Source organism: Cyrtonyx montezumae, unplaced genomic scaffold (genome assembly GCF_038088225.1).
Source record: "Cyrtonyx montezumae isolate F1298 unplaced genomic scaffold, pur_monq_1.0 scaffold_11, whole genome shotgun sequence".
Classification (NCBI taxonomy): Eukaryota; Metazoa; Chordata; class Aves; order Galliformes; family Odontophoridae; genus Cyrtonyx; species Cyrtonyx montezumae.
In genome coordinates, this window is record NW_027071837.1 from 3,665,647 (window position 1) to 3,801,374 (window position 135,728).

The 135,728-nt window shown below is 47.3% G+C and overlaps 1 protein-coding gene across 1 annotated transcript; it reads right to left on the reverse strand.

The window, feature by feature from the left end:
• Positions 1-1,191: 1,191 nt before the first annotated feature.
• Positions 1,192-113,571, reverse strand: GPC3 (glypican 3). The gene is made up of 8 exons (XM_065729810.1): positions 113,397-113,571; positions 106,990-107,151; positions 66,796-67,490; positions 49,716-49,849; positions 47,990-48,115; positions 40,852-40,972; positions 23,612-23,768; positions 1,192-1,390 (listed from the first exon to the last, which is right to left on the reverse strand). Exons 1-8 carry the CDS (start codon positions 113,569-113,571, stop codon positions 1,224-1,226), a joined length of 1,737 nt encoding a protein of 578 aa, XP_065585882.1. The 3' UTR covers positions 1,192-1,223.
• Between the last annotated feature and the right edge of the window lie 22,157 nt (positions 113,572-135,728).

Consider the following 135,728-nt stretch of genomic DNA (forward strand, 5'->3'; position numbering starts at 1 on the left):
CTTCTTAATCTGAAATATGTAACCATTCTGGCTGGGAACCAAAACCAAACATTCCCCAGCCCCTGCCCATTTAATCAGCCCAACCCCAGCCCTTCTGTGGTGCCCCAGGTCCTGAGCTGGGCATTCCAGGCTGCCCATCCAGGACCAGTGCTGAGCATCACAATGCCGAGCATCGGGAGCTGACTTGCTGTGCACCACGTCTAGAGCAAACGACCTTTATTTTAGAGACAGCTTAAGCAAAGTAACATGCAAAGAAACACTTGAGCAAGAGTCTCATCTGCCTCTGGGATCCTGCAAATCCTTTTCTTCTCCTCCTTTGTAGCACAGTGCATTGGACGTGTTACTCATCCCCATAAAGCACGGCGGTGCACACATCCACGCTGTCTGTCCTCTGTCTGGAGCTGTGTTTGCAGATTTCCCATGGGAAAGGTGGTGCTTTGCTCCAAACAACTCCACCAGGGCATTGCACACATGAGGCCGTGCGTCCTTGCTGGGGACCCGCGGTTGGAGACCAGAGAAAGGCAGTGCTCCCATTCTCCATCCTCACTCCCGGCTGTTGTGCAGTTCCCTCACTGCTGCCTGCCTGGTAGCACTGGGGCTGGTGGCAGCAGGGCCATGCCAAGGCAAGCAAATGCCTGGTGCTCCCAGTGCACGGACCCACAGCACCTTTCCTCCTTGACCTTACAACCCATCTCCTCAGTCCTGCTGGGTTCTGCTCCTGGCCAGGTGCCTCGGGGTGACGCCCCGATTTGGACAGAGTACAAAAATTGCATCAACCACAGAAAAAGTCTGTATTAAGTCAACTGGGAACAGAGGGCTGATATTTGCTGAGAGTATTTCATAAATCGTAGGTGTTCTTTACCCCATGCACATTCAAACAACTCAAGATGAAACGCTCTCTTCCATTTAAAGGCAAGGCAGAGCTCAGTCTTAAAAAACTGCTAGGGATAATTTAATATCAACCTTCTTATATTAAACAGGATTATCCTTAAAAACCACTGTGACGTATTTACTAGTTTACCATGAACAAACGCTTTCCTTTTTTTTTCTTCTTTTTTCTTTTCTTGGTGAAGATACCGTATGATTTTATAAAATCGCCTCAAGTCCTTTGCCCTGTCTTTGGCAATGTGCATATATTCCAGGGGAGGTTCTGAACATTTTCCTCATTGAAAAAAAAAAAAAAAAAAAAAGGGATGGGAAGGCACCGAGCGCCGTGGCACCGCTCAGGGCCAGCAGCCCAGCAGCAGCACTAGGGCGATGGCAGCAGTAGGGCTGGGGTGTGGGGCAGCGCTGCTGGGGTCAGTGCTGGGCACGGCGGCCCCGTCCTTGCTGTGCTGGTTCAGCAGTTTGTTGGCCGAGGTGTCATCCATGTCCAGGTCGTACGCCAGCTCTGAAAGCAGAAGGAGGGAGTTGGTTAGCAGCATGTGTGGTGTGGGGAGCACCCAGCCCCATCTGCACTGGAGCAGCATGGCATGGGTGAACACAGGGCAGAAGAGCTCTGTAACATCCCCTGAGCCCCTCAAGCCAGCTCCTGGTATCCCACAACTAACTTCTGGTTTGAAGGATCAAAAATTCAAAACTCCAAGGTGCCCTAAAAAGAAGAGATCGTGGAATACATAGAATGGTTGGGTAGGGAAGGACCTCAAAGCCCATCCTGTTCCAATCCCCTCCTGTGGGCTGAGTGGCCCCAACCTGATCAGGTTGCCCAGGGCCCCATCGAGCCTGACCTTGGGCACCTCCAGGGTATCCACAGCTTCCTGGGCAGCCTGTGCCAGGGCCTTACCTCCTTCTGAATAAAGAATTTTTACCTAATGTGTAATGTGAATCTCCCCTCTTTCAGTTTAAAACCATTTGCCCTTCTCCTGTCACAATCAGACCATGTAAAAAGTTGGTATCCCTCCTGCTTATAAGCTCCCCTTAATTACTGGAAGGTGTCCCCAGAGCCTTTCAGGCTGGACTCCCACAGTTCCCTCAAACTGTCCTCACAGGAGAGGTGCTCAGCCCTTTGAGCATCTTTATGGCCTCCTCTGGACCCACTCCAGTAGCTCCAGATAAGAGGATCTGGCTTGCTGAAATGATACAACCAAAAATCAGCCAAGCTTCAGAGTGGGTATTCAGTAAAGCAAAGAGTGTCTGCTCCCCTCGCACTGCAAGGATGGGTGCAGGAGTGAAGAAATCCTGGCCAGCACAAATATCCCCCCAAACCATGAACCTCCTGCTGTGAGGACCTCTGAACTTTGGAGTCTTTCATAAGCATGCATAAAATATGCTGCTTACAGCACTTTCAGCACACCCATTCCATGCACTGTCCACCTCATCAAAGCACCAGGGAGTGAGGAATGTGAAAGGATGTCACGCCACCGGCCTGCTGCTGTTGCAACATGGGGACTTTGAGAAGAAGCACATGGAAGCTCCCACCCAAGAAAACATCCCTTGTAAAAGCTCTGATAATCCTGGCAGAGCTCACAGAAGCGATTGGAAAGGGTTGGAGAGGACCTCTGGAGATCATCTAGTTTAACCCCTGCTAAATCCAGTATCACCAATACCTGTTTATCACCTGGATGCTCTCAGTTAAGCCTGCTGACCTTATCCCCTGAGCTCAGCCCTTGGAAGCAGAGGTTTCCTTGGAAGCTGGTGGTTTCCATCAGAAGACACCCTGGCTCAAGCCATTCACAAGCCCTCGTGGATCACCAGCATACTCGTGGGCTTGGGTCACCCCACCCCACCCCTGAGAAAGGATCCAAGAGGCAAAACAAACACTGCAGCTGAAAAACACCGCATCAGCCCAATGAGGACCACTGCCAAGGCAAACACTGCAGCAGTATTTCTTAATCAAAATCCCCAAACAAACACTGCAAAACAAAAGCATAACAACATCAGTATGACAAGTGGGGTGGCTCAGGCCATCGAGAAGGGTCAGAAATGTCTGGGAGGGAGCACAGAGGGCCGTGGGGCAGGGCAGGCACAGGATCCAGTAGTTGAATCCTCTGGGAAAAGGTCCAACCCAGGAGTATCAAAATGATGATTTCAAACTTTCATTATTAGGGTTTTTTACTATTATTATTTTACAGGGGAAATTATCAAATCCTGAGATTCCATCTGAATGTGAGCAAAGACCACTTTTCAAATCACGAGATTTCACCCCAGTGAGGATGCTGATTTTCTCACTCATTCTTTGACCAAACGAAAAAAAGGGAACAGAAGCCCTCTTGTCATTAGAGATTTGAGAGAGACTTTCCTAGCTTTGTTAAACCACTTCAAAGCTCTGTGCTGGGGCGTGGCACTGGTTTCAAATGTTGCTTGCATTGCTTCCTTCTCTTATGTTCAGTTGTATCTTTAAGCTAATGGATTTAGCCATATGTCTTTTATTTTGCATTAATAGTGGGTCCGTAACTGGTGGAAATACATTCCATTTAACTTCTAATGACCTTTGGTATCACAGAATCATTAAGGTTAGAAAAGACCTCTAAGATCACCCAGTCCAACCCCAACCCTCCCCACCATGGCCATAACCACGTCCCTCAGTGCCACATCCCCATGGCTCTGGAGCACCTCCAGGGATGGTGAGCCCACCTCTCCCTGTGCAGCTGTGCCACTGCAGCACCACTCTTACAGTGAAGTTCTTCCCAGTATCCAACCTGAACCTCTCCTGGCAAAACATAAGGCCATTCCCTCTGGTCTTTGGTACACAGAAGGAAAAAATAAATATCTTTAGAAAGGTTTTCTCCTCTGACTGATCAGAGGCAAGTCCAAGCCCAGTGATACTCTTTCTAATTTGCAGCAGTTTCTGCTACAGAGTGGCCCTCTGGCTACAAAGGCTGTTTTTAGGGGGAGAGGAGTAGAGGAAGGGGGAGAACTCAAAAAATCTGTTTCTGTTTATAATCAGTTGGAGCCCAGAGGGTATTACCAACAGTCTGCACTAATTGTGCATTCAATCTTCACTCATTCTGGCCCCTCTTGTCCTCTGGGCTGCAGATTAGATAATCCCCTTAAAATAATAGTCAATCATTAGCCCGCCGATATTTTTGCCTGCAAACAGAGAGGGCTGTGCTGATTCCTGGCATCCTTCTGCAGCCCATACAAGACCCCCAGCACAACATAGAGCACTCCCCCCAGGAGCACCTTTATAACCACAGCCCCTCCAGCATGTTGCTGCTTCCCGGACAGCAAAAGCTGCAGTGCTGCTCCCTGCCCCAGCAGCTGCCAACGCTCACGTGCACAGTGTGCACATCCCCAAAATGCAGCTGAGACGTTCTTCCATGGATTGTGACTAGGTGTACTGCTTCTGCACAAGCTTATTGAGTGCAATTCACTAAGAAGCCCCTTTTCCTGAACTGTGTAGTTACAAAAGGCAGCTGAAAGAGGCAGGGATTGTTTTGCAGTTGGCATAAGAAATTCCACCGGAGCTGGCACAGAAAGAAGCCAGGAGGATAAGCACCAGCATGCCAGGAGCGTTACAGCAAGCAGGCACATTCCTGAACAAAACACACCAATGCCTCCTGAAACAGCCCCTTCTGCCCCTAAAAGGGCAAGACAGCCTCAAGCAAATAACTGATAGCAAGCCCTGCTCCGGCAAATGACATCAAAGCGGGCAGTGCCTGGCTCCAGCGGGCAGCTCCGTGGCCAAGCCAGGAAAGGAGAGCCCAGTGCCTGCAGCCAGGGAATGTCATCTCGCCTGCCAAGGCAGATGGCTCAGCCATGGACCTAATATAGTAACAGATTCATCATGGATGGCCGTGCACGGGGACCACTTTGCACAGCCACTTGATAGCCCTGCTGCTGCCGGGGTAGTAAGGGGGATGTGGAAGCATCATGCATAATGCAGTGTGATCATGAAATGGGGCTGCTGAGCAGGCCAAGGGACCTGGGGGGACGTGGTGACGGCCCTTGTTTGCAGATGATGGAAACCATGGTCGGATCCCTGCAAGGAATGGATCGTGAGTGCATACTTTCAATCAGCACACAACACATCCAGTAGGAATGTGTGACAGCAGGGCAGTGCGTCAGGCTCCTGCTGCTCTCGTTGTCAGTTGTGAACATCTGCATGTTTGTGTCCTTCAGGACTGGGCTAGGAAAGCATGTGCTACCATCAGGGGCATGGTAGGGATGGGCTGATGGTTGGACTGGATGATCTCAGTGGTCTTTTCCAACCCCAATGTTTCTACGATTCTATGGCTATTGCAATCTCTTGAATCACTGCTGCTTTATTCATTTTTGAAGCAGAAAGCCTCACCAGTCTGGAAAACAAACTGTCCATGAATGCAGGAGACTGGCTGTTTCCACAGCAAGAATGGATTTCAAAAAGAGAGAGATTTCTGGGATCTCTAAGCCCAAATTGGTGAGCTCACAACAAGGCAAAGTGTAAAAGCCTGCCATACCACAGCTAAGACTGCCTAGCCTTGGTCCCAGCTCTCCCTCTCTATAGCACCCACCAATCCAACATCACAGTGTCTGCACCTGAAATCCAGAACAACAGTCCAATTCCATCATATCCTGGTCCTGCTGGAACACAAAATCTCTGCTCACACCAGCCTGCAGCTACCTGGCTTCTTGGTGCAACCGCCTCATACTACAAGCACACCTCTGCCTCCACAACATCCAAACACATCCACAGAGCTACAAAGCACACACGGCCGTGACTACGCAGAGAACCGGGATCTCCAACCCTCCGCTGCTCCAAAACTCCTCCAATTCCTCGGAAGGCCCAGCCAAGCATGGCTTCATCTCCCCAGGGAGGTTTTCCTCCCCGGTTTATTACCAAAAATCCTGGAGTGTCAACAGGTTTCCTCTTCACCACTGTGCAAGGAGCAGCCCGGCTGTAGGTGCGGCCGCGCGGTGCGTAATCACGGCGCTGAGTGGAGCCATGATGCTTGTGTTAGCATGGCAGCCAGATCACCGAGATGGATGCACAGCATGTGCATGGTCTTGTGCCTGTTTTGCTGCCTCCTCCACAGCAATTTAGGAGGTGCGGCTCTTGGCAATGTGGATCCAGCTCAGCATCATCCTTCTGCCACCGGCAATGTGGCTGAGGGAGCTGGTGCAGCTCAGTAGTGAGTGGTAAAACCAACTTCCCAGGCAGAAACCCAAGGGAATGGGGTTTGGGACTGCTCACCTGCTCAGCACCCCATGGCTGCAGCACATGCCTTCATGGTGGACCCCGAGAGCAATGCAGGACCAGTGGGTGAAACAGCCATGGAGAGAGGAATCAGAGACTATGGGGACACCAGCACGTACAAGTGGCAGGCTTTGGAGATGGATTAGGAAAGGTGCAGGGTCCAGCATGGAGGGGTGAGGAGCTCCAGGTCAAGGTGCAACAAAGGGTACGTGGATAACCAGTCATGAGGACACCCAGTATGCACACCCCAGCCCTCCAGCTCCCAGTACTGCTGCAGAAGTCTCATCCAAGGATGCCCTCAGGCTCTCAGGGGGATAAAAATCTCAACATGCTGCACAGCATGGGGCAGGGGGCTGCTTCGTGACCCCAGTTCTGCCCTTCCACCTCACTTTGGTCAAAAGCTGGAGGGGAGGAAGAACTATCATTTCTAATGTCGGACTGTGTTCACCTCAAAAATATACTCATTGCTCCTTGGTACACTCTAGATTTACCCTGAAGAGAATCTGGCATCAGCAATTGCATTAATCATTTTTCCTTTGGCAGCAAGTGAAAGGGTTTCTGAACTGTATTCACAGAGCTGAGCCACAAAAACGTGCTTGGCAAAACACATTCATGTAATCTATTAAAAATTAACAAATCTCATTAGCATTATTAATTGAAAGCTTCAGAGTTTTTGGGTCCCATTCTCCTGTCTGATATCTAGCTGTACTGCCCGGGAAATGAGCTGCTACCTAAAGGAGCTAGGAGAGAAGAATTAAAGAACAGGGAGCTAACCAGGAACAACCCAAAGCATCCACAAAGGGAAGAGTCAAGGAGAAAGAAAGGAAAAGCTGGAAACAATCGATTATGAACAGATGCAAAGTGAGGCAGGAGTACATAACTGGGTCAGTGTCCCTCCAGATCCCTCAGTCTGCTCCCAGAACTGATCTCTGCAGACCCTCAAGGGCTAAACCTACAAAGAGATCCCTTCTGATCACTCTGCTGCCATCTGAGACATCTAGGACAGTTTCAGTTTTGGAAGGTAACATTCTTGGGGACAGGAGAGCAAATTGAAATGCTCCAAATTTCTTCAAATGACCAAAAAAACCAATTAACCACACCACAGTTTTCTTCCTCATCTTCACTCCTTCAGACTCCGCTGGCATTGAAATGAATGGTGTAGCCAGGACCTCTTCTACAACGGGACTGACTTGGTCTTGAGGCTGGCACGCTGCATCTTTTCCATATGCATTACAGAGAAGTGAAAAGCACAACACATTGAACTACAAACTGCTGTTGGCATACATAGCCAAAACTCTGCTACAACACGAGCAGGACAGGCAGCTCCTGCTGACTTTCGATTCTCCAAGCTGGGGACATTTGGTGACCCCTATGCACTACAAAGACCTGCCAAGATGCAGACCTAAGGCAAATGCCAATGGTCATGGCTCCTGCTAAAAGCAGCCCTCGGGGAAGGAGGATGTTTCTCAATGCTTGATCAGAAGTCTCATAGAGGTATTAGGACATCTGCAGACATCTCACATGTTCCTTTGTGACTCACTGCATGTGGGAACCAGCCTTGAACCATGCCCAGGCCATAGAGACTGGGGTTCTTGGCACCAAGGAGAGGAGTTGTCATCCCTGGAGATGTGGCACTGATGGACATGGTTTAGTGGGCACAGTGGGGATGGGTTGGTGATTTGACGTGGTGATCTTAGTGGTCTTTTCCAACCTTACTGATGAAGGCGGCAACCAGAGAAGTTCTTCTTCCATCAGAAGGGAATGGAGCCTTGCACCATGCGCTCACTCACTCAAAAACCAGACTCCTCCAGGCCACCACTCACGATGCCAAGACATCACTTAGAGTGAGGCTCCAGGTGACAACCTGAAAATCTGGGCTTGGTACTGCCCTATGGGCTCAGTCCAGCAGAAGCAGGCAGGTACCATCGCACACAGTGCTTGGCACGCCTCTCTCCTACTCTCGAAGCTGCAGCTCAAGGTTTTGTGCTCCTCATCCTCCTGGAACAGCCCACGTGGAGTGAAAGGAAAGGGAGCTGAGAGGCTCCAGCACTGCCCACTGTTTTTAATAGCGTTAAGCTGCTAAAATAAATAAATAAATGCATACAAACCTGGCTTGGCTTTAAAACTGCACTAAAGTAACTCCAACCCATAAAAATGGAGTAATGCAGGAGGCCCTGGGAAACATCACCATGAGCAGCTTTCCCACTTTATATAGAAAAAGAAGGGTTGGGTTCACAGACTGGAACGTTTTAATGACTCCAGGTCATGTTTGCTGCTCTGTGTGCTGGAAGGAGCCCCGGGAACAGCTGCTGAAGTCTGAAACCAGGATCTGGCTTTGCACTTCTGCAGCGAGAGAGACCCAAATTAAACCCATCTGCTTACTGGGGTGCACGTAATGTCTGACGCAAACCCAGGGCTCGTTCCAGCTCCCTGCCCTCCTCCTGGGCTGAGCACAGCTCTGGTCACAGAGGTGGTGCCCATGGGCAACTCTGTCACCCAACTGAACACCAGGACACCACAGCTGCAGTGCAGAGCTGGACCCATCCCACTTGCTCTTTCCTAGAAGCCAAGGAGCTCCCCAGCCCTGGTCACACAGGAGCACCCAAATTGCTCAGGAACGCTGCAGCTATCAGTGAGATAAGGAGGGGACAACACAACAGACTCCGAGCTCCAGGTCCAGGACTGCCTCCTCCCCCTCTGCCCTATCTTCAGCACTGGCAGCTCAGACTCAGGAATGTCACAATCGCAGTGGAAAATCAAAATAAAAAGGCTACGTAATCCAGTTTGTAAATCCCTTGAAAAACACAAAATCCTCTATAAAACGGATTACAGAGATTAAAGATAGAAGTTTCCTGGAAATCAAGATGCACGTTTCAGCCTCCCTCCTGTCCCACCCTCCCAAGAAAGGGAACAGAGGCTCATGGTGCTCCTCCCGCACACGATGCACAGCCACACTCTCTCCCAGCAGCAACGTGCCCCTTCCATGCAGATGGCCAGCAGGCATTTCCTCCCGATTTTGCCCTTGATGCTGCTTTGGGGCACTATCTGCTGCATTCACCCAACGTGGAAATGGGTGGAAATGGAAACGCAGGCAAAAATCTCCTTGCATCAGGCACAGGGGGAGATGCCTGCCAGCCTCCTGCATGCTTTTTGCTTTGTGTCTTTCCAGGCAGATCCCAGCAGGCTTTGGGGAACGGTGCAATCATAGGTTGGAGGGGACCTCAACACCCACCCTGCTGCAACCCCTGCCACGGGCTGGTTGCCCCCCACCAGGTCAGGCTGCCTATGGTCCCATCCAGCCCAGCCTTGGGCAGCTCCAGGGGTGGGGCACAGCTCTCTGGGCTCTGAGAGCTGCAGCAGCACAACAGCCACAAAGGGACTTCCACCTCTGTGGGCATGCAGCTAGAAAGCATCCCTTGAATCAAGGCAGACTTCTAACAACCCAGATGTTCCCCTTGGCCGTGCCTGAGTGGCAGCGTTATCAGCTGGAGAAAGCTCAGACACATATGTTCCGATTATTTCTCAGATTAAAATCAACTTCCTTTTTTTTTTTACATCTCAACGCACAGACAGTGGTAACACATCAATTTTCTGTTGGGAATTCCCATTTTGTGAGAGCTTTTGTACTGCCATTCTCATCTGGAACAACCAGAACGATGGCAATATTAGCATTCTTGGCAGAGCACGCACCCGAGTTCCCGACCTGGTATTGCCCAAGGACTCATGCAGCTGCAGACATCCGTTGGGAGCTGCAGCCCGGTCACTCTGAATGGTGCTCACAGAGTAAGGATCAAAACACTTACAGCTTGATCAAAAGGACATTTTATGAACACTGCAGCCAGAGTTAAGCGCTGATGTGAATGCTTCCATTCGCCTTTATATTAGCTCTGCTCAGTGCTAATAAAATTAACACCCTTTTAAATAATACTCTCAGTTTTTATTTGTTTCATGTTTATGTGGCTTATGGCTTTGGAAACAGAGCCTCCAAACCTTTCCATCACTCTGAGAACGGCGAGCTGCGTTAGGATCAGAAAATCACTTTCTGCAGAGGAATAAGTGGGGTTGGTGCTTGCATTGCTGCTTCACCTGCTTCCACTTGGATTTTTCCACCAAAGGTCTTTCTTTTTTCTTGCTGTTCTGTGGTTTGTTTTGTTCCCTGCAAAAGAGACTAAAGCATCCGGACCTTTTCTTTCCCCAGCAGAAATTACTGTCTGTAAATAAACAATTAAGAGCCGAGCAGCAAGCACCAGCGGTGTCACTGCTCCTTTGAATGCAGACAACAGAAAAAACAAAGCAGTGAAAAATGCAGCCTCCTTTCTGCTCTCTCACTCACACATTAGAGGGAAAATGAACTTTCCAGCCCGGGACAGGGAATGTCTTATTGGCGCAATACGGCCATTTAACTCTTCTTTAGAGATATCCATCTCAAAAGCCAGAACAGAAAAAGCGTTCTACCCCCTTTTATTTATTTATCTTTTTGGTGCCAACTCACCTTAGCTGAAAAGCACATTGAGATTGTAATTATGGGAAGGCCTCATGGAGTAGATTTGTAAACTCGGCTATCGGTCTGAATTACTGGAATTAGCAAGGCTAATTTAATGTCGCTGTTCAAAATAGCTCAGATTTGGAATTTCTTAATGGCCTTAGGAGAAGGAGCCTTTATGCATACTGCAATCTAGGCTTCATTCTTAGACCAAATTCCTTCTCATAGATTTTGTGAATGCCCTGTTTTGTAGCCAACACAAACTCTGTCCAGTAAAATAATGTAAGGACTCAGAATGAAAGGAGATTAGCTGTTCCCTGCTCCTGTTATTTTAAAGCAGAAATAACTTTGGCTTCTACCGATTCATAGACAAAGCTTGAAATGCAAAGCATGCTCAACTCTAGATTCAGCATGAAAAGGGCCTTAAAATATTCCCGAGTGCAAGTAATGGACTTATTAGAGGGATGAAAAGAGGCACTTTTCACAGAACCCCAAGCCCTTTAGTCCTGCCATATCAATAATCTTGCTTAAGAATTTCATTCTATTTACATTTTGTTGCCTCCAAAGTATCCTGCCCGACTGATATGAAACGAAACATTTTCAGGTTTGAAGAGCTGGCTGATTCCTGTTAGTGCTCAGCAGCAGCGTGCAGAACGGCTGCGGCTCAACCACCGTGTGCGTGCCGGCGTGTGACACAGCGGTGCTACCCAGCACACACCTCCATCTGACAACTCACAGCCCAGGAGGTGATTCTCAAAGCTTGCTTAAAAGCATCATCTTTAAATAATGACAGTCGGCGGTGCTGGAACACGCTGTACCTGCAAGCTGTCCTCCTCTCCTTTATGTTTCACACCCACAAAAAACAAAGCTGACAATGAAGGGGGGGAAGAAAGCTTTACGGTTATCAGGAAGGAGATCTGCCTGGCTGTCTTTCAGCTATCAAAATACACTCCTATTTTTCTGTTTTGCTTCTTTTTTTTCGCAGGATGGTTTAACATAAAATCAGCACTTAACTACACGACATAGATTTGTCTGAAGACCCCAAAGCTGTGACAAGTGGCCCTTCCAGGACATCTCTGTATGGTGCATGGCACTGAGCAACGTGAGCTCCCACAGACCTGACCACACGGGTTTGCTTTGCAAAGTGCAGGGACTGCATGTTGTCTCCCACCCGAAGGCCTCACAGCACACTGCAGGTGCTAATTACGCTCTCTGCTTTGCAGAGATTAATTAAGCTACGCAGCCCCACAGTCCCTGAGAGCTGAGCAAACCTCCGTTTGCTGATGACTAAAGCTGAGTGGAGGTTGCAATGTGGGTCCATGAGCACCAATGGGCGAGCTGGGAAGAGTACCTGAGTGCCCCAATTGCTTCACAGCAGCATCCCCCTCACTCTGGGATGCTTTCAATTCCTCTGGACCGGTCCCAACACGTCCCCCTGCATAGGGACTGTCTGAGGCTGTGCTCTGCAATGCTCCTTCTGGCAAGCCATGGGAAACCAACGCTCTAGGAGCAATGTCCTGCAGCCACCTCTCAGTCCCCTGGCACCAAGATGAGCAGCCTGCAGGCCCACAGACACAGTCTTCTTCTCAGCTCCTCCAGGAAATCACTGTTTCTTTAGTAACAAATGCCCAGATGAAGTAGGTGACAAGTGCATAAAAAAATATGATATCTGTGCAACAGGGAGCCGGATGGCAAAAGGGGATTGGCAGCCCCTGCAGCTCACAAAAAGTGCTAGCTGTGCTGCAGCTGTAGCCTGGGAAACCCATTAAGACCACATGGGGTGTCAGATTGTATGTAACATGAGTGCTGGGCTCGCAGGCACCGCGTGACGGCAGCCCCACAATGGAGCCAGGCGGAAAGTGGGACCAAAGGGACCGGAGGTGACCGAGTTTCTCAGCACATGCCTGAGGAGGCAGAGCCTTCGCCTCCTGAAACACAGAGCAGCAGGTGAAGAGGCACAGCCCCCTACACCACGGGTTTGCCCCCAAAAGAGCTGAGCTGCAGGGGAAGGCAGCAGGATGCAGGGGATGCTCTGAACAAAGCCATGGGGTGGTGGCTCAATATGAGAATGCCCCTCAGCCCTGTATCACCCTCTGCAAGGTGCTGCAGAGCAAGCACTGGGTCGCACAGAGAGAGCAACCCACCAGCAGAGCTGTGCTCCCACCCTGCACCCAAAGCACTGAGCTTCCAAAGACAAACAGGAGGGAAGCAGCGTTAGGTGCTAAAGTGCCACCTAGCACAACCACAGTCATCACTGTGCCCGGGCTCACCCTCCTCTGCTCCAGGAGCCCCAGCAATAGCAACGCTGGAGAGCATACAGTCCCACATCAGCCCCCCGTCCACAACGCAGAGATGAACAGCAGTGGGGATGGCCAGAGAGGTTCCAGTGGGTGGAAATGATTTAGGAACCCTCAGGCAATCCCACACCACAACCCCAAGTACCCCATATCCTACACCACGGGACATAGATAAGTGTTTTTACAGATAAGTTTTTGCTCATTAATGTACACCAGGGTTAATCTTACTGCCACTGACAACTGAAACCACCCTCCCGCCTCCTGCTTCCCACCCCAAGCACAGCAGTTTTCATTCTGCATGGAGAAATACCTCCTCACTATCTCCTTCTTTCTGGATTTTATCTGTTTGTCAGTACACAGAACCATTTTTCTTCTTTCCACATTTTCTAATGAATCCTGGCAGGGATGGAGCTGTTTGTAAATCACACAAGTATTTGTTTTACTGGAAACATCTGCTTTAACACATTTGTCTTGAAAAAACATTTTTTTTTTTAAACAAAGGTATTAAGCTGCAATGTAAATTGGGCACATCTGTTTATGAGTCACTGCAATAGCACTGCCTCCAATGCACCAGATCACACGGATCTCCAGGGGCCTGATCCAGCAGAAATTGGAAACTTACAGCTCGCTCCGCTCCCTTTTCCGGCACTACTTCCCATAGAGCGCTGCTGGCTGATACAATAAATTAAGGCTGCTAAATAAGAGAGGCCTATTTAGCATCTGCTAATAGTGTGAAGCCCATGCAGCAACACACTCTAGCTCTACACGCACCCAAACTGCATTGGTGAGAGCACCCATAAGCACAGCACTCCGAGCTGTGGGGAGGGCAGAGCCCCGCACGCAGCCCTGTGTTGGTTTGCTGCGTGGCACCGGTGCACCTCGAGCATCTCTACACCTTCACAACAGCAGAAATAAAGCTACAAGTTCCAGGAGTGGCAAGTGAATGCGACATCAGCTGCCCACCGACAATAGACACTGAACCACGAGGGAAAGATCTGCCCTGGGAGAGGAGGGGAAGGGAGAACGCATCTGCCATAAATGCATTCTTTCACATTCTCTGTGTTTGCTTTAGCGGATGATTTATGTGGACGTGGGAAGAGGAAGAAACACTGCAGGCTGTGTTCTGCTCTGACTTCGAGGAGCACACAACAAAACTTTTTTCTTTACTTTTTACCAGAGCTATCTAGGCAGAAACCAGGAGAGGACAAGCAAACGTATTGAAGCTTCAGAGCATTCAGAGGAGAGTTATTGGGAAGGCAGAGGATGTTACTCAGCCTCTGATGATAACCACCAGCTCCCACCTGCCAGCTGCAATCTGTGTCACACGAGAGTCCAACAGCATGCTGCAGCAGATGTCTGACTCCCTGTGCAGGAAGTGTCCTCATCATCCATGGGACACAAGAACTCCAAAGGAGCTCCAAGTCCAGTGATTTTACAGAGACTCAAGATACTGAGCACATTTGAAATAAAACAAGAAGGGAGGGACAAACAAAAAAAAAAATCACGTGAAAAGGGATGAGCATCACATTGCTACAGTGATTTGCATTTTAGGAATCTGCTGGGACTCCTGTGCTGGACCTGAGATACGTGCTGGCAGTCTGTCTGTCTGCCAAAGCAGCTGGAGCTCAGAGCAAGTGATGTCCCACAGCAGCCAGCAGTACCTGCCACCACCATGCATCCATCCCAGCACATCTGGCCAGCAGCAAACAATGGCACATCATCGTGCAAGGGAGCAGCTGGCCAAGGGGAGTAGCAACGCTCTGGGCATGCAGAGGCTTTCAGCAGCCAGGGAAAGACAACCAGACAGAGCTCTTGGACAAAGGGAAAATAAAGGCACTGCTGGCAAGCGATGTCCTCAGCTGGGCTTGCATGCATGACGTATTGTTGGGCTCAGACCCAGGCTCCTGCTGCAGCTGCCCCACATTGGGGACCCATGCAGGGAGCATCCAGGACAGTAAGATATTGTCAAGAGGCCTAAATACCACTGAAGTCATTTTCTGAAACAACAGAAGCTGGTCAAAATGCCAGATTTCCACTCCCGCAGAAAACGTGGAATGTGCTACTGTTCCAAAGCAGAACAAAGGCAAAATATGTCCAAAAATGAAAAAAAAGAAGAAAAGGCAAGCTCACACGGGGAGGCCAAAACACACAACTCCAGCAAGAGTTCCATCAACTCATTCGGATTTCATCTTTCCTGTGGTATAATTAAATACGTAATTTGAAGCACACTTTTAGACAAAAAGCCTCTGGAGTACAAGCTGAGAATGTGACGTTGTGATATGGGCAGACAGGCTGTTTCTGCATTTCCCTGCTGCAGGAGTAGAGAGAGATGCTTTAATTTATTTCCAAAACAAAAAAAAAACCCTGTCCAAAACCCCAGCATACTTCACTGCAGCTCCGTTCCAGCACAGAGACATTTTCAAATCACAGCTTCCCCATCCGAAAGCTTACAACCTGCTCTAGGAGCATCCTGGAGGCAGGTTAAATGTTGGGGACTACTCCATTTAGCCCCAAGTAAGATATGCCATACGCCTCCAAGGCTGATGAATGCAGTTTTTGCAAATTCAAAAGTGCTTGGCTGCATGAAATCTTTTGTTATAGAATAAACCCATCTGCACTCTGCTTCAAACCACAATAGCCCTGAAGACCACAAGAGCTGGGGCTGGATGGTGACTGCAGAGTGCAGGCCACCAGCATCCCACACGTGGGAAAGAGGGCATCTCCCCTCCAACTCACAGCTCATTTATCTCCTGCATGAGGGGTTGGGGAGCTGGCAGGGGTCTGTGGGGGAATGTATGGAGCCAGTGCTCAGACACACCTGGCTCAGTTCGTGTTACTACTGGTGCTGGCCCCAGCAAGGCCGGCAGATGTGCACACACAGGTTGTAGCTAATGCAGAGCAGTTGAAGAGAGCTTCTTCCTGACAAATGATGAATTCCCCTGTTTCTGACGTGCACTGAAAGCGAACAGAGCGGTGTTGACTCAGTAACCGATTGTGTCCTGGTAATACACGAGCTGACGAGTGATTTGCAGGCCAGGCCCCAGTGCAAGCTGTTTTTACTTGCAATTACAGCAAAGTAAGGGATGGGGAGAAGAGAGAAAGAAGCATGAATTACAAGAATTAAAAACAGTGTCCCGGGAGGTTTCCCTGGATGAACATCTCTGTGTCTCTTTTCATTATATTTTCAACAAGGGATAAAAAAAAACAACACACAGTTCGGAGAGTATCAACCACCAGCACCAGGCTGCAGGATCAGGCCCATGTCTGTAAGCACATGTTTACAGAAAAACCTGAAAAACAATTTTTAAGAGCGCGATGCTCCATTTGCAGCAAGTAAGGACCTGTTGGATCTCAGGTAAGATCACATCTAAGTAAACACCAGAGCCTTCAGATGCTGCCATAATGCAAAGCTGCAGCTTGGGCTGTTATGTCATTGCCAAGATATCCTGTGTAAAACAAACATGTTTGTTCAATGATTGGAACCAAGACATCAGGGCTGTTAAGACAGTCCAGAGAACTTCAGCATTTCTCACCTTTTTCCCTTCTGGGCTCAAGAGTGCTCTGAAGGTTGTAACCAGAGGTTTTCCAAGGAGAGGTGACTTCTCTGGTTCTCCTGGAACAGCATCTGTCCTCTCAGACACCTCTCTTAAGGCCAAGATGATCGACAGCAAGGTGACAACCACAGCTGAGATGACAGGACTCCCTGCAAATCCCTTGTGATGAGGCAGGGCCACTGACCCAACACTAGTTTTTCACACAACTGCTCCAGTATGCTTTCTGAGCAGATGTGCGTCGAGGTTAACCTGAGTGAAGCTGTGATGTCCTTGATGGATCTTAGTGCCATAAGTTTCTCTTATGTTCTTGACTCCATACAAGCTCCAGGTATCACTGCTGCACGATGTCATAGAATCATTCAGGTTGGGAAAGACCTCTAAGATCATCTAGTCCAATCCCTAGCCCATCCCCACTATATCATTAAACCATGTCCCTCAGTGCCACATCCACTCTTTTCTTGAAAACCTCAGGGATGGTGATTCCACCACCTTCCTGTTCCATGAGGAAAAAAAATGTCTGAAAATACATTTTTCCTAATATCCAACCTGAACCTCCCCTGGTGCAACTTGAGGCCACCACCTCTCATCCTATTACTGTTACCTGGGAGAAGAGCCAACCCCCCACCTCACCACAACCTCTTTTCAGGCAAATTGTGCAGGGTGATGAGGTCTCTTCTGAACTTCCTCTTCTCCATATTAAACAAGTTTCCAGTTCCCAGTTCCCACAGTCACACCTCAAAAGACTGAAAGCCCAAAACAGAACACAGTACTCAAGGTGTGGCTCCCATTCAAACCTTGCTTTTGCCTGCATCCCTGTCCCCAGCACCACAGTGGTGTGCTCCACAAGATCCCAGTTTGGGATCTCACGTCATGCCAAGAAGGGCCGTGCACCACGGCCTCATTTATTACATTCCCATAATCGCTCTTATCAGCTTACCTGCAGTAAGGCATTAGTAAAAGCTAAGCCACTCATGAAAGGGGCACTCTCTCCTATGTGAAAAGTCAATCAACATGTTGTATTGTTATCGAGCTCGCAGACAAACCTCTCTTTGTACAGCAACCAGCATAGATACGATGCCCTGGCTATCGGTGTAAGGTTATCTTGTCAGTCCATTAGCAAAAAACACCTGCTCTGCTTCTGTCTGAACTATCCCCTTACTGACATCCCTTAAAAAGAAATCCATTTAAACTATTTCATCTCTCCTGGAAGAAAAATGGCACAAAAAAGAAGTTTATATTGAGTCACAAAGTGTGTTTCCCAGCTTCAGAAGAATTCATGCATCTTCAAGCCACAGAAAAAACAGATTCATCATTCCTTACTGATAAATATGACTATTGCTATTGCAACTGGGCAGATCTTTGCATACTTGGAATTTTTCAGATGCGTTCAGTCATGTAAAATGCTGAACTCAGTAACACTTTAAGAGATACTTCAGCTCCTAAATTACACTGTTGAAAAGTGTCTCCTTAGACATTCAGGCATAACACAAACTGTTAGTCAAAACTGCAGCTGCGTTCAAGTCCAAATAGGAGGAAAACCTCTTGTCAGAAGTGTGGCATCATGAGGAAAGCCATCCCAGACTTACAGAGATGTGTATTTGTACAGTGCGAGAGCAGCAAATCATTTCATCCGACCTTCAGTACACCTCACAGAGCTCCATTTCCCCCAGTCACTGTATACTGAGGCCAAGAAGCAGCCTTGCCTTCCCTGATTTGAGATTCCTGTAGTATTTAGAACAACTTCTGCCCACACTGTGATTGTGACACGTGATTTACGGTCATGCAACTAGCAGGGATTTAAATGGCCTCCACTGATCCTGCTTTAAAAAACCTGCTATGCTATTCTTTGCTTTAGGTCAAAGTGGAAACTGGCTGCTACGAATGCAAGACACAAACTGTTCGGCCTGATTCACCCCTGCAATAACAACACTGGAAACGTCTGGGAGAATAGATCAAATAAAACACAATTCAAAACCAGAAAAAAAGAACATAGGGTGAATATACCCAGTGGATTTTCTAGCTGATTTCACAAATGCTCTTTGCACACATGTAGTTTACCTCGAAGTGCATTCTTAATTTAAGAGATGAACCTTCTGCAGCCCTCCCATTCCTTTGGAGGAACTCTCAGCACCAAAGCTGCAAGAAACTATTAAAACGTACACATTATTCGTGCTGAGTCCCAGCAGAGTCACATCACCTCCAACAGCCAACTGAGGGGTGCTAGGAACAAACTTGCCTTGAAAGCCACCAATAACCTTCCCAGCCCACCAATAAAAAATCATTGTTGCTGATTTCCACAGTGAGTTAATTAACGTGACGCTCAATTGCAGTATCAGCTAACTGCTACTCCCTCTCTCCTTGCTCACATTTGGACGACAGATCCTTGACTCCCAACCAAATTTTCGCTAAAAGGAAAAATTTCAACAAACACTTGAAAAAGCAAAGAAATATTCAAACTATTGCACTGCTTTAGTTGGTACCAATCCAGCTTCTACATAGGGATAATCCAGTTGACATTTGGCCTTGCTGTTTCACCCTGGGACCGGATGGATGCTTTGTAACACAGCATCTCTGCTGGAGGGATGTTCTGAAGTAAATCTGCTATTCGAAAATGTCTTTTTCAGCAGACTGATAAACATCCAAAGGAACTGGCTGCCGAGGCATCATGAGGCAGAGCAGCATCAGCAGATACCTGCAGCTCAGATACGAGCACCCTGAAGGCATTTACAGAGAAACAAGCACTGCAATAAAGTATCTGAAGAGGTGATCTTGTAAATATTTTATATTTTGCTGGTCTGCCTCCAAGCAGTGACTGAGCACCAGCAGACACAGAACGGGAGAAAGCAGAGTAATGAGAGAAGAACGCGACCAAAGAAATTGGACAAGGTTTTCTGAAGTGAGTCTGCAAAGCAGATGCACCAGTGGTCAAGTCAGAAGCCATTAAAAAGTTATGGATCTCAGAAAAGAGCTCTATGCCCAGGCTTCAGTGTGGGCTGCTGGACAACCCCACAGAGGAGATCGAGCAGGAAACAGGTGCAGGGCAAAAAAGATGCACTCCAAGCACTGAGTCAGCAAATGGGGCTCAAGCTGCAAACTCCCTCTGCTCTTATAAGCAACAAATGGAAATGAGAAAGGCAACACCCAGTGCTGTGCAGGCAGAGCAGTCAGGCAGGAGAGCTGTTTTACACACACAAACCACTGAGCCATCCTTATATATCTTTATTGCACACATCCATCCTTATACCTCTCATGGGATGAGGCCAACTTCCCTTCTCAGGATAAACTATTTCTACACAACACTGCCAAATCCATCTGTTCCCAAGACAACTTTTTTTTACTGCCTAACACAGATATTTTGGAAGGGTAAATCTTCCCCCATCCCCTGACCCTGCTTGCTGGATCACTTAGGATATTCCCAGCTGTTCCTCCAGCCACTAAAAGGCACATTTCCAACCCAAAAACTCCATGGTATCCTACAGGCAGCACATGGCAACACCACTCCCTACTACAGCTGCTCGATCCAGGAGCATCTCCAGCACCCATGTTTCATTTTCAGGCTTACTGGCAGCTGGCTGAGTAGTTATAAGTGGCATTGTGAGTGAGAGTGCCGGAGGTGAGCTAATTAGTGGGTGGCTGTCTGGAGCAGCAGCTTCCCCAGGCTTTGCTTTGGGTACACAGTATAGGATGACTGATCTCAGCAGTGTGAGGATGTTTGTAAGTGTAGATTTCTGGAATACATTCACAGCAGCTGACGATTCGGGGGAGAATACCATGATTTATTCACTGGCACAATTTGCCATTGGTGTGGAATAAATACATGCACACGTCTGGACACATTGCTATTTTTGGAGCTCCAAGCACAGGGTGCTGGGTCCAGGGTTACGCCATTGACAAACAGGAAGCACTCTTCACTGAGCTGGAAGACTTTCAATCCTCCTCTTATTGTAAACATTATCTGCCTTCAAAATCCTTAATGTGTTGCAGATGTGACAAACAATAAAAGACCTATCATAAAAAAAAAAAAAAGCTTGCCATCTCCATGTTTCCACTGGGGCACCATAATAATGAATTTATTAGCATATAGCACTCACCAACATATGTTTATAGTCACTCACAAACTTTTGACTTGACAGTTTACAAGGATGTTTAAATCATTAGCGTAAGTTGAGTGTCCAGTTATTACAGGGTCATTATAAATAGGAAACAAAGGTTGCATTTTACACAACAGGCGATAAATCAAAACTAGGCAGTACTCAAAAGTGACTTTGTTTGGGGATTTTTTGCTTTCTTTTTTTTTTTCTTAGGTCTTCACATTTCCCAAACCTTCAGAGACCCACACTGCAGAACAGGAGAACTACAGAATGACAGACCCATAAAGGATGGAAAAGATTGTGAGATCATCAAGTACAACCCCAACCCACACCCATCATGGCCCTCAGTGCCACACCTCCACAGTTCTGAAGCACTTCCAGGAACAGTGACCCCACCACCTCCATGGGTCACCCCAACCACCTGCACAGGTGCAGCATCCCAAGGACTTGCTTTTTGGGTGGTGCACCTTCTCATACAAAGATGCTGGGCACAGCCAACTCTGCCAGTGTTTTCAACCAACCTCCAGCCAAACCCAGCACCCACTTGCACACAGCAAATACTCTGCAAATACTCAGCAGCAGCACAACGTTAATGTGTCTCGTTAAAGCCTTTATCTTACACAGTGATCCCACTGCAAATGAGATCTTAAGGCAGGGTCAAGAAGCTGTGGCATGTGATCCACACACGGCCCACAGTCTCACTGTGCAGGACCACGTGCCTTTTGCCGAGTTGTCCTTGGATAACAGGAAGACATGTGCTGCAGAGCTGCCTGCCAAGTCCATGTGTAAGGCAGAGCCAGCACTCACCAAGGGAGGAGTTCTCCACTGCTACCACAGGGCTGGAGATATGTCCTCTTGAGCTGAACCAGACCGCTAAGCAAACCAAGCACTCAAATGTATTCCCTGACTGCAAACCTGAGGGTGAGCAGGGAAACACATTTAAAGAGCATGCTGGATCACCCTGTTTGAACACACACACTGCTGGCCATCCAGCCCCACTACCTTCACACTGCAGCAGGGAACCTCAGGAACTCAACCTCAGCCACTCTCAGTCTCTGTGTCTCCATTACAGTGCAACCACCTTGGGAAGGAGGGAGATAAAGCCATGCCAAATCCAGAAGTTTGCTGCAGAAAGTATTTCCAGATTTCAAAGCCTGGCATCATTTCAAATCAGCACGCTAACCTAAAATTTAGAGTCTGTGGAACTGGGGGGAGATGGGGAATGATTTCTGGTCCCTTTTATTTTGTGTTATATACATATGATATGATGGGAAAAAAAAATGGAAAAATATCCCTTTCAAAGTAAAAGGAATATTCTCAAAACGTTGAAAGTGAGTATTTCCACACCACCAGCAGCTTTTCCCAGGCTTGTTTCCAACATAAAACTTGAACAGTGTCTCTGCTTCTATCCAATACCAACCAAACACGATTCTGTCACCATCAGATTAACTTTACCTTTCTGCTCTAAGGAAAAACACACACAAAAATGAGTATCATAGCACACACAGCTGAGGAAGAACCAGAAAGTCTCTGCGACCAGCACGATGACACTGTGTTGTCCTCCAGACCAGACAGTGCCCAGAAGCTGTGCTGCTCAAACCCAGCTCTCCCAGCAGCCTGATAGGCTTAACCTGCCAGGACACAGTGCCCCAAGCCATGGCTGCTTTTCCACTGTGTTAATATTTACCCATTCTTAGCAAAGTCAGCAGCAAACACTCTCCAGCAGAGTAGCACAGGGAGGATAAACCCTCTTTTCATGTAACATGTTCACATACCGCAGTGACAAGAGAGGTCTAAATTGCCAGACAGGCAGGTTATCTGGGGATCAATACAGTGATTAAACCAGCCTACAGAGATAGAAAAAGGCAGAGAGGATTATACACACAGCTGATGATATTATGGGGAAGGCTGCAAGAGGAAATTAGAAACACGTTAAGATAGCATGGAAGTGTGATGCAAAGATCGTGGAAAATGAAACACATATCTCTGCTCCCAGCTCAGGACAATGTGCATCCCCTGCATTTCCTTAGCATACACTTCAATACTGAGCTCTTGGATGAAAGAAAGGGCATTTTAACTTTCTCCAAATTATGCATTTCTCTTTCAGACCTGGGTTGGAGAAGTTAAAAAGCCTTTTCCTTCTCCTAAGCAATATTTGAATATATGTATTTTATATGTTTTACATAACGCGTCAATAATCTTTGATATGAAACGGGCATTTGATATTTCAGCTCTCACTTCATTAAGGATATTTTAATTATCCCAGACCAATGGAAGGAAGTTTATAAACATCTGTGCTTCGTTTAAGAGCCCAAATTTCCCTCTTAAACTTCAAAGCTGTAAAGCTGATTTTATCCAGGTTCAGTTGTCTGGTCTCTTCAAGAGTGCAGCGTTGGGACCGGCATTAATTGGGGCAAGCCTCCAGCCACAGCCCCCATCCAGCAGGCACCACACACCCACCATGGGCACGGTGGTCTCACTGGTGTGAGCAGGAAGATGGATGGCAGTGGTCAGTGAGTCAGGGGAGGACACCCTCCCACCTATCTATCTGTCATTGCCCAAGTCACAGCTAGACCTTCACTTCCCCCTCTAATGGGTGACCAGAAAGAAGTTACCTTACTAATAACGTAGCCTTGAAGCATCCAGGATGCCTCACTGACATCTTGAGGAGAACCAATGACATAAATCATGCTGATGGTCAGCGTTGTTAACCTAAGAGTCTTGAGTGCCCCACTCACTTCTCAGAAATGAAACTGAAGTGTTTTTTTCCTGAGTTGTGTTTGTTCTTAAATTAATCCTGTGTCTCTAAACTCCACATCTGAAACAACTAAGATGTTTTGCTGCACTCAAACCACATTTACTGACTTTCTGAATTCCTTCAGAAAGTAGAAAAGCTCACCTTCAAATTCCTGAGCACGGGCAGCAGAGGTTGAGCTGTATCTACACCTCAGCTATGCTCAACATGCCCCTGCAAATCTACCTGGAGCAGGAAGCTGAGCAGACCCAAGAGATGTCACCCAGACCTACTAATCCCAGAGGAACCGTCATCCCAGGACCAGCGTCCCCATTACCTGCTAAGAACCGGAGCTGGTTCCTCACTCGCAACTCTCCATCCCCGGAGCCTCTGCCACAGTCATCTTCATCATCGCAGTCTCCACTCTCCTCTTCCACCTCCTCTGGGGTTTTGTCTGTAGCTTTTCGGCGGGGTAAAGCCATCCCTTTGAGCAGCTGGAAGACAGGATGTATCACGGTCATTGAACAGCTCCCACTACCCTCCCCATCTCTTCATCCCCTGCTTGCAGGAGTGAGTGACAGGGCTCCATGGAACCACAGTAGTGGGCTAGATTGGATAGCTGGAATATTTCTTCTCAAAAGAGTGATGAGGCACCGGCACAGGCTGCCCAGGGAGGTGGTGGAGTCACTGAAGGTGCTTAAGAAATGTGAAGATGTGGCACTGAGAGACATAGTTAGCAGGCATGGTAGTGGTTGGGTGGGTTGGACTTGGTGATATTAGAAGTCTTCTCCAACCTTAATCATTCTATATGACCCTGGTGCACACCTCATGCTAAAGCACTGAAGAGCTCTGGTTCACTCCGTGGGCAAACATGCACTCAAAACTTCAATGGAACAAACACAGGAGGAGGAAATAAAACCACACTGAGAAACCCCACTTCTTGGCTTCTCCCAGCCACCAAAGACCACAGGTCAGTAGCAGAACGCATTTCCAGAGATGAGCCAGATGAGTCCTGTTTGGGGCAAACCCCCTGGAAAGTCAGACGCAGAAGCAGAGGCACAGCTGAGCCCTGGTGGTCAAGGGCAAGCAGAGCTCAGCCCCAGGCTCTGTTACTGCTGTGCCACTGCAAGTCTTCCTGCTGTCAGTTCAACACGAGGTGATCTGCTGGGAAGCAGCACAGAGCTGCTCTCAGGGATTACTGTCCATCTGAGGAGTAACACATGGGACAAGAAATGACAGAACCCTCTGGCACCGCTTTGGGAAACCAGGACAGCTCCTTACACTGCAAATCCCACAGCAGAGATCCCTCATCCTGGCATCGCCCCACCTGGGGCAGGCAGCTCAGTAATGGGAGCACCCAGAAGATGCTCACAGAGATGAGCTTCTAACAGCGCTGGATTAAGGCAGGATTTGACTTCAGGTAAAGCAATGCAATGAAACAACCTGTAATCCACACCAAGCAGCTCCAACATTCCCAAGCAAAAAAATAAAAATAAAAATATAAAAATTAAAAAATCGACAAAAAACAGCTCCAGGGCTTTAAAGTCCTAACTATCCTGACAGGTTGCACATCACCAAGCAGGGGTTGGATACCTCCACCGAAGGTCAGCTCTGCTCTCAGCCACGGGTGGGAGCTCTCAGCACCCCGCACACTGTGTGCAGGATTAGACATCTCTAAGATATTGCCTTCCTCTTCCCGCTGACTTTTCTGATTTTGCTCTTGCTGAAAGAACCCAGTTATTTCATCACCAGCCCAGCTTCCCTTTGAAAAAGCGTGAGTCAGCCCATTAATATACGCTGAAAATTTCTATCGCTACCACTACGCTGTTAAAAGCCTCTTGAATTTAATCTCTGTATTAAAAAAAATAATGAAAAAGGATAAGTAACAGAGAAGATATTGCAAAATGGGAGCCTTCTGCTTACTTCAGGGCTTTAGTTGGTTCCAGCTCTTGCAGCAATATGCGTGCCTTTCAAGGCATTTTTTAATATCTGGAATCTAGGTTATATTTTTAAACTATTAAGCAAGTCTTAGAAAACAGTTCCTAAAATATTTAGCTGCTGAAGTTTATACAGCCTTGGAGGAATGCTTTCAGCATCTGGCTCTCTGTCCACAGCAGTGTCCACATACCTTACTGTTTATATTAGAGCAGCAGAGTGTAATGAAAAGCAAATGGCTCAACGTGAGACCGCACCAGCTCCCCTGCTGCACCCTGTGGGGAGCCACACCATGGCACAGCCCTGCTTCATGGGTCCACACTGAGCACCACCCATGGGTGACAAAGGAACATGGGAAAAATGAGGGTTTTATCTGATGTACATGCCCCCAAAGGCATTTTGTAGCCTTGCACACCTGAATCAGAGAGCATGGCCCCGCAGCAGTGCTAACAGGTAAAGAGCAGCTCATATCCCCAAAACTCAGAGGTGCATTTTCATGGCCTTCAGCACACTTTGGCTCAAACTGTCCAAGCTCCCAAATCCAAAGCCTTATTTTATTTAGATGTTTGCAGGCCTTCCCCAGAACATCACGTGACCACAGAGAAAAAAAATGATATACATATATACACCAGTACAGAGCTGGGTGCAGCATGGGGCAGTCCTCACACAAACCAAACACAGCAGCTGCTCAGTCCTTATCACTCTTTGCATTTCTCCCCTCCAAAGTCAGTCCACAGAGCTTAGGAAACGTTTGTAGAAGTCGTGCTTGGAGGCACGGTGTGCAGCTCTTGCTGCATGCAGACCTGGTGGTTCTCACACTGTGGGACCAAGGAGCACCATGGCTCACACAGACACATGCCAAGAACAGAATACATCTATAAAGTCCTGCAATGCTGTAAATAAAGACTTCAGCAATAAATAAGTACAACATAAGTACAGACTTCATCAATGACGCAGCTAATAGCATGGCTGAGGTCAGAGTATATCAGCTGAAAAACACAGCGAGCATGCCTCACACAATTCAGGACTCATTGCCCCATCGCACCACCACTGCAGGATGCTCCCATTGCACCTGAAGCACGAAGCACACCAACAGGGTCCTCACCATTCACTTCAGCAGCATAAATTCCATTACTTACCCAGAACAGAGGCATAAGGAGCTTTCGGGCAGAGAGAATTAAGTTTTGGGATATTTTCAGATTTAATGAGCTCAGCAGGGGTGAGAAAATATCAGAATTCTTCAGTTGTTTCCATACATTAAATTCACTGTTTCTCATATTACTATTTTTTTTTCTTGGCATTCTATAAATTAACAGCTTAATTTCTCAGCCTTTGTAATCACAATAAAATGGGAACTTCCCAAGAAACAACACCCAGGCCTCAGCATAGCCAAGCATAAGCTGACCACAATCTCTGATGGGTACGGTGATGCTTGCAGACATTCGGATAGTCTCAGTCCTGCAAATCTACCTGGGCATCAGCCCTCCCATACAACAAGATGTTACACCATGGGACACAGTTTGGTAGGAAATGTTGGTGAAGGGTGGATGGTTGGACTGGATGACCTTGGAGGTCTTTTCCAACCTTGGTGATTCTATGATTCAAGGGTCATTGACACGGTATGAAGTCCTACCAGGAGAGCAGGGCCAGCAATGTCTTCCCTGCCAGCACAGACAGGAAACCTACTGATGGTTAGGAATCCCAAAGTACAACCTTGGGCATTCAGACAGATAATTTCTGGGTGCCATAGCTTCAGCTGGCACAACATCCATGTCCATGCCAAACCATCGCACAGCCACCAGCACAGTCTGTGTGCTTCATGAAGTTATATTCAGAGCACTGAACATAGCTTCTCCATCCTTAAATAGCAAACAGAGCCAACTGCTACCCTAACATTACAGTTAATTCATGTCCTGTGGTGTACAGACTATGGTAAAAGACAGGAAAATACATGGTCTGGTGATTGCTGAAGTAGCATGTAATAGTGAGATAGCTTCAACTTAATCACAATTCACCCAGCTGCAAGAGTTTACTATCATATCTGCTCTTCTTTAGCAAACCATAGTGCCAAAAATACACTGTAATGTACTCAGTGTAAACTAGAGTGCTAACTGTGGGAGCCCATGCACTGCACATATCTCAGAGGTGTCTGTGGGGCATCCATCTCCCATCTGCACCGTAACCACGGGAACAAGCACATGGACCACATCCTTCGCACCCAACTGCAAGATCCACCAGCTCAAACACGCATCGGTTTTGTGTCCAGTCTCATTGCTTTTACATCCTACCCTTGCCTTGAACACATGGGCATTGGCACAAGAGCTGTTGGAATGCCCCAGCTGGTTTCCACACAAATATTTGTTCCTTGGTTTGTCCTATGATCTCCTCCCTCCCCCCCCCCCAAAAAAAAAAAACAACAAATGAGATCGGAAGAGCGTGCTGAGCATTTCTGCAAGAAAAGCTCCCCAGGGCGTCCCAGCGTGATTTATACCATTATTCATAACCACACAGTGACCAGACACAAACAGATGCAGCAACGTGGGGTAATGACTCAGCTGGAGTTGGATGGGTGACCGTATGTTGAAATCTTTATAACTCTTCGTTCCTAACAACCACTTCACTCAGAGCTCCCCATCCCACCAGCCCCCTGAGCCACCTGGCCTTGTTTTTCCAATTTTAACCTAAACAAGGAGAGCTGCAACATACTTTATATCATTAATCTCCTGTCTCCAAAAAGAAATCAACATTGCGTACCTTGGACTGTAGTTCAGCAGCCGTTTTCTCACTTTGGAAACTACACTCACAGTATTGCAAATATCATTTTGAGCAATACCAAAATTGGGTCCACAAATGCAGATGAAATATCAGCAGTGAGATACAAGCACTGTGCTCCTTTAGGGCAGAAATCATCCCTTTCAACAGACTTCAAAAATATGTAAAGCAAAGAGAACAGCCAAACAAATTATTAAGGAGAATGGAAGACTTTTAGAAAAGCATTTAATTCCTTCATGAGTTTAGGGGAGAAGTCTGATTGATATTTGTAATCTTTTGGTGGACAGAGCTGTCATTTAATTTAGCTTGCATGACTGAAAGAATTTAATAAAAGTGTTCCACTGAGTTTTGCTGAAATTCTTTGCGTGTTTTTAGTAAGCCTCTGGAATACGATCAAACCTAAAATGCTGGAGAGGACGGAGTCTGATCTCACAGCTAAAATAATATTCAGGATTGCAATATACATATAGTAATCAAGCATTCACATCCAAAGAGCTTTACTGCCGAAATTCACTGGATGCTCAGCCACACAACACTTCACATTGTGAACCAAACCCAGTGTGGTCAACCGATCTCTGGCTCTGCTAGGAACCTTGCAGCCACTCAGCTCAAGGACTGTCCACAGAACACTGGCTGCCATCCTTCCAGAGGCTCAGGAAGAACAGCTTTCCTCCTCCAAACTCCTTTCTCCTTGTTTTCAGACACCCGACACAAAGGCCACCACACGTTACACCCAACTCTTACAAGTCCCAGCAGGTCAGGTTTTTCTATTTTAAATTCCAGCCTTCTGAAAACATTGTCTAAGGGGAGAAAAATAGATCTCATAGCCAATCCTGACCTTTACATTTGCAACACTGACTAATTTATGGGTGGCTTTTAAATCAGGGCAGCATCATGGGAAACGTGCAGATTTTCACACGATACTGTTCTCTGTTAACAGCTCATTACAATGTACAGAAGTATATTCCCATTATGAAATACAGCTGGAGTTGTTTTGCTTACGAAGGTCATTATCTGATCACCAGTGAGAACCAAGGCAAGGAACCCATTTTAAAAGCCCAAAGTTGTGGACTATTTGAAAACTCATGTGTTTTGAATTTTGTGGCCTGATCATACACAAGCATGCAACAAGGAGAATCAATTCTCTCCACTACCCTTGCTTATTAGCCTTAGAAATAACATGGAAAAAATTATCTTCTATTAGAAAATACTTCCTTTATTGTTTAACCAACCCTCACCATGGGATTCAGTGATGTCCTCCTCGCCACCTTCCCATTTCCCAGCTCCTTTCCTTTTCATCTTTTCTGTGGGCAGAAGGTCTTGGCAACGCAGAAGTGAGCACAAGCCAGAGCTCAACACAACATCAATAGCATCAGTTTTACTTGCTTCTTTCTGAGTTTGAGAGGTTTTTCCATCTTGAGCAGCAACAAAATGCAATGTTACAGAGATACCCAGTATTCCCTGGCACTGAGTACCAAATGCCATTAAAAATAAGGGAATTCAAAATCTTAAAAATACTTTGTGAACAGCAGGATGTCTTTTAATAACAAGTGTGTGTTTGAATGCACAGACATCACTGCCCTGCTGACTCCACGAGCCCCAAGACAGAAGGGACTGTTGTGGCCCACATGGTGGTTTCCTTGTGGCCCTTCCAGTTGGATATATCTTGGCCATGAAGATGTGGCAGAGGAGAAACCTGTTCCTAATTGTACTCCTGTTTCAAGCTCAGAACAACAAGGAGCAATTGCTAATCAAATGTTAATAAATGGAAAGTAGGCTTTGGACCTGGAAAAGTCATTTTCAGTGCTAAGAAAAACAATGAGCTGGGCACATCAGCTATTTTATCAGCTGCTCCAAAAGCAAATTATGCACGTCCCCACACTGGCTGCTTCAAACCATTTCAGATTTGCACACTGCTGGAGCCATACGCAGCAGACCAAGCCCCAGGCAGCAGCACATGGCAAAGAGGGCTCATTCTACACTGTGCCCCTCAGCTAAAAACCAGAAGTGTTTTGCTCCATTTCCCTCAAAATGCTGTTTCCTAGAATAGGGGAATCCCCTGCTGCCCCCACTGTGTGCCACTGGCACAGCAGAACCCCATTACCGCCTGCACAGACTCCAAGGAGATGCTCTCAGCTGCCATGAACAGTTTTCTGGTCACTCTCAATAGCCTGAAAAATTCAGTGACAGCAGTGAGTTATCAGCCAAAGGGTGGCCCTATGTTATGGATCATCATCTTAACTTCACACTAGCTATCAAATCTGACAACATCCCTATGGGTAAAGGGAGACAGATAAAGAGCCCTAAACGGTGGAATGAGTCCACACTGGACAGTAAATCTGTTGGCAGCAGAAGGGGCTGCCAAGGCACAATGAATCTTGGAGGTTTGGTGACTGCTGGCTGATGTCTGGGGCAGGGTGCACCCATGGACACGGTGGTTCAACCCTACTGGCACCAGGATGGCAGAGGGACAGACTCCTGCCTGCTCTCCCTAGTACAGAAAGTGTCACTTCCTCAACTCGAACAAATGTTCATTCATCACAGGGCAGGCACATGCAAAAAAGATTACTCAAGCTTCATGATCAGCTCATTCACCTTGTAGGCAGTTCCTTCCCCTTCCACCCTGCAGCTATTCTTGGCTTGTTTTTGTGCAGCGATAGGAAGGAGCAGAACAGTATGGTGCTGAGCAGGGTCCAGCCCAGCTCAGTGCCATTGCTGCAGAAATGTTGCTCCTCTCTTTGTGAGCAGCTCCTTCTCCTTTGCAATTTTTTGCAATTTACTGCTGGTAGTTCACCAACCCTTCCTACACACCTTTGCCCACCTCTATTAAACACAGGTATTCTTCAGACTCCAGAATCAGTCATCAAATCCAACATGCTGTTGCACCAGGGAGGTAATGTTTCAGCACACTCCTGAATCAAGCTCCTACAAGCTATTAAATCTCTGAAACTAAAGTAGGAACAAAACTTCTTGTGCAAAAACTCCATTGCAGCTTTTCTTAACTTTTTCTGGCTGACCTGCATCATACCCTCAGTCTCTGCCACAGGACAGAACTGCTCAAGATTCGGTGTCACTTCAGCCAAAGCACCTCATGCCCCATTGAGGGTTTTTGGTGCTCAACACAGAAACCATTTGTGCCATTTGCCTTTCTATCTCCTTTCCCTCTGCTCAGCATCACCAGACAAGAGGACATGGACCCTTTTCTCCCCATGCCAAGCAGCCACCCCACAGGGGGTTGGCAACTGAGTGAAGAAGAGGTGTGGGAACCTACGTGGGCCAGGACCTATCACTATTACCCATATTTTCCATATTTTGTTTAGTTGTGTTTGAGCACAGCTCTGCTGTGCCATCCAAAAAGCATTCAGGAGAGCTTAAAGCACACGTCACCAGAAAACAAAACATCAGACAACAAGCAGCAACAAGGAGTAGGACTTGATGATTCTTACACGTCCTTCCCAACTCAGGATTCTATGAAACAGAATGGTAGCATACAGAGACTATGATTCTGAAGGCAGGAGCACAAGGAACAAGAAACCAGGAGCTACCAATCACCTCATCCCCATCCTCTCATTCTAGCACCAAGGCTGAGATGGACAGAGGAAAGGCACCCACAGCCTGCGGGTACCCAGGTCAGGATGCTGCACTCAGTTTAAGGAATGGCTACTAGAAGCACAAGACATGCATGGTGCTTTTGTCTCTCGACTATACACACATCAAGGCAATGCACTCCCACACCACAGTACCTGTGAGAATAGGTACACACCCTGAGCTCCATTAGAAATGTTTTTGGAGGGGTCTCCACCACCCTCTCCCACCCACCAGTCCAACCCACAGTGGCACGGCTGGGAGTTTTCCTCTTGGCTCAGGCTCCAGCACACATGGCTACTCGTCAGGGCTGCCTGCAAACCAACAGCTCATCCTTGGCACCAGGTAGGAAGTGGTGAGCCTTGAGCTGTGCTGGAAAGATTTATCCTCTCCATTTTCTTTCTGCCTCTCTGCAAACAAATCTCTGTCCTGACAGCATCCCCTTTTCCCTAGGAGCTCCCAGCAGAGAGGGACTCCCCAATTCTCGTAGTTTCACACACAATGCTGACTAGCTGCCAAAACATGCACCCCAACCCCACAGTGCCACCCTGAGGGTGCCCCTGCCCACAAGGCGTTGATCTTTTTAGCCTCTTTTCCACATTTACTTTATCCCAAAATCCAGAAAATAATCTCAAACAGCCCTCTGTGAGACCCACAGAGCTATACAGCCACCCCATGAACCAGTTACAAACTACCTGATGAGACAACCCCAGTGCAAGGTTAATTAGAGAGCTGTTGATCTCAGCAGAGATTTAATTCCCTGCAAGAGGAAGAGGATTTCATAGTAAACATCCCCAAACTCATCAGATATGGAAGAGAGAGCAGCCAACCTGCCCACCCAAGGGTGCATGGGGGCAGGTAAGTGCCTGACTGTGCACCTGGGATGTGCTGACCACCTCCAGCAGCCCCACTCCATCCCCCAACCTCACACAGAGGCAGAGCAGGGACACAGTGCTGGCAGTGTTGGGGAAGGCACCCAGCTGGAGTGGGGAGCCCAGGGCCCCCAGCACTACTGCCACAAGTATTTATGCACCTCACATTAAACAGGCACTCAACTGAGACAAAGCAGACCAAAAGCAATCCTGGGAATGGGGTCTTTCCAGCTTCCATGGTCCCTAATTAATGGCTGATGGCTGGGCTGGCTCCTGAGCAAGGTCATTGCTCTCCCCCGCACCCAGAGCATGGCTGCTGCTTGCTAAAAGCCAAAGAGGAGAAAATTTAATTTAGAGGACACAACTTTTCAAGTATCAAGACCACTTCCTAGGACAGGCCTACAAACAAGATGAGGTCCAACACAAACACTGCTGAAACTCCAGGGTGAAAACCATCACCATTTTTATCTATTAAAAACACAGCCCGCAAGGCTCAGCATCTAGGGAGATGCCCTGGGGCAGTTTTACCCATACAGACACAGGGTCACCAGCTGTCACAGCTCAGTTAAATTAGATTCAACGCTGGTCACTTTATATCCTCCCCCGGAGAGACCCAACACTGTCAGAGGAAGCCTTGACGCACACTTCCCTAAATCTCATCCTCCACATTTAGGAGCGATGCGCTGCCCAAAAAGGTCAACTTGCTCCTTCCACACTCACAAGCAGGAGGCACTCTTTGGGTCCTGCCAAGAATACAAAGTCATTTCCTGCCCATCGTGACACAGCCCTTGGTTACAGGACACCCACCTGCAGCCAGCTGTCCCCAGTTCCTCCCACTGACGGTGCTCCACCAGGCAGCATCCCCTTACACATGTCCCCGGGAAAAACAACCAGGCACATTTTCTTCCTTTAAATATAGCTCCCTCACAATAGAGCCAACCAAGGCCATAGGCAATAAATATTGTGACAATTCAACCTCCTGTGTTTGCTCTTAAGTTTTATGTGCTGCAAAGGCCATCCTTCGCAGCACACAGTACAGCAGCAGGAGCACTAAAACATCACCTGGCCTTTGCAGTTAGTTACGTGTCAAAGGCAAGCTAAGAGCCTTAACAAGCATCAGTGTTAACTGACAGAGCCCTCCTGAGAGCGAGGGTTAGTTACAGGTGTACTGATACACACAGGTTACAACAGCCCCATTGAGGAGGGGATTGCGGTGCCAGCACCAGGCCCACCCAGTTACCAACAGCTGCTTCATCTGCAGGTGCAACAAAAGGAGCAAAATGACAAATTATTCACCCCTTAAAGCATACAAAATGCCATTCACTTTCTGACGGCAGCATGGTTGGTTGAAATCTCACAGGGCTGCACACTGGCCACTTGTCCCACAGATGTGGGACAGAGCATGGAGAGAGCTCCTGGGAAAAAGCAAGGTGTACTGCACAACAAACACCTTGTGTACAGCACAGGGCAGCTCCCTGCAAAGCCTCCCAAAGTATGGGGCAGGAGGACAGCAGGATGGTGCTGCCCTACAGCAAATACAACACTGCTGCTCTTTTCTCCCTTCCAATTGCTGCAAAGTTGTGTGCAATCAAGCTGGAATTAAGAGCACCATTCTTGATAGCAAATCTTTTTCTAAAGAACAGAAGCAATCAGATTTGCTCTGTGACCAAGGAAACCAGGGATGATTTTTCCATGCCTGCTCTGGAAGAGGAAGATCAGCTCCCATGACCCCAGGTCTGGACCACAGTTTAAACTCCTGCTGTTAAGCCAAAATTTGGGGTGAAATGCCCAAAATGAGAAACATACCAGAGAAGCCCTTTAGCAAAACCAGGGATGCTGCTGTCCCGTGCGTGGGGCAAGGGAGGACAGACACCTCGGACCTACTCACTGATCCCATTTCCCAGGCTGAGCCACAACACATGATGGTACTCAATACAATTAACAAGGCATGTGATAACCATAACTGAGCATTAATTCCTTATCAACAGATCCACTGCATCTTGCTGCGCAACGATTCCTCCAGGTTTGTTTCCTCCACAACAGGATAAACCCCGGTGCTGGTACAGGATATCTGGTGTTTGTCTTACAGCACCGCCGTGCATCAGCTGCTTGTTTTGGACACAAAAGAAAATGAATCCCTTCTCAAAGGTATTTTTTCCCCAGCTGATTTCCACCACATTGTTTGGAGGACACACAGCAGGCACCTGCCTCTTCACATGGTCCCCCTGGGGCCGAAGCCACAGGGACAAAGTTGAAACCCTCTACTTGCATAATACTGCAGCAACCAGGGAATTTCGGGGAAGGAGAGCAATAAAATGCTATTTACGTTACGTAAACACTCCGAACAACAAAGTGGTGTGGAAGCAACCCAAAACCCTGACCCAAGCTCAGCTGCCACAGCTTCCCTGTCCTGCCTGGAAAAGCCAGGAGCAGAATCACTGCACGGGAAGGGTTGGCTGCTACTGGTCACTGCCTCTCTGACACTGTGAAGTGGAACACTGCTGATGACCACTGGATAGGGAAGTGGCACTAGCAAAAAGAAAGCTTTCCTTTTTCAGACATTTCCTCCAAAAATCAGCCTGTTGCACAGTGACAGGAGTTTTGCCACCACCTCTGATAAAAGCAAAGGGTCAGTGACAGACAGCAGCCACGACATGCTCAGCACTGCCAGGTCCCAGCATCGCCGAGCACTGCCAGAAATGTGGCTGTTTACCTCCCTTTCCCTACTTAAAATGGGAAATACCTCACATTCCTCGGCGCATTTAACTGCCGCAAGAAGCAAAAGCGTGGGGCTCAACAGCGTACACGTTACGCTTCTCCATGTCATGCGAGACCACATGCAAAACCAGCAAGGAACTTCAGCAGACACAGCCCAGATTACACGTTAGCCAGTCGCCATCTGTTTAAAACCACCCGCACAAACACACCGAGCTCAATTAATCACAAGCTGTTAAGGAAAACCCACTGAGGGTGACCTGCAGGTACAGCATTCCCACAAGCATCCTGATAACACGGGGATGTTTGCAGATACGCCCCTGACACACGATAGCTGGCGTGGGCGTGCTGAAAGCAAAGAGGGGAAGAATGGGTTTGGGTTTGAAAAGTCACCAAACAATAAGATACGCTCCAATTTCATTATGTTCTGCTTCCAGAGGGTCACACTTCCCCTGATTTACAAAATCCTCTGACTGCAGCTTCCACAGAGAGCACTTAAAGCAGAGGCACAGCTCGAGAGGACAACGCTGTTGCTGCTTAAACACCTAGACTTAGTGGAGCTATGCAGTATTTTGTGCAGTAAAAGGGGAATTAGCTGATCCACTCCTAAATGCGTTCATCATTAAAATAAAAATCTTCTGTCGTCTTGTTTAATGGCCTTAGTAAAAAAATAATTGCAATGTCTGGTTGCTTTCAACAACATGTGGTTTTAATATTTTAATTGTTACAAACTGTTTAATAACGTTGAACAAAAGGCGTGTCCAAGCAATTATTGTGTTTATTAACTTTTCTTTTGAGGACTTGATAAATTATATTACACTTATACCGCACTTCAGATATCGTAACGTTATTAAATCTAAAAGTGGAAAATTAGCCAAAAGTGACTCGTTTTGGTGCAAATTAAATAGTGCATTTTCAAGGGACAACTGTGCATCCCTTCTTTCAGCAATCCTGGAGCCTGCACATTTTTCTAACCATTGCACTGCTCCATCTGGCTAGGGAATTGAAAGGGTGGGAGCAATAAAGCTCACTCAGCCTGGGCAGGACAGAGAGAGCCATGATTCCTCCAAACCTGAAGGGGAAATACAACCCTGAAAGCTCATGGGTCTACCACCACACACACAATGGATTTCCCCACTTTGAGCCACCAGGGACAGCACCTTCAAGGCGGTTCCCAAGCCCTTGTCACCTCCCTGGGAGGACTGCCACCTCCATATCCCTCACACAGCCCACATATGGATCTCCCCATGTGGGGACCAGGTCCGACCCTCTGCCACCCCCGTCCCCATCCCTCGGATGCACTGCGCTGTTCCCAGGCCTATTTTGTTTACATTTGATTCAATCAAGTTGTGGCCTTTTGGCCTCTCTCCAAATTAACTTCTGGGTGACCTCCGCTGTGCCCTCTCCCAGCAGCCAGGCCTCCGAGAAACAGGCCATTAAACCCACAAACAAATATCAGATATATTGGTTGATCAAACCAGCTTCAAACGCAGCTATTTAACCTCTGGCACATGCTTTTGCAAACGAAGTATATTTTGTCTTCAGTCATTCACCCCTCTTTGCCTAACTTTTTTCTTTCCCCTCCATTGAGAGCTCCGTGCTTTACTGCCTCATAAAACCTGGAAATTTTGCTCTCATCCTCCTGCAAAGCCCACGAAGAGCAGCGTGGGGCCCGTTCACACAGCTCCCACTGCAGGGCTGAGCCTTGGACGTGAAGAGGCAGCAAGATCCTGCCCAGCCGTAACGCTCCATGAAACCATGCACTCCCCTTATTTCCAAGGAAATAAATCAAAGTTGGTTTCTCAGGGTCTGTGAAAACACGCTGCCTGGATTCCGATCCCCAAAGGGGTTTTCTTTTTTTTTCTAATTTTTTTGAGGGCTTATGTGGTAGTTAGATTTCTGGCTAGAGAATATGGAATATGATAAAAACACAGTCCCTGTACGGGGCAATAAATTACAGATTGTTTGATGTGGAAACCAAAGAACTGTCAGACTCTAGTATATCTGAAATATTCTAAATGAGCCCTTAACTCCAGTGTCTGGAAATGTACAATATGTTTCCAGGCCTGTCAGTCTTGTAAAGGCACATCTCTCTCACTTAATTTTCCTTTTATGGATTATATTCTTCATTTTTAGTGAGTTTTTTCCCCCCCCCTTCTCTTCTAAAACCCGTGTTCTTCCTCCTAAGGATGGTACTGTGATAAACAATAGGATTCATTTAAGCATAGGAAGAGATCAGAAATGGGCACAAGCTTAAACTTTGAGAGATGCTGCTCTGCCCCAAACTTTGTATGGGATGTCCCTGCTCCATCTGCCCACCTGAAGAACAGGAACAGTCGCTGCCCCAGCTCACTATGCTGTTTTGCAGGTAAGTTGAAGCTTAAACTTCACTCCCATCTGTCAGCCCATCCCCATGGTGGGGAGAAAGTTGAACGAGCAGAGGAAATAACTCATTTGCACACTGCTTTTTGCCTAGGGATGCCACCAAATCACAAAAAACAGAGCAAGACCTCAAGCTGACAATGAATAACCTTTCCACTTCAATATATTTTCACGTGTGAGATGAGCGAAAACCCTTTTAGACAGAAACAGACCCCATTCACTCTGGGAAATAAAAGTTAGGAACTGATTCCAACTCATTTTCCTGAAGGTGACCCTTGGCCTCCCAGCTGAGATAACAATGCTAATATTTATGGATGGGTCGTTCGTGCCTCTGGGCACGGAGCAAAAATAACTCAAATCACAACTTGGTAGACCTCTAACAGAACTGAAAAGAAATCCTCACATCCAACACAGCAATAATGAACCATCTCACTCACCAGTGTGCGAAAAAATAGCACCACCCACAACCTCTCATTCAAACCAAAAAGAAACAGTCTGGAGTTGCAATGTGATGAGTGGGCACTGAGTGTGACTCATCCAGAAGGAGCCGACCTGAGACAACACATCACTCAGACAGCCGTGCTTCATTCACTCATTCATTCTAGCTTGATAAGAGCTCAGACCATGCTAATGCAAGATGGCAAACTTGCTGACTTCCTTTTCTCTCCGGGCTCAGTTTTCTGCACTACTTTCAGTCTCTGTGCATTTGGTTCTAGTGCACAAACACCACCCATTTCAAACTGGAGAAGTCTGAAGAGAATTCCTCATGTCTGCCTGCACTTAACCAAATTCATTTTGAGAAGATGCGAACTAATGATTTCCTCAAGCAGTTTGTACACCAAACAAGTTCACCCAACTTCAGATGGTGCACTGCTGAAAAAAAAAAGGTGCATTTTTTCCAGTGATGTGGGCAGCCTAAAGTTAACAAGAACTGCACCAACTGGCTCAGCTCCTGAGTCCACCTGTATGCATGAAACCCAACCTGCACCTCCAGCACAGCAAACAAGGAGGACTCCATTAAGCTGTACTTGGCCCATAATATACCCGTGATCACACAGGAATCCAGGTTAGAGCTCTGAGCACCACGAACGCTATTTTCTCTTAAAGGCTCTGGATGTTTGAAAACCCTCAGAAACCACCACCCATCACGCTGGGTGGATGCACCATTTCTCAGCTCTCCCCACCCTGAGAGCCCACCCTGCTTCCCAGATCCGGAGCCAACACCTGAAAAACAACTGTAATTCATCCGGAGCTGCTCCTTACACGTTTCCTACTCTTTGGTTTTCAAGATGTGTTCCAGATGTGAAGGAGATCACAAAACTTCAGTAGGCCAAGAAAATAAGTGTGCTGGTGAGCTCTGACACCCAAAATCTCTAAACTAAGTAACATCCACAGCATGATCCTCATGGGTCCTTTCCAAGTTGGGATATCCTACGATTCCCTGATGCTATGATACTTTACCAGCATATGTCACTTACCATCAATCCTCAGTACCAATAGCTATGACCATAAATAATTCTCGCAAATCACTTCCCATTTCCTCCCCATTTTATTCTCTTCTCTCTCTTTCTTAAACACAACTTTCCAAAGGGATTGGTTTCTTCAAACTCCTACAATTCCTGCTGCACGAAGCAAAACAATTCACCCGCTCCCCGCCACACTACAACTTTCCAACCTGAATCTACAAGGAATTCATATGTATTCAAATACAAAGAGAAAGCACTGCAAAAGCCAAGGAGCTGCCCATGCTCACCCACTTACCCCTGTTTTCCTTAGGACAGGGCTGCACGCAGCTGTGCCCAGCCAAGCTATGTTTATCCAGGGTCTCTTGTTCCACAAATCTCAGCTCCTTGGCAGCCTGAACTGCTCAGCAAAGACCTAACTTGACCTAATCTGGCAGCCAGCATTTCACAACTACTTTATGTCAGCAGTTTCAAGTACACTAATAACCATGTTTTGTTCAGTGCGACTTTCTCACTGCGAACGGCAAAATATCATTATCACCTGCAGGTTGAAGCCTGCCCTCTACCCCATTTAATAGGGAGCTGATTATGCTATTTTCACCTCCCCCCCCTCCTTCCCTTAATAATTACGTGCTGTTGGCAGATGGCACAGCTCCACGCATGAAGGCAGAATGGCTGCACTTCCATCAGTGTGTGCTGGGGACCCCGAGCACCCCGCTCCCAGGCAGTGGCTAACGAGGCGTGCTGGCATCGCAGGGCTCCGACTGCGAGCTGCTGTCACAACAGTCCCCAGCAGCCACGGGAGCAGGAAAGCAGAGGTTAGCAGAAAAGTTGCTACACCAGCAACTTCAGGCAGCTCAGCCCTCACAACCCACCGGCCCCGGTGCAGCTGGGCTGAACCCCAGGAAGCTGCCACTGCCAAAAGCATCACACCGGGGCCACTGTGGGCAATGTCCTCACCAGGAACAGCTCTCCTGGGGTGGAGTGAGAAGCTCAGCTGTGTCAGAAGATAGCACTACTGCCCAAACGTTTGCCTGGCTGTTCCCAGAGAGCACAGAAGTCCAAACTTGTAGGAGCCCCTCTGAGACTGACACAGCCTGCCCACACTAGCTCAGGGTGAAGGCAGGGCTGGCTCCAGGTGATGCTGTAAGGAGAGCTTTGGGAAGCTACTCTCTCCCTGCAGCAGCTGCAATGTGTGAGTTCCTCTGCAGAGATCTCCGCTATCATCACCTGAACACAGCGCAGAGCTGCCCCCTAACCCCTTGGCAGCAGTGGGACTTGTTCACAGACTTCACCTGAGCTGGCATGATGGGTATAGACAAGATGCTGCTTGTCTCTCTGCAACTACAACCAGGTCTGAGACCATGGGAAGGAAGCTCCTAATATGGCAGGAAGGATCTCACCCAACTCTGCCATATCCCCATTTAATGGCCACTTGTCCCTGCAGTGACAAGAAGAAGTGTTCCAAAGACATACAGCAAAGAAGCAAGTGATCTTCTCTATCAGCAAACCAAAAGGGGACTTCAACCAGAGTCAAAGTTGGGTATGTGCCACACAGACCTGCACCAGCACCATCTCCCACTGTGCCAGGCTGAACGCCCAGCAGAGATGCAGCACAGAGATGCACCTAGCACCCCTGCACAGGTTGAACCCAAATGCTCCTATTTTGCTCACAAGCCTGAAAAAGGATCTGCCACACGTGCTGGCACCAAGTGGGGCTGAGGTGGCACCAGCTCTGCACCCAAAGCTGCCTGGGGTTGTTTGGATGAGCCCAGAGACAGCACAGAGGAAGTCAAACTGATTTGGAAACCACCCACTCTGGAGCCATCACTGCTGGCAAGCTTGCAACAAACCTGGTTGATATGTTTCAGCTTGTCAATGATCTGGCTGATCACTGGCTCAGGACCTTTCATCTTCCCCTCGTGGTTGCCAGGCTGAGCTTTTGCTCCATTCCTTGAGATTTGGGGACTGTACCTGCAGGAACAAGAACAAAGAGGACTGTGATCCAATGGGCTAGCACAGAGAAGATCTTCAAAGATCAGTACAAATGAAACTAAGTACCAGCCCCTTCAAAAATGGGGAGAATAAAACAGTTAATAATGACACACAAAAAGAACTTCCCAATAAATACATGTTCTGGCTTTGCAAAGAACCAAGATGATGTACTTGCATCACTTTGAGGACAATGAAGTCCTTTCCAGTCCATTAGTAACCAAGGAGGACATTAAACAATATACAAGGGGGATAAATATTATCACATAACTTACACCCAAGAGTCCTAAAAGAGCTGGCTGAGAAATTCTGGCTTGCTCATATTTGTTTAAAATAAGTCTTGGCAGACCACAGAGACTCCAGTACAAGAGTGGTAATGTGCCCACAGCCAAAAAAAATGAGTGGGATGACCCAGTTAGCTGCAAGATTATTAGCATAACATCAACCCCTTGCAAAATAATGACTATCGCTGATGTGTGATTTCAATAATAAAGAATTAAAGCATCAGAATATAATTAATGCTGTCAACATTGCTAATAGAAAATAGGTGTTGCCAAACAAAACTGATTTCAGTCTTTGATGAGATCCAGCCTTGAGGATCAAAGTAACTGCTTAGGCAGAACGTAACCTGACTGGGTGCAATTCTGGGCTCTGCACCACACAGTATCCTGGATTTATATGGCACAACGTATGTCAGTAAAGCACAGTGAAACAGACTGAGAGCAGCTGGGAGACCCCCAGGCGCAGCCTCCCCAGGCAGGTTGCAGGGAAGCTCTGCAGATCAGCATGGCTGTCAGCTCTCAGCTTTTTCATCAGCAATTAGCAAAGAAATTAAGCCACAGGAGTCAGACCATGCTTTTCTTTGGAGGGAAGCACTCCAGGTACTGGGCTAACAGCTTGTGACACTTGGGACATGAGGCAAGCATACTTGCAGTGACCTCAGACAAGGCTCCAGTAGCTCAGTGTGAGGCTGGGACCACTCACTGCAGCACAGTGGTGCCTTCCTGAGCTGTGGGTTGTTTGCATTCCCTGCAGCCCCAGTTACAGGCCCCAGCACTGTACAAACACAAAACAAGCCCTCATCTCCCAGGGCTGACAGCCCAAGCACATGCTGCCAGAACCCAGCTCAGCCTACGAAAGCAAGATTGCCAAGATAACACCAGGCAGTCTGCCTTACTGTACGTCTGTTTTCCCAGCGCTGTGGGTAAACCTGAGGAGTATTTCTATGCTTCATCTCCTGTGTGCTTCATCCATACCCAGCTTACAACCACTGTGGTGACTGTCTCCATCTGCCAGCTCCTATCCCATGTGCACACCTTGGTACTTCACCCCACGTTGCCAGGGAAATGACGGGCAGTGACTTGAATGAGGGAACAGAGATAAGTGGGATGGTGGGATCAGCTCTGGAAGGGTACTACGCTTGGGGGAGGAAGTAATAGGCACATGGATCAACATCCATAACAGCTGTCAGGGTGCACAAGAGGTTGTTAAATGCCAAAGTGCCAAATTATGGCATTATGGCACTTAAATGCCAAATTAGCAATGAGAGATTCAGACATTTGGGGACGTGAAATCAACCCTGGATTTACACTGGTGGAGCAGGAATATGTCCCCAGCATGAAACAGAGCCACAGAGTCACTGAATTGTTTGAGTTGGAAGGGAGCCTTAAAGGCCACCTAGTCCCAGCTCCCTTGCAACAAACAGGGACACCTCAGCTCAGATGAGTGCTCTGTGCCCCATCTAGCCTGACCTTGGATGCGTCCAGGGATGGGGCACCTACCACCTTCTCTGGGCAATCTGTGCCAGTGCCTCATTGCCCTTTCTGGAAAGAAACTTCTTATATCCAATGTAAATAAATTCCCCTCTTTTAGTTTGAAACCATATTTCCCCTTGTCCTATCACAACAGACCTCGTTATAGATCCTGTCCCCTCCCTTCTTACAGCCCCCTCAGATGCTGAAAGGCTACTGTCTGGTCCCCCCAACAACTTCTCCAGGCTGAAATATTCACATCATTTAAAAAACACAACAGTGAAGTTTATTTCCACCCCAAACAAGGCTTTTCCCAAACAGTAGTTACTTATACACGAGCATTCAGCATCCCACTGCGCCAAGCACTCCTCTCACACCGGGGCAAGCAGCAAGTACAGATACACCCAAGGCATTATAGCTGCCAGCTCAGGAATGCGCTTCCCCACTCAGTCCAAGGTTTGTTGCAGGCTGAGAGCTCACAGCCCTCGGCCAGGAGCCAGCTGGGACTGCGTGCTCTGAGCTCCATCTCGTGGGAAGCCAGCGCTGCCGCAAGCACAGAGCAGCCCTGCTCTACAAAAGTGCTTTTAACCCCTCTGCAAAGGGAGAAAACACTGAAAGCAGCGAACCACCCAACCTGCTCCTTCTTCGTCACTGAGTCACTTCGTGCCACTGTGCCGACCTGAGGGATGCATCCGGCGGCTGAGCACAATCATCCCTACAACACAGGGCTGCGACGATGCCAAAGGAATTATTTTTCCACATTGCTGTGAATTGAATTTAGAAACACTTTAAAGTGGAAAAATCTCCTGTGATTTAAGTGATTTAATGGATAAATCTCCCACAGGTTTTAGTAAGAGCAGATCTGAGCTGCTGTTTGGTGCATACCTAAATTATTACAGTCTCTCTCCTAAGCAGCTTTACACGAAGAAGCTCAATAGCTTGATTTTGAGCAGGTGAAAGCCCTTCTGAAATTCAGGCAGCACTGACAGAAAGGATTTCTGTACCTACATGAGGTCACGTAGAATGGAGGATGGCAGCTGCAGCAAGGTACCAAGCTTGCAGGAGAGAGGCACAGGTTGCCATGCATTCAGGCACACAGGATGCTGCCAGTCCAAAGGTTAAGGACTTCAAAATGCAGTTTCAGTGAAGGATAAGCATTCCTGAGATGCCACAAAGGGCAGCTGGCATCAACTCACTGCAGCCTGGACCAAGCAGCCAGGCCCCCAAAGACCTTAATAGGACAAGGAAATGCCTTTGGAAACCCCATAGAGCTGGAGGACAAGGAGCTCCTAGCACATAGCTCCCCTGTGCTCTAAGTGGGCTCGCTTCCTCCACTGTTCCCCAGCCACAGCTCAGGAGAAAAAGAGATCTGAGCTATCCTGTGACATCTTTAACATATGCCAAAAGCACAGCCCCTTCTGCAGGGCACTTTGAGATGCTGCTCTATCAACCCCATCGTACACCTCTACCGTGGGGACAACAGCACTGGAGAGGAGCAAACACACAGTGGGTGAAGTCCACCCAATGATCATGGGAACCCTACACTGAAGGATACCAGTGCTGCAATATGAGTGTGGTTTGGCTCATAAGCAAAGCTCAAAGTACTCTGCTCTTTGATATGCCTCCATGTCAGTCAGCAGCAGCTCCTTGCCCAGGCTCCCTAGAGATGGGCTCTTGCTGGGGTCATGGTACTCTCCAAAGACAAATGTCATGTAGCCCTTGCTAAAAACAACTTAAAAGACAACCACCTGATGAAAACATCGATGGGCTCAAGTCTTCTGTAGGGACAGCACAGCTATAGACTTTTAGTTCCCCTTCTCATCCACCAGACGTAAAGGCCAAAGGATGAAGTCACATTAAGGGATTTCCTCCTTTCCTCCCCACCATCCACAAACGTCTCCTGTGAATGTTTGGTCATTCCAGTCTAAGCACAGCCCTTTCTTGGCTTTCATTTCAGACCAAGGTAGACAAGATGACAAATGCAATTTAAATATACAGCAATAAAAGTAATATGTGTTCATCCTTCTTGGCCATGCAAGGATTAGAGATGAGTTACTGCAACACCTGACATATGATTTAGAGAAAGTAATCTTCTAAGTCAAACAAAGAATTACACCTTTTAGGAAAAGGAAAGTTTGTAGGTTTTTTTTTTTTATCCAAGTAACAATTTATGCTTGCCTTCCACTTGCATAGTATTTATTAAAGTGCGACTGCACAATTTACAAGCAAGTAACTTCCACAGGCTCTTCCTCTACTACTTCCATGCATGGAATCGTACTTGTTTGTCTTCCATCCACTCCCTCAAACCCAACACAGGCTGCTACAAAACTACAAAACAGGACCTCAGCTCAATGGCTAAATCTTGCCAGTTCAATCTAAATCTTTGGAGGGCAGGAGTCTGTAAAAGGGCAAATACAATTTACACCACCAGTAGCTCCAACCAAGTTTCTTCAAAAGCAACCAGAAGGATACAATGCTCACAGCAGGGAGCATTTGAACTTAAATAAGAGAGACATCTTCTGGTGGATTTCCAAATTCCACCTCCCTCACAGCTCAGTCTCACTACCGTGAGAGCCCTCTGAGGTTTTGCTGCATTAGTTCCCTGCCAAAGAGCAATGCTGCCTCTTCCAAACCACTCTACACTCTGCACTGCAGGAGGCAAGCGTGCTGTGGATGTTAGCTTTTATTAAAACGTGAAGACTCAGGTAAGAGCAGCAAATACTGCATTATTCATAGCCAAACAATGGGAGTTGGAAGTGTAAAAGGACAGCTTGAAGCCTCCCTCTATTCTTACACCACTCCACTGAAGTTCAAGACAAATAGATTTTGGAAGGATTGGTTAAACCTGAGACCAAGCAGCAGGCTTAATATAGAAAGATTCATGGTCTTCATTTCTGAAATACTCTGGAAACAATTATGGCCACTCAATAACCCACTGAATTTGCCTACTATCCTTTCGTTATAGCTTACATTCGCTACAGAGCTGTGTTTTATGTGCTTGAAAAGTTATACAGCCTCCCTCTTTGGGGACTCCACTGTATCAGATATTTTGCAGCACTGCCAGAAATAACCAAACCCTTCATGAGCTAAAGGGTTATTGCTGGCATGGAATTTCCTTTGTTCCAATTACAGAATCTCATTTTTCTCCCTTGCTTCCAATTGTGCTTTCATTGTTTATGATTTGTATGATTAAAACAAACCACAGTATGCTGGCAAAAACAGGGAAATCTGACACTCCTAGCTTGAAGAAGAGGATCTGGCAAGGTGCTAAAAATATTTTAATTCGGAATTGGTATAAGGAGAACAAGATATGCGGGTGATTTTGATTAATGCACAAGTTTGACTGAAGCAATGTGGAAATGGTAATATCTAACAGTAATACTTAAAGCACTCACAAGTCCTGCAGCAGGCACATGTTGCTGTCATTCTATTCAGAACAGCTTGGAAGGAATATACTAGCATAAGCAGATTACCAAACTCTGAGAATCTAGATTTTAATAGGCTTTTAGTATTAAGCGCTGTAAAAACCTGGTGCTATATATAAGGCTCAAATCACCTCCGAGATTCTAACTCTCATAGAAACTGAGATGAGTTCAATATCTCAGCACCCACTTGGCTTAAGTCAAAGGCTTTACATGAGCTAATTATCCAGCCAGGGCTTCAGCTGTGGGAATCATAGCACAGGACACTTCTTGTACACTGAAAATTTTGAACAACAGCAACTCATTGCCTTTTCTCCTTCCTTCTCATTTCAGCTTTTATTCAGCACAGTGAAAACACAGGCAATGCTCAAGGCATAACCTGGAAAAAGTCATCTTCACGCAGCTGGCAAGGTATTCCTTCTCACATGAGGAGGCATCATGTCTTAAAATCCTAAAAAAGAAGGTTAGCAAGCTACTAACCCACAGATCAACCCCCAAGGAAGGAGGACAAATTCTTGCTATTAAAGTTGGCCAACCTAGAGAAGTAAATGGGATGGACAAAGGACCACAAAGTAAAACAACACAGAAGAAAATGTGGGAGATGACACTTAAAGAAAAGCCAAAATACAGAAGACAGTGTGAGCAGTGCTGAGCCACCAGTAGAGTGCCTGGAGTCCCAAAGGCACATGCTGTGCTCCATCAGAGAAGAGGAAGGTAAGGATAAAGAGGAAACAGGGTGGTTCAAGGCTAAGCATGGGAAATGGGATGCAGTGGGAAGGCACTGAGCACGTCTGGCCCAGAGCTTTTAACTTCATTAACACTTAGAAGCTACACCAAGGATGTGAGAGGCAAACGGCCACAAGCCCTGTGGGAACACCAGCAAAGACCAGATCGGTCCATGTGGATCTCACACTGAGCTCAGTGACACAGCAGTGCCCAGGCAGCTTTGTCCATCATCTGCACAGCATCAGATAAAATAACAGCACACACCCATCCATCTCTCCACCATCCCAGGCACCCAGAGGGCTCTCAGGTCACATGTAAACCCAAGAAAGTGAGACCCCTCTCTGATGGCACTAACACACACAGGACAGACTACCATCTCAACATCCAGAAACTGAAACTGGGGATTCAAAAAGCATCACATTTCTAATGAAAAGCAGCAAGCTGGAGTCTGAATGAGGCCTGGGAGTTACACATCAGTTCAGCAGGAGGATGGCCATAGCTGCACCAGAAATTGAGACAGCATTCTCAGAACAGCTTGCAAAGTCAGTTCTATGCAACAAACATCTGCTTGGCTCCCCCTGGGGGAAAAGGCTGAATAAACACACTGGTGGTTGGGCTTACCTGGAATGCACCTGATTTTCAGGAATGCTCTCAGATTCCCTGAAAGAGATCCCCCAGTGGGAGTCCCAAGCACCCGGAGCACTGTTATGGCATTTTCAGCTCCACGTGAAACAGCACCATTGGTTAAGTTCACAATCTTATATGCTCAAAAAATGTAAACAAAACAAACAAAAAACCAAGACATTTGGATGCACATACCCACCCCAGAACCTCTGTTCGTGGCTGTGCTGAGCTGCTGCCTCTCATCTCTCTCTGGCTCACAGCAACAAAACCTGTATGTGGCCACAGGGAGAGCACAGAGAGCTCAGTGGAGGGCTGCACACAACCACTTCTCCCCTCCATGCTTTGCACATCGACCTGAGCTGCAGTGCAAGCAGATACCAATTCTGCCAAAGGCTTCTTAAGGCAATAAGCAGTGTCCTGGTCTGGATAAGAAATGATGAGCAGTGCCAGGGAAGGGGAAGGAAAAAATGATTCACCTCTCCACAACTTCTTGCCCATTCCAGCAAATGGTGTCGTTCTGAACAGCAGAGCTATGGTTGCAGATGTACTCTGGCAAGCTGCTGTAAAAATCACTGTGGGACTTCAGCTTCACAATGAGTTCTCTGGAAGAAAGGGGAAAAAAATTGTATCTCAGACCAAAAAAAAAGAGATGAGGTTGGTGACTTTTAACCAGCAAAAGTAGTCAACACAGTCAAACACAACAAGAGGGCAGTGGGGTACAAACAGACCACAAAGCATCAGTCTTGCCTGTGACCTCAAGCATCATCATGCATCATTTTCTGATGATATTAGGTCAAAGGATTAATCTGTGCTTTTCAGGGCAGAACTGTCCCGATTGGAAGGGATGCAGCAGGACCTCAGCCCACTGCAGCACGAGGGACACTTGGCCCAGGCAGGTCCCTTCCAGCAGCAGTCAGAGGGATCAGAGTGAAGGCCACCCCCAGGGCTCCAGCAGCAGACAGAAGTGGGGCACAAAATGCAGCAGACCTTGAAGCTTAGGTCTGTACCTTGCAAAAGAAGAGGTCACCTGAGGGCACTCAGCAGCTGTCACCAGAAACATCAGCAGATCTGATTAGGTAAACGTTGCACAGAGGATAGGAATATGAACGACAGAGACTCAAGGAAATCAGACTTGGCCTCACGACCTCCTGGCTGCAGTTCAGTACATTTATTCCTCTGACATCAGTTATTTCTCAGGAGGTGCCAGGCTCCCTGCATCCCTCTCCTGGAGTAGGGATTTGCTAGTGTTCTGGTGGGCTCAGGGTCTCCTCTCCAGCCCAAGCTCCCGGCTGCCAGCTGGGGGCAGACGAAACAAGGGAAAGCCTTGCGCTGGATTTTGCAGGCAGAGGTGGAAGCAGAAGCAGAGGGAACCCAAGCCCTCCCCCGATCCAGCACAGCACAGCCTGCCAGCCTACTGCAACCCATCTTCCCCTACTCACACCAATAAACGGGTTTGACTGGGGAGCCCAAAGCCCTTAAAAAAGGGTGGGAGATCAGATCCTCCTTGCACACATTTAAGATGTGCTTTGGCTCCTGCAGTCACATATTGCACTGTAAGGAGAGAGGGCCAACCCCTTGCTAAGCACAATGAAACTAGACATTATCCACTGTCCCACCAACCCTAAGTCAACTCACATCGTGTCCAGCTCATCCTGCACACCCAAGCAGCATCAGGAAGATCAAAGAGAAAAAAAAGCCTCCCTACAGCCCAGAGCTCTCAGCAGGGCAGGGAGAAGATAGGAGAAACTCCTTCATATCTGCAGGTATGAGCTCATGTGATTTGTTGCAGCAGATCTCATTAGGCTGTGTAGTCCTCAAACAACATCTCCAACGTGTCGAGACAAGGGAGGAATGTGAGTCCTGCTGCTATCTCATGGGAACCATATCAGGAATGTGGCTCTGTTGCTCCAAGCTAGTCCATCACAAGAAAGGCTGAGTTTGCCCTTTTCTGTACAGATTTTTGTTGTATTTAAGACAGCAGTAAAGGCACAATTCCTGCTTCGCTTTGAAATATGCAGTGAAAAGCTGTTTGTGTTTCTGAACTACTGTGAAAGAGTGCACAGAAATAAAGTCTAATAAGCCCACTGCTTCATCAAGTATTGTAGTGGACAGCCACCATTCCTACCTACAGTTATACCTGGGGGTATATTTGGTACAGCAGCGATGCTCAGGAAACCCAGAAATAGCATTTTGTGCACTCACCTCCTCCTGCTCGACAGCGTTTCTTCTAGCCCTACATGAGACACCTTCAGGACTTTTTTGTCAATGAAGAGGTCTTCAGGGTAATTAGTGGATCGATACTGCCTCTGCTGAGCGTGACCGCAGAGCCGGCTGACCTGGAACACACGAGCACCACAGTGTGAGGGATTTCAGGGCCATAAGTACTGAAGGAAGACAGCAAAGATGCACACTGCTGCCTGGAGGGTTAGGAACTTCATATGCCACTGCCTATCTCCACCAATCCCAGAGCTCCCAGGTCACTATCAGATTGGATTTAGGACTCTAAGTTACTTCTCACTTCACTTACAACATCCCAGTACAAAGAAAAAAAAAAGAAATAATTAGCAGAGAACACATCAATGTACTTGTTTTCCCTGCGAGCACAGACCCACTTGAGTCTGATTTTGAGGCTTTTTAAAGAGGTCACACATCTCACCCTGGAAGCTGAAGACACCCTCCCAACAGGGATGCACACACACAGCCTGCAGATCAGGACAGTGAATGATGGACTTCTTCCATGCACATCCCAGTGCCCAAAAACAATCTGTTGCCATAAGGATGCAGCCCAACTCTTGAATGAATACTCCTCTGTTTGGTTAAACTCAGTCTGGCAGGAGGATGCTCAAGATGTTCCCCATTACTTCTTTCCCCAAATTCAAAGCACCTCAGGGTATCACACTCCACTTTTCCAGCTAGACTGCAAGGAAACACCTCCCTTCAAAAAGCAGATTCTGAACCCCTCATTCTGCAGCTCAAAGCAGTTCAGCATCTGCAGAGCTCATGCTGCTGGTACCCAGGGACAAGCATCATACGTATCATTGCTAATTGAAAGAAAATCACAGCCTAAAATACAGCAAGCATTGCGGCTCCAGCTGAGTCATGCCATGGGAGGTCTTGATTAACAGGTCTCTGTTAATGACACAAATTAGGTCATTAGCATACAGATGATTCGGTAAGTGGCTGCAGTGGCAAGAATCCAAAAGACCTCATTAAAGTTCTCCTGCACAGCCGCTGCCCTGTGACTCCATGCCAGCTTCGTGGCACTGCTGCTGCAATCCCACTGCAGGTGGATTTGTGCCCATCTCCTTCTGCAGGACACTGACAAGGGACAGCAACCCCACCATGGCACCACTAAGCCAACCCAACGCCAGGAAACGCCTTCTAAACTGCCTAGAAAAAAACATTGTGACTGTTTAGCCCAGCTATCAACTCTCCAAACCCATCAACCTTTCTGCAGGACTTGGGCACACTTGGAAGAAGCTCAGGGACCACAAAGGCACCGCAACCAATATTGATTCACTTTCCTCAAGCCTCATTCCACCACCCACAGCCAGGCTTGTAACCAACCACTTACCTATAAAAACATTCCCAGCAGCACCTCATTGAGCTCCGTATCACAGCAAGGCAGCCAGCTGAACAGCCCTGAGCAGCACATCAGGGGCTAAAAGCACACCACTGCCCAAAGCTATGAGCATCTGGTGTGCAAGAAGAGATGGATTCCATTCTACTATACCCCACATTTGGGTGGGCAAATAAAGTGGTATTGTCACCTGTTCTGCTACCAAGAGCAGCAGTTTCTTTGCTCGGGATGCTATACAACACAAAGTAAAAGTGAAACCACGTGGGAAGCCAGGCACTGCAGTTTGTCTGTTGTGACAGGACAAGGAAAAATGATTTCAAAGTAAAAGAGGGAAGATTTAGACCAAATTGGGTAAATGCTTTTTGCAACAATGGCAGTGAGGCACTGGTACAAGCTGCTCAGAGAGGTGGTGAATGCTCCTGCAGACACCAACGTCAGGCAGGATGGAGCTGTGGGTGTCCCTCCTCGGTGCAGGGGAGTTGGACCAGATGGCCTTCAGGGGTTCCTTCCAACACAAACGATACTAGGAGGATGCATGGGATGCTGCACGTTTCACCCCAAAAGGTGCCCCCTCAGCCAGCAGAGAGGTCAGAAACCCCAAAGGGGAAAGACAGGGCAATCAGACACTGAGAGACACAGGACACAAAATGAGCAGTGACAAAGGCCCCACCATCGCACCCACATTCTGCACAGGAATGCAAAGCAGAGGAGAGACGGGAAAAGGTCGGTTATTTTAAGCAGCCATTTGTGATGATTCCCTTTGATTTCCCCCCAGCTCTGAAAAGCCCCCCTTCCCCCTTTGAAAGCGGCCTTTCAGCTGGCAAAGCCTATTGAACTCTGAGAGAAGAGCAAGGCCAGGATCAAGGCTTCTTTTTCTCAAGGATGCTGAAGCGTGCTGAATGGGAGAGGAGGGCCCAAGTGACAGCAGGAACAATGGCACCATCTGAGGCACCACTTCAAAAAGCAAAGCACCCGGGTGGACAGGGCCTCACGACCTCACTGCAGCTTGGGTTGAGCCCCAGAGCCAGACCTAGGCAGCACCGGGGCTTCACAGGAGGGTGCATGGGATAGAGCCCCAAATCACAGCCCTCTCACAAACAGAGCCCCAAACAAGGCAGCAGATGTAGTCTTGGCAAGCACAAAGTTGGAAAGTTTGGACAGCATGTGCAAGTTCTTACTTAGTTATTATTCAAGGACCAATTGACCTCCTCAGGAAAAAAAAACACACCCATGCGCAGCTCATCTTGCGAAGTCGCAGCCAAATGATTGTCACTTCTCAGTCAAAAATCCAGCTGGGATTTGAACGTTAAGCAAAGTGAGAGAATATAGAAGTAACAGATTGCCTGCTCATTTGCAGGGGCAGGATCGTGTGTGCGTTGGAGGGGGGAAAGGCGTTCACGAGCCATCTGCCACTGCCTGCTGGGCCACCAGTGGTCCTGGGACAACATCTCAGCAAGGCTGTTTCTATCCTTCCCCTTCTCTGCATCCCTGCTGCAACTAAGAAACACATGGACTCCATTTCTCAAGCTCTTCCTGATCATCTTTACTATTCTAAGGAGAGGTCTGAATTTTAGAGTCCAGAAAATGACAGTCCGAGATGGGACAAAGGGACAAACGTGGAATGCAAAGCACACTGACAGAGTGAAGTCAACGGATCTGTGGCTTTGAGTGCTGCCAGAGGCATCATAAGCACACACAAGTCCTTATCAGAAGTATATTCAGTGTGAAATAAGACTGCAACATTCTCATGTCCCAGAACAGGCTGTAGCTTGAAGCACTATGCTACCGAAAAAGAATAATAAAATGGCAGCACAGTTTTCAGATGAAATGGGTAGGGCTTTTTGGATAGTTTTCAAGAGAATCAAAAATTGCTGTCAGGGAACACAGGACAACACCCTCCCAAATCCCCCAAACATTTACAAGTGCCTATCACCACTATTACTTCAACAGCAGAAGCTAGGTTTCCCTGCTCCATCTCATTAATAAAATTGCTAATTCCTTGATTTCAGCCTCCTCCAAGCAAGCACAATCAAGTATGACACAGCCTCCCACTGACCAGTACTCACCCCCCACATCCACCCCATAGCCTCAGGGCAGCCCAGCCTAGGGATGTCCCCAGGGCAGAGGGCAGCTGGCCCCCACACCCCAGGGGCCGGGTAATGGCTCTGCCTGGGGAGGGAGCATTGATCAGAGAGGAGCACAGGGAAAACCCTAACGGAGCACCATCCGCCCATCTCAGCTCAGTTAATTTAAAGGTGCCAAAGGACTTGACTCGCAGTAGACACTTGGGAATCACAGAACAGCTTGAGTTGGAAGGGAACTTGAAGCCCCTCTTGTTCCAACCCCTGCCAGGGGCTGGGTGCCCCCCACCAGCTCAGGATACCCAGGACCCCATGCAACCCGGCCTTGGGCATCTCTGGGATGGGACACCCACAGCTGGGAAGCAGCACACGTGTGATGCCCCACACCAATCTGAGCACCACTTTTACGAGTGTGAGCACTCTGAAGTTAATCCCCTAGAAGCTGTCTAGGAGAAAAAATTAAAAAGGAAAGCTAATCATCTCCCCCTTGGAAGGTGAGAGTGCACCACACAAGCTGGATACCTGCTGCAGCTCCCCATCCAGACCACAAGCTCCACTCTAAAGGACAGCTTCCCATATCTGACCTCTGCTTAAACTTTAAGTAGAGTTTCCATTTGTCTTCTCCATGAACTCCTCTGCTTATAGATTCATTCTCCAGGAAGATACAGCACTTTTTCTTTCTTTCCCCCCCCCACCTCAAGGGGATGGCCTCATTTTTAAAGATTTCCTCCTGCAATCTTCTCCACTCGCTGCAGTTCACATATGTCATTTTATACCTATTTCTGAGTTCCCTTTGGGAGAAGCTGCGCATTAAACTGAAAAGCGATTAACTACTGTAAGTGATTTCAACAGAGCCTCGGAAAGGGCGATTTGCCACAGCACGCAGCTCCGCTCAGAACAGACCATCAAAGACCTTGAGAAAACACAGAGGAACCCACAAAGCCCTGAGCATCATCCCACACAAGAACCCACTTCAGCCACTTGCCCTGAGAGCAACAGAGCAGCTCTGTGCCACAGCACTGCCTCCCCTCTCCTTATGGCTTTTTCACAGCCCACTCTGCTAAATGTCACACATATCATCAGCATTAAAAGCAGGGGACGAAGGCTTTCTTTATCTCCCAAGTCACTATAAAAGTGAACCTGAAGTCTATTACTCAAACGCTGCGACAGAAATCAGCTTAATTAAATTCTAAAGGGCTTAAAACAAAATAAACACAGGGATGATGGGGGATAGAACATAAACTTTTTAATAGTAGTAACCAAGCCCATTTGCTGTTTCTACAGGTGTAATAAAAATGCTAATATATGTTAATGTTTAGTCTGTGGTTAACGTTTTGTCTTGTTAATTTCCCCAGGGCTTTTATTACTGATTTAAATCTGCCACACCGCTCGAGTGATTGCACTGCTTCCACGGCCCACGGCCCACTCTCAAACCGATTCTGATTAACAGAAGTGGATAAACACTTAGCTCAGACAAACCTTCTTCTATGCTTGTAATCATTATACACATTTTGTCAGGAGAATGTGAAAGAGAATTCCCCACTCCCTCACTCTTCTCACAGCAGAAAATATGATTATGGGCATGACAGTGAATCTACAGCCCTTTATTTTCGGAAGCACGTCATTACGAAGTAAGTAACGATCGCTGTGGTTTCACACGCCTGAGCAGAAACAGTGTGACAACATAGATGTCTTCTCCACACATTTCTCTAACGTTCCTCATTAATAGAGAGCTGCTGTTAATCAACCCAGCTGCATTACAACCCATTATTCAGACATCACCTTGCAAGGATTACATAAGACAGCCTCCTGCCCAAGCAGCCGGAGCAGCAGGGATGGCAGGGAGCAACCTGCCCTCCACGCTGAGCAGAGTACTGTTCAATAATGCATTCCCTTTAAATAATGCAGCACTATAACGTGTAAAATGCACAAAAACACTAATGCTTAGAATAACAGTGCCTGTCACACCAGCATGGGCAGTGCTGGGGGACCCCTGCAGAGCATTACCTGGGGGCCATCAACTCCAGAGCCCTGTGGACCTTGGGGGCATTGAGAAGAGGTTGGTAAGAAGGAAACACAACCATGCACTTCATTTTCCACCACATCCTCCACTCAGAGCAGAGTGCCACGAGGCTCTTTGCAGGGGCTCAGTGCTGCATTAGGAATGTGGGCGCCTGGGCGGACCCATCTGCACCCCAGCTCACATAGCGGGCTGCCACAGCATTCCCATTGCAGCGTAGCACCCTGTTCCCAGCAGCACCCAACACCCCATATGCACATAAAGCAGCACACCACACCCAGCTCCCACCCTCCCTGACCCCACTCCTCTGCTGCGCCGATGCCCTTTGCTCAGAGGAGCCATGACCTCCATTGGAGCAGAGCCCTTCCAAATGTGCATGAAATAACACAAACAAGATGTTTCTCCTTTCTAGCACCGCCAGTATGCAGTGTTTAATCCACCAGAGAAAGCTGCTTTGTGTTTAAGCAAAAGGCTGTTTATTGTTATTTATAGGTAGAGAGGAAGTTGGACTAAATGATCACAGTTGCTCCTTCTGCATTTATAATCCACGACATGCAATTAAAGCACGACTTTTGAAGTCAGCGTTTCCCTCCAGTGTTTTGTTCATTCCATGTTTAACACAAAACAGAGTATTTGTTTCTTACAGGCAGACCTGGGCAGCAGAGCACAGGGCACACGCCGGTGCTCCAGCACAGCTAACAGTAGGGATCAGTCAAGCAAAAACAAAAAACCAAAAAAAACACTGGCTTCATTTTCAGCACACACTTATGCAGTTTTCCCAAGTGGAGACATTTCCTGGAACAGGGCCCCACAGCACACTGACATACCCATTATGTTTTTAAGTTAGATCCATGCAGTGTGATGTTTCTTAGATGACAAAACCTCGGCTTTATTCCTGGAAAGAGGAGCAGCCTTGCCTGAATGGTGAGAACACAGCAAAGGGAAAACACAACAAAATAAAAACAGTGAACCAGGCCAACCCAAGTCATTCTGAGGAGCAAAACTCACTGTGCACACTGTTAATACTCACACCACCTCTGCTGCACATCCCAGCAAGACCCTCCTGTTGCAGAGAGGGTTATCTTCTCCAGCTCAACAGGCTGAGAGGCAAAGCAGGGAATTGGTTTGTGGGATAGCCAGTTTTCCAGCAAGAGCTTCCCAAGCTCCTTCCTGCATGTCTGCCTGCTAAAAGGCAGCATAGGACACACACAGGAATCACAGAATCAGTCAGGAAGAGATCTCAAAGAACATCAAGTCCACCATCCCACCGTGCCCATAACCACATCCCTCAGTGCCACATCCCCACACTTCCTGAAAGATGAGGGCTTGAGGCACACGAGGAGTATTTGCTATTTTCCTTCACTCCATTAATAGGTTTCCTTTTCAAATTTCTGTGGATTTTAATATCATACTCCTTTTTTTCGTTGTTGTTCCTTTCTGTAGTGCTGTAGGCAATCAGAGAAATAAATTCCTAGCCAGCTTAATTCAGAGAGGAAAAACAGGTATCTGCCATCAGTCTGCAACATAAGGCAGCAACCTGGAGACAGCCTAGCAGAGGTTATTTAAAAGCAGTGTCAGCCGGGTTGCAAATGTGGTCAATATCCACTGGTCCAACTTGCTCCCTACAGCCTCAAGCAGCAATTCAATTATTCTTTGAGAAATACATTGTTGAATAATTAAAAAGTTACTGCATGACATTTTTTCTTTAACCAGACTGATTCAATTTGGTAAGTATAAAGCCATTATAATGTGTCAGCTAGCAATTAGCTACTGTACACTGTTTGTTCTTGAATATAATCTTTGGGTAGAAGGGTAATATTCTTGGAAACGCAGCATTAACTTGTTTCTCAATGACTTTAATATGGCTCTTTTCAAATTACTGCTCATAAAATCTCAGGGAAGAAAAATCTACTGATGATATCCCATCTCCTTAATTAGTTCTCTTTCTATCAGGAATCCAATAGCAAGTACAACATTTATATAAAACAGAGCACACCAGGCTTACTGCTAACGCTGCTTTAACTGGCGATATCAAAGCAGGTAACAAAGAACAGCCATCCCCTAATCCATGTGGGTCTGTGCTCACAGGTCTATGCAGCTTGTGAGATCTTTACTTCAATAAATCCTTGCCCCAAATCCCAAAAGGTTTTTACACCCCAAAAAGTACTTCTTGCTTTGAAACAGTGCACACAGCAGAGCTGTGCAGAAAACCCCTCCAACCCCAAAGCAGCCGGTGCCCCCCAGCCATCCTTAACAGAGGGCCATAACCACACTGGGATGTAACTCTCCCATAGGAAGGACCCCAGCAGCCACCTCTCCCATTCTCAATAGCAGCTTCTGCCAAAGCAACAAGGCTGGAGGCACTGAAGCTCACCAGATCATCAGTGGTTTTTAAGCTGCTCAGCTTCTCCCGCAAAGTAATAACAAGCACTGGTTTTCCAGCTAAGCCCCGAGCACCACCAGGACACACTGTGGGGGGCATGGAGGCCCCTCCAGGAGCACCCCCCAGCTCAGGGGTGAACAAGGCTGTGCCCACGGCCACGCCACAGCCTCCTGGGGCAAAGCCTGCAACGGAAGTGCAGCATTCGTTAATGGCAGAAAGTGGTAAAAATCACTCAGCACAGCAGGGATTAGTTGCAGTAACATTAATCCATCCGAGGCCAATGAAGTGCTCAGGAAGACCCTGTGTTCATTCTTTCTTCAAAGATCTTGTTACTCATCTTTTGATTTCTCAGTTTTGAAGCTACTGGATCCATATTCTTTCCCCCCCCCCCACACCTCTCCCCGACAGCAAATTCTGTCTAATCCAATTAAAGGTCAGCAAAAGATACAAAAAAAAAAAAACAAAACACCACAGACAAGGTAAAAAGGCTCCTATTAGACTTTTGCCTGTGATAAAGGAATTACACTCTTCCAAAGACAAATCAGGCTTATTGAAAATGTAAATCATTATAAACATCTTTATAGAAAATATCTTCAGGGCTTTTCCTTAGACTTTGTTGTAACACATCTTGCTCTTACATGCGCTGTGGTTAATACAATTGAATTACAGAGTGACTTACAGCAGTAGATTAGGTTCTGCTTGATTGAGAATATCTTTATAATGGAAATCGGTGTGCACTTTTAACCTCGTTACAATGCTGCCTTATATGTCTGATTAATATATTAAAGCAACTCATTCCACAACGGGCTGTTTGCAGACAAGTGGAACGAATCTGATTTTTAATCACAACACCTTTACTGATGTTGACGAACTGATGGCTGGAATTTGACTGGCAGAAGTGAATTCTACTTCATATTTATATCCAGTGATTCCAAAACAAGGGGCAAAAGCATCGGATTGGAACAGATCAAGTAATTTCACTGCATTTTTGCACATCTTCACTTTTCACTCACTGTGCTAATTTCCACAACTCAAAGAGAGAAAAAAACCTGCAACAAAGCTCTTTGTAGAAAGCACTCCTTGAGTGCTTTCCAGTTCCTCAGCAGTGACATTCAACAGCAATGGGCTCACCTAGGATATTACAAAAAAGAAATCTTCTCAGAAAGAGTGGTGAGGTGCTGGCATAGGCTGCCAGGGAGTGGTGGAGTCACCTGCAGGTGCTCCAGAACCACGGGGATGTGGCACTGAGGGATATGGCTCTGGGCATGGTGAGGTGGCCTTGGGTTGGACTTCAGGATCCTACAAGTCTTTTCCAACCTGTATGATTCTTTAATTCAGAGCAATTTTTGCCATGCAAAACCTTTTGATCCCATCTGTTCTGAGCTCCTGGTGCCATTTTGCAACAGCTGATAGTCAGGGCCACCCCAGTGCCACATCCCTCAGTCCCCACCATTCTCAAGCAGCTCTCTGCTTCCTGGGCTGCTCACACAGAGGAAGGATGGTGGAAACACCAGCACAGGCCACTGAAATAACAGAAGAAATAGCTGCTCTGGAGGGCAGTTGCATGAGGTTGATTTGTACCGTGACATAGATCAATATGTGCTAGAAGTTAATAAGCTTTAGAGAGAAGTAACTCAGTCATCCCCATATTATCATCAGAAACTACTGGGCTCACTCACTTCATTCCTCTGCAGGTCAGTGCCTAAGAGCATCATCTCTACCACAGCAAAAGAGAATTAGGTGTGAAAATTGATTAAGTTAGAAAGATATACCTGCATAAAGAATCACTACATTCACCAACTGCTGGTTGGATTCCTCTTTTTTCACCTCTTCAAACAGAAATAACTCTGCTACAGTGACTGCAGGCTATCAAGACAGCTTTTTGCAGCCTCTTGCTCAAATGAGCCTTTCACAGAATAATGCAGTTAGCAGCAAACTTCACCCTCATGCATAGATCTGAGCACAGGACCTACACCCTCAGGAACTTATTAGTGGGGGAACCCAAAAGGTAGGGATGGAGAAGGGCTCTGGTTTGCTCTGCAGCAATGCAAAGAGATCAACAGGACACCTTGGACAGCAGTGGACAGCTGAAATACTGGCCTCATCTCTTTGCAGTTCTCTTGCAGTTAAACATATTGGTAGATGCTATCTTTTGTGCCCAGCACCTCAAAGCTACTTTATAATAAGATGTAAAAATGATACAACGCACAGCTCTGAGCGCATACTGCACGCTGGCAGAGAATTCAAAATGAAGTGGAGTACTCATTGCAACCCAGAACCTCATTTTCTGTGTTGCAAAACAAAATGCTGCTGCTCTGCCTGGGTGGCTCTGGGCACTATTTCTGCTTTGCAGAGGACCACTTTTAAGTTTCTGTTTTGTTCCTGGCACATTCATCAGCATTGCTAATGGGGACTTGGTTACAGTTGCACAGAAGCAGCACTCACGGGAGTTACTGTCACTGGAAGTAAACTCAGAGCAGCTAGCATGAAGGATGCCCCAGGAATGACCTCAGATGGAGTTCCTGGTGGAAGCTGCAGTCCTGGATAATGAGGCCAGAAGAGGGTTTAGCACAAAAAAGTGTAAATATATGGGTATTTTTGAGCATGAGCCTGGCACTGTGAGGCTGAGTAAGGATGCAGTCTCTGTAAAGGAAACTGAGCAGAATACATAGTGCAAAAATTCTGGATGAGAAGTGAGGGAGTCACATCCATGGGAGTGATCCTTGGGCATTCTCCCTGATTCCTCACTTAGCACAGAGGGCGCTGACTTGTCTGAAGGAATGTTCCAGAATTGAATAAAAATACAAAGCAATGCAATTAATGCTGTAGGAAGGACTTCCTTAAGCCAGTCCATCTTGCCATGCTCCAGCACAAGCATCCTTCTGGTAAACCAGATCTGGATCTCTGAAAGAAGCCTGAGCACAAAGCTGACTTGACTGAGAAAAGGCAATGAGGAGGTTCAGCATAACACTCAGTTTCAAACACATCTCCAGCACCCCAGACCATTGGGAGGAACAGCAATGCTTGCCACAGGTGGCAGAAGCCCCAAGATACCCAAAGGGGCTTTTCTGACGCTGTGATCTTCGGTTCACTCTGAAACTCATTTTTTCCTCACCTCAAATCCAATTATTTCAAGTCCTTGTGTTATATCCTTGACTATTACCCATTTATTATAAAATGAGAGCTTGAAACTTCAAAGTCTAAATCCCAGAACCTGAGGAGCAGAAACACTCATACACGCCCTCCTATAATACATTCTGGCTTGGGCAACACGAGCACCAGCTCTCTCCTTTACATCCCAAGCATCCCACATGCTGGAAAAAGGAGAGAGAAACCGGGCTGTGTGCAGTGAGGAAAGCAGTGTGACACAGCACAGCTGTATAATACCGTCATTTCCAACAGTTAGGACAGCTTCCTCTGCCAGCTCTTAGCACTGATGTCAGGGCATGGCAGGACCAAATAGATATCTAAATGTCTAGGGGACACCAGATGCACAGCAACAAATCACCCCCTCTGCTCAAAGAAGAAGCAGGCCAAGTCCCAGTATGCGCAAACAGGTACACAGAGCTGTTAATTAACCTGCACAAATCTGTGCACTTCTGCTGACTTCAGCTGAGAAAAGATGTAGGGTGTCCCACCACGTGCACTGTGCTCACACCATGCCCAACATGGCATCTGAAATGAAGTCAAGCCAGGCTCAGTGGGAGTCCTATGCTATTCCCTCCCATAAAATGCTGCAGCCTTAGAAAGCTCTTTTTACGGCACAGACCATAAAGTTGCCACCAGCTGTGTGATCTGCCTCTGACTGAAGTCAGTGAAAAGATTCATGTGAGCTTCGGTGTGAAGTTAGGTTTGGCATCAAACACATTGTCAAAGGATGCTCCCCACTCTGCGGGAGGAGGGGGCACGGCCAGCAGCCACCCTCTACTTTTAATTTAAAAAAATAGAAAAAAAGCATCACTGCAAATTCCACTGAAATGCCACAACATGCCAGAGGCTAAAACACATCCAGTTAAAAGAACAGAGGAAAAGCAATAAAAGAAGGGGGGAAAAAGAGAGAAGCTTACAAATAGAAGCAAAAATCAAATGCTATTTTAAATTAAGGCCATGTTGCCATCTAAGACATCTCCCCCAGCTTCACGCTGGCCACATCTGCTGCATCCACTGAGCAGCTCTGCACAGCCCCACACTCTGTCCACCATGGCCAGACCCAATTCAGTGATAAATTCTCCCCCAGAGCCTCACCTTGCCCACAGCATGGGCAGGAGGTACAGCAGCACACCGTGCTAGAGCCCAGGAAAACACAGGCAAGATTGACCAACACATGAGGCATACCACATCCTCTAGAGACAAAGCTTCATTAGCAGCAAGTTAATTAACAGTGTGGCAATAACAAGCTTCTACTCTAGGCCAGGCAAGGTGTGCAACTTTCAATGGGCTGAGAAAAACCTCTGAGCTTCACTCCTGCCACCAAGGAGCAAGTGGTGGCCAAGAGCACCCATGCCAAAGACTCTCATGCTCTCACTCCCAAGAGCAAGATACTGACTCACAACCCAGAATTCTTCTCATTACTTGTTTATCATCTGCCAAGCCACCAGCAGCATGGGGGTGTACAGATCCAAATTGGTTCAGTGCTTTGCCATACGTTTCCCCAGCTATCAGAAAACCTCCACTATCTGAATCTCTTCTGACAACTCATCATAATACTCCGAAGGAATTTTCCACAGGATCTTTTTGCTGATACTGTCCTTGGTGACAGAGTTTATTTCCACCCTGCAGCAGGAACAGACGCTTGCCCCTTTTCAGGAACATTATACCATAATTATATCACATATAATACATAATTATACCACATATCACAAGATGGGTCACAAAAAGCGTGTGATGAACACACCTTGGGGTAGCTGAGCAGCTCCTAGCTTAGCCAAAGCCAAGCCTTACTGTATTTAGCTTTAAGTGAAAGAGGGAGCTGGCCACCAGCATTAGGAGAGCAGCCAGAGGATTAAACTTTTCCGATAAAGAAACAGAAAATGCAGAGGCAGTGCACCCAGCTGCCTATCCCATAGCTGTGCCGCATTAAAAGTACAAAGAAACCCATCTCAGCGTCTCAAAGGGAACGACTCTGTGAACTGCACTGTCGTTTCAAAGCTTCTCTCTGAAGCCTCTCGCCAGCTCCAGCGCAGAAAGAAACCCATTAACAGATAGGAAGACGTGGCAGGGCTCCCTGCTGCCACCCTGGAGCACAGCCCCCAGAGCAACTCCCAGATCCCAATGGGAACTGAGTAACTGAGCACAGAGACAGGGCACTGCCAAAAGCTCTTTCACTTAAATACCCTTGAACTTCACTCCTGTGCACCGGCAGGTGCTGCAGACAGAGCTACACACCTGTGCTGACTGTAGGAGGAGCAGCAGAGACTCAGCAGCAGCCCGTGGATTTGTGGTTGTACCTGGAGATGCAATCTGATATGTTTCTGAGTGGTAGGTTTGTTGGTTGTTTACATAATTTGCCGCAAGTCTTGTAAAACTAACCACAATGATCTCATGTCCCTTTGCAGCCTGCTCCCAATCCTACATTTGTTTGTGCTACAAAACATAACTCCACAGATGCCCAAACTCAGTAACACTAGCAGGTACAGCTCCCAGATGCATAGTGCAATGCAGCTAGCAAAGCCAAAAGCCAAATCCTTCCCTCTGCTGACTTACCCCACCGAGTCCCCCACTCTGGGTGCAAGAGATGTCTGCAGCCTCACCCCCAGACACACACCGTTTTTCACAGGGTCTCACCCCACTACGAGCTGCCTCTCTGCTATGATGGGTTCAAAACCCCAATGAGTTACAGGAAGGAAAAAAAACACTTGGGAAAAACACTGATGCAGACAACTGTCTGTCTGTGTCAAGTTAATAATCTTCACTTCAACTCTGCTACCTTACAAAATAAAACTGCAGTGCTGGCTATGGTTAGGGGACCCCAGAGGATGTCAGTTGTGTAACACCCAGACCTACTGCCTCTGATGTACTTTCTACAAGAGAGAAAGCCCCAACTCCAAGAGGTGTGGGGGCTGGACACGTCCTGAAATATGAACACGGTGTTTCTGTCCAGGCCATAATCCCTATGGGCATGGAAGATAAGTTTTCCACAATTTCAGAGGATTTTCATGACAAATATCCTGTCCTTATGCCTTATAACATACAGAGAGTTGAACTTTGCCTACAGAAACTTTCATGCCAAGGTTAGAAATAAGGCAGGCTGATATGAAGAGCCAGCAGGAGAGCTGCACGTTCTCAAAGAAAACTCCTGTGGTATTTCAGGCTTTGATATGACAACGGTGCCTAAAGCCAATCATCTTTACAGGATAACAGTAAATACAGCTGTTTACTTCCGGTACACTCTTTCAAACTCAATATGTACCAGTAAGTTTAACAGAGAAGCTTTCACTGCAGCACAGCTGCAAGAAGTTGCATTCTATCACTTAGGGGCAGAGATGCATACCCCAGGTCCCAATACACACAGACCAGCAGAGCTGAGTTATAAATGCCAGCTCCTCCAACACTGCCCCGCTCCTCTCTGAGCAGTTCATAGCTCCAATTGTAAGAAGTCACTCTGGGCTCTGGTTGACACAAGTTTTAGCTGAGAAATGGCAGTACTTTAGGCTCTAAAAACCCAGTGAGTGTTCACTAAGTGACAATGGCTAGACTTGTCTTGAATTTTTTCCTCTGTCCTGCTATAACTCAAGAACATCTCCAGAGCAAATAGATGAATCACACATCTGCTAAATAATCAAGAAGAGCTAATGTTTAGGTACCTAACCATAGATGGCACTAATGAATTCAAACTCTTCTACCAAGTACAAAAGCAATGAATGGTTTTGCAATGCTCAGTTACTTCATTATTATTACTTTAAATCAATTTATATTCTGGTTTGGCAAAGAATGGGCACATAATGGCTCTACTGCCATGACTTGTGTCAACTTCAGCAGTGCACTGTCTACTTATCCTCCTGTAAACACGTTCTCAGCAGACAGATCAAGGTCTCGGTATTTGATAATACAAGTGAATGTCATGCCAAAAATGCATGCTTAACGTTGTGCCAATAGAAGTACAATAGAGGAAAAACTTGTCACTCTAGGGTCTCACATCAACACATTCTGCTGGTGAACACATAAGCACAACCCAACCTCCCAGAAATTTGGTCCCTGCATCTCTCCCAAGCAATAAAGAGAACTGTGTGTGCCAAACTACCCCAGGACTGTGAAACCACCCAGGTGCCACCACGCATCCAAGGGCTGTGAAATAAAACGGTGAGACATCTCAGGCAATCACTGAGCAAAAGTGGCATAGAAAACAGCAGAGTTGAGAGCTGTTGGCTGAATGCCACGGAGTTCAAAATCCATAATCCAATACATTTCCAAAGCCCCAAAAAGATAAGAGTTACTTACAGTGCAAGTACTAAGATGACCTACATAAACACAGATCTTTTGTAAACAGGAATCAAGAATGACAGGAACAAGCAGCTAACAGGGAAACATGATAGATTTTAATCATCCCTGGCTTTAAGCAAAGCGTAACACCTTTGCCCCATCCCCAGCTCCACACTACCTGCACGGATCAATCAACAGTGTCTCAAGAAATCCTCCTCTGCAAAACAAGTGTTATGTTACGTTACCAGGTTCTATTTGTCCTTGGAGATCAAACAGAGCAGCAGTGTTTTCTGAATAAGAAAACCTCAGTTTCTCAGGAGGCTCAGGAATTCACACAGCATGTTTTTAATGCATAGGGTCTCCTCTAATAAATAGTAAACCTCACCCTTAGGATTAAACACATCCCATAACTAAAATGAGTTACCAAAACAAGGAAAACCAGACCTTCTTTAGGACACCAGAAAGGTGAGAAACACGGCTGGTGGGCATAACAGCAATGGGTTGATGGTTGGACTAGATGAGCTGAGAGGCCTCATCCAACCTTAGTTATTCTGATTCTAGGTATATTACCTGTACGTGGTACCTACTTGGACACTTTCAATAACGTTAAAAAAGAAATAAACTGTTTTCTTCTCTACCCCAAACTACAGTCCTTCAACTATAGATAGTCTCCATCCATGGCCCAGAACGCTCAATGCACTCAGACAAAACAGCCACCAGGCAAAGCAGCTCCAGCTGCACTATATACTCAAGGAAAAAATGAAGTTACAGCTTGAATGAGTGATAGTTTTTCTTCCTGTTAGTTTTCAGCATAGTCCCTAGAGCACGAGGAAGTCAGAAGACACCTGGAAAGCAGGATCATCCTCTAAGACCTACCCAATGTAGGCAAAGCACCCAGTAAGAATTAAAGATGCTGGAACACCTCAGGTCCTGATCTCCCATCCCACCTACAAGGCTCATGCCAAGGCAAATCCAGCTGAATTTCAGTCCTAAGCAACATAGAAAAAAGCAAAACCTTAATGGTCTTACAATGTACCAGGGAAGGTTCAGGTTGGATATTTGGACAGATTTTCTCTCAGAGAGGTGAGCTATGGGCATGGGCTGCCCAGAGAGCTGGTGGAGTCACTGCTGCCAGAGGCTTTAAAAAAAAAACAAAAAAACAGACGTCACACTGAGTGACATGGTTTAGAGCATTCACTTAGGAATAGGCTAACAACTGGACAAGATGATCTTACTGGTGTTCTGCTCACAAAGAAGTGAAAATGTTTCCACCAGGTTCTTGACAATAGCAGGAAAAGTGTTTACAGCTATACCCACAGCCACATACAGGAAGAACTGAACACACCCAGCCAGTGAAGGGGCTCTCTGAGCACACAGCACTCCTCCTCAGCAAGCAGCACAGTCTAAGAGATGCTCTCCCATCAGTGGCTGGCCCTTATCTGAGCCTGGGGGAGCTCCACTCTGGTCCACCCCTTCTGGTCACATGGGGAATGCAGGTGCAAACACTTTGCCTGTGCTCCCTGGGCCAGCCACAGCCCTTCACCAGGTGCCCCATCACCAGTTCAAGCCCTGACCTAACAGTTTCCCTACAGCTGACCAATCTTAATGATTCTGTGATTCTGATGCCCAGTCCCCGCAAACACTGCTTTCAAGTGCCCTGAAAAGTTTTAAAAATCAGAGAATTGAGAGGAAAGGAGAACAGAGCTGGAAATTCGAGCCCTTAGGGCTGTTGGCTGTAGGAAAGGGGTAGCTCAGTTTCAGTCCACAGCTGTGGCCAGGAGCACAGAAAACAAACTCACAGTTGCTGAGAGCTTTCCTCCATTCTTCTGCACATAGACGACCGCATCCCGCACCAGGGAGAAGAGGTTCAGCAGGACGTGCTCCATGTCATAGACGCCATGCATGCCCTTGGTCAGCCCCTCCAAGGAGCTGATGTACTCTCTCCAGTGGCGGTCGATCTCACCAACCCCTGCCAGGCACCCGTACATCACAGCACCGCAGTACCCGGCGCAGGGCTTGGCCAGGAGCAGCCCCTGGCAGTGCGAGCAGTACCACATCTTGAGCAGCGCCCGCCCGCACTCCTTGCCGAGCTTCAGGTGGTCCGTGGTGTTTATCACCTCGATCCCCAGGTTGAGTGCCTGCAGAAACACCCGTGTGGCCTGCAGAGATTTGGACACCTGCGTCATCATCATCTTCGGATAGTTACCAAAGGCCTTGAGGTCTCTCCTGGCAGCCCGCAGGCATTCAGTCATTTCTACAGAGGCATCTGGGAAGCCGGGATTAATCAAGTGGGAGTAGACCAAAGGAAATAAACTATCAAAAAATTCATTTATCATGTCATTAACGCTGATGTCAGAGCCCAGTATGTACAGAGAGACATCCGTGAAAAGTTCTCCAACAAACTTAAGAGCTCTGGGCCCCATGCTCTTGTAGTGGTTCCTAAACATGCTGTTGGTGAAGTTCCTCGCATGCCGCACTACAATCTCAAAGGCTTCTGCAAAATAAAACAAAACAGGTGATTAGGAGATGAGCTCAGGAACAGGGAGGATAACTTCAGGTCCTATCACTGCTTCCATCCTGCCCAGTGGGCAGTGGCTGACCTTCATCAGCCGTTTGGATATTAGGAAACATTTATTCTCCAAAAGAGCGGTGATGCAGTGGCACAGCTGTCCAGGGAGTGGTGGGTTCACTGTCCCTGGAGGTGCTCCAGAACTGTGGGATGTGGTACTGAGGGAGGTGGCTATGGGCATAGCAGGAGTAGGTAGGGTTTGGACTTGGGGAGCTTGGAGGTATTTTTCAGCCTCAATGATTCAGTAATCCTATGATTTCCAGGGGAATGCCCACATCCTGTAAGCACAAGCTGCATTTCAAAATTACAAAATATAGGATCTAGTTAACATTTAAGTTTTTAAAGAAAATATTGATCTGAGAAAAGGGCTAGACTGCAATTTCGCTCTCTCCCTCTTCCATATTGATTTGAAATTAACAGGAATTCTATCTTGAGACAATTGAAGACAGAGATAAATGTTTGACAATCTACACAGTGTTCAAAATCGGGAAGCAGTAAACAACGACGTCCTGTTATGAGAAGTGAAACATGCAGGAGTTTAATCACAGAGGAGATCTGGACCCAGCTGGTAGCACCGCATGTCCTCAGTGCCACTTGGAAGGCCTCTGCAGCACCTTAGCTCTCCCAAAGCCACATTTTATCTGCCCTGGACACGAGCAGCTCCATGGCCCAAAGTGGTGCTGAGCATCCAAGCTCACGGGTTGCTGACAGCCCGCGACGCAGCCGCTCTCAGCCATGTCACTGTGGAAACACGCACCCAGGCTCAATTTGCATGGAAATTACTCATGTTCAATAATTAAAGGGCGTGTTTAATTTTTAAAGCCGTAAGTTTCATTTTTTTTCTCTTTGTTAAGACGGAGATGCAGCTGTGCATGGTCTGACTCCTCCACACGGGGATCCGGGATCAGCATGGCCACAGGCAGAGCTGGGTCCCCAACAGCTCCCAGACCATCCCCAGGACTCCATGCTGCGTCCCCCAGGCACACACTGTACCCACAGGGACCTGATGCTCCCTGCTATCTCCCATACCACTGAGCAGAAAGCTACACTGTGAGCACAGACTGGAATAGAGATGACCAAACACAGCTTTTCAGACCACATTTCCACCCTTCCTGGTTCAAGAGACCCCACCAAAGCAATGGCAGGAAAGCAGATTCCAGCTGCTATGTTATAGAAAGTCTTAAGGCAAAAAAAATTAAAAAAAAAAAAGTTTCTTTAAATAGGGCACAGGGATTATGAAACTTTTTTTTCCTTTATCCTCAAGTGCACCAGAATAGCTTTTGCCTGAACAAAGAACACAAAGCACATTTTGGGGCAGCGTTTTTGACGGTGCTGGGATTCTCATGCTGTGCTCACAGCTCGACTTTAACCTCCTCTCCATGAGTTCTCTTAGAAAAAGTTATCCCCTCTTCCCTCTCCTCGCTCCTCTGTGCTTTGCAAGTTGGCATCAGAGCTGCTAGACCCTTCACTGATTAGAAAAATATTCCAGGCTCCAATGCAAGTCTCCTACAGCGAGGGATGCTGCAGAAAGGAACCGAGAGCAGCACGCATCAGAGCAGCACACACACACAGCCCCACTGCTTCAAGGGTCGTGACACACACATCATTTTCCTCATAAAGCTGCCTGAAAGTGCCTATTCCGTGCACCTCGGAGCCTTCGCATATACCCATTAGAGAGCGCAACAGGCACAACAAAGGCACACAGAGCCTCCTGCTGCCCCGCTAATAGATGTGAGAAATAATAAAACCTGGTTCAAAAAAATAATAATAAAGTCTCCCAGATCCAAAATATCTCACCCCCAGCTCCCCTGGCGTTTGCTACAAGAACACTAAAACCCAGGCACCAGGCGTGACCCAGGGCCACGTTATGATTGCTTCAAAGTGGGGGAAGTGTGTGGGTCAGCCCCCACACTTGGGGCTTTGCTACTGGGAAAAACTCATAGCACGGCACTCCCACATCCCTAATTGCTGGGGGGCAATTCTTTTATTATTTTTATTTCAAAGGTATCTTGAAACCCTGGCATTTAGAGAAGCTGGTTCTCAGCTCTTGCTGAAGCAGTGACAGGGTGCAATGGCAGACTTGCACCCATCTTCCAGCGTGCATAGCAGCACAGGGTTCACTTATTACTACTGCTGCGCACACAACAGAGCTCAACCGTACCACACTTCCCCAGAGCCTCAAGTTGCACCAGGAGAGGTGGAAGTTGAATAGTAGGAACAGTTTATTCTCTGGAAGATTGGTGGGGCACTGGCACAGGCTGCCCAGGGAGTTACCATCCCTGGAGGTTTTTCAGAACTGTGGGGATGTGGCACTGAGGGATGTGGTCAGTAAGCAATATCGGTGGTAGGTGGACGGTTGGATTAGATGACCTTAGAGGTCTTTTCTAACCTAATAATTCTGTGATTCTAACAACTCGGTGCCAGGTGACACCAAGGGAAGTGGTGCAGGACATGAGGCTGAGCACTGCCAGCTGTAAAGCTCCATACCTGTGCTGGTGATGAGCTCTGGGAAGGGCAGTTTATAAGGGCTCACAAAGGATGCGTGAAACAGTGAAACCTTTACTCCAGAGCACATTTATCAGGCAACAATGGAAAAGCATGGGCTATTATTCTTGTTCCTGCTGGACTCCCCTCAAGCACCTGGGGAGGAATTGCAATGGTCAAGAAGGAAGGATGACACTATGTCACCATCAAATTGGCACATATGGGCAGGTGCCATCTCCACTATGTTGTGGCATGTGAATTCACATGTTCCTAACACAAACACTACACTCCCTTCAAGTCCAGGATTTCAAATGGTCAAGAGCCCCATACATCTAAAATAAATGCTCAGCCACAAAAAAAAAACAAACCCACACCACACACACTTCACATTCACAGATGGAAATTCCAATGTTCATCAAGAAAATCCCCCAAGTTTTGCTTTTTGTAAACTCGCCAAGCTTATTGACATGACAATTGCTGTGGTACTGCTGGGAAGCTGAGAAAGCAGCCATAGGCATCCACATGTGAGTGAGCTCTGGAGAGGAAAATACTTCTTTAATACCTCATGGCAGCAGCCTGTATTCCTGAAAGACACACAAAGGAGCTCACCAAGAGAGAAACAACTGTTTGCAATAATGGCCTGGCTGCCACAGGCACTGCTGGTGAGACGAACTGCAAGTCATTTTTCAAACAGCAGGTAATATTTATTTACAAACTTGGAAAAGGTTTGCAGTATATTGAGCAGAAAGGAAACAAAACCCAAGAGTTTTTCCCCTGGCAGCAATAAGAGCAGACTCCAGATTTGTTCCTTTATGATTTACACTACTGTGCAAGTTTTTAACAACATTATCTGGAGACAAAAGCTCTTCTAGGCAGCATAATTACTTTTGTCTGCAGCATTACAAAGCCCATCAGATGGTGCCACTGCTGCTCTTACAAAGTTTGTCTCTCTGAACACATTTGGAACTTAGGAAATGGGCTTTTCCCTCCTCAGCTATGAGACTGCCTTTTGAAACACTGTCACGATAAAATTTATGGACTCGAGCTCCCAAGGATTATGAGATTAGCTTCAAAGCATTTGTAATAGAAATTAAAACGGTTTAATTATTCTGTCTTCCCACTTTTAAGCCACCAGGGCTCACATGTTCTGCCTTTGTTCCATCACCATTAGACCAAAGAGTAGAGGTCTGTCTCCAATCTACAGATCAGAGGGGCTCCTTCCCCCCCACCTCTGTGCCCTCCCATGGGAGCCAAGGTAGAGGTTTCCAAAGGCAGAGCTGCTCATCAGCCAAAGCCGTACCATTTTGCTCATCAGAGAGCACCTTCTCCTAATTATCTGTGCCCATCAAAATGCCAGGCTCAAAACCCATTTATTTTAATTGTTCAGCTTATTTAGTGCCCTGGCATTTGGAAACACATTCCCTGAAGCTTTTCATAAAAATACTGTATGCTAACTCCTCATTAGACCCACTCCAAATGCCTCGAGAACACACTCCCATTACACTCTAGGTAGCAGTCCGACTGCTGAGCAATTAGCCACACTGCAGCTCACCATTTTATTTACATCCTGCCCACAAACCCCTTAATGTCAGGGCTCTGAGGTGCCATGCTCCATGTGGGCTTCCCAAGAAGAACTCCCAGGAAGGACTTCTTGACAAATGACTTCTCACAGGAGAAGTTTTTCCAGGAGCTTTGTGCTTCAACACGCGTCTGCAGTGCTGTTGATTAAATATGGGTTGCACATCTATTGTATAATTTGTTTTTTCGGAGCATCAAGTAATATTCTGCTTTGTGCCTTGACAGATGTGCGAATGCTTAAGAGATTCTTGAAAATTTAATAAAGACAAAGTTAAAAATGCAAACAGTCAAGGCTGGCACGAGGGGAGGGTGAATATGATTCTTTGTCAAAGCCAAGGGGAGCAGGGGGAATAAGGGCAGGCTCAGCTGAAGCCGAGGAAATACAAGAAGGAAAGGCTGAGAGGGATGGATGGAGCTGCTGCAGCCAGAAAGCAAGCTCTCTTTGTAGGGGCAGTGGATGGATGGTGGGATGATAGCTGCTATAGCTCTATCAGGTGAGTGAGGCACATCTCTTGCATCCACACATAGGACCTTGTGCTCTCTCTAATGCTAGATGCAAAGATGTCCCACCCTTGAGTTCAGATAACCCAGTGGAAGCGTGCTTCTGAATCCAGCTTTGCCTGGTAACCTGTCAGACAAATACAGGCTAAACCCTTCCCCATGCACCCCGTGCTTATATCCTGGTGGGTTAGGGTTGGACTAGATGATCCCAAGATCATCGAGTGTTTTCCAACCTTAATGACTCCATGATTCTATTTGGAAACTCTCATTTGGAGAAGACATTAACCTGCACCCTCCACTTGCACAGAGCTGGAGCTTGAGGTCAGGGACCAGCATTTCTCTTGTGGCTATACACAGAAATACACACACTCACGATATTTCATATCTTCCTCTTTCCTTCTAAAGGTAAAAAGTTAATTAAACTAATCCAACAGGACAAAATAAATCACTGAAAGCACCAAGCTTTTGTTATGCTGTAATTATATCAATAATATGCTCAGAACTAATGTCACATCACTGGGGAACTCTCACCTTCACTGTTGTTACTGCAAATATTTATACTACAAATCACATCACTCTTCTCTCTCTGATTTGCTTTCAAGATTATGATCTCCACCCACAAGTGGAAAAAAATAAAGGTAAAGTGCCCCAGAAACCAGCTCTTGGTCAACACCCAACCACATTTCTACTAAGTGAAAGCTCCAACATCCAAAATAATGGTGTTATAAGGACAGCAAGTAAGAATTTTACCTCTTAAATGGGCAAAATGTGTTTGAAGCAGAGGACAAGTGATACCATAAATTCCTTCTCAAATTTACAAGGCAAACATCTAACAGCCAACTCTTCCTAAAACTCAGGACACCAATTTGTGGACTTCCTCCATTTATTTTAAACTAAGGTGTATAAGCAATTTCTAACATTGTCTAACTAGCAAATTCCTTTATTCATCAGAATAAATGAAGGTAAGTCACTGGGTTACGTCGACTTGGAAGAATCTGAAAAAAGACTTGTGGAAGTGCATTGGTCTCCTTCATTTCAGAACAGCAGATCTGAGGCAGGTTTTCCAGGCTCCCTTTCATTTCAGCAGGCTTTTATCGGCCCGTTAAGTCTCCAACAATGGAGAGCAGACTATTTATTTAAGAAGCAAATTCCTTCTTTTCTAATCTCTCCTGGTCAAATTCTCTTTAAAGTTATCTCAACTGTCTGATGAAAAGCAAATGGCAGAAAATCAGTTCTTGATCCCTATAGTAACATGAAGGGCCCGAACATCTTTAAGGGCACCTATTGGCTGTTTTTGAAGCACTTCAGCCTCATACCCTTTATTTCTGGTTTTGCTTCCTACCTGTGCTCTCAGAACTCAGGGAAGGAATTCAGTAACAGCTCAGTAACAGAGTTAAAAGCAACGAATATCGGTGTAATTTTCTTCCCCTAAAGAGTGTCTCTTCCCAAGACAGAGCAATGACAAGGCTCCCAAAAGCAATTTAGCGATGTCAGACTGATTTTGCCTAAAGACACCTCAGGAGGACAGGGATTTCCCACATGAAGATGAGAATGTGGATCATTTCAGAAGCCCAAGTGCCATTGCTCCCAGCATTCCCCAGACACCAACCCTAGGCACCATCCTCTGCCCAAGTCCTGAGCTTCCAGACTTCAAGCAGTCCAAAAACTGCTCCTACCTCTGAAGCAAATCTCCCACATTAATTTTACATTCATTTATTTTTATAAGATGCACGAGCAGGTCCCACGACTGGGACCTGATCTGATTAACACTCCTTTCCAAAAGGAAATGTTTTATCATCTCCTTACTCCCTCCCATTGTAACTGGAGCGCGGGATTAGAATTTGGCTTTGAAGAAGGCAACTCATAGCACTGTTGCCAGAAATCGATTCGAGGCTGCACTGCCTGCTCTGGACAGGCTTTCCTCCAAGAACATGAATAATCCCCTGCAAGGTAACAGCACTATTCATCTCTCGAAAGTTCCTCACAGGCGTAAATCCCTCGCTGAAGAAGGGGCCACGTGCTCAGTGCCTTCCCAGTAAATTAAAATTCAGCTCGTTCTTTTTCCAAAGAGAAACACAAAGAGTGTTGATCAATAAATTTACCAAAAGTTAGATGGCAGCTGGTTTTCTCAGTAATTGAGCAACCACTCTCAGACGTGGTTTAGCGCATAATCCCTGGATCAATATAAGTTTTGATTTATAAATAACGATAACAAAAGTAGCAAGGACAAATAACGCTTGCAAAAAGTAAACACCTTCTCCAAAGGATGCTTCCAGCATAAACCTCTCAAAGTAAAGACTGCATATTTCAAGGGCTGTGTGTGAAAATGACACAGAATACATTGTCTGACACAGTTAAATATTCATCCCCAGCACTGCTGTGTTCAGACACGTGCGTTCTGCAGCTCAGTGCCTCCTGAAGGCACAGGGAAATGTCCTGCACAGATGGACACCAGCGATGTGCTAAGAACACAGTGGCATCTACCAGCATGAATTGTGACTGTGGGCAGCAAAGAGGTGGGAAAAGTGGATCCCTCCCCCAGGAAATGACCCCTTGGTGGTGTTTGCTAAGCATACACTTCTAACTATGGAATCTGTTCTCCTGAAGAAAAATTACCAGAGTCACTTCCCCTCTGAACACCTCCACACAAGATATTTCCTTACTGCCAGTGTTGTGTTTATTATGGAGCCTTTCCTAGGCGTGAAAAAGAGGCTGGAGAGAATAATAAATCCCATCATCTGACAATGTTTTCAATTACTCTGCATGTTAAAATGATGCTACCACAAACAGGTTGTAAGAGATATGCTGCAAAACCTATTAACTTACTGTAAATCTATTCAAGCCAGGAATTCACACCTTGCAGAATGTTGCCATTAGTCCTGGGAGTGAGTTTATTGCTGGACAGGGAGGGCATGAGCCCATGAGGGTCATTTCAAAGACATGTGGCACCACAACCTGGCCAAATAGGAATAGGGTTAGGGCGTTTATCATGTTAGTGAATCTTTGAGTAGGTGCTTGCACACTTCCCTGTACATTCGCCACCAAATAAAAGGGCAGATTTCTTTTTCTGAGTGTACAGATTGCTTCTCCTCTCTTCCAGTGGAAGTGTCACTATCTCTGGGAAGTAACAACAGCAGGCATACAATTCAGGACCTGATTGTATTTATATTTTATATTCACAGAGAGGAGAATATTCGAGGGAAAAGAACTCAGGGTCAAATTCAGAGATTCCTGACCCAATCCCATTCCCTGCTCCAAGCCCACTTGTGCTTGCCCCGAAAAACATTTTCCCTCAAAAAGTTCTTCTTTGTGACTTCTTGTCAAGAATCAAAAAGATTCATTTCCTGTGAGGTCTGCACTTAGCCGACTGGCTCGGGCATGTCAGAGATGGATCCTTCTTGATAACAGAGTAATGGGAGTTGTTACAGCCCCTGGAGAAGGAGAGCAGCAGGCCCATTTTCTGCTATCTGAGCTGATTGTTTGCTGCTGCTCCTCTGATAGCACAGGGAGAGGGGAGCTCGCATCTTCCTGTCAGCATCCACTGCTGCTGAGCCTCCCACGGCAGCAATATGGAAAAGGTGGGGGGAAGGAAATTAAAGCCTGGCAGCCCCAAGCCATGCCCACACCCATACAGCTTCATTACCTTGAGTTGAAAGCTCCCAAAGGAAAGATCTGCACGCTTGGGACCAGCACCAAGAACCAATCTGGCTCTTGCCACAAAGAGTGGCAAGCAACCTCTGTGCAGACAGCATCCCATTCTTAAAATAGGAAAGCGTATCCTGGTACAAGGAAACAGCAATCTTCTGCACTTGTTTAGCCAGAGTTTGTGCTAAAAAGCCTCTCTTCTCTTTTCCTGCTGCCAATTGGATGGCATTTTATATACACGAGATGTCTGAAACTGCAATAAAACCCCAGTGGCAAAAATAAAACTAGAGAGAGAAAAAGCAGCTCCTGCTCAGAGCAGCAGTTGGGGGGGGGATGTTAGAAGCTGTCTGTAGCAAAAGCCATTAAAGTTTGCAAACATGCAGCTCTGTGCAAACTACTGGCAGACACTGAGCCCCCCTTGGGTCAGACAAAGAGCCCACGGACGCCAGGGCTGCAGAGCCTCCCCATAAACACTTCCACTTTAAGCCAGTTTCACTGGAAAAGGTCAAGACCAGTAACAGCACAACATGTGTTATCGGTTAAACAAAGTGAGGAGCTATCAGTTAAACAAAGAGCACTTAGACACAAACCAAACCAAAGAACCTCTGTATTCCAGGCACCCAGATGAATCTCTCGTGCCCAGCTGAGCCGCTGGGTTCTGTGTGCAGTCTCCATGAAGTCTGTACAGTGATTTATTCTTTAGCTGTATAGGTATAAATCAACTACCCAGGTAAAGAGAGTACAGAAGGAATGAAAAAATAACACAGGTAGCAACTTCCAAAGCTCCTAGTGCCACCTACATCTGCTGCCCAGAGTTGGCTGCTATGTTTCTGATTTCCCACCCATGAGCATCACCTCCTTACTTCCCAGTTTGTATACACAGCAGATAAACTGGTTTCGAATTGAGATACATATTAAATAGGCCTTTACCAAGCAAGTCTGCCCTTTTCATGGCACACGTTTCCATACCATGTCATCTTATGGGTATGGAAATACGGGCAGGATTCAAACCAGAGCGTTCCTCACTCCAGCAAACAAGACCTGCAGGAAAACTTCACCTTCAATAGAAGCTGAGCCTATTGTCAGGTGCTGGAGCTTCTCTTACTTATTGCAGAATCTGCTGTAAAGGATTTGCAGAGGGGATAATGTAGGATTTCTGTTCAGAATTTAAAACCAAAACAAACTGTGTTCTTGCCGCTGTGGGAAAAAGCTTGAAAATGTGACCCGCAGTGCTGGGAGACGAGGAAGGCAAATTAAGCAAAACCTCACAATGTATCGTTTTTCCAAATTGCCAGTTTTAATGCTGATCACATTGTTCTCAGGACTTTAATCATGATTTCATAATGCCCCGAGGTTATGGGAACCAAAAACCACATGCTTGCGCTGAAATGAGACAGCAAAACATTCTGCAAATTCATCTTTCCTACAAAGAATGCTCATGTTTCATTCCTCATCTTTACCCCCCGCTAAGGCAGAACGTTACCAGCATCTCACTGGGACCTACAAGCTTCAGCTCATGTGAACAACTGCCACTAAAAGCTGAAAATCCCTCGTGTGTGCACACCACTACCCCAACAGCAACAGGCTCATGCTCCACTTTTTTACTAAGCAAACACCCCGAGCAGGAAGGTGTATCTGCAGCCCTAAGCAGAGCAAAATCAAAATCATCGATCGAATAAATAGAGACATCAGCAACACTGCAGAACATGAGCATTTCAAAAGGTACTTTGACACGGATTTGACTGCATACAGTCTTCCTTTATTGCAAATACAATTTATTTTTTCCTTTTTAAAAGGTCTGGATTAATAACCAGCCTCGTGATAATTGTGTTTGAAGTGGGTGCAATCTGCTGCCCTACAGCTCGTGCAAAGGGCTCTCAGCCCCACTCTGCCCCACTGCTCCCACTGCAGGAGCCATCCAGAGAAAGGCTCATTTCACTAATGCACCTTATTTGTCTGTACTTAGAGCAGTTAAAAGAGGGTAGGGGGAGTAAAGAAAAGTAGTGGTAAATTTGTTAGATTTTTGTTGCTTTGTAAACCATTTAAACAAACAGAAAATCACTTCCACTCCAAAGCAGAGTGGGTTTCACAGACCACTTTTCCACTCTCCAGCTTGCTCTCTCCATCAAATGAACTAGGCAGTAACATCAACTGGAAGGCAGCAAAAAGCAAACAGAAGGGCTGAACTGCTTCTCACCCTTCACATTCCTGTGCAAACCCATTCCTGCAGCACACTGCTTCTCTAATAGCCCAGAACTGAAGCCTTAAAACCCCGTCTGCAGGGAGAATTAGACTGGATTTATTGCAAACACCTCCTCCGGACACTTGTAAAGCAATTTGAGAGCACCTAATGGATTTAGGATTTAGCTAAATTGGTGCAACACAATAAAGAGATTAAGAGTGTGGTCAATCACAAGTCATTGAGTTAGTGCATCCTCACAAAGCTGCCAGCCACCAGCAAGGTCCAAGTAATAGCTGAGGAGGGAAAAATGGAAGAACACAGCTCAGCTGGAGGGATGACATGAACGGGGAGAAGACTTGGAGTGCCCAACTCTACCTGGCAGCAGTGCCACACACCAGGAAATGGGGGAAAAAGCCATTTTTCCCAAGAAAACATTCAGGAGAAGGTTTGTAACAAATTGTTCTTTTGGCAGTCCAGGAAATAATTGGATCGTATTCTGATTTTGTGTTCATAGAGGCTCTATGGAAGAGCAGAGCCAGCCTCACCCCAGCGATCTATCAATCACATTCCTTGCAGCACCATTTGTTTCTGAGCAAACAGACTCGTTAATAACTTCCCACCCAAGACAGTGGAACTATAAATGTTTTGTTCAGACAAGCCCTACACCACTTCTGTTAGTTCTTCCCTATATACAAGCTATCTTCATTTCAGAAGAAGCCATCCGTTTTTCAGTCGCCAAGTAATTACTTTTCAAACAAGCTGTAACGAAAGGCTTCCCCCATAGAGAACTCCATTTCCAAGTGAGAACACAAGTATCCAAATATTTCAGTGGTTGGAATTATGCTGTAATAGCCTACCTTATTGGTTCATTTCATATCAAACTTTGTGAGGCTTCCAGGCATTTACACCACCAGCTCTCCTTCCCTTACTGTAAAATCTTTTTTATTGACAATTCAATCATGTCAGGTTTGGAACAGTAGACGCACTGATTTGATCAGCTATCATTGAATTTACAACATATAAATGACAGCACCATCTCTGGCCCACGTCTCAAGCAGCTGCCTTCTATCGATTTATATTCTACTAGTAAGGAAGAAAAATTGCAGCACAATGTAGTGGTATAGTCTGAGATCAATACCAATTTTTTTCTTAATGACACAAAGGCCAAGATAAGGACAGCATAAGTCAAAGCCAGACAGATCAAATTTGCCCGATATCCCTTTCAATTACTGAGGTACATACACAGGGATGTGTAACATTAAAGCTGAGGGGAGCATTATCAAAATGGTTTAAAATTACAATGGACTTACAAGGCTGCCTGATGTCCCCATGGCCTCTGGCACTGTGATAGACGGGTTGGGTTCTCCTCTTTCCAGCCACCATGGCACACAGCACAGAGCAAAGCCTTGGGGATCTCTACAACGGCCTGAAAGGAGATGGTATGGAGGGAGAGGTTGGCCTCATCTCCCAGGTGGTAGTGAGAGGATGAGGGTTCCTCACCTCACCTTGTGTCAGGAGAGGTTCAGGTGGAATATTAGGCAATATTTCTTCCCTGAAAGAGTACTGATGCACTGGCACGGGCTGTCCAGAGAGGTGGTGGGGACACAGTCCTTGGAGGTGGTCAAGAACTGCGGAGTTGTGACACTGAAAGACACACTTATGGCCATGGTGGGAGCAGGTTGGGGTTGGGCTTGGTCTTAGAGGAGTTTTCCAACTGTAAGGGCTCTGATTCTACTGTATGACCTGGGCTCTTAGAGATAAAATAGCTTTCTTTCAAGGTCCAGCTCATCAATAATAGAAAACCTCTAATTATTCCAGTGGTACCAGCATTTCATAAATTCAGTAGTTACTTAAAGAGAAGTTATGGGTGAGGACTTTCTTCATTAGTACCTCTGTGATGACAGTAGCAGAACCTTCCAGCCTAAACCCTCTGCATTTAGACAGCTTGAATTCCCGTTCTTAATTGGCAGCCGGAAAGCAGTCATGATTTATACATCTTCTGTACACCAAGTTTTGATAATTACAGGTTCCGAGCAGCTCATGATTACACCATTTGCACTGCCCTAATTACAAAGCCAAACAGGCTTGGAAATGAGCATTCACGTAAAGATGTGGGAGACCAATTCAGCTCCCAAATGCCACCAAAACAACAGTCCCTGAAATTATCTGCAAAATCTTGTTTGGGAGACTTCAAAAGAGGAAAAAGCAGATTGAAATTTTCCTCGCTTCTTATCTGGAGGCAGAAAAGGGCAAAAGCACTTTGATAATAATTAATGTATATGACCTTGGTGCCTATGCGTTCCTCATCGCTCTTTAAAGCGCATTAAGAACAGCTGGGGTCAAAGCACGTTTAAGCAAGGTGTGTGCGCCCATTAACAGTGAACAGGAAAACATTTGGAAAGGGAAGCAGGAAGGAAAGGAAGTGTCTTGCTGGTTCCTCACGTACAGCTCACTGCCCCACTCTGCTCACGGCCAAGGCCTTCCAGTGCTGTGGGCTCACACAGCACAGAGCAGCACGGCTCCAGGGCGAACTTCTTCGAGGATCTCACTGTAACACAGGCAGCATTCGGGCTAGCACTCCATTTTCTCCTCCCCTTCATTTCAGGACCATTACAACCCCTCCCATAAATCAGAGTGTCCTTTTGGTGCAATTACTCGGCAAAAACTCTGTGTGCAGCTTTTCACTTGGCAGTGGCCACGTTCCAAAAGCTCCTGGAAAACACTACTTCCACTCTGCAAAACAAATGCTGATTTTTAATTGCCTAAAAGCATAAGGCATTCCGCTCAGAGACTGTTTCTTTGGAATAAATATTTATCGACACCCACAGCCCGCCTATTTAGGCCCTTTTTTTCTACCTAAAAAGAAAATATGCACATTTTAAAATGGCTTTGCTTTCCCTCTGTCATAAAAAATGCAGGCTGCATTGCTCATTCATGAGGGTTTCATTTTTAATCTGCCGCCTCAGACAGGTTTGGTCCTCATTCTGTGGTGAGGACAGGCACGAGAAAAAGAAAACTTTGCTTTTAAGAAGGAAGGCTGGAAAAAAAAAAAGCCACCAAAAGCCTCCCCAGTGCGTTTGCCTCCAAGAATCCCAGAAGTCCTTATGGCAGCAGATGCAATTTGATGCTCGCACTGGGTCCTTGAATCTCATTGTTCCCAGAGCACATTAACTTGACATTTCGAAATATTGTTTTTGAAAGCTGCACTAACATGAAGGAGTTGCTGGTTATTCCGGATCTGCAGGGCAGCAGAAGAAACGAGGGTGGTCATTAATTCCTCCCCCCCTCGTGAGAAAATAAAAAGTCAGCCTCTAATGAGAGCTGTCCCTGGCACACGGCACGGCAACAGAGATGCACACTCCTCATCACAGCTATTCCAATTCCCATTCCCATTCCTATTCCTTTGGTGTCAGCACATCCAGACCCGGCCCAGGTCTGGGCACTGCTGCCCCAGTGCTGTGCATTCAGAGAATGGGAGATAATCATACCTCCACTGTGTGCAGGACAGCAAGCATTTATCAAAAGCTTTCCTCTACTCTCTTGATTCTTTCTTTCTTCCTCAGGCATTCTGGATGCTCGAGTATTAGTGAAGAAAGTTGCAGGTAAATGAGTTTATTAACTAATAAAACGGCATTGAAACAAACTACTGGCATTCTGCAAAAGTCACAGCTGACAAATCGTGATCAGAAACAAAAAATAATAGTAATCAAGTGCAGAGGGTTGCATAACGATGCCACAAAGTACAAGTTGGGACAGCTGCCCAAGGCAGAGCAGGGGCTCAGATCTATCACTGCACTGCTTGTTTTCCAGCAGAGGATACCAGTCCATTATATTCAGATTCCAATTCCTGATCTCCACAGCAATGCATCGATCGTGGGGTGCAGAGGCTGCTGGCACAAGCATGGGAGACAGCCAGAAATCATCACACTCCTGCACTGAGGTCTGCTCCTTGCCTTGCACTGCTTCCTTCTTTCTTCCTCTCTTGCTTCTGTGTTGCCAAAGGTTTGAGGCATCACCCAGCCCGTTTGCTTGGCTGCACCATCACTGGGACCTTCTGACCGGAATGGGGAACACAGCACTGAGAGACAGCAACTGTAGATCTGCTGCATTTAGAAACAAGCATTTTGCAGCCTTGCAAAGGGATGTCAGGGTGATTGTATCATCAACATGCTGAAGAATGCCCAGGGCCAATAAGCTGCCAAGAGAATGACTGGAAACTTGCCCTGGCAGGAATCTCTTCCTCCTTTCTCCACAGAAAACAAAAACAAAAAAACAAAAAAAACCCTCATGGATCACATAGCAGCACTATCATGCAGAGAGAGACCCTTTTGGCTGCAAAAGGGACCTCGGAGCAGGTAAGCTGACAGCTCTCTGTACATTACAGAACAGCATCAGGGATGCAGCAACCACCCCAGCAGGGGCTATCCCCAAAGCTCCATCCTGCAGCTGTGTCAGGTCCTGCAGTGGGCAGGAGGACAGCACAGGAAGGCACAGTGTCACCAAAGCAAGGACAGGGCTGTTTGAGAGCACCCCAGAGTCCGAGCACAGTAGGGTAAAAGCAGCAAGCCAGCAATCATTACTCAGTTATTGTTCTCACTGTGGCAATATATTAAAAAATGTATATATTTTTTTAATAATTTCTGAGCCCAATTTCTTGGAAGACACCCAAGGAGATGCTGAACAAGCTGAATTAACAATCCTGAATTAAAGCTCCTGCTGTTCTCCCTGTCTGAAGGTCACGAAGAGACGCGTGCTTTGAAGCTTGTCTGTCCCACTGCAGGCCCCATGAGGTCCCTAGCTTTGGGACAGCTACAGGGCAGCCAGGCACTGGGAGCAAAGACAGCCACGGTGTTCTTCCTCTGCCTCAAGCAGGGGCTTTTACATGATGGTTATTCATTTCTGCCTGTAGCTCCACCTGATAGCAAAACCTCAAAGTCTGCAAAGCACCAAATGCAGCTCTGCAGGGAGCACCCAGCCACGCTGAGCAGAGCAGAGCTGCCTCCTGCACACCACGAGGCACCAGCTGCCTTCACTCATGGTGCACGCACACACTGCTTACAGTTATCTTAATAGCACAACCCTCAATGCGGGCTCACACATGAAGGCTGAAATAGGTGCTGTGCACAGAAAAGTGGTATTTACTTAAGAAGATGGTTTTTGCAGCTGCTGGACTACAACTGTCCCCACTGTGTACCCCGATGCTATCATGCTTTTTGCTGCTTTTCCCTAAAGAATCATACGATATCCTGAGTTGGAAGGAACCCATAAGGATCATCGAGTTTCTCTACCTCCCAAATGTACGGGTCCATTGGATGGTTGGGTCCACCTCACCCTCCACAAGGCTTCCTTCAGCAGACATCCAGAATCCACCTCCAACAACAACAGGTAACTGGATGAGGTAACTGTCCCAGAGTTATGCAGGAAGAAAACAAAAGTTTTCTCTATTTTTTTTTTTAATTCACTGACGAGCAGCACAGCTCATTCAGTCCAATAATCCTCATGTGCTGTGTTACACTGGAACCAAAGAGTTCCCAATGGCACGTCCCCTCCAAGGTATTTCCACACTTCATATCTGAGGCCTTACTAGGAAACAAAGGATTTCAGACTAAAGCAGAGGTTCCACTGCCAGCATTGCCTCTGTGTTCGTTATCTGATGCAGACACATTTGTTCTTGCTGAGCTTAATGACTAACAGACGAGCTGATGCCCTATCAGCCGCCCTTTGCAGTACACCCAAGCCACATTTCCTAAGGAATATGCTAATGTCTGTCATTCAGCTGAGCAGGAATTGGATCTAAAACGTTACAAACAGCATTGCTTTTTCTTTGGGGAGGGGAGGCTGAAGCTGATGACTGACAAACAAACAGCCATCTCCATGAGCACATCGAACTCATCAAGATGAAATGTGTAATTGCACACACGCATATGGGGCATGGCACTGCAGTCAGCCATCTGCAGCAAGACCATATTTTAATTTCACTCGAAAAAGAAAAAGGATCGTTTTCTTATTTCCCCTCTTGCACCGATTTTTGCAAACACTTTGAAGGCAGACAACACGTGCTTGGATTTGGAAAGTCTTCCTGCTCTTAGGAGTGAAAATAATGGATTTTTAAAAGCAGAGCTGTGATTCTGGACCAGCAGAGCTCCATAGTCACTGAGCAGCACAGTGCACAACGGAGAAGCTGCTAAGCATAAGGAGTAAGCAACAACATTTGGACAAACATTCTATTTTACACCCATCATTAGTTGGGCAGGCTCTCCCTTCTAATAGCCAACATTACATGTCCAATACAGACAACTCTGTGATGCCTACAAAAAAAATAACAATAATGGGAGAAAGAGGATATGAGGAACCTGATCGAGCTGCAGGTGTCCCTGTTCAGTGCAGGGGAGTTGAACTAGACAATCTTTAAGGATCCCTTCCAACCCCAATGATTCCATGACACTGATGGAGCTGACATCTGGCCACTGCTTCAGCACACAGCAGCTGCCTGCAGCCCAAATCACACACTGCTCCCCTACACCAGCCACGTGAATGTCAGCACAAGTCAAGTTTGGATATAAATCCAGCCAAAGATTGATGAAGTTTCCAAGGAATTACTCCACTATAAAAAGACTTTCTCCTCTTTACCCCTTCTACCATTTTGCACTGGGGTTCTCATGCCCCAAACCTCCCACCTGCAGCAGGGACATGGTCTGATCCCAAAGCAGCCCAGAATGAGCACAACACGCTGAAACCTCACCCAGCCATGGTGAGATGGGTACCTGGAAGGGAGGCACAGCAGCCCCAAGAAGAGCAGGGTTCAGAACTGGCAGGCACACTGTTCTGCACGGGAGGGTTTATGGGTACTGAAGCCTACACTCCCTGCATCAACTGTGTTCAGTAAATAAGTCATCAAGATAAAAATCAAGGCCATTAATAAAAATGAGGCAGGCTCATTTTATTTGACTCCTGACATGTTAGGCTGCAAGGCAAGGTCAGGTTGAGTTTCCTCTGCAGATACATAGGCAAGGCTCTCAAACAGGGAGTGGGGAAACTGACTTCATTAATTGCATCAAACCAGGAGCAATGACTTGCCTTTAACATCACACCACGTGTTGCCAGAGAGTTACCAGTGCTCTTAACCAGTAAGTTTTAAAGTGTCTAAATGGAATTAAAGGATCTTTTTAATGGCCAAATTCGCAACAGCAGATGAATAGATGATGAACAGTTTGCTAATTCCAGGAGAAATGCTCCAACTTCTGTGCTGGAAAAAGCTTCAGCACTGTGAGGAGGCCAGTGGGGACCGCGCACGCAATCTGCATTTTAAACCATGGGAACGACAAGCTTTGTTAAACCCCGACCTTGGCAGCAGTTGTGCATTCATGAGGGATTTCATCTCAATGTCATCTAATACTCAGTAGTTATCACAGCATTCAGCAGCACTCAACTAGTTGCTGTGTTTATTTACAGCCTACTGAAGCTAAAGAACACATGTACACACGGATGTGCATACATATATATATATACACACATCTATGCTTTAGTCCTTGAAAATGATTAAGAACCACTACTCCTCTATTTACCTACAGAATGAAAGGAGGGATGGGAACCGCAGCAACCAAGCCCTCTGACCACCAAAACCAGACGTTACATTGAGTTGTATTGCCTCCACGTCTATATCTCACAACTTAAAAACCTTTCTCTTCAGTGCAAAAAGTCACAACAAAAACACACAATCCTGTGTAGCCAGCTCACTCTGGAGTGATAACTGGCACTGAGAACACAGTGCCCAGGTCTCCGTGCGACAACAACCAGCCTCACCTCCTGCCCCCTGCCCCCCTACAGCTGCCCCTTCCCCCAGAACCCAACACACATGGAAATCCCAAAGTGCAGCTGCAATAGCAGGGCAAGGAGGCACACTGAGCTGCAGTGAGGATGATTTGGGGGAGCTCAGAGCCTTCAGGCAGCCACCACTCCCTCCATCCAGCACTGAGCAATTGTTTCACGTCAGGAGGTTTAAGTGATATTTATGGACAGCCATCATGGGAGTCCCCTCCTCAAACCCACTGGTGGGAGAGCTGCTCAGGCACAACCAACAGCCACTGACCCAGTGGTTCTGTGCAGATAGGAGCTGCCATGCATTGGAGTCTGAGGTGTACTGAGGTTATTTCTAATACTGAGCAGTATTGGAAAGGAGCTCGTTTGTTGTCGGGATTCTTTATTTTTAAGCTGCTCTTATGCACACTGCACTGAAAAGCAAGACAAATATGAATGCTAATCTATTTTGATCATGAATTAAACACAAGAGAAGACGAGTGCACTCTTCAGAAGGGAGTGCTGTGGGAAAGTAAGTAATGAGTCACAGAGCCAGAAACAGAGTCAGATCAAAAAGAGCTTTACAGACAAACCAGTCAGTTCAGTGCAGCTACATGTACTGTAATGATAACTTTGATGAGTCTTTATCACACATGCCTCTGTGTCAGTGACAAAGAAGTAACAAATGCAAAGAGGAAGGCTCTGCTGACACTCGTGTACATCATTAACAGAGAATGAGAAGCTGAGCACACGAACATCCCAGTGCTCAGGGCAGCACCAGCAGGGAACTCTGGGCAGTCCCAGGGTAGAAGAGCACTGCATGGAGGAGATGAGTCTGAAGTTCTCACATCACCCCCAAAATCGAACACCTCTGCATTAGCTGTGCATTTTACAACATCACTCACCGGAGGATGGTGTCAGAGGCAGAGATTCATCACATTTAATGATGTCAGTATGAAGCTAATATTTCACAGTTATGTGCAGTTGGATGTTATAATACCCTGTGAGCCCTACGCCCTAAATCATTTTTGTTAACTGACACGTTTTGTGCGTGGCATCTGGTAATCATTTCAGACTGGTTCTGTCGGTTTGAGCAGTATCTCCTGTAAGCGTACTAACACACATTAATTCAATAAATAGGAGAAAGCTCCATACATGTGGATGGCATCAATCAAAGCAACAGCAACCCATCTGTCAGCATAAACCCTGCAACTTTGGACATGGAAGTGTTAAGGGCGGTTCACACACGGCTCCAGTTCAGCTGAAGTTAAGTCTCCATTTGCAGTACCTATTGAGAACATCCACCTCATCTCCTGCACCACTTTCCATTGAGCTGTGGCTTTAGACCAAACCAAACAGACAGCTCCTTGCCCCACATCGGCAGCACACATTTTTTTCCTTCTCTGAACAGCTCACCCCTAACAGCTTGGCTTCTAACAGCCATTTGGGAATTAAAAATAAGTGATGTTACTGCTTCCCTGGTCTCACTCCTTGAACCAAATGCTGTTTGAGGGGTCTGTTGGAGCAAGGAGCAGAGAATCCACAAGCCAGCAGCTCCAAATAGCACCGCTGAAGCTGGACACCCATAGATACATTCAGTGGGAGGGTAATCCACAGATGTCCATCAGCAAGCAAATACCAGGAGCACTAAAGGGAACAGCCAAACCAGCTGCAGCCCTAACTCTCATCGTCAGAAATATTAAGCAGTGTATTACATTACAGCAACACCCTCTGTTCACAGGCAGGAGGAGGAGGCAGGGTGTGCTCTGCCTCATTGGTTTTACTGTCTTCCTGGTGGGAAGTGTCATTACGTGAAAGTCTGGGGGTGGCTTGGAGTGCAATGCAACTAGTTGTCTGAATGAATTGCGACTCGTCGCACCAATTTTACTTAAACAGCAGCAGACAGCATCTAACAGACACACATGCAGCCCTAGAAATGCACACACACAGCATCCTGAGCTACCATGTACTCACACTTCCCTGTATTAACACTTTGGTTACTCATTTGTCTTCCTCTCTGCCCAGCTACACTGGACAAAAATAAATAAATAAATAACCAAATTGATAAGAGATGAGCTCACACTCTGCTGAGGTAATCACTGTTTCATGCAAGGCAGATAAGGTGGTCCACCCGTGTGCAAATTTGAAATACAAAGCAAAGTTCCCTTCAGCACACAACCTGGCATTAACAAACCATTTCGTAGGAAGGGAACCTTCAGTAAATGGCACATTTAATTTCCAAGTTATGGGAAATGGTTTCCCGTAGTTCTCCCAACAGTCACCTCCTGCTATTAATGACCACAAGCAATGCAGTGACCCTTACAACATCTGAATTCGCAGCGAATATTTTAATTTCTGAAGGTGAAATGTGAGGCATACTCTCCTGTAACACTTATCTTTATGGCTCCCTTAATTCTTCAGAATTTATAGTCTCCACTAAAAGCACACTGAACATAATTGAAATAGATTTTCCAAGACGTATTTGGATTATTTTAACCTACCTTTCCTTGTTAGCCATTCATATCATCTTATTCTAACGCAGGACAAAGTATACTCACACTAAAAGCTCCACTGGCAACCTTTTAAATTTCTAAAGAAAAATTTAATGATGTTTTTGTTTTAAAACCATTGTTTCTAGCAGGGAAGGTTTTCAGGGATCAGAACTTGAGGGAGATCACCAGCCCCAGTGCACGACCACACTGTCCAATTGGGTCATGCTCAGACAACAGGCATTGATGCTCTTGTGAAGTTACATCTCAAAAACAAAACAAGCTGAGGAACGTATGGGCACAACAAAGAAAAAAAAAAGCAAGAGACAAACACAATAGTTTGAGGGATTCATCTTTTTTTTTCCCCAGTGTTATCACTGCAGCAATAGGCACATATGGGAACGCCACGAGAGCTCCACTCTGATTTATGGTTGATATTTTGTTTAATTGAATTCTGCAAGAAAACTGTTTTCATTATTGCAAAGTGGACCTCCCATCATGCAAAGTGGGGAGGAATCAAATGCTTAGACTCTACCTCATTTGGCAGTGACACTTGAGGAATGAACAATAGCTTCGTACATAAATCTGCTTGTTTGGCTGCCACAGATATGAATTGTCAGGACGTTTCGGAACAAAAGAAATGACGTGTCAAAGCAAATCTTTACTTTAGCTAATCAAAATGGCACATGTTGCCAAGTTGTTTTACACCGAAAGGAGGCATTTATCAGAAAGTATATAAATTGACAGCAAAGCTAAAATGTAAGTGGATTGCAGGCAAAATAAGGATCTTCAAGTACATACAAGCTTGTGGAAGCTTAACACTATCTCTTAGGTTAAGCCCTGTTTCTTTATTGTCTGTTGCATCCTAGTAACTTCCCCAGACCCTCCAAAGGGAAGCTGGCACGTCAGGCAGCTCTCCTGTTTCCCCCATTGCTCTGTGCTTTGGGGTGAAGCCCATTTCCAGCACTTTGCCTTTGTGACACGAAGTGTATAAAATAACCTCTAAGCCCTCTGAACTTTCTGGCCCCATCCAGAATCTCGCACCGCTGCATTGCACTGCCTGCAAACCTCCAGACAAGCTCCCTGCAAAAACAGCAGCTCTCCTCCAGCTGGCAGAAAGCTGCTGCATCCCAGAGGCAGAAAGAAAAAGCCACCAAAGGTCACACGCAGACTTTTGAAGGATTTCAGGAGCCGGGCTTCACAGTCCATTAACAAGCTGGGAGCCCAGCAGATTAACCCGAGTTCAAGGAGTGCAGCTGGGGCCCATCTCCAAGGAGAGAGGAGCAGTGCTAACAGGCTGCAGCACTGCTCGCCGTGGGGAAACCACACCGTGCTGCCCAGCAGAACAAATCACAGCACACTGCTGCTTCAGCTCATTTTTCACACACAGGTCCCCAAACCTCCCCTCCCTCCCAAACACTTGACTTTTTTTTTTTCCCCCCTCTAACCTCATGTGGAAAATGGTATGAGAAAACTCCGCTTACTGAAGTCCCTGCATTAGATGGGTTTTTGCACTCCCAGGTTCTCTGCCCCATGGCAGGGTGTGGCACTGATCCTGGTAGGCTTGCACTGGTCCCCAAGTCCCCTTCCTGCAAAGAATGCTGCAGAATGGAGAAGTTTGAGAAGAGGTATTTTTCTCAGGGCTACGAGATCAGGGTGTTTCCTACAGGAGGGTGATGCTTTAGAGTCACCACATTCTCAGATCAGCAACTCACAATAATTTATGGCCATCTAAACTCCCAGACAACAAAGTGACTTCATCACCAGAGATGTCTTGCTGACTCTGCAGAAGGACACATGCCATAGGACAAACGTGCCCCAGCAGGCAGCGCCATTTAAAAGAGAAGAAGCTGACAGTTACATTCAGTGCTGCTGGGCTGTGTCAATGGGATCCGAAAGTAAATGGTACGAGTAGCTATGTGTGTCAGTACCTCATTTCTCTGACTCCAAGAAGCTGTCATGTAATAACCCCAAAAAAATTACAAGTGACTAAACACTCCTTGGTCCCTCCATGCAGCATCGAGCACCTTGGGGTTTCTACTTGGGACACAAATACAAGAAAAATAAAACAATCATAAGATCTTTGATTCTAGCTACAAAACAAATAGTACTTAAAATGTTTCAATCCATCAATTGGAATGCCCAACTTTACAGGGAGAAAAGCACCTTTACAGCCTGGTCACCACCTCCTCGGACAGATGATACACCTGCTGGGGAGATGACTTCAGTTTCCTGTACTTCAAATGAAGGATTAGGAGAAAAGCATGCCCAGAGCTCTCCTGCCCCCAAACCACCTTCCTTAGTTTGCCAGCATCGCCACCAGGCACTTTGCCTGCAGCATATGTGCAAACAGGGGATGCAAAGCTGTGCTTCAATCGTTTGAAACCCTCATTCTTGCAGCAGCTGCCACACGTATGTTGAAGCACCTCGTTGTTTGCACTGGGGGCTCAGCAGAAAGAGCACCATCTCCAAACCATTAATTGGGATTCCTGACCTCCTGCTTTAAATGGATAAACATCATTTTTCTCTTCCTGTATTGGTTTTTAGATTTCTGACCCTGTCTCCTGCAGTAGTTGAGCACTGAAGACAACGCTGTAAGCCACAGCGTAGACACAATACGGTCAAACTTTGCAGTTTGGACTTCAGGTTTGGAAGAGAAATTGCCTTTTCCTAAAACAGTGAAGCAATGCTACATTTGGATACGTTATTAGGCTATTTAGTTCTTTATTAGCAGAGCCACGGAGATTTATAGCCTACGGAAAAGGTTGTTCAATCAACAAGGAGCAACTGAAGTGAGAAAGCATTAATGCTGCTACCGAGGCAATTATTGTAACACGATCACAATTCCTGTGCATCTTTAATTTTTGCCAACACAACAGATTCTTTATTACGTGGATCCCTGTTTAATTAAGATAATATGATTTGTAATAATAATATAAGGCGGGTGAAAGAGAATCCAGTCTTTTAAAACCTGAGCATCGCTTTCCCTCAGGGAATATCAGCATACAAAATGGGTTTCCGGCAAAGCACTTGCAATCTCAGAAGCCAAGCACCTATTAAATACTTAGGGGGCTCCAGCAGAAAGACAACACCACAGACAACAGTCTCCAGTGAGATAAAAATCCCAGCCTTGCTCTCGGGAGCAGAGTGCTGGTTTCATTCCATTTGCCATCTTATCTTCCTGGAAATCCAAACAGGTGTGGAAATGCCATCACAATAGCCCTGCAAAGAACAGAGCAACAATTCTCTAATCCCTGTCCTGACATTAGAAAAATATCAAAACTTATTAGATTCTTTACTTAAAACTTCACCAGTTTGTGAAAGGAACCCACATTTTTCCAGCAGAGACAGAGGTGTTAAAGAACAGAGGGATGCTCGTGCTGGAGCCACACTGCAAGGGTGCCAGCCAGACTTCCCAAGCTTTCCCAAAAGTCCAGAAATTTGTCCAGCATAAAAGCAACAACCTTGTTTTCCATTGTAGGAAAAACAATAATAATCATAGACAGCAAAACAGATTTCTCACTGTAAATCCCCACTGCCTTTGCCCTAATTGCACTCACTCAGAGTAACACCCAAGTGCCACATGCTTTGGCCCTCAAAGAAAACAACAACAAAAGGGTACATGTTTCTGTGTCACTCAATCCCTGGACTGAGCAGATCCCAAATCACTCACTGCATTCATGCAACAGAGCAAGCAGGGAACATGGGAGGTGTGCACAGAGCTGAGCCCCCCATGCAACCCAAGTGCTGGATTCCCCAGCCATACAACAAACATCTCCAGCCCTGGCCAAGGGCAGCTCTGCAGACACTCTCAGAAGGATGGAAGACGACAGACTGTTTTTGTTGGTTGTTTTTTTTTCTTCTAAATGAAAAATTGAGGCTGTGGCATTTCAGTTTTTGCTGAAACATCTGTTTTTAGCTACCAGGCATTTTTCTGTCTAGCTCTACAGGACTCTCAGGAATTGATTTTTTTTCCTGGCTTCTTTACACAGTGCCATTGTTGCTGTGTTACACACTGAAAATATTTACGAAGGCAGCAAAACTAAGTCGAGGTAAGACTTGGGTAAGGAGGAAGGCATACAGAAAGCAGGTTCCTCCTTTCACAAACCAAAGAACTGCAGTGACTGGAAGACCAGTCCCAAAGCGAAGCAAGATGAATGGCAGCTACAGCAGGGGCCATAAAAACACCAATAAAAAGTAAGTTGCCATAAGGGACATCCCTGGCTTAGCACCTCTTCAGCAAGGTAAGCTGAATGAACTCACTCCTAATGCGAACATCAGTGTATTTTTTCAGGTGCAACCCAAATACCAAACCAGGGAGAGATGCAGGAGAAGCAGCGCCCAAATTAAATTCCATCTGTTATGTAAATAACTTTGTTTGTTGATAGAATTAGTTGCATGATTTCAGCCAACATCATCTGACCTTAAACAATGAAATTAACACCCAAAAGCCTTCTCTGAAAAGAAAAAGGAAGAGAAAAAAAAAAAAAAAAAGGACAAAACCAAAACCAAACAGCACCTTACTCAGACCCTGACAGAAGCAATTCCTCTCCTTGGCACCTGACAGAGACCGTGCACCAATGCAAAGAGGCTCTAAATATTGGTGAATTAAAATGATCACAAAGCATGAAAGTGCTTATAAGGCATTTCCACATTCTCCTGGACTGGCAACCGAGTGGCTGATTTACAAGCCAGCTGCCAATACAGAAACAATTGCTCAACTCATTTTGCAAGGAAAATAAACCACTAAAAATAAGACTTGCAATGGCATCAAGACTTTCTACTCGGCTTTCTACCACTGCAAAGAGCCATCAGTGTGGCCCTGCTGCTGACAATCAGGCTTTCCCTCTGAGCATCTGCACTGATTTAGGGCAACAGAGCCACGGGTCCCATGGACACCATACTCCATGAATGTCAGAGGAGAGAGCTCTCACCGTGGCCGTTTATCTGGGCCAGCACAGTGTCAGCTCTCAGAGGAAGATTCCCAGAGTGGGAAGTGTTAACGCCTGCAGAGGGCGGATGGCAAACGCTTTGTTCCGTTTGGATGTGACCCTAATTAAAATGGAAACAGAAAACCCAAATGCTGCTCCATGTGCCCAGGGACATCTCTGCAGTTTTTCCTCAAAGAGGCAGCAGAACTGAAAGCAAAAGGAAGTGTTGGCATCCGGCCTTACAGCTACCAATTATATCTGCCCAAGACCGCGTGTTGCAAGAATAGATGGCATTTCTCTTTCCTAAAAGAAAAGGGCTATGCTTCAGGGAACTGCATGCAAAAATACTGTAACAAGAAGGGCAAATCCCAGAAACAGGGAGCTGCCTTTGAAGTCAGCATTTTCAAGTTTGAAAAATCTGACATTTTCTGTGCAAGGAAACCTCCTAACTGCTGCTTGCTATTCACCATGCCATGCTACTCACCACTCATCCTGCACTTCCTAACATCCTCCGATCTACCGCACTGCCTTGCTTGTTAAAAGCACTATTAAGTGATTAAAACAAGATTCTTGCCTCCTCCCCAGGCAGCACGTCAAACATGTGCTGCTTTCTGAAATCTTTGTTAGTTAGCTCTTGCAATCAAATCACATAACCCTTATAATCATTCATTAACCTTGGTTTTAAAATAATTAGCAGCCCTCTAGTAATAATGTTATGTATGAATTTGTGAAGTTAGGTGGCACACAGGAAGACACAGCAGGGCTGGGCACACAGAATCATGGCTTGGCTTGGAGGGGACCATGAAGAACATCTAGTTCCAACTACCATCGTGGGCAGGGTTGTCCCCCACCAGCCTGGGCTGCCCAGGGGCCCATCCAACTCAGCCTTGAACACCTCCATGGATGGGGCACACACAGCCTCTCTGGGCAGCAGTGCAGGGCCTCACTGCCCTCCAAGTGAAAAATTTCTTCTCAATATCTAACCTAATTGTGCCTTCTTTCTGTTTAAAGCCATTCCCCTTGTCCCATTACATCAGAGCACATAAAATGTTGGATCCCCTCCTGCTTGTCAGCTCCCTTCAACTACATCATTTTGCATAAGTCAACTACTATTTCCTGCAAGGGAGAATTCAGCCCTATACAGCAAGAATCCCTATGCCACAGAGATTTAAAAGCTTTATTAAAATCCTGACATACTGCTTCTACAAAACAGTACCATAATGTACAAGAAATACATTTGAGCAATAAGGACAACACAACTACATTGTGAAGGAGCAAATACCGTTCAGCCTAAAATGTCACTGTTAGTAGGAAAATAAACAAACCATGAACACTTCATTTTATGCTATTAAGCATTTCAAAGTATGTGGGTGACACAGCACTGTACTAAGAAACGGATCACTCACTTTCTCATATAATTTGTTTAATAGGCAGATGAAAACATTAGAAAGACGAAAAAGGAGTTTTTATCTTCTGATCATTTACATTACATCTGTATTAACAATCAAACGCATCACAGGCAGTGGAAGAACTGTTGTCAGATATCATTTTAATGACATGCATTCTTTTAAGTGCATCCAATATTCCTCTTACCACAATAGTTAGAAGCAGGGGAACATTAATACAATGCTAATTGCCAAGCAAGCTTCAAGTTACAATAAGCATTCCCTTTCTCCATGATATCAGCCCATGTTCTAGTTCCATTTCTTCTTGAAGACTGAAGAAAAAGTAGAAATCTGAATATAGTGGGTGACTACTTAGCTGTCTCTCGTGCTCTACTATGTCTGAAGGGCCACCAAAAACAAAGGCAAAGCTGCTTATTTTTATTTCCAGTTCCTCCTTCCTACCTTTTTGCATGCCGGAACATTGAAACCACAGCTCTCCATAAACTCACCAGTATGCCCTGGATGTGTGTGTTTTAGTAATCCAATGCTACAGCACCTTCATCCAGGTGGACAACAGCCCCTAACTTCAGCAAGAACATACATCATCTTCTCCTTATCACTGGACCCATTATCATTGGACCAAAGCTCCTTGATGAGCTCTTCCTTTGGGAGGACAGAAAGAAAACCACCATTTACAAGGTCAAAAAGAACAAACAGAATGGCTCTGTGGTATTTTACCTCCTCTTCTCCCTTTTGCTAAACAATATCTCCAAAAGCTTTTAAGTGCACAACGCCCACCCGCTTTCCTCCTCCTTGTAACTCCTGCATGCATTGCTGTACCGGGTTCATTAGAGCATTAAGGAGAGAAGAATACTACTGAAGAGGATAGCAAGTCATAGTCCGTTAGCTGTAATTACAGGAAAGACTAATTTATGAAGCAGATAAACTTAGGTATATAAATTGGCTCTATAGAGTAAGTGCACAGAAGGTAATGCTTTCTGAATAGTTTACATTGCTCCCTGATAATCAACGCTTAATTAGCTCTTTTTATCTTAATGCAGATTTTCTCTCTTTAATGTTACCATTGTCCTTTTACCATCTCATCCGTTCCCCCATCATTAGTGCCTTTGTCCTCTGACAAAAGCCCACTGCTAAGGGGGAAAGTGCCAAGGTAATTAATTTTTCAGTAAAAGCCAAGTTGTTTTCTCCGAAACATTTTACACTTCATGAAACGTCGGAGATGTCAGAGTATATAAGCAGGAACAAAATCAGAGATCTGCTTCCCTATTAATGCTGCATGACCTCTTCAGCCATCTCACCCTGGGAGGGGGAAGCCAGGTGCTGTGCTGAGAGCAGAGGAGGCAGCGAGTGGAGTGGCACCAATGGGTCATAAAGGGAACATGTAAAAGTACAGAGAGCAGGAAATCGAGTCCTCCTGCCTTGGGAGCTGGCTGAACAGCTCTATGGGGAAAAAGGGGCACGCAGCCCGGAGGTCAGCAGGGAAGCAAGATTAGACCCTCAGTCCCCAGTCTTAAATCCCTTCTCTACATATTGATGCACACAGTGGGGGCAGCCCAAAGCTTTAGTGCGGTGCTGTCCATCAGCACTACTACATCAACAGGGGGACCCTTTGGAACATTCCTTTCAGCACATTGCCCATAACAAGGCACAGGTCACCTTCAGGGATAACACATAGGGTCCTGTTGCTATCCCCTTTTGCCCTTCAGCTTAGCTGCTGCTTTCCTGCAGCCTCAGCTCCATCTCAAACACAAACCCTCCTCTTGGAGCCTTCCAATATATCACAGTGAGTTATGTGCACTTTCAGACCTCTACAAAAACACTTACTTGCAGGGAAGAGGAGATATATCTCTGACTTGCCAGGACAGCCCTTGCAGAAAGGCTCAGGAACAATGGTCATTGGCCTCAGGAAGCATTGCTGCCACTTCCACTGGAGTTTTACAGCACTATGGATCAAGGGGCTGAGGTCACCACCCACCTTCATCACTTGGTATAGTTAACAGCTGGTTATAGTGATGAAACCTGGCACTAGTGCAGCTCCCTGATACTCATTCTTCCCATTCCAACCAAGAGTATATCAAAAGCACAGTTCTGATACAACTCTTCCACTATCACCCAATGAACCACGACCAGCTGTGTTATCACAGATTTGAGCAACACTTCACTGACAAGATGGTGACACCAGGCTCAACCTAGGCTCCTGCAGCATCCTCTGCAGCTCCTGAGACCTGACAGGCTCAGCTCTTGGTACAAAAAACATAAAAAGCCATCCTTTTTCCTTCCTTTCTTGTTCCATTTCTCCCAAATGCACTCAGTAACGTGGCATATTTTTGGCACATTCCTAGTGGTTAGAGTCAAGTCCTTGTATGAGTAGTATCTCTCAACTATAAACTAAGTTATCTCACAGGATTAGTCTCCAAAGATTTCAAACACTGATATCAAAACGCTTTCCATGCAGGAAAATCTGCACATGTTTTAAAATGCTCACACCGACTTGCACTGTTGCTACCATAAAAAAAAAAAAGACAGAGTTACAGGACCAGAACAGAAACTGGCATTGTGGCAGCAGCAAACAGCCCTAAATTTTATCAAAGATTTGTTTATTAGCAAGATTTGTTACAGTCATCTATTACTCTTCCTGCAATCAGTCTGTGTCTAACAGCTACATGGACACCTGAGAAGGTCTGAATGGACAGAGCAGTATTGCTTACAGAGACCCAGCTGTTACGAAGTGACATGTTCCCAATGTTATATGTACAGAGGATAAAAAGCCACCCAACATTCTACAAGCAAAGGCACTTGGAACTGCAACTTTTGAGCCTCCTCCAAATCTCAGAATGTACGATCACACTTCACAGCAGTACAGCAGCTTTCTGCAGCAGACATGTAGAATATGCAGTCAGTTCTAATGCTTCATCTATTTGTCTAATGCTTCTGATCTTTAGACCCTTTCCTTCTTACCTTTTTTTTTTTTTTCCTTTTTCCAAGCTCTGACCATCTGGATTGCAGCTTTGCATGCTTCTTGTCTGCCTTAGAGCAAATTTTCATTTCAGCCTAAATGGTTCAGCTGCTTCTGAGAACAAGGCAGTACAAAATCCTGGTGACCTTTTCTTTAATTAGCTGAAGTCCTCCCCAAGCTTAGAAACAGAACTTGAGTTCTGATGGCATTTTGTGAGAGCCTACAAACATGAACTCTTCTGTCACAGTGTAGGGGATGCAATTGAGTTGAGTTTTTGCTGTATCTGCAGAGATTAATCCAGATCCAACTCACTGGTGCTTGGAGGGGAGTGGGAAGGAGTCAGAGATGGAAAATATTATTGTTGCTGCTTTCAACCTTGAAATCTCCTGCATTTTAAAAGAATGTCTGAATTTTGGTGCATTGCTGCTCCTTTTTGCTAACTTATGAAGAAGCATAGTTCAAGTGCTTGGAAGTTGGACACATCTTCTTCAGAGCCTTGCCAGCTCCAGAAGTTGTAAGGTGTGAACGGTACAGAGTCAGCATTAGAGATGGAAGCTGTACCCTAAGTCAAGGCTACTTTTTGAATACACAGTGCTACACCGTGGTGACTGCAGTCAAAAAGGTCAAAAATGTGCTCTGAAAATTTCAAGTTTTCCATCCATGGAACAGACATACACTTCAGTCAGTGCTGTATATCATGAAACACCACAAAAACAAAAGGGAAACATTCATGCAGCTGAAACTTTTGAATAATTTGAAAGTATTAAGAAAAAGACCTGAAGCAATGAGGAGAAAGAAGATGGCTCATTAAGGGGCCCTTACACAAGGAAGAAAGCTTGTGGGAAAACGTATACAGTCTTATAATTAAAGGTTGGTTTCTTCTGTCCTGTGCATTAGAATACAAACAGAGGTGGCACAAATTGCCTGGGTTGCTCACAACCTCCATAGACTTTTCAACCTCAATAACATTCAGAAATAACTCTTTGAGCACTGTTTTGTGATCTGCTGCTGGCTGAGCCAAATCCAGGAGGATCAATGGGATCTGAAGAGGTGACCTCCGCCAGCTCTGTAACTAGAAGATGCAGTTCATTTTCAAATATTTACTTACTGCTGAGTCTAATTATTTTTCACACTTGTCACAGCTAAGCATCACAAGGCAGAGAAATAGATGGCTTTCAATCTCTCACCAGTTCAAAGATTGCTTTCTCATTTGAGGTGAAGCATTTGTTTTCATTTAATACTAGCAATGCAGCATGCTTTACAGTGCATCTTAGAGGTAAAAACCCAAGCAATCTAATAAAAATAATCTTATAATGTCTATTAGTTCAAGAAGTAGATTCTGAACCACATCCCCTAGAAAATGAATCTTTTTTCTGGAGCATCAAATGTACTGTCTGCTCCTTGCTGGCAGCAGAATACAACATACAGGGCTTCTGATATCATTTCCAGGCCATTATCTAAACAAACAACCTAAGAACAAGGCAAGATGTACAGCCCAGCCCTCTTCTACAGAGCAGAGGGATGCAGTGTATCACATCATAAGCAAAAGATGTCAGGCCATCTCAAAGACCTCCATCTAGTTCTCGCTAAGTACCCAGTAAGTCCCAAAGGTTTCATGACGAGGTTGATCCCAGCTGTGCAGCTGGACATCAGGGACCAAGCATTTCTCAGTGGCATAAATAACACTCCTAAAAGTCTCATCCAGACAGAAGCTGAGCAACAAAAACAGCCAGTAAGGATTTTAATGGCAGAAGTGGTAATCGTTACCCTGCCATGGGATGCTATTTGCTTCCTTTTAAAGAAGCGTTTGGAATTTATGAGCCAATATTTAAGAACAGTTGCTAGACTGTCTCCACTTGCATGGGAGGCTGAAGCAGACTGAAATAATTTTATAATTAAAAGGCAGCAAAATATGCATGTCATTTTGATATAATTCCTTAGAAATTCAGTAGCAATTTGATTTCATTTTTTTTTATGAGGTAGACTCAAGAGAATGTGTTGATCTGACAGGTTTACACTAAAAGAAGAGGAAAGAATGTGAAAGCTCATCTCCTCACATGGATTACTAGGCCCATTTAATTTCCTTTCCCTAAAAAATGAACAGCGTTTTTCACCGCAATCATAACAGGAATTTGACCAATACAAATACGCTGCATGACTACAATCTGTTACTCATCAATTTCCTTCAAAAAGTGAATTCCAAAGCCATGAACTGTAATCCTAGATGCAGCCTTACTGATCCCTACTGCTTTTAAAATTGCTTCTTTATGACACTCTGTCATAGATTTTCTGACGTGAAGATGACAAATTTGGGAAGAGCTGATCAGCAACAGAATTCATTTACCATTGATCTACTGTTTGTACAAACAGTACAAACTGCTGTTTGTTCTGCCTGGTCTCAGAGGGTTGAGTTTTTTACACCTCACTTTCCAAGCAACAGATTTACGTGACTTTTTTTCCATGTGCAAATTCAGATCATTTATTGTCCAATTTAGATCGGTTTTTAAAGTATTAAATTAAATACGCAACGCTCACTACACGTAACCTGGCAGAGAAGATGCACTGATGGTATAAACGCATCACTTCATGGGGACATGCTTCCTTCCATGTACCAGTTGTCTCTTGTCCCCTGTGCAGCACCAACACAACTTCCAGGTGCTACAACTGGGAGAAGAGCAAAGACCAGAAAGAGAAGGGAGGAAAAAGTCATTTCACCATACTGGCCATCCATCTGGTGTACAGTGTGAAATAGAGCTGAAAACATTCTCAGCGTGCAGTAATTTTGTGAAAATGGGTCTGGAGGCTCTTCCATCAACCCCAGAACTCGTTGTCAGAGGGAAACAGGACACAGCCTCTCCCCTGCTGTGCCCAGAGATGTCCACACCCAACTCAGCACACGGCCCACAGAGCTGCAGCTGAGATTTAATTCCAAGAGGAAGGACAGTTTTGAACGCAGCCCAGTTGGCCGCACGTCAGGCAATCACACTGCTCAGGCCTGCATTCAAACTCTACATAAGCACTCACCCTTGCCATAGGAAACTGTACAGTTCTCAAGATCCTTCAGACCAGCATCAGCTACAGCATCCCTGAATGACGACATCTCCAGGGAGCACCAACCACTGGCACACCGGTCTGAACTCAGTGCAAGCCATCAGGTGTCTCCCTGCTGCTCATACGAGAGGAATCTGCTTCATTTCTAAGGAGCAGAACGTCCTTCAGGTGACACACACTCTTTGCTGCCCTTTGCAAAGGGCAACACCTTTGGGTTTACAAACACCCTTTACTCTTCACCTTTGGGAAGAGTACAGAGAGGTGCACCTTTTCTGTGCTGAAGGAATAAAGTCGGTGCCAAGCTACTGAGTAGTGACAGATCAGACTAACACATTCCTGTCATTTTAGATCTTCTGAAGCACAAAGCCCACACCTTCAAAACTGGATTCTCAGTGCCTTCAGTAAGTTCAGAACTTACAGACTTCTATGGACCGCTCACATAGAAAGCTCTCATCTGCCCTCACTGTCTCAGCAATGTGTTCTCTTCATAAAGAAAAGACACAGATTAACACACTTTCATAGTAAAACAGAAGATCATCAATTGCTAAAATTGATTTCACATCAGTGAAGTAACACACCTGAGGTGATCAACGTCACTGGAGGTTGTGAAGCTGCAGCGTATCAACAGTTGAATTGGCTCAGCAGGAGCTCATTGCCACCAGATGAAATGCACCATTGGCCACCTTACTGTTGTGCCTTACTGCTCCTTTAGAAGTAAAGCAGACGACAGTCTAGCAAAAGGTTTTCTTCAGAGACAGGTCCCTGCCTTCATTGCAGGGTGAAGGCTTCTTCCTCCCCTTCCCTTCCCAGAGTTTGCAAACCGGTTCGTTTGCATTCTGAGTACTTTGTGTGATGAGAATGCCTCTATTTATCCTCACAGGCCAAGAGATGGAAGATACTGATGTGCCCATTTCTGTGTGGAATTACAAAGGGGAAGATGTAATTTGACTACTTCATATCATTAGGAGGCCCTTAGAGAATGCTAACTATCTGGAGATGGAGAATCCCAGCTCCAAGTGTAATCAGAGCAGACAGACCTGTAGAAGCAGACATCCCAAACTCTGTTTCATGCTTTGCAAGAGGACCACACCTCGTCTGGAAGCAGGGCACCACAAACACAGGAAAGCAGGCACAGAGCTGGCAGGGGACAGTGTCCCATAACAGAAGAAAGGCTCACAGATAGCAGGAATTCCCCCACACACCCCGAATTGGTGACCCCCCCAGCCCAGACACCCAGCATCGTGTTTAAAATCTGCTAAAGCAGCACGTAGGCAACTGTGAGAACCTCCTATTAACCCCCAAGCCCCATTTCACCACCAAGGGAAAGGGCATCAGCAGTATTTAATCGCAGGGGAACTAATGAGATACAGAACATGGGAAGAGTCACACCACACATGTCCACCCTCAAAGCACCACCAGCTCCTTGTGGGAGCAGCCCTTACCCAGCACACCCAGAGCTTCATGGCAATGTCACAGTGGCATTTGAAATCCAGGCAGCCAGAGGGAGAAACAAAAGCAGTACCAAGCAGCTTTCCAAACCTCCCTTCCCAGCAGTGTGTACCGTCACGCAGTGCTTCCAAACCCGTGGTTTATGTGGCTCAGGAGGGCAGTTTCATGCCCTAACTCCTGCATGATGGATTTTACAATTTGTTAAAGAAACTCATCAATCCTCAGCAGTCATTTTTTATGCCCAGAGCCTCCACAAACTTCTGCATTTTGCTGATCCCCCAATTTCAAATCATTTGAAATGGCTGTTCCTATTACCGCTGTGCTCCTAAAGCTAAGCATTATGGCACACTTCAGATTCCCAGCCTCATGCACTACTGTAGTAAACAGATTAACTGTGATTTATGAGCAGTAAGTTCTGGTTATTTGAAAGGAAACATTACCTCCGTAGACCAATACTGACAACTGGAGATCTCTCATTATGCGGGGAGTTCTTTCCACCTACCTGTAATCATTAGTTTATAATGCTGGTATCAACCTGGGAAACATATCATCATCATTTACCACTGCAAACTTTGGGCTTCCAAAGCATCTGGCAGGAACTGCTGCCAAATGCAGAAAACTGGCCTGAGCTGACCCAGCCAGACAATTGCTACTTTAAATACACATTAATGAAAACAAATACGTTTTCTTTTTTAAATGCACAATAAAGCAAGAAGTCTTTGGAAGAGATCTCACTGCAGAGATGCAAAGAAGGATGCATGAAGGCATCAGTGAGTAAAGAACTAAATAGGAAGGGGAAGAATCAGATGGTACAGAGATCTGTTTGTGTGGCTTATTTATTTGTAAAGTCAAGTTACAGTTTTAGGATGGATTCATTTGTGGGAGAGAAAATTGAGTTCACTTCTTGAATATCAGAGAAACATTTTACAGACCCTTGAGAACGATTCAGCATTACACAACACACCTTGAGCCACTGAGCTTAACCCCCTCCATGCATGTCACATGGGACTATTACTGAGAATCTTTTTTACACTGATCACACTTACCAATACCCCTTTTTTCCTGCACTAGAGAAGCAGTGCACAAGGCCTGGCCAATGGCCCAAATCTTCTTCACAGAGTCACAGAATTATTAAGGCTGGAAAAGACCTCAAAGATCACCTAGTCCACCTACTACTACTACTAATCCACATGCCTAAGTATCACACCTACACACTTGGATGGACATCAGATCCCATGCACGCAACATGACCACACTTGGACAACTCTGTCCCCAGTGCAGGGCTGGTTCAGCTCCAGGACTCCACATTCCCCAGCACCACACTGCTGCTTATACATTCAGAAGTTGATAATTTCACAGGATAGAGGCTTGTTCCCCTAGCTCCGTATCATCTCCTCCCTGTTTAGTGTGATGCTGACACTCATCCAAGGCTCTTCCTACAGCCAACACCTCAAACACCCTCATGAACTGTTAGATTTAATAGGTGTAAAACTAATATTAAACTATTCAGAGGAGGCTCAGGTTGGATATTAGGAAAAATTTCTTCTCCAAAAGAGCAGAGATGCATTGGCACAGCTGCCCAGGGAGTGGGGGGGGGGGGCCAAAGTTCCTGGAGCTTTTCCAGAACTGTGGGGATGTGGCATGCATAACCAATGTGGTTACAGGCATGGTGGGGATGGGTATGTGATCTTCACAGTCTTTTCCAGTCTTAACAACTCCATGGTTCTATTCAATACGAGATAACAAGATCTCTGCTCGGCAGCACTGCTGGCAGAGAGCCCTGCTTGGTGATCACCATGCAATAGCTCCCACTGCACAACCAGTCTCTTCTCACCCAATTGATGCCGCACACACTCTGGATTTACACACACAAGGCATAATTAGTAAAGATATATTTAAAAAAAAAACTTTTTACCTCTTTAAGAGAAGAAAAGAAACCTCAGTTCCCTCACCTTGACTCTAAAGTAGTAACAGCAGCTCGTGAAAAATGAAAAGCCTTGAAGGATTCGGAATAAGAAACTTGGAGAGACAATCGCTGATCTTTTATCTTCCAGACTTCAAGCAGAATCAAGTTCTTCAAAGAAAACTCAATAAAGCCCAGACATTTTCATCATAACAAAATAAATAATTCAGTCATGCGTTCGAGGACTCCGACATTAGGATTGGCTATTTGATATATTTGTGGCTTAGGTGCCTCTAAACTGATTAAAGATAACCTGATAGAAGCTTGCAACGTCAAAACCGCCTTCGTTCCTGACAGATATGAATGGATAGCGTAAATAACTATAAATAACCAGAATGGCTGCATTTATGCCTAACGGAGGATTTACAGCCTGCAGAGCTGCCTGGCAGGACCAAGAATTACAGCTCTGCCTTTCTCACTCACAAGGAGGGGAGAAGAGCTGAAGTCCTCCTTGTGTCACTACTCTGTCTGGACAACTGAGAACCCACAAATAAGAGATGACCATGCAGATGCCAGCAGGCTTGGCCATATTGACTTGTGCAGCCCTCCTAGAAACTGCTCTGAGACAAGCACCCCAAAAGCCCCTCCAAAGCTCCTGTTGGGTCCCCAAGGGAGCTCTCACACTTGCTGGATGGGGACACTGCAACATGTGCAGATCCCATTGTACCCTGGGAGGTCCTTCTGTGCTCACACTCTTTACCTGCTTTAAAAGAGCATGGAGGAAGAACCAGGAGGAATGCATCATGAAAGTTACACTGAGAAGATGCTATAGCTTTCATTTTCTGTTATCCACAGCGCAATAGATTCTCATCCTGCATACTGGCAATGAGTGCTCACTTACTCTTGAACCTGGGAAGCAGACAGCAGATGCACATGCATGCAGCACACTCAGAGCTCCTAAGTGTGCGTGGGGAGGAGGAGAGCAAGATCAAATCCCGGTGTTCTCCTTACATAAAACTGTAATAGTCACAGATAGAGACTGAATAGTTAGAAAAATCAGTGGCGTTTGTTGAGGGCTTCTTTTGTCATTTCAATGGAAAGAAAAATGCAGAGGTGTTGGCAGAGGCCTAAGCCCTCCCTACTGAAAAGCCAGGATCTAAAGTCAAGAGAAAGAACAGGGAGCAATAACAGAACAGGGCTGGCTCTCACTGCTTGCAAGTGAATTGCACTGATTAACCACTTAGTTGGAATGGGAAGCCCAGAGCAACATTAAATGTCACTGTCAGGAAGACACAAGAGCAAGTCTGGGACTGAAGCAGCTCAGCTGGAGCTGCCATGGGCTGAGAACCTGAGCTGGGAGGTGTGCACGTGGGCACATAGCAGCATGGTTACACCGCATGGCAGCAAAGGGAAACTGCCCACAAGCACACCTGGAGTGAGATTTAACTGCAGTGGAAGCAGCTACAATCAATTGTAACACTGTCAAACTCAGCAAGTTTCCAAAGGATTAAATCATTACTTAAATCATCTTCATAATTCAAAGAAGTGCCTCTAAGATGAAACCAGGCACTAATTGTACCATTTACATTTAGTGAAGGAAGGGTTTTTTGTTGGGATCTTCCCTACTTAACCGCAATAAAGAGAAAGCCCAAGGGTCTAAAACTAATAATCTAATAATCTTTGCTAAGTGAACACTGTAACAGATAGGCCTGGATGAGGCCTTCAGTAAATGCCAGACAATTTCCCTTGATCTTTATCAGCAGAGATGCAGCTCCAGCTTCAGCAGGAAGAAATTAAATTTAGTGCGAAATAATAACATCTGGGTGAGATTTTGCTTGTCAAACCAGCAATCCCCTTGGATGCTGGGCTAAAAATATTAAAATGAACTCTGACGGGTTTTACACTCGTGTTTTATAGGAGCAGTTGGGATACGTTTCCATACCAACACATTACCCCACTCCAGACAGCAGTGCAATTACTCATCCCCAGAGCAGGAGGATCCCTGCAGAGATGCTTGGAGAACTCTCCTTGCTGAGGGCTGACACTGCCCTGAGCCCTCCTGATCTTACAGCCCCAGAGCCTGAAGCCCACAGCAGAGACCTGTCTCATACCATGAGCAGTGCCAAGAAGTTTAGCATCTAACTGCCACCTCTTGAGGCCAGACTGTTCCTAAAGCTCTGGCACAGCAGAACACAAGCAGCAAAACACCCCCCTATTATTTTTATTTTTATTTAATTAAAAAAAAAGCATTCAACAAACTTCAAGTCTTTAGATTAGAAGCTAATAGAACCACACAGTTTTTAGTCCAATGAATTATCCCCTTCTAAGTTCAAAGCATGTGATATGACGTAACTGAAGCGAGCACATGGGTTCCAGTTAGAAATTCCTCTTCTACAATGGGATTGTTAAATATAATAGCATTAGTCTTGACCCCTCTATTAGCAGGAGTTCTGCAATTAAATACTTTTTCCCAGCACCACCGCCAAGAAGAGCAGCAATGAAACCAAACAAAGCTTTTCAGAACAGGCCCTGCTCAGGGAAGAGGCTATCGTGGCCAGGATGGAAATCACAGTAAAAATAAAACTCAAAGCAAGAGAGTCAACCCACTCAAAAAGCAGCAGTGTGACCCATATAACAGAAGTGTCACTCCCTCTTGCTTTGCCATGACCCCACAGGCTTCAGAAGGCTTTGGATCTTGCTGTTTGTGAGGCATGAACAAAAACAGTTTTATTATTTACAAAAATACTGTGAAGGAGGAAACGCTTCATTCCTCATGACTTTTTTTTTTTGTTTAAATACAAGTAAAAATGCTGTTAATATAGAAGGATGGAACCTCTGTAGGAGAGCACTCAACATACAAGCAAACATTTCACTGCACATTAAGCACCAACAAGAAAAGTTTTGCTTGCATAAAGGTCCTTAAATAATTATTGCAGATCTCAGTATTGCAAACTGGCACGTACCCAGAATAGAACATACTTGTCAGAGGTCAGTTTTGCTTTGAAGACAAATACATCACCATACCACACACCTGGCCCACCCCAGCACTCACCTTGGAACACAGCGGCGTTCTGGATGACAAGGAACTTCAGCTCCATGCTGGCAGACTGCAGGAGCTGCTCCATGTTCTGTCGGGCCACTGCCTGGTACCTCTCCTCCATCCTCCTTGAGCAGCACGTGGAGCCCTTGGGGGTGCATACCTGCAGGTCCGACCCTGTAGACAGACAAGGGCAGGGAGCTTGTGTTAGGAGGAGGGATTGCTGCAAGCAGAGAGGAAACCGTCCGCATGTGTTCGAATTGCTGCAATTACAGTTTGATGGTGTTTCTGGAATTTGTCCTGAGCAAGCAGCTTGGCCAAAGGAGAAGAGCAATAAGGCAGAGCCAGGACTGCTGAGCAATAGCCCTGAGAGCTGACAGTGCTTGCTGCAGCTCCAATACACTGCATCCCTAAGAAAATGGTGCTGAGCAACCCAGAGCGTGCTGAGAGAGCTTCAGGAGGGGCAGAAGTGCAGGGGTAGTTGGGTGAAGGAGCCATGGCTTGAAGCTGTGGGTTTACAGTGAATAGAACAACACACAGTATGTGCTCATCATTTGCAGAGACTTATACAACTAGCTCAAGACAAGTAACTGTTACTTGTCTGTGATCTCCATCCCTATGCATCCACAGCAACAGCAGTAACAATAGGAAGCCAAAAGAGTAATTATTTGCTTTTAACATAAACTTCTAAGGCATACACACCTCCGGAGCCCTCTCACCCATTTCCCCATCTGATTCTTCCTCCATTGCCAAGGGGAAAGCCATGGCATTCCCAAAAACTCTCACTTCTGGAGGGGGAAGATGACTATTTATATTTTAGAAAACATCATTAATACAGTGTAGAGGAAAGAAAATCATTTGTTGTTCAGACAACAGGAGAAGGTAGAGCAGACGAGCTGGTAGCAGCAGTAATAAGTCCCATTTTCAATCAATTTTCAGTACCAAACACGAACAGGATAACAAGCTTGTATCACAGAAAAACAAAAGCCCTCAGCACGCAAAATCCATCTAATTTGATGCAACTATTAAGCAACACCTCCACGAAAACACCACTGAGACACAGCTACCTGGGGGCCAGATGGCAGCAGGATGCTTTCACATCACAGCCACTGCCACCCCAACCACAGCACTCCAGGCATCCCAGAGCTCCCCACGAGGCTCAGCACTGCCCAAAACCAGCATTAGGTGTCTGTCCTATGCTACAGGCAGCCCAGGTGGGGCTGAGTGCCCCCAGAGTCCCTCAGCAATCCCTGTCCTCCCCTTCACTACAGATTTTTTCCTTTAATGAATGGAGCTGAGCAAGTTGGGTAATTTCCATCTTTGCTCCAGGAGGATTATGCATCCTTCCAGGCTTTTTTCTCTTTTCTTAAGTCTTTTACCACATTCTCTCTGACTAATTACTAGAAAGTGTCAAAAGTCACTTTTCTGGTGTAGTTTAGAAGGAGAGGATTAATATTAATGTCAGTTCAATCGCATACCTGCTGAAGAAGAATCATGCACAGTGTCAAGAGAAGCAGCAGCTGTCAGGGCTGGCAGCAGAACCGCATCCCTCCCCATAACACAGCCTTTTAGGGAAGAGGAGGAAAAGACACGAAACCCTTTGTCTGCAACGTGGAGATGAGCTTACACTAATGCCAGCCCCACAGCAAAACAATGCATGGTAAAGGGGCACAGGGGCTCTGGACCCACACTGGGAGGCACAACACCATCCTGACCTCAGCCTCACTTTCCCCTTCTGCAGAACGGGGCATGCAGCACAGATTTCATTGTAGGAGAGAGCCAGCCCCGCTGGCAGACAAAGAGTGAACCTCAGTGGTTGGGGCGATGGGTATTTCCCATGTTGGACAAATGTGAGCCCATCAAATCGCATAGCAGCAAGGCAGTGCCTTAATGACAGAAGCAGATACAGAGCAGTGAGTTAAAGAGATATTTGAGTCAAATTACACCACAAAAAAGACTTCATGTGGTCCCTTTAACACTACAATACAGCCATGAATTTCTTGTTAATACAAGGCTTATTTCCTCCTACATTTATTATATTAGGACACGCTTCAAATTAAAAGAAAAAAAAAAGCTTTCTATGATTAATGGAAATACCAATATAGGAAATCAGAGAGTTGGCAATTAAGAGCTCCGTGCAAGCAAGAGCTGAGGATAGGAAGCACCAAGGTCACTGCTCACCTCCCATCCTTCTTGTTCGCAATTAAGCCAATTTCGCCCCTTAAATGGATTTTTATTTTTGTGAAGTAAGTAAAAAGACAGACACGAAGCAGCAGGGCAATCTCACAGGGGAGGAGGAGAGAGCCTGGGAATTAACTCTGACAGCTTAAAACGTTTCTACAGAGACAAGCAACTGACACCAGTGACCAGAAGCATCTTGGTGGTCACAGCAGCTCAGGGCAGGCGGGATGGGTCCTATCTGCCATGAGGGACAGCTCACTGGGACCTGGGCCGCAGGAACCCCATGGCACAGTACCTATGGTCCCATAGGCTACCAAATCCTGGCCCTGCCTCACAGCCCACCCCCCGGGTGCTGCATCCAACCCGCACACCTCCGTGATGGCTGTGCCGTGGGATAGCAGAGCCCATTCCGCTGCTTAATGGCCCTTGCTGTTAAGATTGCTTTTATCTCCCAACCTACACACACCCCTTTTTCTTAAAGTTTCAAGCCATTACACTTCCTAATACCCCTGTCAGCCCTTGCAAATGACCCCTTCCATTTGCTATAGGTCATTACAGTTTCATTTTCGGAAAGAAAAGACCCCACACATTATTCCAACAGGTTTTATCCTCTGTGCCCGTCGAGCCCTGCACCAGCCCTGTGCCATTTATGCCATCTTGGGGAGCAGCAGTGTAAATGCTCTGCTGATTCTGGAAGCACTCCTGGCTGACAGAACCAATTTCAGGAGCACCCTGACTCTTCCTCCTCCTTCCGACACAGGAAATTTGTACCGGGTTGAATTTAGAGCCTTACATTTGACTTTGATGTACAATTATTCCTGCAGATAGGTGGTGAGCACAGCAGCAGCGGAAATCATTTCAGTGGATTAAATGTCAAAAAAAAAAAAAAAAGAAGAAGAAGAAAAAAAGCACAGCAACGATCTGCAGGCAGCTGTGAGTCTCTTAAGAGATGCTGAAGGAGTCCATATGGGTTTTCAGCACCCCTAGACTGCTCCAGCCCTGCCACCAGGTAGATTCAAGCCACGTGTTTCCCTGCCAGATCCAACAGCTTACATCAGGTTAACGTTCCCCCAAGTGCTGCCAAAATAAGAACCAGCCCCTGGTACATGGTGAATGCTACACTGTACTGGGAGCATTGGGTCTGCTCCATAACACACCCATAGGAACGCTGCTGCCTTCTGCTTTTAATTAACACAACCAATCAAACATCTGTCACCCATTTTTAACACCCAGCATTGGTGAGAAAAGGAGACGTGGCTGCTCAGGACCCAGTTAAAGAGAGACAAATTATAAGCCAACCCTGTTCGATAGGCGATCGAAGTTGGGTAAGTATGGGTACAACAGGGAGATATTTATTACTGCTTAACTGTGCTGCTCCATCTTTCACAAGGTCTGTGAAATGGGTTCTTCCTGGAGCCTCATGGATGGCCAGATGAGTTCTACACCAATAAAACCACTCCATAGCATCACTTCTTTTAAAATGAGAGGTTATGGAGAGACTAGAGAGGTGGTGCCATCCAAGAGCTTCCTCCCACTGGCAGGAAAATGCATCAAGCACACCACCATCAACAATAAGGAATTAATTCATGGCTACCATACACATTATACACATTTGTTACAGTCACATGCACAAGCCCTACAGTCATCCTGAAGACTTTCTATTCAGGATGCTGTTAAAATTAACCCTTGGAAAAATAAAAAAAAATTAACAATCTCACTATAAAAGCACTGCCTGAGGAGGTTACTAAATTTTAGGGTTCTGCTCCTGCTCTTAACTATCAAGAGAGCAACTTGCAGACCTGAAATAATTAAGAACAGAAAACTCAATTATCTGGTAAGCTAAGATGTTAAAGCTGAACGGGAGGGCTGCACGGAGAGGGGACCATTAGTCCCACTCAGGAAGAGTGGAATGAAAGCAGAGAGGCACAACAGGAGCCCCACATCTAGCAGGAGCCATTGGGATCCGTGCTTCTTAAGCTGGGCCCTGGCTTCCAAAATTAGGAAAAGGAAAAAGAGAGGAGAGCCTGACTCTTTGGGTCAGGCTGTTGTGCAGCATCACATCGCAGCGCAGAAGCAAAAGGTTTGTTGCCTCTATTTTCACAGGGGGATCTATAGCTGCTCCTTCCAAAGAGAATGGCCAAAGAGTTGCACTGTGGGAGGAGGAAACAAACCTACTCGTGGGCTTTCCTGCTGGCAGCCCCCAGCCATCCCACATGGGGTGGTCATCAGCCCAGACCCCAAAGCCAGGCTCTACCAGAGGGCAGACCAAAAAACATCAGCTTTGGAGCAGGGATACACAGCGTACATGGGAAGATATCCACCCACAGGCAGCAGCCCCACAGCCAGAGCATCCCTGGGAACACAGAGCGATGTGAATGGCCAAAAGAAGAGCACAGCCCTGAGCTGCAGAACCCAGGCCAGCATCTGCAGTGCCGGAGCAGAGCTCACTGCCCCACACCGCCTCCAGCTAGAATTACTCCCATAGCATTGGTACCAGTCATGAAACAGCACGACGCTTCCCTTGTATTTATCAGAGGTACTCGGGTTTTTTCTTGTTTGCTTGGGTTGTTATTTTATTATTTTAATTAGAAGCATCGAGCTGGCAGGACCGGGCTGCCCAATGGGAGCACTGCACCAACGTCCCCCACCCACGTGCTCCAATCCTATAATGCATCCCAGCAGTATTTCTTCTGTGTGCACTGCAACTCTGCAACATTTCCTCTGCTTCCACCTCAGCTGCAGCCCCTCACGATGCAACATGGGGCTCCTCGAAGTCGTGATTCTCCTTCTGTGTAAAAAAAAAAAAAACCTAAACAAAACCCACATTTTAAATACCCTGTGTATAAGCCTTCAGTCTCCACAGGCTGATGTGATCTGTGGCAAAGGATCTCAGAACTGCTTCCACAGTGATTTGTGACCGGGAACACCAAAACTTCTTTTTTAATTGACAGATGTATGAAAGGAATAAAGCAATAAACAGAAGCCTGGAAAATAGTGCTTGAGTGATGTTCCCCCATTACTGAGATTGATGCAGCTGCTTGCAGGAGAAGCAAGAGCTCTGAAGTGTAATTACTGCACAGACTCGTGCAAGATGGGCCAGACCCAAGGTATCAGTGAGCAGTCATTGCTTTAATTATGATCAAGTTTATGTACTTCAGCAAATGTAAGACCCACTTTCGCTTTGATACAGGGGAACTTTATCACTGCAACAAGCTGGCAGCACTCTGGAAGCAGGCACAGCCACTGCACAGCCCACGGGCTGTGAAGACGGAGGGGGACTCCTCAGCCCCAAAAAACGGGGTAGCAGTGGGGGCTCCCGGGGAGCACTGCTGCATTCCAGAAGCCGGACCCCACCCCTCACACTTCCCATAAAAACGAGCTCTGAAATCACCCGGGGATCAAAGCAAACATTGCACAGCAGCAGTAGTGGAAAACATTTGATTACAGACAGCAGAACGCGGCGTTTTAATGGTGATAAGGGCAGCTCCCTCCCCGCAGCTCTCCATGCAAACACCTCGCCCCGAGCTGTTCCCAGCTCTCCTCCCTCCCTGCTGCCAGGGACCGAGGGATGCAGGGGTAGAGTCACCGCTTTGGGAGCATAGGGGAAAGAGCCCAGAACCTTAAGAAAGAGCCGTAAGGACAAGAAGGGGCGAGGGGAAGTCCTCATTTCTCAGCGCTCCCTCTAGCCCTGACAGCGAACAGCATCGCGGCAGCCACAAGGACTGCGGGTGGGCGCCCACAGACAGCGGATGCACTGTCACCCCATCCCCTCGGCCCTGCAGGGGAACCGCTCCGTGCTTCGGAGTGCGGCACGGCCCGGCAGGAGCATCCCTCGGGTTGCCGGGAGCAGCTCCTTCCCGCAGTTCCGCGCCCGTCTGCCTCCGCTCTCCTCCCGCTCTCACTTCGCCCCACGCCGGGCAGAGCAGCATCCCGACCCCACGGCGCCGCACAGCTGCGCGCGGAGCTCCCCCTGCCCACCCCTCTCTGCACACCTGAGGAAGCGACGTTTCCCAGCTCCTAAAAAAACCAAGAAAGCCGAGAAACGCCCGCTGCACGCGGGGAACTCCGTTCCCTCACCAACGCCTTCAAAGCGGAGCACAGCCGCCCCCGAACTTCTCGAGGACAGCGTCCGAACCACGAAGTCCCGCATCCCGGGAGCCGAAACCCGACGGCGCGGCCCCAATTCCCGGGTGGGCTCCCACGGCGCAGCTGACCCCGCAACAAACAGCGGGCGGCCTCACCTGGCACGGGGCTCTCGGGCACCCACTTGGCTCCGGGCTGCAGCGCCTGGAAAGCGGTTCGGACCGGGCGGCAGGCGGCCTCTCCCGCCGGTTGGGCGAGCACCGGGACCGCCAGGAGCAACAGCAGCAGCAGCAACGGCGCCAACAGCGGCGACGCTCCGCCGCTCCCCGACATCCTCCCGGGGCGCCCAGGCGCTGCCCTACGCGCCGCCGCCCGGCAGCGGGGCAGCGCGGACCGGAGCCCGGCCCCGAGCACCGGGAGCGGCCCCGCCGCGCTCCCATTGGCCGCCGCCGGACCGCGCCGCGCGCTGATTGGTGCCCGCCCCGCTACCGGCAAAACTTCCCCCGTCGGCGGCACCGCCCCGGAGCCCATTGGTGCTCCGCACGGAGCGCTCCCACCTGCGCGAGCCGGCCCGGTCGCAGTGCTGCTGCGGTGCAGGGGGAAGCGAGGAGGAGGAGGAGGAGGAGGCAGAAAAAGGAGCTGCAGAGCTGTGTGAGCGCTTCGCTCCGCTGTTTGCTGCGGGCCGCGCGTGTCTCAGCAGCACGGCTGGCAACGCTCCTGTTAGCAAAACGTCCCGGTCTGCGGGACTCATCCCAGCAGAGCGGAGCACGCTGTGACCCTGCTCGCATCGCTGTGTCCCTTAAACGACGCGCGGCTGTGCCGCTTTGCAGCTCCCTGATGGGTTCGCAACGTTTCTGCAACAGTGTGGGTTTCTGGTACAGTGTTGCTTTAGGAACCAATGAGGCTGGCATGCAAAACACAGAGGCCGGCGTTTGAAGCCCTCCTCTCTCCACGCTGTTGAAATCTGTGTTATGTTAAAGCTCCAGCTAACCGTAAGAAGTCTATAAAGCACTCGAGCATATCTTGCATTCATCTCCAAAGCCGATGTGCATATTTCATCACAGCACGGCTGCTTTTGCTGCTCCAGGTAGCACGCAGATATTGTCAGGCATCCCATTAGCACTGGGAATTATGTGCAGCACCAAACAGGCAGAATTAAGGGATCTGCTGAGATCGGGGAGTGCCTGAAGATTTGGAGCCGCGTTAGAAAACAGCACTACTGCTCGTTCCCGCATCTGGCTTCACAGAGGGGTCCGTCATTATCTTGACAACAAAGTGATGTTTCTTCTCCAAAAAGGAGTGATGGTAAAAGGGTTAAAGCCGTGGAAGAGCAGCGGAAAGAGCAGCTTTTTTTCTGCACTGGTTGGGTTATACCATAAGAGATTTTTGCTCATTTCCCCCAGTTCTTACTCCATTCCTTGGAGCAGTTTGCAGCTGGATGGAGACAGGGAGTGAAGCTCACTGCACCCATAGCCCCAAAATGCCATCATGTTCTGCACCCCTGAGTCCAAAGCAACGCAAGAGCCCAGTGAGAGCCCTGTGTTCAAAGCCCCCTGTGAACCCGTGGGATCCATCCTTCTGACCCTGAGGGTTTGCCCTGGAGCTGAGCAATGTGCTTTGCTCCAAGAGCAGAGCAAAGTCACCGGGTGGGTTCGCTGCCAGCAGGTGCAGCGGGAGCCAAGTCGTTGTCTCGCATCCAGGAGGATAATTTCCCTTGTTACAACTGCTCACACAGTAAAAATGTCACTTAATCATCTACCTGCCTTGAGCCTGGGAGTAATGAGCAGCAGCATCATCTGCAGCTGATTTTATCAAACGCCCGTACGGAGCACTCCTCTGGGAAAACACTGAATCAATTAAAACGCCAAGGAGAGACATAGGAGAGGATCTGCACTCCCCAGCAGACACTCACCAGGCATCGACGTGGTTCCTGTGCCTGCCTCGTCCCAGCTGCAGGGCTGGAGGTGCTGCCTGCCCTGTTGGAAACAAGGGCTGCAGGCACAGATGGCTCTCCCTGCCCAAGTGGCCCTTGCCATCTCATTCTGCACCCTGCAGAGCTGCGAGGTCAGGGTTCCACTGCCATTCGTAGAGGAGAAGGGAGAAGCTCTTTGTGATGATACTTGCACTTGGGATAAAGAAAAACACATTTGTCATGGGGCACTGGGAGAAATGATGGATTTCCAGGCAGCAAACATCTCTCCCTCCTCAGCAGGGTATTGTATCCCTCATGCCACACAGGTGTGCTGATAGATCCACAAAGAATTAGCCTTTCCCCCACCCCAAAAAGCAGCAGCTGATAAATCATTGCTCTGCGGGCTCACTGGGAGCTGGTCACACAGAAGCAGCACAGCCTTTGGAGGGATGCGTCACTCAAAGACTGCAGATGCCAATAGAGCTGTACACCCCAGCACCCAGACACTTTGCCTGTCCAAAAATGGGATTCTTCAGAGCTGGAATTATTCCATGAGCATATACCAGTTCCACTCATAGGTGCACCAGAAGTGCCTGCCAAAGCCACTGCACTTGGTCCTTTGGAACTGTTCCCTTTTTTGCAAAAGGTTTGAAATGTTCTCCCACTGTTGGACAGAAACACTGTGAAATCACAGAGTATTTCATGGGACAGAGTCCTGTCCAGAGCCAGCTCTTCCCCAGAACAGCTGTTCATATGGATAACACACAAACCGTGGGGGGCAGGGGGAGCAAATACCTTCATTTATCGTCTCCCAGCTATTGGTGAATTGGAGATGGCATGGAAGGGCTGAGCCCAGCCTGTTCCCCTATGCAAATAAAGCACTGCTGCCAACTCCCAGCCCAGGGCTGCCAGGCCACGCTTCCTTAGCACAGTATCATTGGCTGAGGCAATAGGCGGTGCAGTGAGCAGTGCTGTTGTATCACCACATGACACTGCACAACAAGTCTCATAGCACAGTGTGGAGAGCATACACACTTCCAGGTGGGATTTATGGCACAAGCAACAGAAGTGATATTGGATCTATAAATTGCTCCCACTCCAAAGGACGCCGTGATGTATGCAGGTGCCTTTCCAGGAATGCTTTTTTTTTTTTCTTCTTCTTTTTTCTACGCAGAGGCGCCGCAGTAAAACCTGATTTATGCCTTATTAAATTATTTTAATGCTCAATATTACATGCAAAAAATCCGTGAAGAGATATATTAGAGGCGCAGCTCTGCCAGGCTCACACAGAGGCAGACCCGGCCGCGTGGTAATGAGGCTCTGCCAAAGCTTCTGGTGAGCTTCTCCCAACCCTCCAACCCCCCCAGCCCTTCCCAGAAGACTCAAACCCACACCTGGACCATGGGTGTATCCAGCAGAAGTGCCAAAATCTCTCCTTGTGCACGTTTCAATAGGAAACCAAGGGAACTCCATCACTCCTCTGTTGCACAGCTCTGGCATGGGGCACATCTAACTTTTCCATAAATTCCAGGATTAAAGCAATTAGTCAACATGCCGCTTTAATGAAGAAGGAATGAAGCCAAATGAGTCCAGGAGGCTTGGAGAAAAGAAAAAGAAGTGAGCTCCACACGGTTGGTGCTGGTTGTTAAACCAGCCTCATCGGGACCTGGAGCGGCCCGCTGGGCATCTCTGGAGGAAAGCCAGCACACATGACACTCCAGGACTTCATTTAATCTCAGGCTAAGTGCAAGCATTTAGAATTAAATGTATTCTTCACTGGGCTGTTGTAGAGGAAACTGAATAATTTAAGTAATTCAACCTTACAGCCGAGTGAATTACACTCCCTGTGCCACTCTTCTCTCATCCTGCTGAGTTTGGTGGCCCTCCTTCCTTGCCATGCTCCCACACCTCCCCATTAGCAAAACAAGGGTCAAGGTTTGCCTCTGCTCTGTAGGGAGATATATCTGTTGAGTACACTGAAGAGCATCAGCAGTTGCAGTGCCGGGGTCACCCTCATGCCCACACAGCCCAAAAGGAGCACGCAGGAGATGTCCTTGCATCTTGCAGGGGATTCACAGCCATTTAATGGCACAGAGAAGCTGCATTGCTCGGTGTCTTCACACAATTCTGGAGACACTCAGGTTCATCCCTTGCAAAAAGGCTTTGGCAGCAGGACACCACCAATTCCCACTCCCTTTGCTTAGGCTGAAATGCCCCAGATCCCCAACGTCCCGAGAAGAAGATGCAGCCTTCATCCCCAGATGGATTTCCACACTTAATAAGCACTCCTGATGGAAAGGCACGAGTAAAACAGATCCAATTAGTTCATTTAATAGTCTTGCATGATGAGATTGGCCTAACTGCCCAAGCATGGGATTTTGCACAAATGAAGGAGTACTCCCATAAAAACCAAACTTAGCAATTTGGGAAGAAAATCAGCAATCCTCTGAGAAAAGTCAGCTCTTCTTATAGTGTAAGATAAGCTCACCTATCTAGCGTGGGGGGAGAACACATTAAAAATAAACAACTCTACCACTAAGTGTAATAACAATGATACAACCACCTCAAATTATTCCTTATTACTCTATTTTGTTCATTCTGACTCTCCATCAAGCCTCCCCCTCCAGCTGCCCTACTTGCACAGGTTTCAGTGTCTGGAGGGGGAATTAATTAACCCAGACCACTCACTAGCACACACACGAACCCACTGTCAAAAAACCTGCTCGGGTTTGCAGGCAACTGTGCGAATCACTGCAGATGGAATCCCCGATGTTCACTTCTAGTTTTGAATGGGAATAACCTGACATTTCATTCCAGGACCACAGTGAAATGTCAACATCTGCTGTGGCTGTGCAGAACGATCACCACTGCACATGGTCTGGGATAACAGCCCCAGAGTGGGAGTGTGGGAAATCACTTCTTCCCCCCGTGCTAATGAGGAGAAGCACTGTGGACTCGGCACCGAGGGAGGTTTTGAGCTGTGTTTCATGAATCATGCCAAATCCTGAAGAGCTCAAGGGCATCTGTGCCATAGATTTATTTATCTGAAGGAAGGTTACTGTATGGAACCATTATGGGGTGATGTTAAAAAATGCACAGTTGTCAAAGGGGGACACAACGGCATTACCAGCCTGTCTGGCCAGCCATAAAGACACAAACCACCCAATTTTTCCCTTCTGCATGGACATGAGTCTGCAGATTTAGAAGATGATCATCTCCATGGGACATCTACACCATGCTGGGAGCATCGATCACAGCAGCAGCCCTGGGACACAGCACTCATTGGGTTTAACATGCTAAAGTGCACTGAAGAGATGAGCCCCCAGCCCACACCCTGACCCCACAGCAGCCAGGGGAGATTTTGGCATTCAGCCTTTACTCTTTTCCCCTCTTCCCCTCCTTTCCCCTTTGTTGTCAAGGGTCACATTTCCCCTCAAAAGCTTTGCTGTGCTTGCACCAACCTCACACAGCTCTGCAAAGAGATTTGCTCAGGATTTCCGTGGATTTGGGGCTGGCATTGGGTCAGAGTCCTGGAGCAGTAGCAAAGAACTGCAGGAAATCAGTGCACAGAGCTGGCAACGGGAAACAGTGGGAATGGCACTGCTGCTCATCAGCCAGGAATTGTGCAGCTCTGTGGTTTCACTCTGTGCTGGAGGTAGCAATGAGCTGCTTGCAAAGGAACAAATATTGCACCTCTCTTTCCCCCCTTTGAAGTGAAGCTCTGAAAATCCTGCAAAAGGACGAAGATTTCTTTGTGCCCTGGCAAATAGGATGCATCCCACAGAGGGACCTTCCCATCACACCTCCTGGCTGCACCGTTCCCAAGATAACTGATACGGATATGTGTTTTATGACAGTACTGACATTTTGAAGTTAATAACACCTGGTAAGCTCTTCCTCACCAGCAGTCACATCCCTCCACCATAGGGCTTGGGCTTTATCCTCTTTTCTTCAGCCTGGGCAGCTCTGGCTGCAGTGCTGAGGACGATGCTTCACACTTGGACACCTCCATCCCTATTCACTGTCCCCGAGCAGGAATGAGGCTGTGCTGGGGACCATCAGCAGTGTGAACAGGAGATTTTTGCTGTATTTTATTTAGAAACAGCCTGCCCTCATGTGGCGAATGGAAAATGAGGAGATTGGAAATTTTGGAGCAAACTGTGCCATGGGTGTGCTGGGCAAGGGACCAGGAGCACTGAGCAGCCAGCTGCCTTTGCACAAAGCATCCCGTAGCTCCTGCACCTCCAGCACCAAACTTCCCCTCCCACCTGCATAGCTCCCTTCTCTCCAACACCACAGGGCAGAGCCCATGGGTTCCCAGCGTAGCATCACTCCCACGCAGAGCTGTGTCCCTCTGCCCCATCTGCATGGCACCAGCCTGGGGAAGGCAGTGCAAACCAGATGCAAGCCCTCAGTACCAGTATCCAAAATGGGAAAAAGGCCTGTCTGTGGTCAGTTGAAGGGCAGAACACCACTAATGACACTCCCCAAAGAGCATTGGCTTTGCTTGGAAAAGTAACCATGCTCCCATTGCAGCCAGACTTCTGGGCAGCCTCCTGGAGCAGCCTTTGCTTCTCACGACGTGTGATAAAAGCTTTACCCAAAGTCATGACCCAGAAGCGACGAATCCAAGACACCTCCCACAGCAGCATCCTCACCACCCAGCCGAACCTTTGTACCATCAGTGATGTGAGCGGATCTTTCAGAGCAGAGTGCAGAAAGGCAGCAGCAGTGCGGCAGGACAGCGCCGGAGGAGGAGCACGGCAGGACCAGGGTGCATACCAGTGAGATGCTCCAGCCTAATCCTGACATGCAAACGAAGCGTGCCGGAGCACCTCCCACCCTCAAAACCCCAGAACTCATCAAGGTAACATACTCACACGTAGCACTGACAGCTGCGCATCCATAGCGCTGGAAAACCAGGCTGTGGTTGGGACGCGAGCACAGCAGACACGATCCGGATAGCAAACAGCATCTCAGCCCCACGGAGAAAGCAAAAAGGACCCCACAACTGCAAGCTGAAGCGAGAAACCCGCGTGCAAGTCAGGTCCCCGTGGCACTTGGCAACTCCGAAGTACCCATCGAGACTCGGAGCGGCTCTAGAAAATGAATACGGCAGGACGGGGGAATGCAGCAGCGTCGGTCTAGATGGCGCTCACGTCTTTTCCTACAGCGGGTGAAGCAGCAGAGCCGCAGCCCGGCGCACGAGGTTTCTCGCACCGCACCGGGAGCGATCCGCGGGGCGGCCGCGCTCCGACGGCACCGCACGGCCCGGAGCGCCGGGACACACCGACACCCGGAGCACCGGGACACACCGACACCCGGGGCTGAGCGGGAACGCTGTCATCGCCCCGAGCGTTTTGTTTTGGTAGAAAACGCTCCTTTCGCGCAGTTGATGCTTCCAAAGGGTTTTCTGAGACGCTGGGATGGGCAGCGCTGAACCGAAGAGGAAATCGTCGTTTCGGTATTCCAGCTCCGCATCGGGGTGATGCGATTTGTTTATTTTTAATAGAAATGGGTAAAACAAAGAGTTTTGCATAAGCCCAAAGAGAGGGCAAAGGGTGTGAAGCCTTTTCCCGACAGCCTGTATGCTTTTTATTCCATATCAGTTCTGATATCGCTCAAACTAGAAAACTTTCATCAATACTCAAGACCCTTAAAAAAAAAGAAAGTGGGGGGAAAAAAAAGAGGAAAAGAGGAAAAAAAAATCCTCAATTTTGGCAGTCCCATAGGCAGATCCCCGTGCAGGTCAGCAGGACTGACTCCATCACATCCAACCTCAGCTCAGGTTCACGAGCTGCTGCACTCCGACCACCCGTAGGGGCTTTCTTTGGTTCTGTGCTTCTGATTCCCACATTTCATAAAACCCTTTGGCAAATGAAATGTGAACTTCACCACCGCCTCCAACAGGAATTAGCTGAACAGCCATCACCTTCTGATCCATCTCTGCTGTCAGAACACCGACTGCAGAACGGCTGTGGTTACTCTGAACAAAGTAACCTGGGAGCAGGGTTAGGAGAGCTCACCCGGGCTCTGAGTGTGGACACAGATGTGCATGTGCCATCCAAACAACCTGAGACCCCAACAGCTGAACATGCTTTAAAAGCAAATGGCAGCTGGGAGATACTATGATTTGAATGCATTTTCTTCAAGGGAAAAAACACGTGCCCATGGGATGCTCTGCTGGATGCACACTGATGGGAGTGGGAATAACCACCCACATTAAATAGTGGAAAGCATTGTGCAGCTGGAAGGAGACAGAACATGAACCATTCCCAGCTCGTACAGACAGGGCCAGCACACGGCTGCTAGCTAGCTGCCCTCTGGAGCTCCCAGGGCATTGCTGCCTGCACTCTTGAGAAGCCTCACCCCTGTATGGCCCCTCCAGCCTATAAACCCCATAACAACCGCTGGTGCCAGCCCTCCCAACATCCCACTCCCAGAAGCAGCCCCAGTGTTGGTTCTAACACCTCTGGTGGGAAAATCACTGCACCTGATTCAAAAGCAGCACGCCAGCACTGCGCTGGCATGATGACAGCAGCAGCACTTGATGCACCACAGACATTTCTCCACTTTCTTCCCTCGCTGCCAAGAAATTCCTGAGTGCCCAGCCCTGCAGCATGAGACGTGAGGATGTCCTACAAGAGCCCTCCGTGCCCAGCTGCACCTGGTTGCACCCAAACCCTCCGGAGCAGCCTCCACCAAAGGGGAGCTTTGCAGAAGCAGCTCCCAGCAGAGCAGAGCATCCTGCTCCCTCCCAGTGCCAACACTCATTTGCAGCTGTGGAAGCACTCAGTGCCTCCAAGATTACAGCAATCTGAGCAGTGAGTGCCAATGTGCAAACTGCAAACCACTGTGCTGTTCAGAACTGATTGTGAAGATGTTTGTCAAGAAAGCAAACACCTCCATTGCTAATAGAGCCAACTGTGGCCTCCAACAGCAACCACCATGCTTACCCAGCTCACTCATCCATGCTACTGCTGAACCACCCCTGCCCTGCTCACACCCAGGCAACACTCTGTGCTCAGGGAACACCTTTTCCTTCTCTTTGTTGGGGATTTCAAGTCCAGCTCCCAGAAGCACCAGGAAAATTACAGTGCAGACAGAGATCAGGTTCTGAGGTGCAACATCGGGGAAACCCTCACTCTGAGGACAAGACACAGAGCAGGGCTGCTGCACTGCACACCTCCCCAGTGCTGGCTGCTCAGCAATCATGTCCTCCCCTGGGAGTCCAGGCTACTAGGCTCCAATGCTCCCAACCCTCCCTGTCCAGCTGGTGCTGCTCCATCCCACACCAGCCCTGCTGCACTGCCCATGGCCAGGCCACCTACACAGCCCTTTGAGATCTCAAGTGCTCTGGGGAAAGGAGCTTCCATTCCACTGGTACTGCCCACTGGGGCAGCTGTGCCACGTAACACAGGTGTGAATGCAGCTTTAACATGGCAAAGCAGAAAAACCCAGTTTGAGAACACTCAGCAACTCCCTCCCCGGGACAGTGAGTTCCTATTAGCAGGTGAAATCACAAACTCATTTTTCACAATACAACGGATTCCAGCAGCATAGCTGTTCATCCTCAAAACACACAGGAATTGCCCACCCTGCACCACAGCTCAGGCTCAGCTCCCTCCATGCTCACTAAGTGAAAGAGCACCCAATGCTCCAGGACGAGCAGGATTCACTTGAGAACATTCTGCTGCTGCCCTAAGGAAAATAAACATCCCCCTTCCTAACACAGCAGCAGCAGCAAGAGCTCTGCACCACATTTACCTTCTTCAAAACCAAGGGGAGGAGGAAGCTGTAACCCACGAGCCAACAGAAAGGCTCTCCTGCACTTTCAGCACCATGAAACACAAGGTTTATTTTAAAAATCTCTTTATTGGTTAAGTCCACCACAGTGATTTCCACATCATTACAGAAGCACTCCCCAATGGCATTCCCTGGATGTCTACATCTGCCCCAGGTGGTTTTCCCCTTTTTAAATAGCAGACAAACCTCAGGATCCAGGCAGGCAAACCCCAGGATCTGGAGCTTTCTTCCTTCCCATCCCTCTGGATCGGCCTTTACACCACGAGCTGCCCACTGACAAAGCCTTGTCAGCGGATGAAGGTCTTGCGGTTTACAGATGGATACCGTGCAATTTTTCTCCTACTAAACTAATCAAAATTGCATCGTGATCCACCCGACAACAGCAAAACAAAGCCTACCATGCTGGCACCCACCAAGCAGCACAGCCTGAAGACCAGTCCTCCTTTCCTCCACAGGCCGGGACAAGTGCAATACTCTACACACAGCTACAAGTAATGCAACAAATCCCCACCCACGGAGGAACCAGCGCAAGGAATCTTCAGATCTTCACGGCAAGAGGGGAAGAAAACTTCAAACCCCACTATTCACCACTGATTCACCACCACCACAGTCAGTTTTGCATGGATTTGCACAGCAATTCTAGCAAGCTGGGATGCAAACCTGCAAAACTGACTGTAAGCAGCATCTCTCCAGAAAGCATCTTCTCCAGAAGCTGCCCCGAGCTGGGACGCACTTTATCTAACAGTACTGTAAGTGCCCACATTACAGTAGGTCCAATGCCAAGCTACCTGCACTATGAGCACTTTGATACTGCTAGGACACAGCTGCTCCCTGAGCAATTGCCTTCAATGAAACAAAATGCAATGCTGTGAAATGGTCATCACTGAGCGAAGGTGAAGGGACGGCCGCGTGGTGCTGGGCGTGCGGGCAGCAGCTTGTGCCAGAAGGAGCATTTAGGGCAGTAGATTCTACGCTACGTCACTAACTGCACTAGATGCACCTTAACACAAGGACCACGAGTAGGGCAGCACCGCTCCCGTCACGCTTGTGCTCCGGAGCCACATCGCCATGGTTATGCCAGAAGTGCTTATACTGCAGTAGGTGCTGAGCTCTACCTGCACTGTAAGCACTTTTGCACAACTCAAGGCCCATCGGCACAGAGATGCTCCCACAGCAAAGCTCTTCTCGTCACGGTGTAGCAGCACCTGCAAGAGAGAAGATGAGGATGGGTGAATGGTGCACACAGCAGAGGTTTCCCCACTGAAGCCCGGATGCAGAAAGCGATGCAGGGATTTCATGGTGCAGTGCACCCTGCGAGGAAGAAGAGGAAGAGTTTACAACCAATTTCCACTTAAATTGAGGTGAAAATGGCCCCTTCCACTGCCTCAGTGCAGTTCAAAGGCACCGCCATAAGCAAGGACCCAGCACATGGGGCTGGGCCCTGACCTCTCCCCATACCCCCAGCTCCGAGGGGAGGGGGATGGGGACTGGGCGGGGGGGTGAGGGGCTGACACTCGACCCCGAGCTCTGTGCTCCAGATGATGCCGCACAAAGCGCTGGACTCTCCCTGCAGCACCACGTGTGGTGGACGGGAAAAGGAGGGGGGGGAGAGAGGGGGGAGGGGCGGGGGATTTTAAATTTCCCTCCAGAACCACGCTGTCACCGGACCCGCAGCACGATGCGGCGGGGGGACCCCTCCCCCCAAAACCCGCACAACTCCCGGGCAGCCACGTGCACGCCGCTCCCCCACGTCCCCCCCCTCCCAAGCGGAGCAGTACCCACGCGCTCGCGGCCGCCCCGCATCCCCCGCCACGTGCCGCCCGCCCCGTCCGGGGACCGCGCGCGCCGCGATTAAAGAGCGAAGGAACAAAGCACTGTGGGAAATGCAGTCCTCCATTCAAAGCCCCAAAAACGCGCCAAGCCGCCCGCCCGCCCCCCCCCCCCCGCACCGCCGCCGCGGCGACCGCTCCGCCGCGCACCCCCCCCCACCCTCGGCCCCAGGAGCGGAGCGGGCCCCCACCGCCGAATCGCAGCGAGGGCGGCTCCGCGCGGCCGCGGGCGGCCCCTTTGTCCCGGCCCGACGGGGGCACCTCGGCCGCCTCCCGCTCCGCCGCCGCTCCCGCCCCCTCCTCAGCCCTCCCCTCCCTTCCCGGCTCCCCCCCGTTACCGCCGCCCCCTCCCTTGCCTGAGCGCGGAGGAACGGAGCGCGGCGCCCCGACGGCGGCGGCACCGAGCGCGTGGTCCGGCTCCCGCCCGCCCCCTCCGCGCGCGCGCGCGCTCTCTCTCTCTCGTGGCGCGCTCCCCTTCCCGCCCCGCCCCCCACCGGGCCGGGCACTACACTTCCCACCGTCCCCCTCGCGCCGCGCATGCGCACCACCGCTCCTCCCCCCCTCCGCCTCTCGCCGCCGCCATGTGCTCGCCGCGCGCGCCCCCCTCCCCCACGCACCGGCCACGCGGGGGCGGCGCGCGAATCCCCCCCCCCCCACACACACACACTTCTACCCCCCATCGCTCCGTAACTACCGGACGCGCACCGTGGGGCTGTGTGATGCGTGGGGGTGCCCGCGTAGTGCGTGTCCCCCCCCGTCCCAACATCCCGCAACGGGGACCCCCCCAAGTTCCGCTCTCCCCCTGCGGCCCCATCCATTGTTGGAGCCACGGAGCTGTGCGAGCGGGGGGGATCGGGGGGCACAGCGCGGTACGGAGCGGCCCCGCGGAGCCGTGGGCCCACGCAGGCGGCCGAGCCCCGCGCACTCCTACAGGTGGTGGTGGTGTTTTGGGGAGCACCCCCCGCCCCCCCCAACCCGCTCCGCGCTGTGCCCCGCGCAACATCCCCGGCCCGAGAGCAGAGACCGCGGGAAAGAGAAAGGGGAGGGGGGAAAGAAAGGAAAGAAAGAAGGAAGGAGGGGAAGAAAGAAAGGCGGAAAAAAAAGAAAAAAAAAAAGAAAAAAAGGACAAAAAAAATTAAAAGGCTGCAGAGCAACGCGGGAGCACGGGGGGGGCAGCGCCGGACCCGCGGTGGGGTCTGGGGAGGGAGAGGAAAACGGAGCGGAAAGGGGAGAGAATGGAAAGATAAACACGGTACCTCGGAGCGCGAGCGGAGCCCTGGAATAAAAAGGGTTTTACGAAAGTGGCGCGAAGACAATATCATGTGATCCCGGCCCAGGGCGGCTCCCTCCGCACCGACCAGCCAAAAACAGGGAGAGGAAGAAAGGGGGAAAAAAGTACATCCGCTCCCCGCGCCATTAGCATAATTAATTGTGTCCTGCAGCTGCGGCCGCCGCTCCCCGGCCCGGCCTCCTCTTCCTCCCGCCGCGGGGCGAGCCGTGCGGGCTGCGGGGCTGCGTGTCCCGGCCGAGCCCGGTCCGCGCGTGGGGCCTCCGCTGCACGTGGGGTCGCGCCCATCCTACGGTCCAACGCGCGAACCCCCGGCCGAGCGCGCCGTGCCGCTTCCCCGCGCCCGCGAACCGCGTTGCGTGGGTCCGCCCCGGCAGAGCGCGGCCGTTCGGGGATAAAAAGCCCCACGGGGAAGAGGCCCCGGCCTAGCTCGCCTACGTGCAGCCCGACCCACGCCGGCACCCCGGCTGTCCGCCCGCCCCGCGGGCTCACCGCGAGGGCCTGCGTGGGGCTGGGGGTCCCGGGATGGCGGAGCCGCGTGGCCGAGGAGCCCGCTCCCCGGGGCGAGGGGTCGGTGTGCCTTGGCGGGCGGCCTTCGTAGGAATGCTAACAATGTGCTAATGGTGCCCTGCCGTGCCTCCGGGATTAGGGGTAGCCGTCCTTTAGGAGCGCGGAGCGGGGCTCCCCCGGTAGCGAAGGGCTTCGCCCCCCCCCCCCTCCCCGGGCCTCGGGTTCGGTGTCGCCCCGCGCGCTGGGGTCTGAAGTTGGAACAAAAAGGTCCCCATGGAAACCGGGAGTCATCTATCAGTACCGCGTTCGGTACGCCACGAGAAAGGGGCTTTTGTCCCGCCGGTATTTACTACTGCTTAATTTCTTTCTTTTTTTTTCTTTTAACATTCCACAGCCAGCTCCTTCCACGTCGGCCCGCAGGGTTTCTCCGCGCCGCTCGGCCTCTCCCCGTGCGCGTGTGCGTGAGGCCTAAAACAAAGCGAGACGCGATGGAAGGGCACCGGGCTGCAGGAGCGCTCCGGGACCCCGACGTGCTTTCTTCCAGAAGCACTGGGAGCGCTCGGATCGCTCTTTGTGAACTTTGGTGTGCTATCTCCAGCGTCCATCGGACCGACCCCGGACGTGCGGTGTAATGGAGTGCTCGGGATATTCAAATACTGATTGTCTCCTCTTTTCCTGAGTACCTTTTTCTGAGGTCCTGAGCTGAGAGTGGAGAAACAGCAAAGTGCTCAGCGTCGATAGCTGAATATGGGGTGTGTGAATGTGCTGGGAAGCACGGCCCGATAAAGGGTGCTTCATGTCTCACTGTAAAACAAAACTTCCAGGAGTGCTAAGCGCGTCATAGCACTAGCTAACTCCCTCACATCGGGAAGGAATCGTTCCCTTTGGTAGTTCCCATTATTTAATATGCAACGTTACCTTTGTTCAGATGCTGCAGAAGAGTTCAGTGTGAGCGCAGCAGCTTTTGCTCAGCACGTGGTGCAAAGTGAGCATCTCCTTTCTGTCGGTGCGGGAATAAATCGGGCTTTCAACAGATAGAGACCGAAGGGGGTGAAATAAATCTGCATGAAGTGGTACACAGATGAGGTTAAATGGTATTTTTACATCCTCCCGCTGACTTTTGACTTGTATTTGTGTGTCTGGGGGTCTGCAAACACAGCCATTGCAAAAAGTATGTATGCATATAGTCAAAAGAAAAAAAGTGCTGCAACGTTTCTTAGTGTTTTAAAGGGCTTTGTCTGCCTTCTGCATCCATCTGCCGTGTGAGCTGAGCATTAAGTGTGGCACTTTGCTGATGGTCTTTTCAAATGCACATGATTTGTGGCCCATGAGGTGGTGCTTGCAAAGCACCCTGCTTCTGGGGTGAGGTTTGTTCCCCGTTAGGGGACTCACTGAGGTGTGTTTCCCAAATAGGGGCAGAGAGGTTTTCCTGACACTCTCTGAATGTACTGTGAACTGACAAAGATTGCTCTTTTTTTCTGCAGACCTGCAGAAATTTGGATCCTTTTCCCATAACTGATTTGTGTGCACACATAGGCACTGAGAGGATAGCTCTGCTCCCTTCGCTGCACCTCTCGGTGCTGCAGATAAATCTGTTGCATCTCATTTGGTTACTGATATGTTCACCCCCCTCAGCAGCCGTGGCCGGGCATCACCTCATGCTGTCTCCTCCACTTGTTTCCTCCAAGAGTCAGAACTATTGACAGACCTTCTTTGTACGCACAAAAGCTCAGGGAGACGCACGGAGCTCTCTGGAGGCAGCAAGGGAAAGAAATGAAAACCAGAAGCAAGCCAAAGGGGTGCATCGCTGTGAAACAGAAAATTGTTTTTCCAAACGAAGTGCTCAAAGATGGACGTGAGTGAGAGAGATGGGGAGATCTCTGATGGATTAACAACATCTAATCGGGTTCTGGAGACTGCGATATCTGAAAGCCTTAAGAAGGAAAATTGTGCCTGAGTCACAAAGTGACAGAGTGCAGTCAGTACCCGAAATGATGATGCAGCCACACCCGGGCTCTCCATCAGGTGTGAGGTTTTACCTTCCTGAGAGAGAACATTGCACATCTTGGGGTCATCATAAAGAGAAACAAAAAAATGCAGAGGAGTTCACCCAAGAAAAGCACTTTATTCAGCGCAGTCGCTCTCACGGTCCCACCCAGGGCAGAACTTCTCCTGCAGTTCCCCACCACAGCTGCGGTACATCTCTGCAGCAGTGGAATTGCTGTGGGGTTTGCCTTTATTTCTCCCTCTGCCCGCTTCAGGGTGCCCACATACCTGCAGCCACACGTCCTGCACTGCTGCCTCGACTCTGTTTTCTGATGAAAAATACACAGAACGATTATTTTCCTCTCACAAGGACAGAACAAATAGAAATACTTTCAGAAAATGATGGAATTTTTTTCCTCAGTGTCACTGAAAAATTTCACTCCGTTTTGTTTTCTGAATTCATTGCTCTGTATTTGCACTTCTCTGCTAAAAAGCAACTGAGAATAAACTAATAAGAAAAGGGGAGGATGTTCTTATTACAAAGGATTTCTCCCTTCTGTCATTTTCTCACTAAAGCAGATCTGAAACTACTGAAAATTCACCTCCTAATTTCCTTTCTTTTTTTTTTTACTTTTATTATTTTTTGTGCTTTGTTTGAGAAACTTTAATATAAGAAAATAAGAGGTGGATAGTCTTCATTTCTCTGCACTTTTTGTGTGTGAAGTATACTTATGAAATCACGACACCCTCTCCTAAATAAGACCAATCTGCGCTTCAAACGAGAAATCATTTGTGGTTAGAAACAAACAGCGTTGGAGTCGGAGAGTGTTTTTGTTTTTTTTTTCTCTCACAGTATTGATTGCTGTAATGAATAATGTAACGTTTGCAGTGTATGTGATACCCTGTGAGGGATCGCCGTGAACCGATGTCTTTTGAAGAGCCCTCTGACTATTTATTACAGATGCATTTGTTAAAACAAAATGCAAAGTGAAAGAGCAGAGGCTCCGTCTCCTGTTTACTTTCATAGTTCAGTGGATATGGAAAAGTGCTGAATTCTGCCCTCAGCCTTCAGCAGGTTGAAATTCAGCTTCTGTGCAGCAATTCTGTGCAGTCACCATAGGTTTCTATTCTGTGGCTTTCTTCCACTGACATCGGGGAATTTAAAAAGTTGAAGAAACTCATCCTCTCCCAGCACTCAGTTCTTTGTCTTCCAGGTGGGCAAAGTCCTGAAATCTGGAGATAAGTGCTGTGGCTGACAATGCAGCTACGTGCATGGGGAAATGACCCGTGCTGTGTTCACAGGGTAGGGCCCCACGCGATATCAAAATGCTATGTTGAAAATGTTTCCCATATTATCTATCTCAGTAATAGCTTTTGAAATTTTTTCTCATGTCAAAATCTATTGTTTCAAGATGGAGTTTCGAGCACACTGTTTTTTCTCCTTCAGGTACTCACTGGATAGGCTTAGTCTCATCAGACACGTGTTTCTGCCATGCTGGTAAGGTGGTGGGTCATCCATTCCCAAACTACTTTATTAAACTCTCAGATTTGAGACTGGCCTTTCTCATCAGACAGCGTTTGTTGCGTTACAGCTGCTCTCCTTCCACACCAAATGGCCATGTTCCTCCCAGACAGGTTCCCCATCCTGCCAAATATTACCAATAATTCAATTATTGGGATCTACAACAATGTTTTCTGTCACGCATGTATCCCTGAGTGTTCATCTTGAAGCACAGCTTTCTATTTTGTAAGAGCACACAGTTTCTCCTTCTGGAGTTGCCCCAGAGGCATTATTTCCCCTCAGCTGGCAATCAAAACGCATTGCTTTACCTTTGCAAGAACCAATATTGGCATTAGAGCTAAAAAGCATTCCCCACAGTGAGCACAGTGAGCCCCATCCCTCGGTGTGAGGCCCTCACACCGTGCACAGAGCTTCTGAAGGCTGTGTACATTTGCAATCCCCAACAGCTCCTGTCTGGAGGAGCAGGAACCTCTCCAGCAAAAGGAGCTGCGAGGGCTGCACTGTGGCTGTGCTCTGATGATTGCCCGACCCAAGCGTGGGTTCAGCACAGTGTGTGTGTGTGTGTGTGTGCTGCTTTCAGCCCCAGCACTATGCTGAACGTGGTGCACACACTCATCTCCTCCCTCGGCTCAGTGGAGCAGAATGGCGCCTGTTTAAACTCAGTGCTTAAACTTCAAGTCATTTCTAGATGAGACGTGCATTTCCAAAATACGCTTCCTTTGCACCCCCTGACGCTTTAGAAATGAGTCAATAAATTACTGTTTCACTGCAGGTTACACTTAAAAATAATTCTTTTTTGAGCTGTTACTCCATTGCTGTAGTACTGCTACAATGTTGGCTGCCTTTTTCTCTGTTACCCCAGTGGGAAGACATGAGACATAAAGATCAGGAGGTGTCCTTCTGTTCCCACTGTGCCACATGGTCCCAGAGTTGCTCCTACCCAAAAGTTCACTCTGGAATAAAGGCAGTCTGTTCCCCTTTCCTGGGCTGGGCACAATGCTGTGGTTCTGGCAGTAGTTTCTGGATGCTACAAAGGGGCAGAGGTACAAAGAGTGGTACACGTGAGGCCATCAGTGGGACCTCAGGACCACAACAGCAGATGTCTGCAACAGAAAGTGGAGTTTGTGGCCATCATGTTCTGACTCTGACAGCTGGGCATGGCATGGGGTGAAGGAGCCCCAGCACAGCGGTCTGTCTGAGCACGGCAGGACGAGGGGCTTTCCTGGAGGAACGGAGCATCCAGATTCAGCCCAGCCTGGAAATGAGGCTGAGAGTGGAGTTTGCATAAGGAAAATCTGAGGTGTTCATTCTGGGGAAAAAAAAGGTTAAGTTAGATTAAAATAAAAAGCCGTTCTAGGAGGGGTGCTTTTCTCTTCATGAGAGCGCGGTGACAGTGTGTGGGTGAGGAGGGGAGCTGAGATCCTCCTGCCAGGAGCTCCAGCAGCAGCGTTCCCCCCCCAGCAGCCGGCGTGGCTCTGCCCCCAAGCTGCAAACAGCCGAAATACATCCCTGCGAGTGAAAAGTATTCCCGAAGCCTGAGTGACACTAAACCCCAGGGGAGAGAGGGACGTGGGGCTGACGCCAGGCGCTGCCGCGCATCCCCATCCGGAGCGCGGCTACGGGCGATGAGTTTGCAGCGTCTCAGCGGTGCACGGCCGCTCCGCGATGCGGCACTCGGAGACACTGCTCCGCACACAGAGATCGCTGCAGCACTGCACGTGCGGCACGGACAGTGCCTCTGTACCCCGCGCTGCCCCCTGCCCTCCCACCGCCCCATTCCTACTTGCCAAACTCAGCCCTTTGCTGGTCATCAGCCTCGGGCGGGCAGCCCCCTTCCCACGTTTGTGCGAGTTCTTCTTCCCGCTGTATAAATGAAAGCATTGCTTCTGAAAGCAGTGCTTCCGCGGTGTGATTTCGTTGACCCAAATAGGATTGAGCCCGAGGAATTGATGCGGACCAAGGGCAGTTTTTCATATTAATGACGTCTCTCAGGACACCACGTTTCGTTAGGAGTTCACAGCGCATCAAATCGCATCCAGTTATTTTCTGGTTAAGCACGAGCCATATGCAACTGGTTGAGGGAAATTTGCAGTTTACATTTCAGAGCTGTCGGCTTTGCAGGAATAAGTGAAAACATTTGAACGCTGGCAAGTCAGCCCTGGAAACAAACGCGTGGCATCGTCCCTTTCATCACGTTCCCTCCCAGTGTTTGGAAGGAGGCAAGTTACAATCACAGCCGATGTTTAGGAATTTCCAGAGGCTGGAATGGGGTTAACTAAATGGAGTGGTGATCTATTTTGAAGGTACTGCTGTTACGTATGCCCTTCAGTTAACAAAGACTGAGAGATTATGCATTATTTTCCTCAGCTCTTCATGGGTAACAAGCACCTGGTGCACGCAGGTGGCTTTGGTTATTGGGTCACGTTGTGAGCACACACCCATCTTTGCAGGATGAGCCTTTAAGAGAATAAGTCATCTAAAAATAGCTCCAACTGTCCCTGTTCAACTGACTTCTACAGAACGAGGCATTCGGGAACAAAAATGCCTTCTTGCCATGAAAAATAGAGGGAGATTTGTTGAATTCTGCCTCCTGCAGGGCTGAGCCAGCAAAGGTTTGTGCTGCTGTATGGCTCCATTTGAACCTGCTCTCACAACCACATCATCATCATAGCCACGGCTGACAGCCACCGAATACTGAGTCTGACATTGATGCATTCACTGGAAACAAATAAACCAACCCAAAACTTGGGGAAAAACAGAGAATTGACCAGGATGGGGTGCAGTGCCTTGAGGCACTCTGCTGCAGCAGTGGGGTTCAGGCTGGCTCCCCCCATGGCCTGAGGTGGGACAGGGCTGCTTTCCTCAGGCTTCGTTTACTACAGACTTCAACACTCTGTATTAGGAAGGATCCATGGTTTATGAGGACACTCTGATTATCCTGCCCGTCTTTTTTGATGGAAATGCCTGAGTTTTCTTGGACAGAGGGATTTTATTGTGGATTCCTGGTGCCCCTCGGAGAGGCTTATTTTTGTGGACAATGATTTTCCTCAGTGTCAGTACCCTTTTGATTTCCCAGTGGTCACAGGCTCTCAAGGTCGTGCAAAGTGCATCCTTTTGTTAGAACAGATCCAGAAGTTTGTATTGAAAGGCAGCAAAAAGCCCTCTCCTCGGGGCTTTCCAGTGTATTTCTCTGCCGTGTGCCACTGTGGTAGATTTTGGACGTGAAAACTCACAAATGGGAGAGATACAAATTTAAAGGCAAAGCACAGAGTGCACTCAGGATCCGGACATGCGTTTAATTTCCCTCCTGTTCCCATGTAGAACTGAAGCACAGGTCACACAGTGGGATTTTCTGTGCACGTGTGCCTCAGGGCTCCAGAGATCGCTGCGGGTTCAGGATGGCACCACAGAGTGGCACATTTTCCCTGTACACATTTCCAGGAGCAGATGTAACTGGAAGACAAATTCATGGCGATGTTTTGCACGGTTCCCAGGCACTGCTCTGACACAGTGCTGGGTAAAGGCAGTGCTGCTTTTTCTCACTGCTGATTTCACTTGGAATCAGAAAAGCTTTGAGAAAGACTTCAACTGCAATCTTTCTTTTTTTATTATTATTTTATTTTGTAAAATAATGTGAGACAACAGAGTGAGAGACCACCACGTGAGGATCTCAAATAGCTTTTTATACCTGATTTTTGTATTTGTTTATATCGATACTGTCCTGTATTTTACAGTCCTCATTGGAAAAAGAGCTGCCAGCTTCAGCAGCACCTTTGCTTAATTAAGAGCTTAGGACCAGTTCTCTTATTTGGTTGGTTGGTTGTTCCTTTTCCTTTTCCTTTCCCTTTTCCTTTTCCTTTTCCTTTTTCTCTTTCTTTCTCTTTCTCTCTTCCTCTTCCTATTTTTCCCTTTTCTATTTTTGTCTCTTTTTATTTCTTTTTTATTTTTATTTTCATTTCCTTTCTATTTTTTTTTTCTTTTAAATTTGATTTTCTTTTTATTTCTAATTTTATTTTTATTTTTATTTTTATTTTTATTTTTATTTCACCCTTTCTTTTTCTCTCACTTCTTATTTTTTTTTTCTTTTTTCCTTTATTTCTTTTTCCCTGAATCATTCTTCAGGTCAGAGCAGAGCTGAGTCTCTAATTAAGCCCTCGCAGTCTGCTACTTTCCAGTAACAACAGAGATTGGAGGCAACAAATTCACTAAATCCTCCAGCTTTGACAAATCAGGTTCTTTTCCCATCTGCTCCCATTTGCCAGAATCACTGTTTAAATCTCCCTCTCTGATTCCCACAGAGTGGGCGAAAGGATTTTTTTTCAACCCAGAGTTCTTTAATTTGTGAGGAGATGGTGAATCCTTAAAAGATTCAATTTCACATTCTTTCTTTATGGAGAATATGGAATTTTCTTAGAAACCAAAAGATTCCTTTTCAGTTTAGATCTTGTATTGAGCCTTTGGATGATGCAAGACGTCGGCATAAACAGCCACACAAAGGAAACTGGGATTTTATTGTGCATTCCTGGTGCCCCTTGAAGAGCTTATTTCTGTGGACAATGGTTTTCCTCTGTGTCACCACCCTTTTGATTTCCCAGTGGTCACAGGGTTCCAGGGTCGTGAAAAGTGCATCCTTTTGTTCCTCCCAGCCTAAAATTCTGTATAAAAGGTGGTTAAAGGGACCCTAAAGTTGGTTAAGGCACGGAGGGTATTTTGTGCAGCAGAACTCATGTTGTGTGCTTTGCTAAAATACAGTTAAGATTAAAGTTTGAGAGAGAAGATATCGCTAAACACACTGTTAAAATATCAGACATCAACAAATTTCTGCTCATAAAGGTGCAGAATCAATCCTGGAACATCTCTTAGCACTGAAGCAATTAAGGATCACCAAACAACAACAACAACAAAAACAGCTGCAATTTGATTTTAATTATTTTTCCAGTGTCTGTTTAAAAGGGTTTTATTATGTGTTTGCATTTTTTTTGGGGGGAGGGGGGAGTAAGCCAACAAATCATCTTTTCTTCAGTTACATCAGAGTTTTAAAGGACTCTTTGCTCTTTGAAAAATGAAGAAAACTGAATCTCTGTTAGGATTCTTAAACATACAACTTCAGAATTTGTCAAGAAATTGATATTCACATGTGTTAAATTTGTATACACCATTATTAAAATAGAACTATAAAATATTGTTGTGTTTAATATTCTGTACTTTAATATTCCTGCAGTATGATTCCACCTTTGTTCAGTTTCTGTATACGTCTCCTAAACAAGATGACTCTTAAGAGAATCACAGAATCATTCAGGTTGGAGAGGATCTCTAAGAAACCCAAGCCCAACCCCAGCCCACCCCACCATGCCCATAACCACGTCCCTCAGTGCCACATCCCCACAGCTCTGGAGCACCTCCAGGGATGGTGACCCCACCACTCCCTGTGTATCTGTGCCACTGCAGCACCACTTTTAGAGAAGAATTTTTCCTAATATCCAACCTGAACCTCCCCTGGCACAACGTGAGGCTGTTCCCTCTCATCAAGAAGGCAGCACAGTGTCCAATTGTTTCCTGCCTGTGTCTTTAGGTGCACTGGGGGAGAGGGGGGCAGGAGGGGGGGCTGAGTCACCTGCATCATCTGTCGATGCTGAG

Excerpts from the sequence above, each read along its gene's own strand:
- GPC3 (XM_065729810.1), bottom strand. The coding sequence starts at position 113,571 with ATGTCGGGGAGCGGCGGAGCGTCGCCGCTGTTGGCGCCGTTGCTGCTG. Across the intron at positions 40,973-47,989 it reads GGGCAAGAAGTTGTGGAGAG|GTACAGTCCCCAAATCTCAA; the intron begins GTGAATCATTTT and ends TTGTTCCTGCAG. Across the intron at positions 23,769-40,851 it reads AGCTGAAACATATCAACCAG|CTGCTCAAAGGGATGGCTTT; the intron begins GTTTGTTGCAAG and ends CCTGTCTTCCAG.